General features: G+C 40.9%; 2 protein-coding genes, 1 non-coding gene and 2 pseudogenes across 5 annotated transcripts; 2 read left to right on the top strand and 3 right to left on the bottom strand.

Moving 5' to 3' along the window:
- The first annotated feature begins 3,476 nt into the window (after positions 1-3,476).
- On the top strand, positions 3,477-3,612 carry LOC123324108. The gene has a single exon (XR_006539612.1). It is a non-coding gene; the product is annotated as a U4 spliceosomal RNA (small nuclear RNA).
- Positions 3,613-66,835: 63,223 nt separating this feature from the next.
- Positions 66,836-67,086, bottom strand: LOC110590862 (annotated as a pseudogene).
- A 7,470-nt stretch (positions 67,087-74,556) lies between these two features.
- On the top strand, positions 74,557-102,838 carry OCIAD1 (OCIA domain containing 1). 2 transcript variants are annotated; one of them, XM_021701593.1, is made up of 9 exons: positions 74,557-74,759; positions 76,103-76,165; positions 77,012-77,092; positions 85,339-85,392; positions 91,287-91,334; positions 92,848-92,983; positions 94,834-95,009; positions 99,380-99,532; positions 102,083-102,838. In XM_021701593.1, exons 2-9 carry the CDS (start codon positions 76,108-76,110, stop codon positions 102,118-102,120), a joined length of 744 nt encoding a protein of 247 aa, XP_021557268.1. In that variant the 5' UTR covers positions 74,557-74,759; positions 76,103-76,107; the 3' UTR covers positions 102,121-102,838. The 2 variants fall into 2 exon arrangements, with proteins under 2 accessions (XP_021557268.1, XP_021557269.1); XM_021701594.1 differs by lacking the exon at positions 74,557-74,759 and adding an exon at positions 74,928-74,951.
- Positions 102,839-107,108: 4,270 nt separating this feature from the next.
- Positions 107,109-120,737, bottom strand: OCIAD2 (OCIA domain containing 2). Of its 2 annotated transcripts, XM_021701611.1 has the most exons (7): positions 120,545-120,631; positions 118,325-118,452; positions 115,260-115,356; positions 114,000-114,053; positions 110,589-110,636; positions 109,500-109,617; positions 107,109-107,726 (listed from the first exon to the last, which is right to left on the bottom strand). In XM_021701611.1, exons 2-7 carry the CDS (start codon positions 118,388-118,390, stop codon positions 107,645-107,647), a joined length of 465 nt encoding a protein of 154 aa, XP_021557286.1. In that variant the 5' UTR covers positions 118,391-118,452; positions 120,545-120,631; the 3' UTR covers positions 107,109-107,644. The 2 variants fall into 2 exon arrangements, with proteins under 2 accessions (XP_021557286.1, XP_021557287.1); XM_021701612.1 differs by lacking the exon at positions 118,325-118,452 and having other exon boundaries at positions 120,545-120,737.
- Positions 120,738-142,674: 21,937 nt separating this feature from the next.
- On the bottom strand, positions 142,675-143,091 carry LOC110590798 (annotated as a pseudogene).
- Between the last annotated feature and the right edge of the window lie 1,088 nt (positions 143,092-144,179).

Raw genomic sequence — 144,179 nt, 5'->3', positions numbered from 1 at the left:
TATACCCGCTAACACTAATCAAAATAAAAATGGAACAGCTATATTACTTTCATACAGAGCAGATTTAAAAGCAAGGAAAGTTATTAAGGATAAAGAGCACCATTACATAATGACAAAAGGGTCAATTCTCCAAGACCTAACAAGCCTCAATGTGTATATGCCTAACAATAGAACATCAAAATACATGAGGCAAAAACTGTTAAAACTGCAAGGGGAAATAAATGAATCTATTATAGTTGAAGACATCAACACTGCTCTTTCAGAAATGAACAGATTCAGCAGGCAGAAAATCAATAAGGACATAGCTGAACTCTACGACACCATCAATCGGCTGGATGTAACTGACATACCTAGACTACTTCATTCAGCAAGAGCAGAATACACATTCTTTCCAAGCTCATATGGAACATTCACCAAAACAGACCACATTCTGGCCCACAAAATACAACTTAGCGAACTTAAAAGAACAAAACCCTGCAATGCCTACTCTCAGTTCATGGTGGAATTCAACCAGAAATCAATGACAGAAAGATAACTGGAGGGGCACCTGGGTGGCTCAGCTGGTTAAGCTTCTGCCTTCAGCTCAGGTCATGATCCCCGGGTCCTGGGATGGAGCCCCATATAGGGCTCCAGGCTCAGCAGGGAGACTGCTTCTCCCTCCACCCCTCCCCCTGCTCATGCCCGCTCTCTCTCTCTCTCTCAAATACATAAGTCTGGGAAAAAAAAAAAAAAAAGGCTAACTGGAAAATCACAAAATACTTGGGAGATTAAAGAATACACTTTTTTTTTTTTCAAGATTTTATTTATTTGTCAGACAGAGAGAGAGCACAAGCAGGGGGAGCGGCAGGCAGAGGGAGAAGCAGACTCCCCACTGAGCAGGGAGCCTGATGTGGGACTCGATCCCAGGGTCCTGGGATCGTAACCTGAGCCAAGGGCAGATGTTTAACTGACTGAGCCACCCAGGCATCCCTAAAGAACATACTTCTAAATAATACATGGTCAAAGAAGAAATCTCAAAAGAAATTTTAAAATATTTTGAACTGAATGAAAATGAAAATTCTTAAAATTTGTGGGATGTATCAAAAGCAGTGCTTAGATGGAAATTTATAGTAGTAAATATGTATATTAATCTAAAATCAGCAATCTAAGTTTCCACTTTAGAAAACTAGAAAAAGAGCAAATTAAATTCAAAGTAATCAGAAGGAAAGAAATAAGAATAGAGCAGAAAACAGTGAAACTGAAAACATGAAATCAATAGCGAAAAATCAATGAAACCAAAAGCTGGCTAAGAAAAACAGGAGAGAGGACACAAATTACTAATATCAAAAATGAAAGCGGGGACGGGCCCACACCAGGCTCCTTGTTCAGTGGACAGCCTGCTCTTCCCTCTCCCTCTGTCACTCCCCCTGCTTGTGCTCTCTCAGTCTCTCTGTCAAATAAATAAATAAAATTTAAAAAAAAAAAAATGAAAGAGGGGACATCACTACAGATTCCATGAACATTAAAAAAATAAATACTATGAACAAGTATATGCCCACAAATTTAATAACCTAGATGAAATGGACTAATTCTTTGAAAATATAATCTGAATGGCCCTATACTTATTTTTCAAAATTCAATCAGTAATTAATTGAAATATTATTCTGAAACTGAAAACACTAGGCCCAGATGTGTTCACTGGTGAACTCTCCCAAACAGTTATGGAAGAACTATAATAATTCTCTACAATAACTTTCAGAGATTAGAAGCAGAGGGAATACTTCCTAACTAACTCATTCTATGAGGCCAGCAGTATCAAAAGACATTTGAAAATCAATTAATGTAATCTATCACATTAACAGGCTAAAAAAGAAAAATCACATGACCGTATCAATGGATACAGGAAAGCATCTGACAAAATCCAACACCCATTCATGATAAAAACGCTCATTAAATTGGAATAGAGGGCAACTGCTTCAACTTGATAAAGATTATCTACAAAAAAACTACAGCTAATATCATACTTAATGGTAAAAAACTGTAAGTTTCTCCAGTAAGATCAGGACCAAGGCAAGATGTCCATTCTCACCACTCCTTTTCAACATTGTACTGGAAGTCCTAGCTATGCAATAAGAAAATAAATTATAGGGGCGCCTGGGTGGCTCAGTCGTTAGGCGTCTGCCTTCGGCTCAGGACATGATCTCAGGGTCCTGGGATCGAGCCCCGCATCGGGCTCCCTGCTCAGCGGGAAGCCTGCTTCTCCCTCTCCCACTCCCCCTGCTTGTGTTTCCTCTCTCGCTGTGTCTCTCTGTCAAATAAATAAATAAAATCTTAAAAAAAAAAAAAGAAAATTATATACAGATTAGAAAGAAAAAAATAAAACTGTCTTTGTTTGCAAATAATATGTTGATCACCAAATAGAAAACCCAAAAGAATACACACACACACACACACACACACACACACACACACCCTGAACTAATAAGCAATTATAGCAAGGTTGCAGGATACAAGGTTAATATATAAAAGCCAATTGTGTTCCTATATACCAGCAGTGGACAAACAATTTGAAATAAAAAATAATACCAATTATATTAGTATCACCCAAAAATGAGATAATTAGGTATAATTTTAACATAACGTGTATACGATCTATATGAGGAAAACTATAAAATTCTGGTGAACAAAATCACAGAACTAAAAAAATGGAGAGATATTCCATGTTCATGGACAGGAAGACTCAATATTGTCAAGATGTCAGTTCTTCCCAATTTAATCTATAGATTCAATGTAATCCCAATCAAAATCCCAGTATGTTATTTTGTAGATATCAACAAACTGACTGTAAAGTTTATACAGAGAGGCAAAAAACTCAGAATAGCCAACATAATATTGAAGGAAAAGAACAAAGTCAGAAGACTGACAATATCCGACTTCAGGACTTAACATAAACCTAGGATAATCAAGACAGTATAATGTTGGGGAAGATCAATGGAGCAGAATAGAGAATCTCGAAACAGACCCACATAAACACAGCCAAACTGATCTTTGACAAAGGAACAAAAGCAATACAATGGGGCAAAGATGGTCTTTTCCACAAATGGGCTGAAACAACTGGACATCCACATGAAAAAAAAAAGAACAAGAATCTAGATACAGACCTTTAACCCTTCACAAAAATTAATTCAAAATGGATCAAGGACCTGAATGTGAAATGCAAAACTATAAAACTAGGAAATAACAAAGAGAAAACCTAGATGACCTGGGGTATGGCAACGACTTTTTAAATACCAAAGGCACAATCCATGAAAGAAATAATTGATAACTAACTTAATTAAAATGAAAAACCTACTGTGCAAAAGACAATGTCAAGAGAATGAGAAGACAAGCCACAGCCTGGGGAAAAAAAATTTACAAAACACACACATATGCGCGTGTGTGCATGCGCGCGCACACACACCCCCCCTAAAAAGGACTGTTATCTAAAATTCACAAAGAGCTTTGTGCAGTGGCAGTATCATAGCCAATGAGGTTTATCCGAGGCACGATTATTGCTAATCGAAACTAAAATACACAAAGAAATCTTTAACCGGAATAGGAAAACAATCTGATATAAATATGGGCCAAAGGGACACCAGGTTGGCTCAGTCCATTAAGCGTCAGACTCTTAGTTTGGGCTCAGGTCATGATCTCAGGGTCAAGAGATCAAGCCCCACATGGAGATTCTCTCTCCCTTCCCCTCCCCACCCCCTCTGCATGCACGCGCACACACGCATGTACTCTTTCTCACTCAAATAAATAAATGGGCCAAAGACCTTAACAAACACCTAACCAAAAATATGCATACTGCAAATAAGCATATGAAAAGACGCTCCAAATCGTATGTCAACAGGGAAATGCAAATTAAAATGAGATGTTGCCAGACTTCTATTAGAATGGCCAAAATCTGGAACAGTTGACAACAAATGATGGAAGGGATGTGAAGTAAGTGACAAGGACTCTCACTCATTGCAGGTGGAAATGCAAAATGGAACCACTGCTTTGGAAGACAGTTTGGAGGTTTCTTAGAAAACTAAACAGACTCTAACCATATGACCCAGCAATTGTGCTCCTTAGTGTTTACAGGACTTGAAAACATGTCCACACAAAAACCTGCAAACATACGTGTTAGGCAGCTTTATTCACGACTGCCAAACCTTGGAAGCCACCAAGATGTTCTTGAGTAGATGAATGGATAAACTGTGGTCCATCCAGACAATGGAATATCATTCAGCACTAAAAAGAAATAAGCTATCAAGCCAGGAAATAGGAGCCTTAAATATATAATGCTAAGTGAGAGAAGCCAATCTGAAAAAGCTACACACCGTATGATTTCAACTGCATGACATTCTGGAAAGGGCAAAACTATGGAGGCAATAAAAAGATCACTGGTTGCCAGGGGTTTAAGGAAGAGGAACGAACAGGCAGAGCACAAAGGATTATAGGGCAATGAAAATATTCTGCATGACACAAGGATGGATACATATCATTAAACATTTATCCAAACCCATAGAATACACAACACCAAAAGTGAACCCTACTGTAAACTGGGGACTGTGGTAATTATGATGGGACAATGTGGGCTCATCAATTATAACACATGTACCACTCTCATGGGGGATGTTGATAATGAGGGAGAGGACACATGAATAGGAGCAGTGGGAACATGTACTTTCAATTTTGCTGTGAATCTAAAACTGCTCTTAAAAAGTCTTTATAGAGAATAATGTCTATAAAAAATAAAGATTTTTTTTTTTAATTTTTAATGGGGGGAAAAAAAAAACCTCTTCTCTTATCTGATCTGGCTCTGATTCCAAATGTCCCCACACATCTTACAAAACAGGTTTTCAGCTTTGGTTGCCATTAAAACAAAAAAGTAAAATTGTTTGGAAATTTTTTAAAATAACATATGTATAGCTATATCAAAGACAATGCCAGAATTTCAACTTATCATAAACTGGTCTTTCCATTAAAATTAACTTCTGAAAATAAAGTTTATCAAAAATTTGATTTTTTTTTCCTGGATGTAGCAAATAATTTAACACAAAAACAAGATCAAAATCTTCGCAAAGATGGGTTTTCTGTGGCCTGTGATAAATCAATTTACAGTATAATATGTTGCACGAAAAATATAAAATATGTGTTTATAAGCATTTTCTAGTGAGAGGTCCAGAGTTATTAGATTCTCAAAGGGGGCCATGATCCAGATAAGACTGAGAATGGCAAGTTTTTAGGTTTAAGTTAAATCAAGATATTCACCCACTATTTAATACTGAGGGTTCTACTACCATTATTTACGAAATCTTCCTTGACTTCCATCCTGGGTATGTAGCTCCTTTCCACAGACATATAAAGAAAATAAATTACTGTCACCCAAGTATCTAGAAAACTACTAGGGAACATCGTAAGAGTTCAATTAAATCACCCCAAGCTTTTTTTTTTTTAAAGATACATTCCCGTATGGTTGACAAGATCCTGGAAAATAATTGGGCTTTATGTGTCAAGTCTACTAAAACGTTCATAAACCTCTAACCCAAAGGGGAAATTTACCAAATAATCCAAAAGCACGTTAAAAATTCTGTATGCAAGGGGGCATCTGGGTGGCTGAGTCGACAAGCGTCTGCCTTCCGCTCAGGTCATGATCCCAGAGTCCTGGGATCGAGCCCCGCATCAGGTTCCCTGCTTAGCGGGAAGCCTGCTTCTCCCTCTCCCATTCCCCCTGCTTGTGTTCCCTCTCTCGCTGTGTCTCTCTCTGTCAAATAAATAAATAAAATCTTAAAAAAAAAAAAATCTGTATGCACAGAGGTGCCTGGGTGGCTCAGTCGGTTAAGCGTCGGCCTTCAGCTCAGGTCATGATCCCAGGGTCCTGGGATCGAGTCCCACATCAGGCTCCCTGCTCAGTGGGGAACCTGCTTCTCCCTCTCCCTCTGCTGCTCCCCCTGCTTGTGCGCTCGCACTCTGACAAATAAAACCGTTAAATATATATGAAAAATAAAATTACTAATCATCAACTCTGTGTTAGGCACTGTCCTAGGCAGCTGAGATAGGTCAATGAAGAATATGTCAACGAAGAATGCTGCCCTCCTGTAGCTTACATGCTAACAGTGGGAGACGATAAACAATACGTATCATTATGGAGTATGAAAAGGTGAAAGCAGCTATAAAAGAAAAAAGAATCATGGACTGTCAAGCGCTCGGCGTGGTAGGAGTTGCAATTTTTAAATGGAATACAGCGTGTTGGAAAGGTGACATGTGAACAAAGAACGGAAGAGTGAACCAGGTGGATAGCAGGAATGAGCGTGTTCCAGCCACAGGAAAGAGCCACACAAAAGCCCTGAGGCAGAAACCTGCCTGGCACATCAGAGCGAGAACAAAGGTGACGACAGCCGATGAGCAAGGGCAAGAGTAGTAAGGGAAAAAAGGATCAGAAAGGTAATAAGGGACTAACTCAAGGACGGCCTATAGACAAATGTGCTTTAAGTGAGCCGGGGAGTCACCAGAGTCTGCAGAAGAGGGACAGGATTGTCCTACGTTTTAAAGGAGCGCTCTGGCCACTGTGCCAAGAAGGAGCGGACGGGGAGAAGCCCAGCAGTGGGGGACCTTTCGGTGGCAGGCTCTTTGTGACTGAAGTGTTAAAAAAAAACCCTTGTCTTTCAGCAGGAGAAATTGCTCTTGGATTCAGTTAACTTTCTAGCTCTGTTCCCCAGGAAACCATGAATGTCAGAAACCACAGAATGTCAGCTGTGTTACTAGGCAACATGGCTTATGGTAAAAATGACCCATTGGTACATTGCTTGGGACTGAGCGGGACTATAAATACCTGGAGAGTGGCTGTAACTCTGGGCTGCTCTTAGTGTGGGGACTCCCGCAATCGGGCGCATACCTTGTAGGAATCCTAGAAGCTATGCTCATGGGTGCATACCATATAAGATAATGGCTTTTGTGGAAGAACATGGTGCTCCTCAGTCACGTTAGCTACATACCCATTCATGTGGGCCTCATTAGTCACACCTAAGCTTCACCTGGAAGCAGAAGCACAGAGAATAGCTCTGGCTGTTCCTTTTTTTTCTTTTTATATATATACTTTTTATTTTAAAATAAGTTCCAGGCCCCACGTAGAAATTAAACTCACAGCCCTGGGATCAAGAGTCACATGCTCTACCAACTGAGCCAGCCAGGTGCCCCGGGCTGTTCTCTCTCTGCACTGCTACAAGCACACCCCCCAAAAGAACATTTGTCCTCTGCTGGTAAGCTGTTTTTCCTGTCCCTCCTCTCCTGTACCCTAAGTGAATGTGATGTCAAATATGGATTGCCATAGGCCACAGGTCTGGCTGAGCCCCAGTGAAATTCCCTGGGAGGCACTGCTCTGTTGCAGTAACCCAGGCAAGAAACAGTAGTAGCACGGACCAGGATGGCAGTGCGTAAATAGGAAAAAGCAGTAAAATTGTAAATATAATTTGAAGGAGGAGCTGGTAGGATCTTCCAATAAATAAAATGTGGGATGTGAAAGGGTAAAGTTAGGGATAACGCCGACATTTTTGGCCTTAGCAACTGCAAAGATGGAGGGGGAAAATGAGGTGGGGGAAGGACTGGAGATCAGTTCAGTTTTAGACAATTTTGAGGTGAGAGTCATTCCCAACTCACTCTCTTCAACCCAAGATGGCAGTAGCAGCTCCAAGTATCATGAACCCATATAACATCATCCAAAAGAAGAGCTATACCTTCATATGTTGAAGCCAGACTCCCCACAGACTTCCCTCACGTGCCACTATCTCGAAACCAGTCATGAGCAAGGAGGATGGAACACAGCTGGCTTTAGGCTGAGCCACATTCACAAACTGCCCCCTTTGGAATGGGGGTGGTGGGGCGGGGGGGGGGAAGACCATGAAACACATGAGCACTAAATACCCAAACAAAACTGGGTTTCCATTAGCAAGGAAAGAGACTAGGAAGTACAGTGTCTGTCAAAGGTATCAGATGAACCATCCACATCAGTGGTGAAATTGCTCAGAAGGAAAGATTAGTAATAAAGGACACTTACAAAATAAGACAGGGAGCGAGGTGACAAATGAGAGGAAGTGACCTACCTTCTGGTCCGTGAAAAAACATTTAGGCAAGTCTTGTGAAATTACACAACCACCAAAAGATTCTAAAGGATTTGAGGAAAATGGACTAAAATGAAGAATCTGACTGAACTCAGAAACTCTGAGCTGCAGAAGACAGAACACTGCCTCAGAAATTTCTAATGCGAAATAATTTTGACCTAGATTTTTATATCCAAATGATCCATCAAGAAAGCTGAATAAAGACACTTTCAGACATGTAAGGACATCACTTGAGGGTATTCTCTAGCAACAAGGATGAAAACCAATAAAGTAGATGTGAGAACACAAGAAACAATGGAAATGATCCAAGAGTGAAATGAAAAAGGCATCCCAGGATGGCAGCTGTGCAGGACTAGACAATAATTCATCCTATTAAAACATAAAATTAGTGAACTCCATGAAAGGGAGAAAGGAGTGGATTCCATTCAAAAGACAGAATAACTAAGAAGCTGGTTTAATGACAGGAATGCATGTGTTTCTCTTCTCAATAGAAAAAAAAAATTATGCAACAGAAAATTCCCACAGAGTGCTGCTAATTGTCTACCCAGTTTTCCTCCCTTCCTCCTTGCTAAAGAAACCTAAATTTTTTCTTTCTCTTTTTTGAGTTATCAGGTGAGAAACACATGATTAGAAAAGGTAGCCTCTCCCCCAGACCCATGGGATGAAGTCATTACAGGTCTAAACTAAGCCTGGAAATCCCATTCTCCCTTGCCAGCAACTGGCCTGAGGAATCTCTCCTGTCCCACTGTGGAGAAGTGATTCATTTCAGGCCAATGAGACATACAGGAAAATCACCTGGGGAGCTTCTTGAAAGATTTTTCCAAGATGAAAAGAGATCTGATGGGGAGGAAATTTGCTATAAAGGGTGTTACTGGGCAATTGGTGAATTTGAACACAGACTGTATATTAGATAATAGTACTGTATCATGGTAGACATGGAAATGTACCACCCACATCCAAAGACTCACCACCAGGTGTGAAGAGTATGATTAAGCTATTAGCTTCATCAGAGTTGGCTTCAGCTCTCAAGAGGAGGTCATGATAATCTCTGAACAGCTCAAGCTCATGACTGAGAAAGGCAAGGTACAGGCCAAGAAATTTCAAGCCAACACAGAACTCTTCTAATGGACAATCCTGACTCCAGATCTGCTTCTTCCTTCATCACAATCTGACAGCTCCACTTGCCCACTCCTGCTTCCTTCTTTTAGGAATCTTACTCCTGGCCTCAGCATCTGCTTCCCAGTGAACGCAAATGTTAAATTTCCTGAATTTAATCCTTGTTCCATGATCACATGAGAAAGTCCTTTTCATAGGTGACACGGAGTAAAGCATTTAAGAATAAAGAGTCATGATCTCTGCAGTTTTCTCTTAAAAGATTCCCCCAAAAAACTATAGATATACAAAGATAAAGGAAAAAGCAAATACAGCAAAATGTTTATCACTGATGAATCGAGGTAAAAGTTAGACAAGAGTTCACATTCTCACAATTTTGTAAATTTTTAAACTTTTCAAAACTAGGGGTTTTTCTTTTAAAGGGGGGAAAGAGCTCGATGAATCAGTGCCCATCCTATCCCCTTCTTCCCACCTTTTAATAAGTGAGAAAAAGATGCTGGGAGCAACAGTAACCACCCACAATAAAAGAAAGGTCAAGATAATCAGCTAAGTCCCCTGTGGTTAGATATTCTGCAAAATGCTGCCAAAAGAACCAAAGTGATACATCAGGAAAAAAAAACAACAACAACAAAAACTATTCAAGAAAGTCATGGTTCTGGGGCACCTGGGTGGCTGAGTTGGTAGAGCATACAACTCCTGATCTCAGGGTCATGAGTTTGAGCCCTGCATTGGGCATAGAGATTACTTAAGAAAAATTTAAAATAATTAAAAAAAAAAAAAAGAAGTCATGGTTCAAGGGTGGGAAAATGTGACATGATTTTGAGCAGCTGATGGATTACAGGAAGAGAATCTATTTGTCTTTGATGCTAGGAAGAGCAGCCTTCCATGGGCATGGAGTCATGATAGTGGCATATAGAGAAGGAAAGGTCACCATAACTTCTCTGCTCTGCAATGAATATTTGCACAATAATTAAAAGACATCAGACCAACATAAAAACAAAGCACCAAAGACTTCATTAAGGTTACAGAACAGAATGTAAATGTTCTTGAACTTGTCAGTTTAAAAGGCACAGCTGACAGAAGTTGGAAGCTAGAGTGCAAGAAGGCAAAAGCAAAAAGGAGAAGCAGTGGAAAAAGAATGATTTTAATTTCGAATACCTTAAGACTAGAAATCTCTAAACATATTCCACTTGACTCACTTTTTAACCGGTTTCATTGAGATATAATTCACATACCATAAAATATACCAGTTTATTCATTTTTAGTTAGGTTGTCTTTTTATTACTGAGTTGTTAGAGTTCTTTATAGACCTTAGATACAAGTCCCTTATTTGATAGAAATTGCAAATATTTTTCTCCAATTTGGTGGGTTGTCTTTTTCACTTTCTTAATGGTATCCTTTGAGGCACAGAAGTTTTTAATTTTGATAAAGTCCAATTTATCTATTTTATTCTCTGTTGCTTGTGCTTTCAGTGCCCTAAGAAGGCTTTGCCTAGCTAAGGTCATTAAGATTTATTCATATTTTCTTCTAAGAATTTTATCATTTCTGCTGTACATTTAGGTCTATGATACATTTTTAGTTAATTTGTGTGTATGATGGGAGAAGGAAGCAGTTCAAATTCCTTCTTTTGCATGTAAATCTCAAATCTCCGGGTGGCTCAGCACAATGTGCTGAAAAGACTATTCTTTCCCTATTGAATTTTCTTGGCACATTTGTTAAAAAAAAAAAAATCTATTGATCATGGAGTTTATTTCTGGATTCTCAATACTATCCAGTTAATTTCTACATACTGACACTCTAGTGTGAAATCAAGATAGTATAAGTAACCATTTTAAAATGAACAGCTCAATACCACACAGGACATTCACAAGGTTTTGCAACTAACACATCTAGTTCTGAAACATTTTGCCATCCCAAGAAGAAACCCATATCCATCAACCCATATCCATCTACCCATTCCCTATGGCCCTGGCAACCACTAATCTGTTTTACATCTGTGCGGATTTAACTGTCTGGGATACTTCATATCAGTGAAATCATAATATATGATCTTCTATTTCCAGCTTCTTTCACTTAGCATAATGTTTTTGAGGTTCATGCACTCTGTAGCATTTATCAGTACTTCATTGTTAGAGCTGAATAATATTCCATTGTATGGACATGCCACGTTTTGGTTATCCATGCATTAGTTGATGTACATTTGGGTTGTTTCTACCTTTTAGTGAATTTGAACTGCTATCTAAGTACAGAGCTACTATAAATATTCATGTACAACTGTTTGAATACCTGTTTTCAACTCTTATGGGTACATACGTAGGAGTGGAATATCTGGTTCATATCCTAATTCTAGATTTAACTGTCTGAATAACAACGAAACTGTTTCCCACAGCAGCTGTACCCTTCTACATTTCTACCAGCAATGTACCAGGGTAACAATTTCTCCAGATCCTCACCAACATGGGTGATTTTGTTTTCTGATTCATTTTCAAAGGTGACATCCAGAACTCAACACAGTACTCCAGGTGTTGTCTGGACAGTACAGAATAGAGTAAGACTAACACCTTTCCTCTTCGGAACCTCCTCCTCCTGCTAGCAGACTATGAGTCTACGCAGCCTTCCTCGTAGTCACATTACATTTTATATCCATATTGAGTTTATTACAGTAATTAAAATACCTAAGTTGCCTGTATTCCGCCACATCTCGCTCACCCCTATAACTATGCAGCTGTCTCCTCAACCCATAGACAGGACTTCGTATCAAGCTCCATTAAGTTATGTTAGCCTTGGCCCACCATTTCAGTCAGAAATATGTTCAAAAGTTAACCCTAAAAAATTCATTTCATCCAAAAACTTGAAAAGCATAGTATCGATGTTTTTTTAAAGATTTATTTGAGAGAGGGCGCCTGGGTGGCTCAGTCGTTAAGTGTCTGCCTTCGGCTCAGGTCATGATCCCAGGGTCCTGGGATCGAGTCCCACATGGGGCTCCCTGCTCGGCAGGAAGCCTGCTTCTCCCTCTCCCACTCCCCCTGCTTGTGTTCCTGCTCTCGCTATCTCTCTTTCTGTCAAATAAAAAAAAAAGATTTATTTGAGAGAGAGACACCGAGAGAGAGAGAGAGAGAGAGAGAAAGAGAGAGCGCGCGCGCGCGCACGAGCGGGGGGGGGGGCAGAGGGAGAAGCAGACTCCGTGCTGAGCAGGGAGCACAATGCAGCATGATCCAGGACCCCGGAATCATGACCTGAGCCAAAGGCAGATGCTTAACCAACTGAGCCAAAACCTGGTGCCCCAGTATCAACGTTTTTATTCACATTACAAAAACATGGACAGTAACCTTCAGCAACAGAAATTTTTCTCCAGTTGTCATCAATTCACTATTCACTAATGTTTAGAGTTGCTACTCAAGCAATCACATTTCCACCTAATTTTATGGTCATCCAGCCCACATTCTCTCACTTGTCAATTTCTCTCTAGAAATGGTACAGAATGTCTGGCAGAAATTCATTTATACTGTTATCCTCTGCATTCTCCAGACCCACAGTCTAATAATCCTACCTAAAAAGTAAGGTTAGTCTAACATATTGTCTCTAGTGAGCCCATGTAATACTTTCCTTTAAAAATGTAATCACAATGTTTTTAGTGCATAAAACACAATGAACTGAGATTAAGTCATACTATGTTCCAGATCATATTTTGAGATTTATATAACATCAAATATAATACAATGAAAAAAGCAGTATGTATCACTTAAGGCAACGGAGGAAATAAAGAGCTCATGTGTTCTACTTGAGATTATCAAGACAAATGTGATGTCAATTTACTGTAATTTAGGGTTATACATCTTTAAAATTCAACAGGAGTCTCTCCTCAACCATAAAAATTCAATAGGAAAAAAACATTTTCTACATATGTTCACAAAAAATGAATGAGCAAATTTTAGGAAGTTTTGTTTCTAATAATATAAACCAATTTCCCCAATTCCTTTAAGAGCACATTCCTCATTCAAGAATCTCTTCTATAAAGCCTTCTGGGGCGCCTGGATGGCTCAGCCAGTTCAGCATCTGCCTTCAGCTCAGGTCATGATCCCAGGGTCCTGGGATGGAGTCCCACATTGGGCTCCCTGCTCAGCGGGGAGTCTGCATCTCCCTCTTCCACTCCCCGTTTGTGCTCTCTCTCTCTGTCAAGTAGATGAATAAAAGCTTATAAAGCCTTCAGAGGCTGTTGCAGTCTAAAAGAGCCTCTCCCTACTTTGCCCTCTAAAGATACCTACTACTGTCCTTACCAGGCTGACACCCGATGCTTGGTATTTACTGCTTGTGAACTGTTTGCTAATTTATTGTCTGCAACAGAATCCCGCGGAGAACTGACGCTTTCTCATTCTTTTCTAACCTCATCACAACCAACATAGTATAATGCTTATGAAAAGGTAAGCACTCAAATTCTTATATGATTTTATATCGCATATAATAGTTATAAACCTATACAGAATTAAAATTAAACAGGAAATCATCTCATAAAAATTGAAGGCATTTTAAGGTCTTGTGGTTCTTGGGGGCGATTGCAGTGTGGTAACTAAAAAGGAAAGCTGCGTCAAGCAGGGGCTTCTCCAAGATGAAATAGCTGTGTATTTCAAGGTAGCGAGTAAAGAGACAGGAGAAAATGTAGAGGAGGGGACAGAAAATGTGGAAGGAATGAGATTCTGGGGCTCAAGTGAAAAGAAGATAAAGGACACTTCTTTCTGAAAAGGAAAAACTAGGTACAGGGATATGTTGAAATGGACAAGGGTTAAATTCAACAGGTGGGTTTTTCTTTTTTAAGATTTTGTTTCTTTATTTGACAGAGAGATAGCACAAGTAGGCAGAGGGAGAGGGAGAAGCAGGATCTCCGCTGAGCGGGGAGCCCAAATAAGGGGCTCGATCCCAGGACCCTGGGATCACAACCTGGGCCAAACACAGCCACTTAACCGACGGAGCCACCCAGGCACTCCAACAGCAGGTTGTTTTAAGAGAGAAAGAGAATGTTTATTTAGCTCCTAATATTTATTAAGAAAGCACTATATCAGTTTCCTGCAGTCCAATCAATTGCTGCAGTGACAAATTATCACAAACCTAGTGGCTTAAAATAATATAAATTCATTATCTTACAGTTCCGGAAGTCAGAAGTCCAAAATAGCCCAGGTCTCGCTGGGCTAAAACCAAAGTGTCGGCAGAGCTGGGTTCCTTTCTGGAAGCTCTGAGGAGATTCCATTTCCTTGCCTTTACCGTTTTATGGAGGCTGCCCACCTTCCTTGGTTCCGGCGCCTTTCTATCTTCAGAGCCACCAACAGACATTGGGTTCCTTCTCATGATGCCATCTCTCTGGTCCTGACTCTGCTGTCTCCTGCTTCTTTTAAAGATTATATGAGGCTCGGGGCGCCTGAGTGGCTCAGCCGTTAAGCGTCTGCCTTCGGCTCAGGTCTTGATCGCGGGGTCCTGGGATCAAGCCCCGCATCCGGCTCCCTGCTCAGCGGGAAGCCTGCTTCTCCCTCTACCACTCCCCCTGCTTGTGTTCCCTCTCTCGCTGTGTCTCTCTCTGTCAAATAAATAAATAAAATCTTTAAAAAAAAATTGTATGAGGCTCACCCTAATGTAATAACCCAGGATACTCTAGTTTAAAATCAGCTGCTGAGCAACCTTAGTTCCACCTGCAACCCGAATGCTCTTCAGCTGGGTAATATAACTCTCACAGGTTCCAGGGATGAAGCTGTGGAAGGATGCCATTATTCCGCCTGCCACAGGCACTATGCTATGTGCCTCATTTATATCTCTTAATCCCCACAACAACGCTGTGGGGGAAATCATGTTTTACTCATTTTATACTTGAGGAATCTGAGACTACCCATAACACTTTGAGAGAATTTAAATAACAGCGCAAACAGCCAGGCTTATGAGATACTACTATAATGTTTCTGGAACTGCACCAGTGGAACGAGGATGCAGATAACACAGCCTGCACCGGCCTGTTTCTAAAGCCCTCACTACCCTCTCTACTTGCGTGCGTGCATGTGTGCGTGCGTGTGCGCGTGCGTGCGCGTGCATGTGCATGCGTGTGTGTGTGTGTGTGTGTGTGTGTGTGTGTTTTGGGGTGAAGGGAAAAAGGCTTTTCTTGCCCCCTACTTTAACCAAAACCATCTCTCCTTTCATCACTAGAAATCTCTGTGCATGATTTTGTTTAAAAAGTGTTTAAATCTCTGCACACCATGCTACATATGTTCCATTTAGGCTTTGGTATATGAGAAGAGGTCATATGACAGTATGTTAAGAAACAAGGCTAAAATTATGTGATTTGTAGATCCCTTCCTAAATTGTATAATTTTAGGCTCCAGATTTGAAGATATAAATTATTTTTATAACTATTTCAAGCATTCAGATAAATTCCCCAAAGCATAATATATTGGGCTAGAGATTATCAGCATTTTAAGATGTCTTGACACATATAACCCATTATTTTTCAGGATCCCATCAACCATATAGGAATGGATACTTTTTGGAAAAAATGATGACTGGGGCAACATAACTGACTTCCAGGTATCCTGCCTCATTTAATAAGGAACTCTTACAGTATTCCTTCACTCTCCCCTAAACACTTGGGTAACAATAATTTTCTTTTTATGTCCTCAAAAAAGGCTACAGACCAGGGTGGAGATCAGGGAAAGAGTCTGTGATTGATGGCAAAAGCCTTGGTGTTAAATTGTTGGCAAATGTCTTGATTGAACTTTTACCTCTAGAGCAGCCATTTTTAATCTTCTCAGGACAGTGGCCTCTGCTTTGTAATCTGATAAACCTATGGACCTCTCACTAGAAAAATGCACATGAACACATCCCCCAAATTTTTCATACAACTTATTTTACTGCATTTTAAATCTGCTGCCATCACAGACCATATAAAACTAGTCTTTGCAAGGATATCTGTATGTCTCACTTTTGGTTTTGTGCCAAAATCTGCTACACCCAGGAATAAAAATCTAAAGTATGCAATAAAACAAAGCAAACTGTAATTATTTTTGACAAATAGATACCAAACTAATGATGACGGCTGGATGTAGAGCCTCTGGCACCAAAGCACAGTTCTAAGAAAAAACCCACCTCTTGTATATTATTCTCCAAGGACAGCTGGGAAAATATGGGCGTCAGAGAGAAGGCTCAGGTCCCAACAGGAAGGAAAAATAATATTGACTGAATTTAATGAGTGCTTCCCAAAACAGTAACATTTTATACTTGTATATACTTATAAAAAGGAAAGATATGAGATTTTTGTTTGGTTTTTTTAAGTAAGCTCTATGCCCAGTGTAGGGCTTGAACTCACCACCCTGAGATCAAGAGTCTCATGTTCTACTGATTGAGCCAGCCAGGTGTCCTTAGGATAAGATACAGTTTTAGAAATTGGGAAATATTAAGATAAATTGAAATATTTGAGAAAAAAAATCATACCAGACCGACTCTGTTCCTACTACTTGGATATCCAGAATGTATCAAGTTCAAAGTGGAGTACGTGTACCCCCAGAGGCAGGGGATCATGCCACTGGTGTGAAGAGAAAATACCGTAAGACTGAACATATGCGTTATCTTAAATCTGAAACTGAGCTTTACTCATATTCACTACGTGAAACCGACACCGCCACCCTCTCTGGTCCTGCGTCAGGCGGTGTCAGCCCCGCAGCAGTTACCTGAAGAATGCTAGTCACACAGATTGGCTCACTTGACCTCCAGTCTACCTAGAGGCAACTGGAAAAGCACCCTTTCTAGCAGTTTGGGGGGCAATCAGAGTCGTGGAAATACAAGACTGCCCCACAGCATCATTCCAGTGTCCATTCTTCCTGGACGACGAGCCTTCTTACTCTGTCTTCCTAGGCCTGAGTTGCAGTCTCGGTGTGTCTGGCAGTTTCCAGAGCATCTGTAGGCTGCTGAGGTGGCCCAAGCTCTGAGCTCCCCTTATGGGTTACGTCCGTACCACAAACCCTAAAGCAACTGTCAGGCCCTTCCAACACCTCTGTAAGCACCTCATATCCTGATTAAATCTCTTCTTTTGTTTGTGGCACTGAATACACACACACAGTATTCCAGTAGGTCAAAGTCTCCTAAAGGAAAGGTGGCCATTCCACACCCTGGAGGGGCTGTCTGTGATGCCCTCACCTGATGGCTCACTTTTAGCAAATTGCAATATCCTGCAGCTTCCTTGGGCCCAATTAAGTACATTTGCAGATCTCATTAGAATTATGATGTCACTCACAAATGGGTTTTAAAAGATTTTTGTAAATGAACGAAGGAAGAGAGAGAGACAAACCAAAAAACAGACTCTTAACTATAGAGAACTGGTGCTTGGGGGTGGGGGGGGATGAAATAGGTGATGGGGATTAAAGAATACACTTGTCTTGATGAACACTAAGTAATATATGGAAGTGTTGAATCACTATATTGTACACCTGAAATGAATATAACACTGCATATTCACTACACTAGAATTGAAATGTCTAAAAATTAAAAAAAAATAAAAACTGTCAGAATTGGATACTTAGCTATACCTATAATAAATAAGAAAGGGTTTTTGCAAAGAGAGGCAGATTAAACATAATAAAGCAAAATAGAAGCACAACACAAGAAAACGGTAGAACTGCCAAATGCCTGTTAAAATACCAGTGCTTTATCAAAACTGTAAGGTAAGAGTGATTATCTTGTAAACTGTAAAACTATACAACTTTTAGAAGAAAACACAGGAAAAAAAATCTTTGAGGCCTAGGACTGGATGAAGAGTCCATACAATACTAAAAGCACAATTCATAAAAGAAAAAATGCACTACACAGAAATTTCAAACTTTTTTGCTCTATAAGATACCCGGTTAAGAGGATGAAAAGTCAAGCTTGGATGGGAAGAAAAGTTTGCCAACTGCATACCTGACAAAGGGTTTATATCTAGACGACAGAAAGAACTCTCAAAGCTCAACAATGAAAAACAATCCAATTTGCTCATTAGGGAAACAATTTGCCCATTAGGGAAAGGCAAATTAAAACCACAATGCGATACCACTACACAACTATTTAGAATGACTAAAAAAAATAGTGAAAATACCAAATTCTGACAAGTGTATGAAGAAACTGGATGTTTCATACATTGCTAGTGAGAATATATAGCCACTCTGGAAAATAGTCTGGCAGTTTCTTATAAAATTAATCATACACTTACCATATGACCCAACAATTGCACTCTTGGCCATTTATCCCAGAGAAATGAAAACTTATGTTCACACAAAAACCTATGCATGAATGTTCACAGCAGCTTTATTCGTAACAGCTAAAAACTGCAAACAACTCCTATGTTCTTCAACAGGTGAACAGTCAAACTGTACGGTGGTACATCCATACAATGAATACTATTCAGCAATAAAAAGAAATGAACTACTGATACATTGGATAACTTGGATGGTTTTCTAGGGCATTGTGCTGAGTGAAAAAAAGTCAATCTCAAAAAGATACATACAGGAGGATTCCATTTATGTAACATTCTCAAAATGACACAATTACAGAGAAGAACAAATTAATGGTTGCCAGTAAACAGGGACAGGGGGAGTGGAGGGGACCTTGAGCTGCATGAGGGAGTTTCTTGGCAGTGATGGAACAGTACTGTATCTTGATTGTGGTGGTGGTGAAATGAATCTAGACATGAAATGTTATTAATTGCACAAAACTACACACACATACACATGAATGAGTGCATTAAAAACCATGAAAACTGGGCGCCTGGGTGGCTCAGTCGTTAAGCGTCTGCCTTCGGCTCAGGTCATGATCTTGGGGTCCTGGGATCGAGTCCCACATCGGGCTCCCTGCTCGGCGGGAAGCCTGCTTCTCCCTCTCCCACTCCCCCTGCTTGTGTTCTTGCTCTCACTGTGTCTCTCTCTCTGTCAAAAAAATAAATAAAATCTTTAAAAAAAAAAAAACAAAAAAAAAACATGAAAACTGAATATGGCTACTTAACAGTATTGTAGCAATGCCAGTTTCCTGATTAAACATGGTTATTAATGTTACGTTATGTAAGATATTACACTGGGGTAGCTGAATGAAAGTTACACGGGACTCCCTGCACTATTTTCACAACTTCCCACGAGTCTATAATTATTTCAAAATAAAGTTTTTTTTAAGTGATGATATTCAATCATACTTATTTTTAAAATTACTAATATTTTAAGTGGAATCAAAAACATGAAAATAATACATTTTAAATTGTTCCACAATGTTTTTCATCTTTATCTCATTACTTTTTATGAATGTCTTACTATGTACAGTATAAGTAGTATATAGTTTACAACAAACATACATATGGGGAATGCAGACACAGTTCTTTATACTGCTCGGGTATGGCAAAAAAAAATGTGCAGACCTCTGTTATAGAAGCTACAAAAGTCTGAGATTCTACCTATCCCTTCAAAGTTTTACTTAGGGAAGAATATATAAGAACAGGACAGACACCGGACTGAGAATCAAAAAGAACTCTATTCTATCCATAGTTTAAACAAGTCACAATCTCATGATCATCCACAAAATGTAGGAGTTGTATTAGATCATTCCCAAGACATTCCAGCTCTGAAAACATTGTAACTCCATGAGTTCTACAACAGGAAAAAGTACAGCAACCATAAAGAAATGTATGACTAAGCTCCAACCAGTATTTACTGAAAGTATACCAAAGATTCAGTATTGCCGGGAATATTAAATACAAGACATTGTCCAGGTTATCATTAACACAAACATAGAAAACAGCACCTACAAAGACAATTTTACCTCAAAGAAAATAGATTACCAGAAGATCCAGTTGAAATATAAATATGCAGATAATAGGCAAAGGTGGCTATTTTGCAGGCAGCCTCCTTGTTGTTGAAGGCCTCTAACTTCTGCTCATGGAATTATATGAGGCTCTGTATTGCAACTAAAAATACACCAGTGCATTCAAGTATCCTGGTGTACGAGCTTGGGGATCATGACAGTTCTCTCAAGAAGCAGAGTATCAAGACATCCGGGGAGCATGGGTGGCTCAGTCGGTTAAGCGTCTGCATTCAGCTTGGGTCATGATCTCAGGATCCTGGGATTGAGCCTCGTGTTGGGCTCCCTGATCAGTGGGGAGTTTGCCTCTCCCTCTCCCTCTGCCCCTCCCCTACTTTGTGCTCTCTCTCAAATAAATGAATAAAATCTTAAAAAAAAAAAAATCAAGACATCCAAGAAAGAATTATTTTCCTTCTTCCCCATCCACTTAATTATTCACCATCTACTTGAGTTAGACTGAATAAGACAGAATTTTAAGAGGTCTATTATTCAGGGGAAGCTAAACATCCACAAGGTAATTATATACCACCCTGTTACACCACCTGCATCCAGAAACATCAACTACCTGAAACAGAGTCCAAAACCAGGAAAGAAGCTAGAGTCCTCTAAGCAGTAAAAATCAATATAACAAGGTCCTAGCACTAAAGCCCCATGCTTCTTTGGCTCCTTATTCAGAACCTTCTATCATTTTTACCCACCATTCCACAAGTGTGGTTATGGGTTCTACTCATGGCACACTAAAATATCAAATTAGAAAGGCAAGAAAAGTACAGTAAGCAGGTATAATGAGAGCAGAGAGATACAGCTAACAGTAAAGTAATACGCAAACCAATCCCCAAACCAACACGATTTAGAAAGGAATAGTTTCGCCAACAAATGAACAAACTATGGTGGTCTGTAGATTGCTGACTGAGGACACTAATGGCTGGAGCTCTTCTGCAAATAAATCATTGTGCGTTCCCTGGTGCCCAAGACACACGAAAGGAACCACCAAAGTGATATTTTTTAACCAGTATTATAGACAGCATAATCCATCTTGTATTTTTAAACAGAGACACAAAACTGAAAACTGTATTAAATGATCTTTCCAGCATTCTTTAGTATTGAACTCAATTACATCCCATCTGAATTTTACCATGAAATAGAGATACACCAAACTAAAAACAGAACAAAACAAAACATGGAATCCTGAGAAGTTGAAATATTATGCTGAAATTCATTCAGGCAACAAAGCATACATGGGAATACTTTATGAACTAAAAAGTGAGGCTACATTACAGTGAGTGAACAAACTACTATCCTTTCCTCATCAATTCCCAGATGCCCTGTAATAAATAAAACAAACAAAACACAACATACTTCAACCCCTCTGCAGTACAGATGCTCTCAACTAGAGATGAATCTTACAATTGCTGTCACCCAACAGCAGGATGTAGTTGGTGAAAATCTTATCTCCTGGAAAGATCAAGAAAGCGGCAGCATCAAAGTGTCTTAGGTCTGACCAAAAACGGTCATTCAAAAAAATCTTTCTTTTTTTAAGATTTTACTTATTTATTTGACAGAGACAGAGCACAAGCAGGGGGAGCAGCAGAGGGAGAGAGAGAAACAGGCTCCCCACTGAGCAGGTGGCCTGAGGCAGGGCTCCATCCCAGGACCCTGGGATCGTGACCTGAGCCAAAGGCAGATGCTTAACCGACTGAGCCACCCAGGCGCCCCTCATTCAAAAAATCTTAAAAAGACAAAGAAATAATCAGAAACCTGGAGATAATTACAGAAAATTCTCAAAAATAAATTACATCCTTTTACCTTAAAAGATAGCATATTTATGTAATTATCACAATGCTTACTAAGCACTCAATAAATTTAGCTATTATTATTTCAAGATGACAAATAAGCACTACTAGAGCTAATGAAAATATCTATGATCATACTGATCAGGCTATCAATAAGCATTTATTAAGTGCCTACAAGGTCACCAGCACTATGCGGTAGCAATAAAAGTTCATTACCATGGGAGAGAGAGAGAGAGAGAATCCAAGCAGACTCCCCAATAAGCACGGCGCCTTATGCAGGGCTTGAACCCAGGACCCTGAGATCATGACCTGAGCTGAAATCAAGAGTTGGCCGCTTAACTGACTGGCACCCCTCAACTTCTTTTAGTCCTTTCTTTAGGTCCAGCAGGCAGATATTTTGAGACATAAATTATTTACTTGTTTAGAGTCACCAAATGATTAAATGAATATAAAAAACTGTCACCAAATGAGTCTTGTAGTTTTCATAGGAAAAAAAAAAAACTTTTCCCATTACTCTCCAGGCTTAGGTAGAATAAGGATGGTAGATAAACTGCCTCTTAAAATCCTTCTAAACTTGGAGCTACACACATGATGAAGGAACCTCTTTCCTAGGATTTACACACATTGAAACGGATCAGTTTATACAGAAATATACATTTATTAAAATGCTATCTTTCATTTATATTAAATGTTCAGAATAGACAAATGTATGAAGATGGAAGGTAGATCAATGGTTAGTTACCTAGGGCTGGTGAGGGAGGTGGGGAAGGTGAATGAAAAAGTTCTAAAACTCATTGTGGTGGTGGTTTACAACTCTGGAATATACTAAAAGCCACTGAATAGAACACTTTACTTTTTTTTAAAGATTTATTTATTTGAGAGAGAGAGTGCGTGCATGCACACATGAGCAGGGGAAGGGGTGGAGGGGAACGGAGAGAAACAAGCAGATTCCCACTGAGCACGAGACCAATATGGGGCTAGATATGGGGCTAGATCTCAGGACACTGAGGTCATGAGAGCTGAAATTAAGAGTAGGCCGCTTAACCGACTGAGCCACCCAGGTGCCCTTGAATTGTACACTTTAAATAGGTGAATTGTATGGTATGTAAATTACTACATCTCCATAGAGCTGTTATTTTTTTTTTTTTAAGATTTTATTTATTTGAGAGAGAGAGTGTGAGAGAGAGAGCATGAGCAGGGGGAGGGGCAGAGGGAGAGAGAGAAGCAGCCTCCCCACTCAGCAGGGAACCCAGTTTGGGACTTGATGCCAGGACCCTGGGATCATGACCTGAGCCGAAGGTAGACGCTTAACTGACTGAACCACCAGGCGCCCATTAAGATTTTATTTTTAGGCAATCTCCACACCCAATGCGAGGCTCAAACTCACAACCCTGAGACCAAGAGTCACGTGCTCCACCAACTGAGCCAGCCAGGCACCCCTGTTATTTTAAAATTTTAACTCTTCACAAAATTTGACAAATCATTAATTACTACATTATGGTCAAACTCCATAGGATATACCCCTCTGTCAGATACTCTTCCTGACCTGGCTGACCTCATCACTGACAGTCCTACACAGTCCTTTTATTAACAATCCAATTCTTTCCCAACAAATACAAACATCAAGCAACAGACATGGGGGGGGAGAGGTGCAGGGAAGTACAATTTATAAAAGTTAAAAATAATTCACACAGTATTTTTATGTAAGTGGTTTTCAAAATGGTTACTTTCATAATATAAAAAAAATCCAGAATAAAGTCATCTATTTATTATAGCATTTTGATTTTAAAAGAATGTTACTACTCTATGAGCAAACTACCCGTTATCTCCCAGCATACAGATGTAGTCTCATAATGGCAGTCTTTGAAATGGATGACCCTTGTAGAGTGTAAGGAAAGACACATTTATATTTATAGAATTTCAAAAATATTCTGCCCTATAAGAACAGGGTTTAAATTTAAAAAAACAAAACAAACCCCTAGACCTCACAGATTTATTTAACAGTGTCCATGAACCCAAGCCACCTCAGATGGAAGACCATGTTTGTTTGCTAGCAAGCACACTTTGGAAGAAGCTTTGCAGAACAATGAACAAGACTGAATAATAAATTCACTTAGGTGTGTACTTTTTACACTACTTTTAATCCACATGTACCACTCTATTTAAGGATCCTACTCAGAGGAGCTCACAACTTGGTAAAGGCAGACTTAATCTTATCTTCAATGCTAGGAAATGTACACAAAGTAGGTGCAGTTCTCAATAAAAATTTGCCAAATGAATGGAGATTTCTCAGCTAATAAAGCCAACTGGCTGCTTACAGCTGGGTTTTCTATTTAGGAACCTTTGGAAAACCTTTTTCCCCACTAAGTTAGCTTAAAGAAGCACCTAGAACAATAGAATCTTATCACCCACTTCATCAGCCCAAATTGTAGCTCCCTTTTTACAATGAGCAACATAAGATTTGAGTAAAACCTCTGTATGTGATTTGATCATGAAGAAATGTCTGTCTTCCCACATTCCTCCTTGGGCTACTATGAGTGCCTGTTGGCAGTCTCAAAGCAATTTTTAATGCTCTCTAAGAGATTAAAAGAATCAATAAATGAGAAGAGATTAAGCTTAGGAGCATGTACTCCAAAAATATTTTAGGGTAAAGGCAGGTAAACTGTTCAGGGACACCGGTTTTGACCAGTTTTTGAAACGTTTTGAACACAAACATACTAGTGGTAGCCTTGTACTCAAGAACATGCGGGGCGCCTGGGTGGCTCAGTTGGTTAAGCGACTGCCTTCGGCTCAGGTCATGATCCTGGAGTCCCGGGATCGAGTCCCGCATCAGGCCCCCTGCTCAGTGGGGGGTCTGCTTCTCCCTCTGACCCTCTTCCCTCTCGTGCTCTCTGTCTCTCATTCTCTCTCTCAAATAAATAAAATCTTTAAAAAAAAAAAGAACATGCAAAGCTCTGGTGATAAGGGAAAAAATGGTTTACCTCTAAACACACACACACACACAACACACTTTCCCCAAGTAAAACAAGTTGAACTTCTTTACGGCTTATGGTTTTTCAGAATACTGGTGGGATAACAAAAGTGCTCAAGTACTTTAAGCAACAGTAAAAAATAAATCAAATAAATAAAATAAATGAAGAGAGTACCTAGAACTTTTGTTAATGGTTTAGCAAAGTCTACAATCATAACAAACATAACCATACTGTAAGTCAGAGCATAGTTTGTGCTGTAAAAGGGTTTTATAAGAGCAAGAAGAAAGAGCAATCAGTTATGATTAGAATAGAAGAAGAGCTTGCAGACAAGGTGACATTTGAGCTGGGTTAGATGGATGATCTCTCTAGTGAGGTAACTACAGTTGAAATTCAGAGCATTTGCTCTGCCCCCCAAAAAATATTTTATAGATAAAAATAGTCCAAGTAGAGAACATACACCCAGCCAACCCCCAAACATACTTTATCTTTTAAGATTTCTTTTAAAATATAAAACCTGCTATATAAAGCAATGAAAACTTTCCCACCTCACCTAGATTTCTTCTATTATTCCACTATCTCTTTACCATTTGAGCATGAATCCTGTGTCCCTGTCACTTTGCACTTGTTACCGTGCTGAGATATACATGGTCTTTTTCCTGTGGATGATAATTTTGCATCTTCCCATTAAACTGTTATACCTTTGAGAGCAATAACCGTAATCCATTTCTATTTTATCTTTCCATAATACTTCTTAAATAAATACATACTCAACAGATACTGTTGACAGGTTAAACCTAGTTCTAATAATTGTGACAATAAGCTATCACTATCACAAAAGATGTCTGTGGAACAGATATTATAAACAATTAAATCACATTTTTTGCAAAGAGAACAAAAAGCATCTAGACTAATAATATCTACCCCCAGACAATGAACTAGTTGCTCTGCTTTAGTGTAACTTGTTCAGAAAGGGTGCATGTGTAAAAAAAAAAAAAAAAAAAAAAAAATTAAATCTCTCAAGCAGCCTTTATAGAACATTATCTTTCTTTGTCACAAAGTCCTAAGACAACACTGTTATTGTGACAGTGAATTTGTAGAGAAATGAAGGACAGTCCTAGTTCCCAAGGATCTCAACAGACAGTTCACAACTCAAGAAATGTCTTGGCAGTGTATATACATAAAACAATGTGTTTAAAACAATATGAAAAGCACAAAGGAAAAATGTTTTCCAGGAAGCATAGCCTAGCTATGCTTTATTTCAAAGATAATTCTTTCTGAATGTGCTCTTTTAAAAGTTCAGAAATTCTCTCCTCTATTGTTTAAGCTGGAAGTTAAACAAAGATAGAAATTTGAAAACTTGTTTTAATCTTCTACTTAACTATATTATGAGATGGAAAGGGAGATTATGCCTGCAAGCTTGCCTGACACCCTTATCACAGAAGAGGATCAAAGGGGAGGGACAAGAGGAATATAGGTGTAACAATGCCAGATACCATCAAGATTACTACCAAAGAACACGTTTTTGTGTGTCTGCACTTCCTAAATTCTGTGGGAAGAACAGAGTACTTCTCAAACATTCTTATCCAAAATTGGCTTTCAGTTTGCCTAGTTTCTCCTTCCTTGTTATTGCTGAGCCTGTGAACTGATAATGTTCCACACCACTCAGAAAGTTACTACATAGTGCGTTAATCAAGGAACACTTCAGGACGTTTAGTATTGCTTTAAAAAAAAAAAAAAAACCACTGAGCCAGGCATTCCAACAAAATTCACTCTTCCAAAGAAGTAATTTTACAAAATAACTCAGAATGGAAGAAAAGACAGGATGGAATGCTATTTTTTTTTTAACATTTTATTTATTTGACAGAGAGAGACACGGAGAGAGAGGGAACACAAGCAGGGGGAGTGGGAGAGGGAGAAGCAGGCTTCCCGCCCAGCAGGGAGCCCAATGCGGGGCTCGATCCCAGGACCCTGGGATCATGACCTGAGCCTAAGGCAGACGCTTAACGACTGAGCCACCCAGGCGCCCCTGGAATGCTATTTTTGATAACGAGTAGCAAAAACAACAACAAAAAAAGACTACAGAATAACACACCCACAGCTACTTTGTTTATAGGCTTGTAACTTGCACATGCAAGTACTCTACAAAGTATTGCTCAAGAAGAAACTGTCAAAAATGAATGCTTATGAAAACATTCCTTTTCTAAATAAGATCTCTAACAAGGGCTGTGCTGTTTCTAAATTATTTCTTTAGCAAGTATTCACAGGTAGAGCAGAGCAATAATGCTCAGGATGAGAAAAAAAATCTGTTTTATCAACAGTAAAAGTTGTTACTAATTATAATGCCTATGAGTTCAGTACTAGAAATTACGGTAGTTATCTGCTAGACAGAACACTACTTTACAAAACTGATTATTCCTGAAAAAAAGTACTTTCTTCCTAATCCTACAGACCCTAACAACCTAGTAGGTTGGTTTTGTTGTTGTTTTCCTTCCAAAAGAACCTCCGCCAATAAATCGAGGTAACCTTCCGCAGTTCAAAGGTTAAGGCAAATTCAGCTCTATGTAGAGTTCTTGCTCCTCATCACCCCCCCTTCTTTTTTTCTTTGGTCTCTTCTCATATTATCTTGGCCTGAAAGAGGTTAATGCTCCGGTGTAATTGCAGATCCATGAGGGAAGCGATTTTAGGTGCCGAGGAATGAAACTGGGATGGGAAGAACGATCGACAGCAATCAAGAACCAGCTCGCCCTAGAAATCATCCTCTCCAAAAAGGAGGAAGAGAGTCTCTGCCAAAAGAACCTGCTGCCTGGAAGCCACAACTTCCATCAATCGGCAAAGAAAAGTTGCAAGAAGAGCTCAGCGCCCAGGCAGCCCGCGCCGGTGCGGAGACCGAGGTCAGCAAAGACACTCATCAGGCCCGGGCGGCCCGCGAGCCCGGGCTGCGGCGTCGGTGGGGCCGACTCCGACTCCGGCAGGCTCCGGGTCTGGGGGTGCGACCGCGAAGAGTGGGCGGAGAAACAAGAGCAGAGGAAAAGAGGGACAATGCTGGGCCGGGCCGGCGACTCCGCGCGCTCCAAGGGTCCCCCAGCGCCTCTTCCCGCCCGGGGCCACCAGCTGCCGGGCCAAGTTTGCTTCTCAGCCCTTCCTTCACGACCCGGGTGGCGAAGCCGTGGCCGCCGGCCTCCCTCCGCCTGGCCGCGGCCGCCTGCCTTCCCGCCGGGCGGCTCCCGCGAGTCCGCGAGGAGGCGGCGCGCGCGAGGGGAGCCGCGCGCGCGAAGGGGCGCCGGGCGCGCGAGGAGCAGGGGGCGCGTGAAGGGAGGCGGGCGCGCGAGGAGTAGGGGGCGCGCGAGCTAGCGGCGCGCGCGAGGTGCGCCGGGCGCGCGGGGGAGCGGGGCGCGCGGCGCTCCCCGAGGACCCGCTGCCGCTCCGGCGGATTTTCGGTTGAGGCGGGGGCTGCGCCGCCGTTTGCGGTCCGTTAGGAGTCTTTGCCCGGGCGGCGCAGCCTGCCAGCCATCCTGGCCCGCCTCCCCCTCGGCTCCCATCAGGAAGGGCAGCCGGGCGAGGGCCGGCGACCTCGTCTCCTGCCAGGGCTGGGGCCGCCGGTCGGCGGGCATCCCGGCGCCTGCCCCTGGGGCTGGAAGAGAAAGTGAAATGAAGCGTCTTTCCCCAGGCAACACCTACCCGTCCCCAGTCCAAGTGCAGCTGCCTCGCTCCTCGGGCGCCGCCGGTCCCCGCCCTCGGGCCCCGGGCTCCGTTCTCTTGACAATGGCGCGTCCCCTTTAAGGAATAATCCGATCGGAACCGATGTGTGGTTAAACCTCCGACTCTGATTTTAACCGGATTTCTCTCTCTCCCCCTGAGCCCGACGGACGCCCGGCGGTGCTGCAAGCTCTTCCCACCCCTTCCCCGCCCCGCCTACTCCTTCGCCTTCCTGATTGGCGAGAAACACTACAACAGGAACAGCAATCCTCGCACTCCACTGGCCGGCCCGGCCGCCTCTCACCGCGGCCCCCACCCCCACCCCGCCCCTTTCCCCGGGTTGGTCTTTCCTCTAATCACTCTCTGTCCTCTACTCCATCGTTGCTTTGGAGAACTGGCAGTCAAGGCTCACCCTCCCGCCTCCGGAAAGCGAACTTTATTTTTATTGGTAAAAGGACATCTTCCTGTGCACCTGATTGGGCAACGAAGGAGTTAGTCTGCACGCCCCTTACCCATTATTGCTCTCCCTTTACGGGTCTGAGAAATACAGCCGCAAAGTCCTCCCTACTTTGCCTTCTTCTAAGCGCCTTTCCCTTTAAGTCGTGGTAGGGGTCGTGGACAAACTCACAGCCTGCATTGGGGAAAGCGGGGAAGGGAGAAGAGAAAAATTCAAAATCTTCTCCAGTTGAGTAATATATCCGGAGCTGGAATCCTGCGGAACCTCAGCATGCTGTCTAGTGAATGGACTGGTGAGAGTGAGTTAGAATACCTGAAATTCTGGCACTAATTCCTATTGAGAGTCCCTCAAGTTTTCACTCACTGCCCACTCTACCCCCATCGTCGATTCGACTGGCTTCTCGCTACCCCGAAGAGCTTTAGTAAAGGTATCTGCAAAACTGGAGGTGTCATCTCGCAATCGTTCTTTTTTTTTTTTTTTTAAGATTTTATTTATTTGACAGAGACACAGCGAGAGAGGGAACACAAGCAGGGGGAGTGGGAGAGGGAGAAGCAGGCTTCCCGCCCAGCAGGGAGCCCGATGTGGTGCTCGATCCCAGGACCCTGGGACCATGCCCTGAGCCGAAGGCAGACGCTTAACGACTGAGCCACCCAGGGGCCCCTCGTAATCGTTCGTTTAAAAAAACCATTTAAATCATTTCCATTAAAAAGTTCCGCTTAATTCACGTCCTCTGTGTTGTCTCGGCGTTCCTCACGAAAGCTAAGTTACTCTTCTGAAAAGACTGAATAGATGGTGCCTCTCATGCCAACCTCAAAAGTTAAAGACCTCCGTCCCCCTTGCTAGAACTGTAGCAGGGGGAGCCCAGGTTGAGCCCAAACGGTCACCAGAAGGCTATTCCTTGAGGGAAAGAGGGAGTCTGGCACCGGAAGCTTGACCTTGCCGCAAAACCTGCCCCAGGGGAAGAGAAATTCTTCGACAGTCTGGTGGATTATGCTTTCCCCAGTTTCCCACCAGAGCTGTAAGAACCGAAAGAGTTGTCACTACTACAGTTGAGTATAGCTACTGCTTTTGTATCCATCTAAGACTGTTAGGGGGAAAGGTTAAGTGTCCTGGCCCTGTTTGCGGAGCAACTTTGAGAGCCTTCGGACCTCAGGATATTTAGTGCATTTATAGGGGTAGCTCAGTGGAACCCAGTGGTGCCTAGAAAGTAGCACCTCTCAGCGGTACCCTAGAAGGGAGTTTAGTAGCAGAGAGGGGAAAATAAACATCGGTAGCTCAAAGGACTTTTCCGTGAGTTCAGCTCAAAAACTTTATGGACATACCCATGAATATCAAAGGGTGAGCAAAGGGAAAGGCTGTAGGTCATTCAGGTGTTTCTACTGGGGGCAAGAGACAAGGAAATACTTGGGTTCTATTTGTATGGCCTTCAGAGGTGCTTATATAAATCTCTGAAGTGTCTATGACTAAACCCACATTTTCAGCCTATTCCATTTTGTTTTTTGGTTGTTAGCTTTTTTTTACTATTGTCAAGATAAAACCGGTTTTCATCTGATTTACAACTGTCAAACTTTGAGACTGCTTCTGGGTTCTGATATTCTATATTAGAATATAAATGGAATAAGAGTATTTTATATTCTAATATCTAGTATGATCTTCTAGAAATAAAGACATCTACTATTTCCGATGTGTACACAACTATAGGTTTTGTTCAAGGTCTAGGTGATGTTTTCAAGTTCTTTGTAAAACACCTGTTCTTTGATGTCCAGATTGTTCTGTTACACTAGCACATTGGGCTCGGTAACTCCAGAAGACAGTCTGCAGTAACCTCTAAATTCTCTTCCCTACACTTAACCAACCATGCTGAGATCACCACCTTACAAACATAATTTATATTATTTTTTCTCTATTTCACACTTGCCCACATTAGCATTGTTTATCACTTTTTAGCTCATACACCTAACCTCCTCCTCCTACTACTATTAGTATTCACATAGAGGAAAATTTTAGAAAATCTGCAAACCTAGAGCTTCCAACATACAAGTCATTCTTAAGAATGTTCAGTATTGGGTATTTACCCCAAAGATACAAATGTAGGGATACATGCACCCCGATGTTTATAGCAGCAATGTCCACAATAGCCAAACTGTGGAAAGAACCAAGATGTCCATCGACAGATGAATGGATAAAGAAGTGTGATATATATATATATATACAATGGAATATGATGCAGCCATCAAAAGGAATGAGATCTTGCCATTTGCAACGACATGGATGGAACTGGAGGGTGTTATGCTGAGCGAAATAAGTCAAACAGAGAAAGACATGTATCGTATGACCTCACTGATAAGAGGAATTCTTAATCTCAGGAAACAAACTGAGGGTTGCTGGAGTGGTGGCGGGTGGGAGGGATGGGGTGGCTGGGTGATAGACACTGGAGAGGGTATGTGCTATGGTGAGCGCTGTGAATTGTGCAAGACTGTTGAATCACAGATCTGTACCTCTGAAACAAATAATACATTATATGTTAAAAAAAAAGAGAAGAAGATAGCAGGAGGGGAAGAATGAAGGGGGGGAAATCAGAGGGGGAGATGAACCATGAGAGATGATGGACTCTGAAAAACAAACTGAGGGTTCTAGAGGGGAGGGGGATGGGAGGATGGGTTAGCCTGGTGATGGGTATTGAGGAGGGCATATTCTGCATAGAGCACTGGGTGTTATGCACAAACAATGAATCATGGAACACTTCATCTAAAACTAATGATGTTGGGCGCCTGGATGGCTCAGTTGGTTAAGCGACTGCCTTCGGCTCAGGTCATGATCCTGGAGTCCCTGGATCGAGTCCCGCATGGGGCTCCCTGCTCGGCAGGGAGTCTGCTTCTCCCTCTCCCACTCCCCGTTTGTGTTCCCTCTCTCGCTGTGTCTTTCTCTGTCAAATAAATAAATAAAATCTTTAAAAAAAAAAAACCTAATGATGTAATGTATGGTGATTAACATAACAAAAAATTAAAAAAAAAAAAAAAAGAATGTTCAGTATTTGAGCACCTGGGTGGCCCAGTCAGTTGAGTGTCTGACTCTTGATTTCAGCTCAGGTCATGATCTCAGAGTCGTGGGATCAAGGCCCGGGGTCAGCTCCGTGTTCAGTATGGATTCTACTTGCCTCTCTCCCACTGCTTCTCCCCCTACTCATGCTCTCTCTCTCTCTCAAATAAACAAATGAAATCTTTTTCTTTTTAAGGTAAAAGACTTAAAAAAAAAAAAAAGAATGTTCAGTGTTACTGAACCAGTCCCTGGTGAAATTTACAATTTGTACTTGCCCCTTAGAGGGACTTTATCCCATCCCTTTCTCATCTCTAAGCTAGATCCCCATTCTTTAAAAAGAAATATTCCCAGAGGTGCCCAGCAGGCTCAGTCGGTAGAGCATGCAACTCTTGATTTGGGGGGTTGTGAGTTCAAGCCCCACATTGGGTAGAGCAATTACTTTAAACAAATAAAAAAATAAAAAGAAATCTACCAATGTGCCAGCATAACTAAAGCTTTTTAACATCCTTGTATAGAGATCTTTTTAAAATTCTTTTAAAGGGTGAAATACATTATGATCATTTATTCTCTCCGTTTACACACAAAGGTAAACCACCTCAAAGAACTACCAGTGAGGGACACCTGGTTGGTTCAGTCGGTTAAGTGTCTGCCTTCGGCTCAGGTCATGATCCCAGAGTCCTGGGATAGAGCCCCGCATGGCTCTGCGGGCTCCCCTCTCCTCCCCGATTCTCCCTCTCCTCCCCGCTTGTAATCTCTCACTGTCTCTCCTTCTCTCTCTCTCAAATAAATAAATAAATAAATAAATAAATAAATAAATAAATAAAACTACCAGTGAAGCCAGTAATTAGTTTTCCTTAGAAAAATTGTTACCATTTATATTGCAAATTCTTTTCAGTACACCGCACATTTATGTAGTAACCATTATGTGTTAACTAAAGAATAGGGGGAAAAATGAATATGTCTCCATTCTCCAGAGACAGAATCTCCAAATTCTATCCAAAAGTGGCACTTTACCCCTCACTTAGCACTTAGGTGGATAGCATCTATTAACTAGTGATTTTCTACAGTAAAATTAAGAAAAATCCAATTCCTAGAAGCTGTCAACAAAAATTTCTTTCCCCAGCCCTTTATTAATATTAACAAAAATGAGGCAGTTAAGAGAAAATAAGTTCATAGTAATTTGATTTTATAAAGAAACTTCAAAAAAATATTTCCTGGATCTCTATAGAGGAGGCTCATGTCCTCCACCTTCCATACTTCAGTGTGTTCCTTTGTAAAATTAGAACGGATATTCATTGAGAATATCACTGAATGAACTTTAATCATCAGTAAAAGACTATACTGAACAAAAATGAATCTTTTACTATTGAGGCAGAAAGGAGATGCTAATACATTTTTAGGAAGATTTCCAATTCTCTCCTGCTCAAAATCCTTCAGAAATTTCTCGAGGCACACACTGAATATAGTCCAAGCATCTCAGCAAAACATACATCTCTCTTTATAATCTGACTCCAGGCTATCTCTCGGGTTTCTTCTCTGGCCACTCCTTCATTTAACAACTTAAAATGGCTGCTCTATGTCAATGATCCTGTTATTTCAAGCCTCAATGCCTTTGGGTATGTGGTTCCCTTTGTGTAGAGTAGCTTTCCCTCCGTGCTCACCTGGAAGATTCTCATTTACGTGTCCATCAAAACCCAATAGAAGCATTACCTTCTTTGTGAAGACTTTTCAGATTTCATCCCCTTTCCTGACATGATTATTTTTCTACTACATATATGCATCTATTATTCCGAATCCAGGTATCAAATTGAAGACAAGCCTTAAATGTTTCTTTTTCTGTCTCTTGCACTAATCTGAATTCTTTTCCAAGATCAAAGGCCATACTTATGCACTTTTTTTTCTTTTTTTTTTTAATTTTTTTAAGATTTTATTTATTTGACAGAGAGAGACACAGCGAGAGAGGGAACACAGCAGGGGGAGAGGGAGAAGGAGAAGCAGACTCCCTGCTGAGCAGGGAGCCCAATGCGGGGCTTGATCCCAGGACCCTGAGATCATGACCTGAGCCGAAGGCAGACACTTAATGACTGAGCCACCCAGGCGCCCCATACTTATGCACTTTTGCATCAGCATCACTTGGGTTGATACCTGGCATAACTGATGCTTTCAATAAATGCATTTCAAATTCGGTTGAATGAGCAAGGCTAAAATGAAAAGGTTAACTTATGGGGCGCCTGGGTGGCTCAGTCATTAGGTGTCTGCCTTCAGCTCAGGTCATGATCCCAGGGTCTTGGGATCGAGCCCTGCATCGGGCTCCATGCTTGGCAGGAAGCCTGCTTTTCCCTCTCCCACTCCCTCCCCCTCTGCTCGTGTTCCCTCTTTCACTGTGTCTCTCTCTGTCAAATAAATAAATAAAAATCTTTATTAAAAAAAGAAAGAAAAGGTTAACTTACAATGTGAAAATCTAATTAACCAGGATACTATTCTAGAAATATTTTATTGTAAATCTGTCTAGATAATGGAAATGAGTCTATATCGCTCATTTCCAGACTTTATTTCATGGACTGGTAAATTTGCAAGGAATTTTTGGTAACTGACATAGCCTTAATAACTTTTTATGTTGCAAACTAAAGGTATAAAAGTAAATATAAATAAATATCTATCTACTCTTCCCATTATTTCATAAAATAGAAATGTTTTAAAACCAAAACTTGAGGGGCGCCTGGGTGGCTCAATTGGTTAGGCATCCACCTCTTGATTTGGGTTCAGGTCATGGTCTCAGGTCCTGGGATCTAGCCCCACATAGGGCCCCACACTTGGAGTTGGTTTGGGAGTCTTTCTCTTCCTCTCCCTCTGCCCCTCACCCTGCTCACACTCTAAATAAATAAATAAATAAATAAATCTTTAAAACAAAACAATACAAAACTTAGGGGCGCCTGGGTGGCTCAGTCAGTTAGGCATCTGACTCAATCTCAGCTCAGGTCTTGATCTCAGGGTCATGAGTTCAGAACCCATATTGGGCTCCATGCACTTAAAAAAACAAAAAAACAGAAGACCCACCAAAAGTTGGGAAGGTTATAAATTCAGAATAAAAGACTTTTGAATAAATTTGACATTATGGGTGCCTGGGTGGCTCAGTCGGTTGAGCGTCTGCCTTTGGCTCAGGTCATGATCTCGGGATCCTGGGATCAAGTCCCAGGTCGGGCTCCCTGCTTGTTGCGGAGCCTGCTTTTCCATTTCCCCCCACCCCCAGCTCATGCTCTCTCTCTTGCTATCTCTCTCTCTCATAAATAATAAAAATCTTTAAAAATAAATAAATTTAACATTATAAAGAACTTGCACAAACCTCCAATTGAAACTAAAAAATTCTTTGCACTTCAAATTACTTGATCTGATGCCTCTTTTCATGTATTTTTAAACAATGGTTTAGAAATGAAAATATTCCTAAGGTTTTCTTTTCCGCTATGACGTCCATGGCGGTGGGGCGGGGATCTATTTGATTTTTTTGTTACTTTTCACTCTACCCGCGAATAAATGTCATAGCATCACACTAATTGACTTGCTAGCTTCCTGCCAGAATATTTGTAGAGAAATATTTATTTATGAAAGTGCTTGCAAAATGCTAATTGAATTCCTTTCTGCATCTACCATGTCATATAGCGTTCCCTTCCTTTTCTTTTGGGAAACTTGCCACTTTTTTTTTTTAAGATATTATTTATTTATCTGACAGAGAGAGACACAGCGAGAGAGGGAACACAAGCAGGGGGAGTGGGAGAGTGAGAAGCAGGCTTCCCACAGAGCAGGGAGCCCGATGTGGGGCTCGATTCCAGAACCCTGGGATCATGACCTGAGCAGAAGGCAAGCGCTTAACGACTGAGCCAGCCAGGTGCCCCCAAAATACAAAACTTTAAAGCAGTTAAGGATTGTCTAAGACCGAGCTGATCACAGCCAATACTCATATGTATTTTTCCCTTAAGTCTTGTTCTATGTATATAAAAAAGTATTTTTACACTAATGGAATCATACCACATATTGAGGATTATATTCTTCTTTTTATGTGACATTATATCCAAGAACATTTTCTCATAACATTGGTTTTTTTCAAAAACATTTTTATGTATATATACTATACTATGGATAAATACACCACAAGACAAGCCACCATTTTCCTACTGTTGGCCATTTACGAAGCTTCCAACACTGTGAGGAACAGCTTTCTTTGTCAACTAATCTCTTACTGCATCTTTGATCATTTCCTTAAAATAATCCTTTAAAAAGAGATTTAAAAGTACAAGTACCATGTCAAGAGGTAAAAGCATTTTATTTATTTATTTTTAAAGATTTTATTTATTTATTTGACAGAGCGAGACAGCGAGAGAGGGAACACAAGCAGAGGGAGTGGGAGAGGGAGAAGCAGGCCTCCTGCGGAGCAGGGAGCCCGATGCGGGGCTCGATCCCAGGACCCTGGGATTGCCCTGAGCCGAAGGCAGACGCTTAACGACTGAGCCACCCAGACGCCCCTGCCACTTTTTTTTTTTAAACTTACCACTTTTTCTTTTCTCTCTCTTTTTTTTTAAGATTTTATTTATTTATTTGAGAGAGAGAGAATGAGAGAGAGAGAACACCTGAGAGGGGATAGGGTCAGAGGACGAAGCAGACTCCCTGCCGAGCAGGGAGCCCGATGCGTGACTTGATCCAGGGACTCTAGGATCATGACCTGAGCCGAAGGCAGTCGCTTAACCAACTGAGCCACCCAGGCACCCACCACTTTTTATTTTCACTTTTATTTGTTATTTATTTTTAACAGTTTTATTTTTTATTTTATTTTTTATTTATTTGAGAGAGAGAGAGAGCAGGGTGAGGGGCAGAGGGAGAAGCAGACTCCCCGCTGAGCAGGGAGCCCGACACATGGGACTCCATCCTGGGACTCTGGGATCACCACCTGAGCCGACGGCCGACGCTTAATCGACTGAGCCACCCCGGTGCCTCAAGCTTACCACTTTTTAAAAACCATTGTTTAGGGGCGCCTGGGTGGCTCAGTCCTTAAGCGTCTGCCTTCGGCTCAGGTCATGATCCCAGGGTCCTGAGATCGAGTCCCACATCGGGCTCCCTGCTCTGCGGGAAGCCTGCTTCTCCCTCTCCCACTCCCCTTGCTTGTGTTCCTGCTCTCGCTATCTCTCTCTCTCTGTCAAATAAATAAATAAAATCTTAAAAAAAAAAAACCAAACCATTGTTTAATCCTTATAAAGTTCCCCCATTGTTTGTCAATGAATCAAACAATAAAAACTTAAATGCTGTAAATTTTTTTTATCCATATAGCACATATATTTTCTGAACTTCCAAAAATTTAGGTTAAGTGCCTGATAACCATCAGTAAATACCACAAAGTCTATCCTGTGTTAGTTATAATAATGATAATATGAGACATATTAAAACACTTAGAGAAATTTTTGTGTATTATTAATGCAAATATATATACACATATATACTCGAGTATACATAATTATATATAAAAGTGCTCTTTTAAATAGTGCAACCAAATCAGACATAAATTCTTTATGATGGGATAGCTCATAATGGCTAAGCATCCTATAGAAGAAATCTTCTGTTGCTATGTTAAAGGTCTAGAAATATCACCTTCTAAACGTTGTCAAATAATTGATTTTTTTTTAAAGATTTTATTTATTTATTTGAGAGAGAGAGAATGAGAGACAGAGAGCATGAGAGGGAGGAGGGTCAGAGGGAGAAGCAGACTCCCTGCCGAGCAGGGAGCCCAATGCGGGACTCGATCCTGGGACTCCAGGATCATGACCTGAGCCGAAGGCAGTCGTTTAACCAACTGAGCCACCCAGGCGCCCCTCAAATAATTGATTTTTTTTAAATAATTGATTTCTTGTTCAGTGGAATATGTGATTAATGTATATGAGATCATCTTCCATTAATAAAATATTATATTTGTTTTGTCTTACTTCATTTTCTATACATATTTTAGATATTTAGGAGCTTTATATTTTAATACTATTTTATTAATTGGGATACCTTTATCAATAAGATCCTAATTTTGTCCAAAATATCTTACTGGTGGTATGTTCATATTCTGCCATTTTTCTTCTTTTTCACCATTACAAAGAGGGTTCCATTCTAAACAGATCCATTGGGACACCTGGGTGGCTCAGATGGTTAAGCATCTGCCTTCAGCTCAGGTCATGACCCCAGGGTCCTGAGATCGAGCCCCACATCGGGCTCTGTGCTCAGCATGGAGCCTGCTTCTCCCTCTCTCTCTGCCTGCCTGTCTGCCTACTTGTGATCTCTCTCTGTCAAATAAATAAATAAAATCTTTAAAAAAAAAAAACCAGATCCATTGTGTGAAAATGGGAATTTAAAGAAGAGATAAATCAAGGATTAAATCATGACTTTATAAGTGGATTACTCCAAGGGACTTTTTAGAATAGTATTCAACTAGATCTATTTCCACGCAACAAACTGCTTTTCAGAAGTAAAAGACATGACTTAAAGAAAGACACCTATATTCAGTACAATCCCCTTTGTCTATTTCTCAATAAAAATATCTTTGAATTCAGCAGTCAAGAGCCTATATAGTGGTTACTTTTCAGATTGGATTTTTAAATTAAATTATTTAAAGGAATGAACACATCATCTGTCTCTGTTGAAATGTTTATCTAGTACCCTGGTGAAATCACTTTGAAATTAAAACTCTCTTAGATTTTAATGTGCATTTTATTTTATTTTTATTTTTATTTTTATTTTTCAAAGACTCCATCTATTTGACAGAGAGAGACACAGTGAGAGAGGGAACACAAGCAGGGGGAGTGAGAGAGGGAGAAGCAGGCTTCCTGTCGAGCTCCATCCCAGGACCCTGGGATCACGACCTGAGCCAAAGGCAGACGCTTAATGACTGAGCCACCCAGGCGCCCCTTTAATGTGCATTTTAAAGTGTTGCTCGGGTAAGTATGAATTTGTAAATGGAAAGGGATATGGTCCCTTTAAAAGAAAACAAAACAGTTTTTAATCCGTTTCCAGTTTGTGAGTTGAAGGAAAGTTGGTGGGAAAATGGAGGCATTCTATTTAAATTCATCGCTACCACCTATCAAACTCATTATCTCATTTGAGAAAGGAATTCATGAATTATCCAAAGAACTGGGAAATCTGATGGTGGGGGACAGTTACATGATCATACTACTAGCAAAGGGGTATGCCATATGACTGATCTCCTTGGGGGGCTTCTGTCTGCTGATAGAGAAACAGAAAAACAAAGGACAAAGGAAAGTCTCTTTAATTAATCCTACCAGCCAAGCAAAATAAATAGATCATTTGTTTCAGCAACAGAAGCAAACTGTTAACAATTGAGAAAAGCCACCTGCAGGTGTTTTTGAACACAAGCTGCCCCAGAGCCCAAAATTACTATTGTTTAACACAAAAGTCAGCACATTTTTTCTCTGAAGGGCCAGATAGTAAATATTTTTGGCTTTGCGGGCCATCTGGTCTCTGTCACAACCACTCTGTCACTGTAGCACAAAAGTAGCCATGGAGAATCCAAAATGAACACATACGGCTGTGTTCCAATAAAACTTTATTCATGGACATGGAAATGGAACTTTATTTAATTTTCATGTGTCCAGGTTAATATTATTCTTCTTTTGATTTTTTCAATCATTTAAAAATTTAAAAATCATTCTTAGCTTTCAGACCTGAGAGGTAGTGGATCAGATTCGCCGATGGGCTCTAGTACTGACTCCTGGTCTAACATAATTCTAATTCATAGAAAACAACTACAACAACAATTTGGGGGGGGGGGGCGGTGGGTACCTAGTATGTGACAGGTACTATGCTAGACCTGAGGACCATATGGCTGACAAGATAGACATGGACCCTGTCCTCATGGAGCACACAAATATACAATTAGAGAGAGTAATAAATGGCTAGGAAGGAAGAGGACAGAGTACTCTAAATCATGACTTATAATCCAGACAAGGAGGTCAGGGAAGGTTTCCCTAAGGAAGTAGTCTTTGGCAAGGACTGAAAAATGAATATGAATTGATGAGGAGAAGTGGGGGATGGGGAGGAGAAAAATCTTTCTGTCAGAAGGCATAGCACGTGCACCACCTTGATGGCACTGAAAGGCCTCTGTCCCTGGAAAATACAAAGTGAAGGGAAAAGAGACAAGCAGTTAAATTGGAGAAACAAGTAAAAGCAAAAGCATTCAGAGCCCGGTAGGTTTTAATTCAAAGTCATAGAAAGTCGTGACATGGTCAGATTTGCATTTTTAAAAGATCACTGGCTATAGTATGGAGAATTGATTAGTAGAGGGCAACAGTGGAGACTACAGGTAGTCAAAGGCTTCTTGGCCCTAGACTCTATGCCCTAGAGCCAAATACTACTATTTCACCTATGCCAGGCACTGTTCTTAATACTTTACATGTATTATCTCACTGAAATTTCACAATAACCCATAAGAAGGCACTACCACCCTCCCTTTATCGAAGAGGAGACTACATCTCAGTTCTTCCCTTAGTGCACCCTCAGTTGTCTCTACTTTATAGAATTCTGGGAAGTAATTGCAGGAGAAAAGTTAAGAGTGAGGAGAAAAGAGAGGCAGAAAGAAATGAAGAAGGTGTGTTCTATGGGACCATAGCTGTGGCTCAGACCCAAGTCTCTTTCTCAAGAGATTATATTATTTACAGGGGATGAGGCCCAAATTCAAGGAGGTGGCTGCCTTGGGTATTTGTGGCTCAGTCGGTTAAGTGTCTGCCTTCAGCTCAGGTCATGATCCCAGGGTCCTGGGATCGAGCCCTGCATGGGGCTCCCTGCTCAGAGGGGAGTCTGCTTCTCCCTCTGCCTGCCACTCCCCCTGCTTGTGCTCTCTCTCTTTCTCATTCTCACTCTATCTCAAATAAATAAATAAAATATTTTATTTTATTTTATTAACATGTAATGTATTATTTGTTTCAGGGGTGCAGGTCTGTGATTCATCAGTTTTACACAATTCACAGTGCTCACCATAGCACATACCCTCCCCAATGTCTATCACCCAGACCCCCCCTCCCTCCACCCTCCTCCCCTCCAGCAACCCTCAGTTTGTTTCCTGAGATTAATAGTCTCTTATGGTTTGTCTCCCTCTTTGGTTTCCTCTTGTTTCATTTTTTCCTCTCTTCCCCTGTGATCCTCTGCCTTGTTTCTCAAATTCCACATATCAGTGAGATCATAGGATAATTGTCTTTCTCTGATTGAATTATTTTGCTTAGCATAATACTCTCTAGTTCCATCCATATCATTGCAGATGGCAAGATTTCATTTTTTGATGGCTGCATAATATTCCATCATATATATATATACCACATCTTCTTGTCCATTCATCTGTCAGTGGACATCCAGGCTCTTTCCATAGTTTGGCTATTTACCCCAAAGATACAAATGTAAATAAAATCTTTTTTTTTTTTTTTAAGATCTTATTTATTTATTTGACAGAGAGAGACACAGTGAGAGAGGGAACACAAGCAGGGGGAACGGGAGAGGGAGAAGCAGGCCTCCCGCGGAGCAGGGAGCCCGATGCGGGGCTCGATCCCAGGACCCCGGGATCATGACCTGAGCCGAAGGCAGACACCCAACGACTGAGCCACCCAGGCGCCCCATAAATAAAATCTTTTTTAAAAAAATACTCATTCTTTCTCTACAGAAAAATCCTCAATGTAATGTTTGGGACATACTTACACTTAAAAGGTCCCGCTTGTTTATCTCAAATTCAGACCTAACTGGGTGTCCTGTATTTAACCTGGCAAGCCTACACTGTGAAAACAAACACATTTCCTCCTATAAAACTAGATGTCAGCTGGAGACACCTGGACGCTTAAGATTTAGAAAATGAGCCTGATGAGGTGCCTGGGGGGCTCAGTTGGTTAAGCGTCTGACTTCAGCTCTGGCGGTGATCTTGGGGTCCTGGGATGGAGTCCCACACCAGACTCTGTGCTCAGCAGGGATTCTGCATGTCCTTCTCCCTCTGCCCCTTCCCCAGCTGGTGCTCTCTCTCTCTCTGTCAAATTAATGAAGTCTTAAAAAACAAAACAAAACAAAAAAACAAAAGCAAAAAACCGAGCCTGAACACCTTATATAAGTCCAAAGGCCTTCCCAAGGATTTTTGTGAATTACCCAGGCAAGGGTGTGGAATTAGGGGTTCTGATTGCACCTTTGCTTCCAGGCGCATTCTTTCTCACTGAAGACTCCCTTCTGAGTTCTTTTAATATCAAGAAAGCCAGCAAACATTATGGAAACATTATGAGCTGGAAGGATTCACAGGAGAGCAGAGTTGAGTGGAGCACCCTCGGGCACAGCCTCGCAAACAGCTCAGAGCAGTATTTCATTATACACTCTGTTCCTCAGAGTCCCTTCAGCCGCCTACCACCAATGCTTTCTCATGGTCCTGTGCCATGATCCCTGGGTCCTGCTCACCCTCTTGACATGCCTTTTCTCCTCCTCTTTCTTCTCGACTTTCTTGCGGTAGCCAAGAATTTCTCTCCTCTTATAGAGCAAATTCCCAAACTAAGCAGGTTGGACTCCTTTTCTAAAGCTTTGTCACCAGCTGATTTGCAAGACCTCAGGGTCTCAGTCACTTGTTGAGACATTCTTTCAGAACAAAGACAGTCTGAAATTGTCCCTAAGAAGAATTCTGATGCTAGCAAATGAGACAATAATCACTTTTTTCTTAAGTTGTTGCAATAATTTTCTGCCAGCGTGCAGGAAAAAGAAGGATATCTCTTTTGGTTGTATCCAATGGGGCCTGTTTTTACTCGTTATATTGTCCTTTTTCTTGGGAGAAGTTTAACTGCTTTTTACCCTGTGACAACATACATCAAAAGTTCAGAAAAAAACAAATAGGCAGCATTTGGGATCCCGTTATGGATTCCAGATAAACCTGTATTTTTTTTCTCTGCTTTGAAATCTAATTCAAAATTAAAGCAAGTTACTTTTCTCAAGGTAAAGAAAGAAAGTTTTGGGAAACACATCACCATTTGCTATAACTGGAAGCACAGCCTGCTCCTTTCGGGGAGAAAAAAAAGAATGAAATATGCTATCACACGAACTCCTCAGAAGGCAGAAAGATATGAAAAAAATGGGCTCTGCGGAACCAGAGCCTTGGCTCACATCCTATCCCATTATCTTTTCCAAGGATTATCTTCCAACTTTGCCTTTACTTGCCTATTTTCCAGGTTGTCCCGAGATACTGCAAAAACCATGTACAGACACGCAGTATACATAGAGATCCCGCCAGCCAACTAGAATAATATGAAGATTTGCGAGTACATGTTTCTGTGAGGTCATCTACAGCAAGATGAAATAGAGTACTTAGTCAGCCTACAGGTACATTTAAAAATAACTTAACTACAATTATCTTGATATTTAGCTGTCTATTGGTTAGTGGGGTTTTTTTGTTTGAACTATCCAAATAAAAGCCTTAATGTTTTACTGCCTCTCTGCAAGTGTAAATTTGGCCTGAGTTTCAGTGTGTTGATAAACTGAAATATATATATATTTATATATATATCTCACATATATTAATTATGTAAATGACAAGCAGATTAGTAATCTAGTAGCGACGCTGGTCATATAATCACAGAGAAGAACAGGCTCAAGCTCAAGGAGCAGAACAAAATGAAATTGATTTGTCATTTTTTCAGAACATTATCACCTCAGAAATTACCTTCTACATATAACAAAAATACCAATATAGTAAATATTTTTATCAGCCAACTGAAAAAATAAAATCCTCTTTCAGTAAACTTATACCTTTAACATAGAAAAAAGTCACAACAACTGAACACTATGTTAAATTATCCTTCAAAGAGACATCGTCCCTTTAGAGAATTAGGCTCTTTCACTTGGTCAGGAAAACAATGTCCATCTTTATCTGTGAGGGTCCCCCCCCCCCTCCCCGTCAAGAAAATCCTCAACCTTCTACATCTTGGTATTTTAGCAGGTCACTTTTTCCATAAAAAAAAAAAGTTTTGCAAACCATATGTAGATATCTGATCACTGTTGTGAGATCCCACTTAACACAATTTAGTATTTTAGGTCTATTTATAGAAGTCCTGCTATGTGAACATTTTTAGCCTGTAGGATGTCAGCCTGGTAATTTTCATGCAAGTAAGAAAACAATTTGTTCCAGCCTCCAAAATGGTACTGACATCAAAAGTGTCCTTCACACTGGAGAACTTGTGACTGAAGAGCTTCCAGCAAAAGCAGTAAAAATGGTGGCAACAGCATGTCTGAAAGTGGCGGTGCTAATGGGAGGGCAGTGGCTCTTCCTGCCCCTCATGATGGGGGCAGCTGTCACTGCTGAGGGATGGTGAGAGAGAAAGCGTCTAGGCTTCGAGTTAATCTCTGCCCCGACATGGAGATTCTGTCACCCTCAGGGGATCTGAGCTGATGTTGTTTTATTTTTTTTATTTTTTTAAAGATTTTATTTATTTATTTGACAGAGAGACACAGCGAGAGAGGGAACACAAGCAGGGGGAGTGGGAGAGGGAGAAGCAGGCTTCCCGCGGAGCAGGGAGCCCGATGCGGGGCTCGATCCCAGGACCCCGGGATCATGACCTGAGCCGAAGGCAGACGCCTGACCATCTGTGCCACCCAGGCGCCCCTTGGTGTTGTTTTTTTTTTTTTTTTAAGATTTTATTTATTTATGTGAGAGAGAGAAAGAGCACAAGAGGGGGGAGCAGGAGAGGGAGAAGCAGACTCCCCGCTGAGCGGGGAACCCGATGTGGGACTCGATCCCGGGACTCCAGGATCATGACCTGAGCCGAAGGCAGTCGCTTAACCAACTGAGCCACCCAGGCGCCCCCTTGGTGTTGTTTTTAATGGCAGTGCCATTACAGACCCCAAGCTATTTTTCTAGACCTCAGCTTCCACTATTCCCTAATATTTGGACCAAATTGGTCTATAGGCTGTTCTCCAGGTTCCTTTATCGCCCTTGCCTATAGCACTGAAAAAAGTTCTCAGGAGAGTAGAGTCCAAGGTTAATGGAGAGGTCAAGAGAATAGTCCTTATCATAGTGACATTAGAGCAGCTGAGATAGAGAAGCCGGGCTGAAGCCCTATAACCTGCCCTAAGAAATCTATAAATGCATCTGGAGAGGGTGAGAATTAGGTAGACAACAGAATCATTAAGCCTGCTCAGCTTATTCTATACCCATGGCCCAACAAGCCAAATGGAACATAAATTATTTTCAGTGTTTGGAGACTGCATTGAAGTGTCTTTAAGGAATCTGGAAATGAGAAGTGTCTAAAGGTCATCTTGGAGTTCATTGTACAACCAGCACAAAATGAATCACAGAGGAGAAATCCAAAGTCACCTAACACTACAAAATTTGTCTGTAATGGATAAAATGTGCCATCATATCTAATAAAACAAGAGTCCAACAGAATGGGGGTGGTTTGCCACAGAGGCAGGGAAGAAGAAGAGTCCCAGAAAACTCCTGATGGCCTTCATCCAAGCCCTTACCGAGAGAGAACACCATGATTGAAGGAGTCCATTTGTCAATCCCAGTGGCAGGAATACTATTATTATGCATGTTCTACATGGACTAACTTACTTTTTTTTAAAGATTTTATTTATTTATTTATTTATTTGAGAGAGAGAGAGCATGAGCAGGGGGAGGAGCAGACAAAGAGGGACAGGCCAGCTCCCTGTTGAGCAGGGGGCCCGACATGGGCCCACCCTGGGAAGTGGGCCCACCCTGCAGCTCAATCCCACGATCCTGAGATCATGACCTGAGCTGAAGTCAGATGCTTAACCAACGGAGCCACCCAGGTGCTCCCTAATTTACTGACTTCTTCTTTTTTTTTTTTTTTTTTTTTTTTTTTAAAGATTTTATTTATTTATCTTAGACAGAGAGAATGAGAGAGACAGAGAGCACCTGAGAGGGGGGAGGGTCAGAGGGAGAAGCAGGCTCCCCGCGGAGCAGGGAGCCCGATGCGGGACTCGATCCCGGGACTCCAGGATCTTGACCTGAGCCGAAGGCAGTCGCTTAACCAACTGAGCCACCCAGGCACCCTAATTTACTGACTTCTTAAAAATCTCATGTAGTGCACATAAAGTTAAAAAAGGACAAGAACCATATTATCCTCTCAATAGATGGGGTAACGGGGTGATGGGCATTAAGGAGGGCACGTGATATAATGAGCACTGGGTGTTATAGAAGACTGCTGAATCACTGACCTCTACCCCTGAAACCAATAATACATTATATGTTAATTAATTGAATTTAAATTTTAAAAAATACCATGTAGTGCTATATTGTTCAAGGTTCTGTGTTGCAAATGACAGATACCAACCCCAAAGAGCTTAAGCAAGAAGAGGAGCTTTATGAGAGAACGCAGGGATGTCTCCACAAAGAGTAAAGCTGTTGAGCCTCAGAAGGACCTGGAATAGGGAGCCAGCAGGCACTGCTCCAGCTTCTCTCTGGTGCCTATGGTCCTGGTTTCTGCTTCTCTGGGCAAGTCTGCTTCATTCCCCTTCCCCTCTCTCTACAGACCAGCCTCAGCTGGTTCTGGTAGCACGCGCACAGGCATCATTAGTCCATAATGGCAATCTCCCATCCAGAGTTTGTTGTTTGGTTTTTTTAAAGATATTATTTATTTATTTATTTGACAGAGAGATAGAGAGCACAAGTAGGCAGAGCGGCAGGCAGAGGGAGAGGGAGAAGCGGGCTCTCTGCTGAGCGGGAGCCCGATGCGGGGCTCGATCCCAGGACTCTGGGATCATGACCTGAGACGAAGGCAGACGCTTAACCGACTGAGCCACCCAGGCGCCCCTCCCGTCCAGAGTGTGTATTGCTTCATGCAAGCCAACAGACCAGACCGGATGGGATCTTTGAGTCTAATTGCAAATGTCTGGGTGAGAGAATCTGATTAGCCCCACCTAAATAAAGAATCCACCCCTTACCCACTTTCCTGTGCACAGTGGTACCAGGTCATAACATAATATGGATAGTAAAGGCCCACGTTTACGGAAGGAAGGAAGGTAGGGGGAAAGGGAAAGTGGTTATTCTTAGAGGAAGTGACCTACGAAGACATTCCAAAAAGTATCTTCTACAGGTATGGACCATTATTATCCCCATTTGTTTTAAAAGATTTTATTTTTACTTATTTGTCAGAGAGAGAGAGAGAGAGAGAGCACAAGCAGGGGGAGCGGCAGGCAGAGGGACCCTGGCATCATGACCTGAACTGAAGGCAGATGCTTAACGGACTGAGCCATCCAGGCGTCCCTATTATCCCCATTTTACAGGTGAGAAAATTAAGGCATTTGAGCTTATGCAACCTGCCCAAAGTCACAGAGCTAGTCAGTGGCAAGCTCAGGATTTGAAGTCAAGTCTGTCTGAGTCTCAATCACTATGTTGTAATGCATCTCTTATCCTTATTCATCAAGCAACCATTTTATTTAATATACCTTCTTATGAGGAACTACTACAGACATGTAGTGATTATACAGACTCCATATTTTCTAATTCTCATGATGATTATAGTTCTCATGATAAACTAATAAGTTGGCATTCTGGTTCATATGTCATTATTATAAGTTTGGGTAAGGTCAGTCCAGTCTTAAGAAATGGATCTGTTCTTCATATGTTGGTAAAATTGGATTTCAGAGCCTAATAAGCCTAGGACCGAGTCCCTTGACAATGACAGCTGTGATGGTTGTAAATTCCACCATCTGGGTCAAGCACGCTCCTGGGAAGTTACTTCAAGGACAGTTGCTGGCCTTTCTGTCATGACAATCCTCTTCTTACTGAATGAAACATTTTGATTTACAATGATTGAATCTCTTCCTCTATTAGCCTAACAACAACAACAACAAGATGCTAGGTTGTTGTTTACAAACTGGGGAATTTTTATTTTCCATTCATCTGTGCATTCCACAATTACTATTAATGCCAATCATGTGCCAAGCAATGTGCTAGGTACTATGAATGCAGTGAACAACACAAGCGTGGCCTTTGCCCTCGGGTTGCCTGTAATATAGACTAGCTTAGAATTTGAGGCAAGTAGAATTTCTGCCAGCAGATTTTGAAAGGAGAATGAGAATGAAGGGAAAAAGTAGTAAATGGAAAAGAAATATGTGGGCCTTTTCCCACAGGAGAGATGAAGAACAAGGGAGTCGAGAAGAAGAAGAGTCCTGGGTTGATTAAGAAATAACCCAGATGGGCACCTGGGTGGCTCAGTTGGTTAAGCGAATGCCTTTGGCTCAGGTCATGATCCTGGAGCCCCGAGATCGAGTCCCGCATCGGGCTCCCTGCTCAGCAGGGAGTCTGCTTCTCCCTCTGACCCTCATGATCTCTCTATCTCATTCTCTCTTTCAAATAAATAAATAAAATCTTTAAAAAAAAAAAAGAAAGAAAGAAAAGAAATAACCCAGAGATGGATTTCATGAGTGTTTATCAATATATTAATCATGAGAGCAGCATCTTCCATCTCACATTCCACTGGTAAAGAGAAGTACACTGTGACCCAAATAATCCAAATCAAGAGAGCCTTGGCTAAGGAGCAACTACCATCAGCGGCAGCTGAGAAACTGTCTGATATGATTATGAGCTTTCAGACATGTCTACGGAGTTCACTACCTCATCAACAATCAATCAACAAATATATATAAGATTGCAAATGCAATTTGATTTGATTGATAGCTCTAGCTCTGAGACCCAGTGTGCTTAATAAACCACAACACTGCTAAGTTTTTGTCTATCCTAAAAGCAAATTCAGATTCTCTACAAGCCTTATTTCCCTCCTGTGACAGGAACACGTTTGGTATGTTCAAAGAAGAGCAGGAAGTCCAAGTTGCCAAATCAGAGTGAAGGAGAGGGACAGTTAGAGGGATGAGGTCAGAGAGGTGGGCCAGGTCATTAGGGCCTTGTAAACATGGATAAAGACTGAGTTTGTATTCTTAAATGTAACGCAAAGCCATTGTAGGGCTTGACTCCGATGAATGACATGATCTGATTTACCAATTAAAGGAGATCATTCTGGATTCTGTGTAATGAATGAATTGTGTAAGGGTAAGAATTGAAATAGAGAGACCTGTTAGAAGACTATTGCAAAAGACTGGAGGAGAGATTATGCTATTCTGGACTTGAGTGGCAACAATAGAGATGGTGAGATTTCATTAGATCCTGGGTATATTATGAGGATAGAGCTGATAGGACTTGATGATGGACAGAGTACAGTGAAAAGAAGGAGTTCAGGATGATTTGCAGGTCAGTGGAGTGAAAGGTAAGTGCCGATTTTTGAGAAGGGGAACACATGGAAATAAGCAGGTTTGGGGAAAGAAATCAAGAGTTGAAGTTAGAGATACCAAGTAGACATACAAGGCGAGTTATTGAGTTAGAGCTGGACTCTAAGTCTGGCGCTCAGGGGAGTAGTTAGGGCCAGAGGGATAAACTGGGAAGCTTCAGTGTATAGATGGTATTCAAGGCCATGGGACTAAGTGAGAGCGTCTAGGAAATGAGCACAAAGAGCATAGATGATTTTTTTTTTAAAGCCAATAACTGAGCGCTGATGTGCCAACCATTAACAATCTTGGAAGAAGGACTGGCCAGTGAAGCAGGAGAAGCAGAAAAGAGATGTGATCTGGAAGCTAAGTGAAGAAATGTTTAAGGAAGGATGATCGTCAAATGAAATGCTATTAAGAGGCCATGCAAGGTGAGAACTGAGATATGACCACTGGATTTGGCAAGATAGAGGCTATTATTTGATTTTGACAAGAGTGTTCTTGGAGGAATAGTCAGTGCAAATGCCAGAAATGGAATGATTGGAATTGAAAATGCAAGGTGACAAACTGGAGACAGTAATAATAGACCATTTGAATGGGCTACTGCAATAAAAAAGAGCAGGAGAATGTGACATTAGTTGAAGGGGACAAGAATACTAGAGAGAATTTATATCCTGTTTGTATGCTGATGGGGATGATTAAGAAGAGAAGGAAAAATGGTGGATGCAGAGGGGAGAGAGGATATTACTTGACTGAAATCATTGGTGGGTCAAAAGGGCAGGATCTAATACACGTGTGGGGATGCTGGCTTCAGATGGGAGCATGGAGGGTTATGACTGGTAACAGAAGGGAAGGCAAAGTGCATAGCTACAGATGCTGGTAGATGGACAGATTTAATGAAGAAAAAATTGAGGCAATTTTCTTCCAGTTGCTTCTATTTTCTCAGTCAAACCAGAAGACTGGTCGTTATCCGAGAGCGAGAAGTGGGGTGGGGGTTTTTGAGGTTTAAAGATGGAGGAGACACTGAAGTAACTATCCAGGACAGTGGGGAAAACCCAGAGAAATGTAACAAAACTGTTGCACAGGGTAAGATTGACTGGAAAAATGTTGGAAGAGCCATCTACATGGTTACATATTGTTCTCTAGCCATATTCAACTGATCAGTGCCGATGGGAAATAAGGAGTTATGTTTAAGGCAGCGTTGGGTTTTTCCAATAAGATAGAGAGTGAGAGGGGCAAGGCAGTTGTGGGTCTATGCAATAGACCTGATTACAGTGAGCTGCACAAGGAGAAAAGACCATAACGCAAGTGGAAAAACGGACAGTGACGAAGTGATAGACCAATAGATTGGCTGCTCCAAAGGGGTTGATTGGGGTGGTGGTGATGGTACAGCTAGAAAGGTAAGAGATGATTGATCAGAAGAGTGGGGAATACCAAAACTGGAAAATTTTTGAAAGTGATGAAGTGATGTGGTAGAAAGTTCTTTGAGGCATATGCTGAAATGTAGCGGAGGAAAATAATATTGAAGGTGGGAAGATTAAGGAACTCAGAGGCTAGGGAACACGTGGATATGTACATGGGTACATGGATAATTTTTGTGGATGCTGAAGTCACCCAGCAGAGGAGCATAGTACAGAGTAGTGGTGGAGAGAAAGACAGAAGACCAGAATCTAAAGTCTTCACTGACTAAGGAAGTTAGCGAGAAGCGAGAAGATGACTCAACATGGAGGGTTGACAGTATGTGCTTCAAAGACACTGAGTTGGTGGTTGTGGCAGTGGTCATTGTTATTGTTGTTCTGGGAGGAATGAAGAAATACCTAAAAGCAGCAATGAGAAACACAGACCTCACCTCTAGGTCTTCCTCTGTGAGCGGGGTGTAAGAGAAAACACCGCTGCCATGTGAGAGCCGAGGAGGAAGAAGTGTCTTCAAAGGTGAGCCCAGCTTCAGTTAAGGAAAGAGGAACCATGCATTCCAGAGCACAGAGTGGAAGGGTTTGCCTGGTCAGGGAGGAGTGGGAGATTGATTCATATCAGTGGATGTACTAAACTCTGTGAATGATAATGAATGGCCCAGAGGCTTGGACTTCTGTTTGTGGAGCTGTGTATATAAGGCATTTGGCATAATGTGATTAATTCTGATGGTGGCTTAAGAGAAGGTGGGTTATCAGTCTTCATTGTAGCCTCTGCTTTGTGCCTGATTTCTTACTAACACTTTGGTTTTTGTTTGTTTTTTTAAAGATTTATTTATTTATTCAAGAGAAGAAGAGGGTGCAAGCCAGGGTGGGGGGCAAGGGGCAGAAGGAGAGAGAGAATATCAAGCAGACTCCCTGTTGAGCATGGAGCCCTATGCAGGGCTGATCCCACGACCATGAGATCACAATCTGAGCCAAAATGGGGAGCCAGATGCTCAACCAACTAAGCCACCCAGGCGTCCCTTTACTAACACTTTGCGGGAGAGACGCAGGTGGTATCCTGATCCCTAAGAAGCCGCAGCTTTGTGGTCCTTCCTTTGATCCTACTGAAGGTGGTGTGACAGTAGGGAGAGGGCTGAGTTTTACCAAGGCCAGTGAGTTCTCATGGCCATGCCTAAATCCTCTGAGCCTTTCCACAGATAACTCCGTTAAAGCCATCAAGAACACATTCTCTTGGAAAATTCTTTCCTTTCCTGTCCAAAAGCATATGCTGTGGCTCCCGGGCACATTCATCAATAGCTTAATTAGCTTTACTGTAGTCTGTTTACCCTATGAATCCTCCACTATTGAGAAGAAAAAACATGATCTAGGAATGGCATTGGCCTTTCCTACGTTACGCTAGTGAAAACTGATGTGATATAACAGCTCTATCCCAAAGGACTTAAATCACTAAAAAAGGTCTTATCATGGATGTTCATTAAATTCCTTAAATTTCATGATAAAAATAGTATATATGAAAATAATAACTGTTTAAAGTATATTATTTTCTCTTTGACAGTTGCTATCTTATTTTGTATACACCAAACACATATTAACAGTTATCATCAGTCTGGATAAAGTTTAAAAATACAAAGCAGCGGGGCGCCTGAGTGGCTCAGTCTTTAGGTGTCTGCCTTCGGCTCAGGTCATGGTCCCAAGGTCCTGGGATGGAGCCCCACATTGGGCTACTTGCTCAGGGGGAGCCTGCTTCTCCCTCTCACACTCCCCCTGCTTGTGTTCCCTCTCTCACTGTCTTTCTCTCCGTCAAATAAATAAATAAAATCTTAAAAAAAAAAAATACAAAGCAGCTTAGTACAAAATAAATTAGCAACAGTTCTGAAAAAAAGAAAAAAAACAAGAGAAAACCTTCAGGCTGCTAGGTGTTTATCCAACAATGAACTGTTCTGGATAAATAGAAGGAAGACAAGAGTTCAAAGAATTGAAACTCGAGTCCCAACAAGCTAAAAGCTATTAAAAGGGCCTGAGTAACAGCCTTACACCCCCACTCCAACAACTCTTAACACAAATTCATGACACAGAATGATGTTTGAAACAATGGGTGCTTTGTTCTAAAATTTCAAGTCCAAGGTGTTAATCTTACTACTGGAGTTTGGAATTCCCAGATGGTTGGGCTCAACAACTGATTAAACATGCCTAAGTCTTGTTGGGACACAACCTAAGGTTAACACAGGTGGTCAAAACAGTCAATTTTAAAATGCACTCTTGTTATAGCGATTGCGAGGAAATTAATGAAAGCTAAATGCAAATTTATAGTGGAGAGACAGGTGAAAAATAAGATTTGATTAAAAGGACTTGAAGTTAGAAAGGTTCCACAAAAATTTAAAACAGATGACTCTTGTATGCTCAAACTTTTCCATTTTTACAACTCCATCTATGTCCATTGTATAGTCATTACTCCCTTTGAGAAATGCCTCTTCTTCAGACTTTTTTCCTCCTCAAGTCCTTTCCCAAAGCTGTTGCCAAAATCAACTTCCTCTGTTGCCCTTCTGACAATGTCACTCCTTTTCTAAAACTCCCTTTAATGGCATTATGCTGGTCTTTGTGTGAGCGGCAGATTTCTTTCCCTGACTTTAGGACAAACACATTATTCCTGCCCAGATTTATTTAAGGCTCCTACGTTGTGGGGTTTTGTGTGTGTGTGTGTGTGTTTTACAAATCCACATGCCGTTTTCCTCTCTATGTAGACTGAGTACCTTTCAGCTTCTCAGCTTTTTAACATTCACTAATGTTTAGATTGTAAACATTCAATTCAGTTTTGGTTAATAAGAGTTCCTCATTTTATCTCTACCCTCCCCTTAACCCCCATCCCAACACAAATACATACACACTAAAAATCTCTAGTGCTATTTGCCTTATTCAAATTTCTCTTGAAATTTGATTATTTTTGCAAGAACTATACAAATAATCACCTGCACTGAAAATTTTTGTCTAGTAAAAACCAAACAACATCAAAAACAAAATGCTCATAAAGGATGAAAATAAGAATGTGGAATTTCCCTAAGGAGTGAACAGATTTTTCAGAATGAGTCACAGGAAAAAATATCTAATATTACTATCATGGGCAACTTCTAGGAAAAGGTTCTGAAACAACACCAATGCTATGCTCTTTTTTCTTCTTTCTTTTTTTTTTTTTTTTAAGCTAGAAGACCTAAATTCAAGCCCCAGCTTGGTTATTTGCAAATTCTGTTATTTTTGTCATTTAATCTTTTTGAGCATCACGTTCTTGTTTGTAAAGTGGAAATAACAGTATCTATATGACCTTTTCTGACGATTCAATAGCATTTGTAAATATGCTTTGTAAAGTAAAAAGTGCTACACAAATACAGATATTATTATTACTTCCTTCAAATTTTCCCTTTGACTGAGAACTTACCCAGGATTTCCCCTTTCCCACACATTTTTATCTGGAGACAAATTTGATATTATAGTTATAGACTTACCTTTTAAATAGGAAACTGCACTAAATCTTCCAGAGACACTGAATATTGTTGCTGATAATTTCTTCTATCATTATTGTATTTTATAGGAAATTAGATACATTTTTCTTTTCTCTTTTTTTTTAAAGATTTTATTTATTTATTTATTTGAGAGAGACAGAATGAGAGAGAACACATGAGAGGGGGGAGGGGCAGAGGGAGAAGCAGACTCCCTGCCGAGCAGGGAGCCCGATGCGGGACTCGATCCTGGGACTCCGGGATCATGACCTGAGCCGAAGGCAGTCGCTTAACCAACTGAGCCACTCAGGCGCCCTTTCCTCCTCTTTTTTAGCATGTTCTATGCCGAGTGTGGAGCCCAGCTCTGGGCTTGAACTCACAACCCCAGATCAAGACCAGAACAGAAATCAAGAGTTGGAGACTTAATTGACTGAGCCACCCAGGTGTCCCACATTTTTTTCATGATTTTAATTTTAATTTTATTTTTTAAGTAGGCTCCATGCCCAGCATGGAGCCCAACACGGGGTTCAAACTCACAATGCTGAGATCAAAACCTGAGCTGAGGGGCGCCTGGGTGGCTCAGTCGTTGGGCGTCTGCCTTCGGCTCGGGTCATGATCCCAGGGTCCTGGGATCGAGCCCCGCATCGGGCTCCCTGCTCCGTGGGAGGCCTGCTTCTCCCTCTCCCACTCCCCCTGCTTGTGTTCCCTCTCTCGCTGTGTCTCTCTCTGTCAAATAAATAAATAAAATCTTTAAAAAAAAAAAAAAAAGACCTGAGCTGAAATTAAGAGTTGGATGCTTAACGGACTGAGCCACCCAGGTATTCCTCATTATTGTAATTTTTAAAACATAGAAAGTATATAGAAGGAAATAAAATTTATCAGTAAGTTCATATCCAAAAAAGGTAACTAGTAAAATTTTGCTGTATTTTTCTCATATGTTTCCTGATGTATACATATAAACTTTATGGAATATTTGCTATGTGGCAGATGCTTTACATTAATTATCTAATTTATTCTTCATAACAACCTTGTGAGGTAGGTACTATGAGCATCTTCTACATTTCCCAGATGAAAAATCAGACAGATTATCTTGCCAAATGTCATGTAACTTATTGTAAAGCACTCCATTCTTCTATCTACAATACTATGATCCTCCAGTGCCATTTCTGTGTCACCTTTTTTATTTACTGTAAAATAGTGACCATCACACTACGGTATTACGTATTCATTAAAAACATGATTTCTTAAGACAAAATCAGAGAGGGAGACAAACTATAAGAGACTCTTAATCATAGGAAACAAAGAGTTGCTGAAGGGGAGGGGAGTTGGGGGATGGGGTAATTGGGTAATGGGCATTAAGGAGGGCACATAACACCGGGTGTTATACGCAATTGATGAGTCACTAAACTCTACTCTGAAACTAATAATACACTAAATGTTAATTAATTGAATTTAAATAAAAAAACCATGTTTTTTAATAATCTTTTTTGTTTGGATGAGTCATTATTTATTTAATTATTCCCCACCCCCATTGTGGGATACTTACGTTATTTCCAATTTTTCACTATCATATTTATTTTTAGCAATAAATATATGCTCAGTATCCAAAATTTTGTTAAATAAGGAAATATATAGAAGGTAAAAAATCCCTTGTGCCATTATCCAAAGAGAAATTCCACCCCTCTTTTTTTTTTTTTTTTTTTTTAAAAAAACCCTTCCCACTTTTTTTTTTTTTTTTTTTTTTTGAGATAATCCCTTCCAACAGTTTTGTATATATTCTTCCAGGATTGTTCTTTTTTTTTTCTTAAGGATTGTTTTTCTTATTTAATTTTTGACCAAAAAATGGAATATTCCTATATGTGCTTTGCATCTTGTTTTTTTGTTGTTTTGGGGTTTTTTTTGCCTTTATAGTATCTCATGGGCACATTTCCATGCCAGTCCAAGTGTTCATCGGGACTCTTCCTGTGGCAAGAATTAGATACCGGGCGCCTGGGTGGCTCAGTTGGTTAAGCGACTGCCTTCGGCTCAGGTCATGATCCTGGAGTCCCGGAATGGAGTCCCGCATCGGGCTCCCTGCTCGGCAGGGAGTCTGCTTCTCCCTCTGACCCTCCTCCCTCTCATGCTCTCTGTCTCTCATTCTCTCTCTCGCAAATAAATAAATAAAATCTTAAAAAAAAAAGAATTAGATACCAATTCAAACCAAATTAGATTAAAAAGGGATTTTTCTTTTGCTCATGTAAATTGCAAAGTCCAGAGGTAGATCTCTACTTCATGTGCAGCTGGATTCAAGTAGTCTAAAGATAGTATCAAAAAACCTTCTCTCTCTCTCTCTCTCTCTCTTCCATTCTGGTCTTCTGCCTTCATCTGTGGTGGCTTCTTTCTCAGGCAGGCACCAGCAGCTTAGCAACCCCGGTGAAGGGAGTGTGCCTCTTCCCCAGTACTTTCAGCCACAGTCCCAGAGCAGACCATCATCAGCCTAGCTTGTGTTGTGGGCCCATCGCTAGAACTGAGGGGTACCAGCCTCTGCCTCACCATACTAACTGGAAGTGAGCAACACTTGGTTTCACAAAGGAAAATCAGGGCACTGCCTATTTTCAAAAGAAGGAAGAAGGGAGGCCAGCAGTTGCAACAATAGATGTGTGCTATGGCAAAAGTAGATCTGTTTCCCAATGTGCCATAGCTTATTTTTTAACTTGGTGATTGGATCATAATTAGTTTAAACTAATCTATCAGGGAGCAGTTCTATTCTTATCAAATAGTCTATACTAATATATTTTATACCTACATTGTCTGATTTTTAATTTTAGGTACCTCTAGTACTCAACTGGTTTCATATTTGGTATATAATGTATCACTGCCTTCTCAATACTTTGGCAGTGCTTCACATGGAAGTAAATATAGTGTGTGTTATGGCCTGATTCACATACCCCCCCAAAATATGTACAAGTCCCAACCCCCAGTACCCCAGAATGTGGCTTTTTTTTTGGAAATAGGGTCTTTACAGTGGTAATCAAGATAAAATGAGATCATTAGGGTGGACCCTAATCCAGTAGGATTGGTGTCCTTATAGAAAGGAGAAATTTGGACACAGAGAGACGCACAGAGGGAGACCAGGTGGAGACCCAGGAAGAAGACAGCCGTGTGACTGCAGTGATGCATCTACAAGCCAAGAAACACCTAGGATTGCTGGCAAACACTACTAGCTAGTGGTGACCCTGCTGACAACTGGATCTCAGACTTCTAGCCTCCATTTATTGTGAGAGAATAAATTTCTGATTTTAAGCTCCCCAATATTTGGTACTCTTTTATGGCATCCTTAGGAAGTTAACCTATCATGCTTATCTTTCCTGGAGGACTCTACTTCAAAATGTCAATGAAAGGCAAATAAAACCAACAATGAGATCACTACTTCATATCTAAAAGATTGACAAAAATTAGAAACCCGGGTAATGCCTAAGAGTTGGTGGGCATGTGGTGATACATACAGGAAATCTCATGCACTGTGGTGGAAGCACAGCTGGGACAGCCATTCTGGAGAGCAATCTGGCAGTGCTTAGTCCAATAAAGAATAGGCATGCCCATTCTCCTGCTGGGTACATAAGTTCCAAGAAATTTCCACGAAGGTCCATGAGTGGGTGTTCAAGGAAGTTTGTAGTATCACTATGTGTAGCTGGGCTTGAGACCCACTGTACAGACTCCACAACACAAAAGTAGGAAACACTATCTTCTCAGCATGGATAGCAATAGGCACAGTTTGAATCCTTGTATGGTTAACAGTATGACTTATTTGGGGTAGATTTGACAAGTAACATTTATTTATTTATTTATTAAGTTTTATTATGTTATGTTAGTCACCATACAATACATCATTAGTTTTTGATGTAGTGATCCACGATTCATTGTTTTTGTATAACACCCAGTGCTCCATGCAGTACGTGCCCTCCTTAATACCCATCACCAGGCTAACCCATCCCCACACCCCCCTCCCCTCTGAAACCCTCAGATTGTTTCTCAGAGTCCATAGTCTCTCATGGTTCGTCTCCCACTCCGATTTCCCCCCCTTCATTTTTCCCTTCCTTCTAATGTCCTCCATGCTATTCCTTATGTTCCACAAATAAGTGAAACCATATGATAATTGACTTTCTCTGTTTGACTTATTTCACTTAGCATAATCTCCTCCAGTCCCATCCATGTTGATGTAAAAGTTGGGTATTCATCCTTTCTGAATGGCTGAGTAATATTCCATTGTAGATATGGACCACATCTTCTTTATCCATTCATCTGTTGAAGGGCATCTCAGCTCTCAAAAAATTAAAAATAGAGCTACCCTATGACCCAGCAATTGCACTACTGGGTATTTACCCCAAAGACAGATGTAGTGAAAAGAAGGGCCATATGCACCCCAATGTTCATAGCAGCAATGTCTGCAATAGCCAAAATGTGGACAAGCGACATTTATAAGATTTATCAGAAATCTACCTTGTGGGCGCCTGGGTGGCTCAGTCGTTAAGCGTCTGCCTTCAGCTCAGGTCATGATCCCAGGGTCCTAGGATCGAGTCCCACATCAGGCTCCCTGCTCACAGGAAGCCTGTTTCTCCCTCTCCCACTCCCCCTGCTTGTGTTCCTGCTCTCGCTATCTCTCTGTCAAATAAATAAATAAAATCTTAAACAAAAAAACAGATCTCCCTTGTGTCTTTTACCCAAGTTTGTCTGTATATTCATGTATTTTCTTATGCAGTTATTTAGAAGAAAATGACATTTAAACTTAAGTGGTGAGAAATTTTAGTTTTTTATCATTTGAGTATGTGGATATACACATTTTATGCTGGTTTTATAGATTAATGATCTCCAGAAAAGAAAATATCTCTGTCTTCTAAAATTAGAACCACACAGGGCGCCTGGGTGGCTCAGATGGTTAAGCGTCTGCCTTCGGCTCAGGTCATGATCCCAGGGTCCTGGGATGGAGTCCCGCATCGGGCTCTCTGCTCCTTGGGAGCCTGCTTCTCCCTCTGCCTCTCTCTCTCTCTCTCTCTCATGAATAAATAAATAAAATCTTAAAAAAATAAAAAATAAATAAAATTAGAACCACGCATATTTTATTCATTCACAGTTTATTGTTTGGCTTTAGCATTTGTCATTTAAATTTGGAAAAATATTTGAAAGAAAGTAATCAATGTTGGGGCGCCTGGGTGGCTCAGTCGGTTAAGCGGCTGCCTTCGGCTCAGGTCATGATCCTGGGGTCCTGGGATCGAGCCCCGCGTCCGGCTCCCCGCGTCCGGCTCCCTGCTCAGTGGGGAGCCTGCTCCCTCTCCCTCTGCCTGCCGCTCTGCCTACTTGTGCTCTCTATCTCTCTGTCAAATAAATAAATAAAAATCTTAAAAAAAAAGTAATCAATGTTTATTGCTTTCATTAGAACATTGTCAACTTTGAACTTTATACTTGGCTGGTTTTCATCCTTTCCTTAAATTACTTTTATTTCTTTATCTTTGCTCAGAAATACTTTTTTTCTTTAGAAATACATTTTAAAAATCATCTTAAATTGTGGCTTTTAAAAAATTAGACCACAGATACAGACCACAGAATTAGATTGATTTGATTAATCATACTCTTTGGTTGATGACCCAGTATCATCACTGTCCCCTCCCCCCTTTTAAAAAATTTTACTTCAGTCACTCTTAATGCTCCATCCCCACCCCCGGTTTCTTCCCAGCCAGGACCCCACACCCAAAGATTCTGCTTGAATTAGTTTGTGGTAGGGGCCTCATTATTTCATTTTATTTTTTAAAGATTTTATTTATTTGACAGAGAGAGACACAGCGAGAGAGGGAACACAGCAGGGAGAGTGAGAGAGGGAGAAGCAGGCTTCCCGCAGAGCAGGGAGCCCGCATGATGTGGGGGCTCAATGCCAGGACCTTGGGATCATGACCTGAGGCGAAGGCAGACGCTTAACGACTGAGCCACCCAGGTGCCTGGGGCCTCATTATTTTAAAAAATCTATCGAGGGCGCCTGGGTGGCTCAGTCGTTAAGCGTCTGCCTTCGGCTCGGGTCATGATCCCAGGGTCCTGGGATCGAGTCCCACATCCCAGGGTCCTGGGATCGAGTCCCACATCGGGCTCCCTGCTCGGCGGGAGGCCTGCTTCTCCCTCTCCCACTCCCCCTGCTTGTGTTCCTGCTCTCACTATCTCTCTGTCAAATAAATAAATAAAAAATCTTAAAAAAAAAAATCTATCGAAGTAATTCTTGTATGTAACCAAGCTGAGAACCAATGGTGGACCCTTGCTACAAACTGTAATCCTAAGACTAGCAGCATTAGCTTCACCTGGAAGTTTATTGCATAAGGAGATTCTCAGACCCACTCAATCAGAACATACTTTTAAAACAAATTCCCAGGTGATTCTTTTTTAAATTTTATTTATTTATTTGAAAGAGAGAGAGAGTAAGCACGAACGGGGGGGGGGGGGCGCGGGAGAGGGAGAATCAGGCTTCCCCATGGAGCAGGGATCCAGAGGTGGAGCTAGATCCCAAGACCCCAGGATCATGACCTGAGCCAAAGTCAGATGCTTAAATGACTGAGCCACCCAGACGCCCCTCTCCAGGTGATTCTTAGGCATTTTAAAGTTTGAGAGGCATTGATTCAGATGGATTAGTTTCAAATCCTGTCTCTACCACTTATTAGCAATGTGACCTTGAATAAATCACTCAACTTTTTTGTGCCTCAAATTCCTCATTTGGAATGATAAATGGAGAATAATAATGGGATAGTAAGTTAGGGATAATAATAGTACCTACCATCTATAGAGTTGTGAGGATTTCTTATGATATTGCCCTAAAATGTTTAGAACAGTGCCTGACACAGTAAATGCACAACAAATGTTAGGTATTAATCACCTTTTCTTTTAAGCAATACTTCTTGGACTTCTCTACCCGTCATTTTGATCAGTGATTCTCAGTTGTCTCTTTAGCATGCTGCAGCCACCCCCAGCAAAATCAACTGGTAGATTTAAAAAATGTATGGCTCCCTCAAGTCTCATTTCTGAAGATTCTGAATCAGTAGGTTTAGGGAGGGGTTCCACAGAATGTATATTTTTAAATCTAAATTTTAAAAATTTCTTAAACTTTTAGATCTGAGGTGATCTAATGCTCAAAATCTTTGGATTGGGAATCACTGCTTTAAATGTTGGTGCATTTAAATGCGTACAATCACAAATTCCATCAATGGCCTGATTGATGGATCTAAAAATCTAGCCCAGATTTTTTGCTGAGCTCCACACCAATATATCCAACTGCCCGCTACAACCCCCTACTTGGGTATTCTATGGACATTATAAAATCCCCATGTCCAAAATTCAGCCCTTCATCAAATTTCTCCCCCTCATTTTCTCTGTCAGTCAGTGGTTCCACTGTCTGATACTGCAACCACGCCCAGAAAGCTGGCAGTCACTCTTATCCTCTTGAAATTTCCTACCTAGTTAATAATGTCTAACTAGAGGTTTCCTAGCTGGCTCAGTAGGTAGAGCATGCAACTCTTTTTTTTTTTTGCCTCATTTTTTTTTTTTAATTTAAATTCTAGTTAGTTGACATACAGTGAATTATGGGTTTCAGGAGTAGAATTCAGTGATTCATCACTTACATACAACCACCAATGCTCATTACAACAAGTGCCCTCCTTAATACCATCACCCATCCAGCCCATCCCCTGCCCACCTCCCTCCATCAACCTTGTTTGTTCTCTATCATTTCTTTTTTATTTCCCCCCTTCCCCTATGTTCATCTGTTTTGTTTCTTAAATTCTATATATGAGGAAAATCATATGGTATTTATCTTTGACGTATTTCACCTAGCATAATACATTCTAGCTCCATCTGAGTCATTGCAAATGGCAAGATTTCATTCTTTTTGATGGCTGAGTAATATTCCATCGTATAAATATATCACATCTTCTTTGTCCATTCATCAGTCAATGGACATTTGGGCTCTTTCCATACTTTGGCTATTGTTGATAATGCTGCTATAAACATTAGGGTGCATGTATTCCTATGAATCTGTATTTTTGTATCATTTGAGTAAATACCTAGTAGTTCTATTGCTGGATTGTTCTATTTTTAACTTTTTGAGTAACCTCCAGAGTGGCTGCACTAGTTTGCATTCTCACCAACAGTGCAAGAGGGTTTTCCTTTCTCTGCATCCTTGCCAACACCTATTGTTTCTTGTGTTGTTGATTTTAGCCATTCTGACAGGTGGAGGTCGTATCTCATCATAGTTTTGATTTGTATTTCCCTGATGATGAGTGATGTTGAGCATCTTTTCATGTGTCTGTTGGCCATCTGTGTATCTTTGGAAAAATGTCTATTCATGTCTTCTAACCATTTCTTAAGTGGATTATTTGTTTTGGGGGGTTTTGAGTTTAATAAGTTCTTTATAATGGATTTTAGATACTAACCCTTTATCAGATATGTCATCTGCAACTATCTTCTCCCATTCTGTAGGCTGCCTTTTGGTTTTGTTGTTTCCTTCGCTGTGCAGAAGCTTTTCACCTTGTTCATTTTTTGCTTTTCTTTCCCTTGCCTCTGGCAATGTGTCTAGTAAGAAGTTCTCCTCTAGGATTTTAATGGTTTCTTGTCTCACATTTAAGTCTTTCATCCATTTTGAATGTATTTTTTGTGTATGGTGTAAGAAAGTGGTCCAGTTTCATTCTTCTGCATGTTGCTGTCCAGTTTCCCAACACCATTTGTTGAAGAGACTGTCTTTTTTCCATTGGATATTTTTTCCTGTTTTGTTGAAGATTAGTTGACCATACGGTTGTGGGTCCATTTCTGAGTTTTCTATTCTGTTCCATTGATCTATTTGTTTTTGTGCCAGTACCATACTGTCTTAATGATTACAGCTTTGTAATAGAGTTTGAAATCTGGAATCATGATGGCTCCAGGTTTGTTTTTCTTTTTCAGGATTGCTTTGGCTATTCAGGGTCTTTTGTGGTTCCATACAAATTTTAGGATTGTTTGTTCTAGCTTTGTGAAAAATGCTGTTGGGTGTTTTGATAGGGATTCCATTAAATATGTAGATTGCTTTGGGTAGTATAGACATTTTAACAATGTTTGTTCTTCCAAACCATGAGCATGTAATGCTTTTTCATTTCTTTGTGTCCTCTTCAATTTTTTTCATAAGTATTCTATAATTTTCAGAGTACAGATCTTTTACTTCTTTGGTTAGGCTCATTCCTAAGTATCTTACTGTTTTTGGTGCAATTGCAAGCAGGATCGATTCCTTGATTTCTTTTTCTGCTGCTTTGTTATCGGTATATAGAAATGCAACAGATTTCTGTACATTGATTTTATATCCTGCAACTTTGCTGAATTCATGTATTCTAGCAATTTTTTGGTGGAGTCTTTCAGGTTTTCTACATAGAGTATAATGTCATCTGCACATAGTGAAATCACTTCTTCTAGGAACCCTGCCTTGTTATGTTTTCCTGTAATGCTCTAGGTTTCCCTTAATTACAGTAGTGATTTTCTTGCATTATAAATTGCATACTTAGTTAGGTATATGGGTTCCAGAGTCAGACTGTATAGATCTGGATGCTTGTATCAGTGGTTACTGGCTTCATGACATTGAGTGTGCTACTTAATTTCCATGCTTGGGTCTCCTCTTTGTGAAAAGATTATTTTAGTAGGATTCACCTCTTATTTTGTTTTGAGAATTAAATACTATGACATGTAAAATTCTTAGAACAGTGCCTGGCACAAAGTCAAGTACTTGACAAACATTAGATAGGATTACTATCTCTGCAGATAAACTTAGCTTTTTAGCAGTGGAGCATGTGTTTGTGTTTGTGTTTCTGTTTTGTTGTTTAATCTCTGCACTCTATCCAGTCTCTGGCATATAGTACTCATGGATGTCTGTAATTTTTTTACTCATTAAGTCTTTTAACAAATTTTAGTTGACACCTGTCACGCACTTCTAGGCACTAGGGACACATCAGTGAAAAATTAAAAGCCTGTTCTCATAATGTTTACCTGGAGACAAAAAAGCATTAAGTAAACAATGGATAAGCAGTAGTAATATGGAAGGGGGAAAAATGGGGAGGGGTTGGGGGGGATAGGAAATGCTAGTGATGGGCAGGGGTTGAGGATTAGAGAAAAGGCAGAGAGGGGTTGCAATTTTTAAGCAGGATAATCAAGAAAGGCTTATGAAGATGATGACATTTCAGCAAAGATCTGAAGTAGATGAAAGATTGAATTATGCAGGTATGAAAGGGCACTCAGCTCACTCAGAGGAGGGAACAATTACACAGACCCTAAGATGGGCTCCTGCTTGGCATGTTTGAGAAAATGCAAGGGCAGTGTTGCTGACGTGTAATAAGTAAGGGAAAGAGTAGGAGAATATGACTTCTGGGTCTTGTCTGCCACTGTAAGGACTTTGTCCTTTGTTGGAGAGCAATGAGAAGGCATTAGAGGGTTCTGAGGAGGAAATATCTGAATTGGGCTTTAACAAGATCACTATGGCCACAAAGTTGAGATTAAAATGAAGCAATGTAGGGAGAGAAGTTAGAAGACTTGTGCAAGAATTTAGGCAAGAGATGATGGTGACATGGACAAGGGTGGTAGTGATGAACTGATAGGATTTACCAAGAGATTATACATAGTGTGTGAAACAAAAAAGAATCAAGGATGCCTCCAAAGATTTTAGCCTAATAAACTGGAAGAAGAGATTGCCTTCAAGTGAGATGGAGAAGACTGAAAATAAGAGGTTCTTTTTTCCGGTTGAGTTGGAGATCAGGATTTGGTTTGCGGATGTAAAGTTTGAGAGGCCAAGTAGATATATGTACATAGATATATGAGTCTAGAGTTCCAGAGGAAGAGGTCTGTACTAGAAATCTAAAGTTGGAAGTTATCTGAGTATAGATGGTATTTAAAACCTTGAAACTGGATGAGATTACCAAGGTAGTGACCACTGAGATGTCCAAGATCTGAATCCAAGGGCACCCCAAAATTTAGAAGCCACAGAAATGAGGAGGAACCAGCAAAAGAGACTGAGAAAGTGAGTCCTATAAGGTAGAAAAAAATGTAAAAGTGATATTTTGAAACCAGGTGAAGAAAATATTTAAGTAAGAAGTGATCAACTGTGTCAATTGCTTTAGGTCAACTAATACAAGGATTGAGATATGAAAAATCAGTTTAGTAACATGGAGATCATAGGGTGTTTACAAGGCCATTTACCATGGAAAGGTAGGGGTAAAAGCATGCTTGAGGTAGGTCTGAGAGAGACTGGGAGAACAGGAATTGGAGACAGAAGTATAGACAGTTTTTTCAAGGAGTTTTGCCATAAATGAGTCAATAAATGGGGATGTGGGTGTCAAGAGAAGTTTTATAGGGTCTATTGTTGGTAAAGGTATGAGAATTTATCTCATTTGTAAACTGATGGGAATTTTTTCAACAATGAAGGGAAACCAAAGATGTGGGAAAGAGTGGGTAGAACTGCTGAGGAAATATCCTTGAGCAAATAAGAGAGGATAGGATCTACTTCACAAGTGTAGGGCTGGTCTTGGATGGGAGCCCAGGCAGAAGATCCTAGTAGTAATAGGAGAAAAGACATAATATATGGACACAAATGCAGGTAAGCAGGCAGATATTGTGATGAGCCTGTGGTTTCTAATTACATCTATTCAGACCTTTTCAAGAAATACCAGAGCACTTTTCTATTACATATATAAATCACTTTTTAAAAAACATTTTATTTGTGAGAGAGAGACAGATAGCAAGAGAGAGCACGAGCTGGGGGGAGAGGGAGAAGCCGCTTCCCTACTGAGCAGGGAGCCCAACGCGGGGCTCTATCCCAGGACCCTAGGATCACTACCTGAGCCGAAGGCAGATGCTCAACCAACTGAGCCACACAAGTGCCCCTATAAATCACTTAAGTTAAATAACTAAGCATTCTTTTTTTTTTTTTTTTAAGATTTTTATGTATTTGAGAGAGAGAGAGAGAGCATGAGAGCGGGGAGGATCAGAGGGAGAAGCAGACTCCAGGATCATGACCTGAGCAGAAGGCAGTCGCTTAACCAACTGAGCCACCCAGGCACTCATAACTAAGCATTCTTAAAAGAGCCTAGTATGCATGACACTGTTGATTTGAACATGGAGGGGTTCCCCTTTCTTGCAAGGAACAGTATTGTGGGTGAAGTGAGGAATTAATTGTGATGTAGTGTTATCAAAAAGGCATATGAAAATACTGCAGGAGCTAATACTGAGAAAAACACTGAATAGAATTTTCAAGAGTATATAGGCATGCAGCTAGGGCTAATTTCCTATGGTTTAATATTCTGGGTCAGTAAGCTTTTAAAGTTCTATAACATTGTAAGAATGTGACAATTCTCATTTCCTGCAGACAAATAAGTAAATACTGTGGTTTGTCTTTTGGTCAATTTGAAGCTGATATAGGGAAACTGGCCTGAAGTTGATAATACTTTAGATTTCTAGCCTACAAACTTCTGACATCTAGATACCAAATTGGTTCCATCTCAGAAAGTACTTGGCTCTTGAATCAATCTTTCTCTTTCCTTCTTTTGGGTTTTTTTCCTTTTTTTTTTTTAATGAAAATATTCCACCTCTATTATCCTCTCCAGTCAGAAGTTCTTTGAAATGATGCTGTTGGCCTTGGCCAGCAGGAGGATGGAGTCATTTGATTCATCATCCTGTGAATGGCCCCACAGATAGCATAGGTTTTAAATTGGCTGTTGAACCTGCATGTCACCTTGTCGACTTTGGCCACGTTCATCTGGATGGATACGTGGTCCTTGGCGAGGCTGATGCCATTGCTGAGGGAGCATTTTGGCAGCACATACAGTTCCACCAACTCATCAGAGTTGTTCTGCATGTTCAGAGTGCCCCTGCTCCTACTGCCACGAGCATGAGCGCAAACTCTTGAATCAGTTTTAAAAACATTTTTCCCCCATGTATGCTTTTTCTTAAGAGGAACTCATGAATAATTAAATATTTACAGTTGGTTTAAATTTTAAACATTTGGTGGGAGTTTAAAAAATATATGTTATTTTAGGGGCACCTGGGTGGCTCAGTCATTAGGTGTCTGCCTTAGGCCAGGTCATGATCCCAGGGTTCTGGGATTGAGCCCCACGTCAGGCTCCCTGCTCAGCGGGAAGGTTGCTTCTCCCTCTCCCACTCCCCCTGCTTGTGTTCCCTCTCTCGCTGTCTCTCTCTCTGTCAAATAAATAAATCTTAAAATATATATATATGTTATTTTAAATTTTCAGAGAACAAAATTTTAAGACCCTAGGAGTTATTATAAAATGAATTATTCTTTTTTTTCCAGTCTCATAAAAAATAACTTCAAAACTGAGAGTGCCATGTAGGACCCAGCTGCAGAAATTCAAAATCAGCTACATGCAGCTGCATTCTGGTTCCCCTAATTCATCTAACAGCTTCTAGTGGGTTCTGTAAGTGACATTAGAAAAGGCACAGCAGATGTGCAAGATGGCTCCTGAAATCTAAAGTGGGACAGAGTGTACTCTGATTGATTGACAGCATGAGGAGCACCGTGAGCAAGGGTCGTCTCCTGTGGAGGATCCCCTCTCCCTCTTCCTGCTTTTGCCTACAAATGAAACTTTCATACAAGACAAGCAGGGGATGTAAGTAAGTCAGTCTTTCTCTTCAAATATGCATTGTAGTGAAAAGATTCTCAGCAAAAGAGAGTTACTTAGATGTGGAAAAAATTCTTCTTTAACTTCTGACAAAGAGTTGACTCTGCATAGTTTTAACAAAGTAGACAAATATATGTTTGAATGCGAAACTCAGGATACTGGAGATAGACCTGAGATTAATGAAAAGAACAAAGAAATAATGTAACTGGGATTTACTAGCCCTCAAACAACAATGATTAGAACTGAAATATTTCATCATTAGAAGCCCAATATTGCCCTAATAATAAAGGGTTTGTTTTAAATTTTAATTAGAAGGCTGGACAAAGTATTTGAGGTTGTTAACCAGGAATTCATAGTCTAGGCTATATCACCTGTACGCTTACTCTTCAAATTCTAGTACCTCAAGTCCTCAAGAAAAGGGAAAAACACCTCATTAATTGCATGTGAACTAAATGCTGGACCCAGGGCTAGGTGCTTCTTATAACTTTATGTGGTTTAGGATCTCAGAGATGTTAACTAACTTTTCTTAGATTCATATTAATATAGAAACATAAACCCCTAATTTTACTGATGCTTTTCTTCATCTCTTCTGCTGTAAAATGGAAACCAAGTATAAAATGTACCCCAGGAAAATATGTCTAAGCATAAATTCAGATGCATGCTAGGATCCTGAGTTTCCTTCAAACCAGCTCTAGAAGAAATTCACACAGTCATAAATACAAGATTTCTCTGTAGAAGAAAGTCAGGAATGGTAAGGTGTTTGCAAAGAAGAGCTGGGGGTAAATTGTCTTGAAACTTTTGCCTACAACATTTGCCTAAAACTATGCTTATTTGGAATCATCTGCCAAATATGCCAGTGAATTCATATCCCCTGGGAAGCCTGCCTTTCAGAGGGTCTTCAAGTGCTGTACTGTGATAAAAATCTGAAAACTAGAGCGGACCTTACATGTGATTAAATCTAGACTTCACTCCTGAGGCTTGTGAACTAAACTGGGTTCTAACAATGTAAGCAGCAATTACCTGGTAACCTCCTTTTACTCTTAAGTATCACTTCTTCTGCCCTTATAAAACCTTCAGATTCCTACTCCAATGGCTAGCCTGTAGCTCTGAACCTGCAGCAACCCCAAACTGTTATCCTTCCTTTCATTTCCCATCACCTCTATTTTAATGATGACAAAGTCTTTGTGGTATTGGTGCAAATCCATCAAATATGAAACATTTACATTCCACTATCTGGTCAACATCATATTCTTCTTGCTCTCCCACACAGATAATTTTATGTACAACTGTGCTTTGACAACATGGTGACTGCCAGGTCTTTGAGAATCCTGACTTTATACCTATCTGTCTTCACTTTCTCCCTACTTTGATTCCATTGCCCATCATTTCAGATATTCTCTTGCCAATATCCTCAACTTACTTGTCTTTCCATCACAAACATATAAACTGGTATTTTGTACCTTTCATTACTTTTTTCCTCCCTGTTTCAAAGGATGGGTCAGTCCTCCCATTTATACTAATCCATCTCTATTCACTCTCCTCTCTCTCAGAAATTCTATACATGTCCCAACTTTTTTTACATCATGGAAAGCACAGAAAAATGACAATATTTGTGCTATTCACTAGAATAAACTGAAGGGGACTGAGGAATCTATACTGGGCTTCTATATATATATATAGGATATATATACACACACACACACCCCTATTTATATGTTTATTTATGGTATAATTGTGATAAAAAATACAAAATACAAGGGAAGAGAATAAAACCAAATACTGACTCTATTTGAATAAATATTGAATTGTATAAAACCTCCAAATATATCTTTTAAACTTGAACTTGCTTCTCTAAATGTAATTTTTAAATAGATTTAAATTTGAAATGGCCACACAAATTTTCTTTTTAATGATTATCTCTTTGAATTCTTTTAAGTCTATGTACTCATTTTTAAGTAATATCTACACCCACCATGGGACTCAAACTCATGACCCTGAGATCGAGTTGCATGTTCTTCCGACTGAGCCAGACAAGTGCCTCCCCTTTAAGTTTATTTATTTACTTATTTTATTTTTTAAAGATTATTTATTTATTTACTTGAGAGAGAGTGCCTGCAAGTGAGCACAGGGGGAAGGGGCAGAGAGAGAAACAGACTCCCCACTGAGCAGGGAGCCCAATGCAGGGCTAGATCCCAGGACTCTGAGATCATGACCCGAGCCGAAGGCAGATGCTTAGCTGACCAAGCCACCCAGGTGCCCCTATTTACTTATTTATTTTTAAATAATGAATTCTTAACAGTTCTCATTAATGAGAAATTTTGAATGTAATAACCTTTCAATGCTCACAACTTAAATTTTATCTAAAGACTCTTAACAGTTTTCTTATCTTCCATTAACAAATGTAACACAGAAATGTCCTGTGATAATCCAAGTGAATTTTGAATCCAAATGAACTTTTAGATTTTAAATATACCAAAATAACAATGAGCTCTAATTTGCATTGTTTGAACAGTCCACCTGCAGCTGACCTGGACATCACAAAAAGCATATATCAACTACAAAAGGCCAGACATGTTGAATTAATTTGAAGACTGAGATTTGAGGCTGCTCTCTGGGGCTATTCCATGAAACTACACGCATCAGAAGCCCCTGTCCTGTCTCCTTGGGTCTCCACCCTGCTAGCTGCACCTCAGGATGCCTGGCATGCTCCCTGGGCATTGAGAACATAAATATCTCTGGCACCCCAAGAGCTCCTTGCCCCCAGTGGGCAGCAGTGTGCCCTTTGACTAAATTTTCTACCATTTAGGATGAAGAGCTGAATGTTGCCCACCATTCTCATCATCTGTGGAGTACACAGGGATGCCATTAGACTTTATTCCATACTAGGTACCCTCGGAGGACCTTAAAGAAGGTTGCTCAGCTCTGCTTGCAGCTCAGATATCTCAAAGACTGAGTGGATCAATAGCTTGTGGCACACCTATAGCATATTCACAGAACACAGTTGGAAAATCTGCCTTATGCTATTATCTCTTTTCACTCCTATATTTTCAACCCTTCTCTTTACTGGTTTTTCCCCTTTAACAATTATAGTCAAGTCTCTATGGAATTAAAAAACAAAAACCAAACTAACCTTCAGCCATTCTTTATTTTCTCTTTAGCTACCACTCTATGACTTCCTTTCACCGAACAACTAAGCTTTGGGAAAGAGCAGTCACACTTTTTTCTGTATTATACCCAATCACTCTTTTCTAAACCCACTGTTATCTAGGTATGAAACTACTTTCACAAAGTTATAAATAACCTCGTTGCTACACTTAATGGATAGTTCTCAGTCTTTATCAGCATTTGACACAAGTGACTATTCCTTCCTTTTGGGACATTCTCTTCCCTTGGCTTCTATAACATTACATTTTGGGTAATAAATATGTTGAGCGGGGTGCCTGGGTGGCTCAGTCAGTTAAGCATTTGACTTTGGCTCAGGTCATGATCTTGGGGTCCTGGGATCAAGCCCCATGTCACATTGGGCTCCCTGCTCAGCAGGGAGTCTGCTTGTTTCCTCTCCCTCTTCCTCTGCCCCCCCCCCACTTGTGCTCGCATGTGCTCTAATAAATAAAATCCTTAAAAAATTAAAAAATAAATGTGTTGAGCACTGTAAAGTCTATGGTGAACAAATAAGACACAATCTCTACCCTGACAGAGCATAAATGGAAATATGCTGAATAACTGTGATTATAGAATTTCAAGACTTCATCTGAAAAGACAAACTTTCTTGACACTGAAATTAAGGAGGAATTTATTACATGGGTTTCATTCTAATGAATTAATGAGTACCCTATATAATTCCTTTATAATTAATTTTTTTAAGTTATGTCTAACAAGTGGTCATTTCTTTTTTTTTTTTTTTAAAGATTTTATTTATTTATTTGACAGAGAGAGACACAGCAAGAGAGGGAACACAAGCAGGGGGTGTGGGAGAGGGAGAAGCAGGCTTCCCGCCGAGCAGGGAGCCCGATGCGGGGCTCGATCCCAGGACCCTGGGATCATGACCTGAGCCGAAGGCAGACGCTTAACGACTGAGCCACCCAGGCGCCCCCAAGTGGTCATTTCTTTTTTCTTTTTTTTTTTTTTTTAAAGATTTTATTTATTTATTTGAAAGAGAGAGAATGAGAGAGAGAGAGAGAGAGCACATGAGAGGGGGGAGGGTCAGAGGGAGAAGCAGACTCCCTGCCGAGCAGGGAGCCCGATGCGGGACTCGATCCTGGGACTCCAGGATCATGACCTGAGCCGAAGGCAGTCGCTTAACCAACTGAGCCACCCAGGCGCCCCCCAAGTGGTCATTTCTTATGGTGACATTTCATTAGATCTTACCTCTGTGCAGGTAGTCTGAAGTGAGTTGATTTAATTTAATCCAAACAGATTGATTTCTGGTGATCTCACAGTTCAAAATTAAAGCACCAAAGTTCTCAATTTGCTAATAAATCCTGTAGCCTTATCAAATGCGAATCAGCTTCTAGTAAGACTTTGGATCTTACCCAATTTATGTTTGAATTCTTTGTTGCATCATCCAAGTTACCAATAGACTGAATAACCTCTAAATGCTAGCATAGAAAATGACAGTTTACTTTGAATGTTTAGAATCTTATTTGTTCCCACAGAAAGAGCACTATACCCTCTCATCAATAAAAATCCAACTTATTAACTGACTTGATTGCTGAGAAATACATGGGCAACAGAAAATATACTTATCAAAATACCATATGTCTTGTGGTAGGCCTGGCTCAGTAAATATAAAGACTATGATAGAACTGGATTCTGGAATCTTATAATCTAGTTAGAAAGTAAAGATCAGATTTTGCTTTAGCATAAAACCCACCCAGTATGTCTTTTAATTATCTGTTCTTTTCTTATAAAAATGTCCTCAACGAATTCATTTAAGAAATATTTATTGGTTTCATACTATGTGCCAATCATTTTGATGCCAGACTCACAGATCTTTTATTTTAGTGAGTGGAGATAGAAAAGCAGTAAAAAAAAAACAAATAATTGTTCTAGATCATAAGTACTATGAAAATAAACATGGTAACATGGAGAGTGATTGAGGATGTAATTTTAATTGGATGATCAAGGAAGGCCTCTTTGATGTGGTGACATCAGCTGTAACCTGAAACAAGAAGCCATGTGAACACCTGGAAGAAGAGTGTTCTAGAAGAAAGAACAGCAAGTGCAAAGGTCCAGGCTCAGCTTAGCATGTCCCAGAAACAAAATGAATATTAATTATTGATGATTTTGGGAGTATATTTATCAGCCAAGGTCTCTGTCCTAAAAGAGTTCTGTAATAGAGACAGATGTTAAGCAAAAAGATCACACTACAATGCAGAACTACATTGAAATGACAGAAGTATGTACAAAGAAAAGAGATGCTAAGAGGGAGGAGTGATCAATTCTCTGGGCTGTGTTTCAAGGAAGGCTTCACAAAGAAAGCAGTGTAAAAGTAGGATTTTGAAATACCAACAGAGTGAACCAGGCAGGGAAGAGGGTTAAGCTAGGGGGAAGAGCATACAGGGACTGTGAGTGCAAAGCGCTGCAGGCTGTGTTTCTTACTGAACACTACAATACAAGAAAGTGAGGCTCAAGAGGACAGAGGCTGAGCCATGCAGGGCCTTAATATTCTGTGCATGATAGGAGCTATCAAAAGGCTCTAAAGAAGGAACCACAGGATTGGATTTGTGTTTTAGATAGATCACAGCAGGATGTCTCTCTTAAATATGCCTGTGGGAGAATAAATATAGGGCAGCTCTAGAGGCAGTGAAAAAGGTGAAATAAGGCCAGTGGCAGAGGGACTCAGAAAAGAGGTAAGAAACCAGAGAGGTTTTTAGGAGTTGATGAAACAAAAACAACCAAGTAGGGCTAATTGTTCACTGTTGACTCACCAATAACTGTCAGTATCCCGCACATAGTAGGCACTCAATAAATACTTGTAAAATGAATAAATGAATCAGTGGTGGCTGGCTGTGGCAGCAGATGCCTGATGAACAGAAGTCACGAGGCCCACATTCAGACTCTTCCATTAATAGAGAACCACTGAGTGCTTGTCTCTATTCAGGCGTGTTGCTTTAATCCTAACAACCCTATGAGACAAGTGTAATTTCCATTTTTTCAAATGAGAAAAACCTGAGGCTCAGAGCGATCACGTACGATGCCTGAGGTTCTAGAACTAGTCAGCAGCTGGACTCAAGGCACCATGACACACAGCCAAGTGTGCATGCTTAATAATTACTTTCTATTACTTAGCCTTAGAGGCTCAAAGAATGAAAGATCGTGTAAAGCCCCAACCAAAGAAAACCAAGGAAAATCGGTTACTCTTAACAAGAGGTTTAACAGGGTTCCCGAACTTTCCTGTCAGCCAGTCGCTGGAAGACCACACACGTGCGTCACAAAAACCTGAAGCGAAGCCTCCTACGGCGGTCAGGGAGGGGGTGGGGCGGGGTCCGGACCCGCAGAGGTGGCGCGCGCAGCCGCAGTGCAGCTCGCGAGCGCCGCGGCCTGGGGGAGAAGGGAGGAGGGACGAGCAGAGGAGGGCGGGGCAGACAGACGTAGGCGCCGGCGTCCAGTCGGAGGCTGCTCGCCTTTGGGTTCCGCGGGGAGGTCTTGACGTCATTTCCTTCCGTAGGTCGCCAGTGCTTCCGGGTCGCGGTCATTTTGAGCCCGTATTTGGGTGACTTCTTGGAGGCCGGGTGCCTGTCTGCTCCCCATCCCCCAACTCCGCTGCAGTGCCGCGCGGCTGCCAGTTTCCGCGCGCCTTTCCTTCTTGACCCTTCTCGGGTCCCCTCGAGGCCTTCTGCCCCCGATCGCCCCGGCTCGCCGCGCCATCGCTCGCCGCTGTCGTCCGGAGGTGGGTGAGATGACGCAAAGAGCCTGCATTCCGCCCCCCACCTGTCCACTCACCACCTCCGTGCGGCCAGCCGCTACGCTGCACCTTCCGCCATTTTCCCTCCTGCGAGAGTGGGCCTATCGCCCACTGGCTCTCGGGCTCCCGAGTGCGGGTCCCTGGGGCAGGCGAGGGAGTGATTACTTGGTGACTAATGTGTGTACCGGGGTGTTGCAGGTGGGAGACGCGGGTATTGCGGGGATGCAGTGCGTAAATCGGCCATAGGCCGACGAGGGTTCAGTTGAGCTTTTTTCTGTGCCATTAAGAGGTTAAAATTGTGTTGTATGAAGGGGCCTTGTCCGCCCTGTCGCTAGGGTTTCTAAGTAAGATGCAGTTACGGGAAATAACGTTTCATTTTTTTATTTGTTTTAGGATATAAGTAGTTATTTAGAAAACTCCATCCATCCCTGAGTTCATTTTACCCTATTTCTTTTTCCTAGTCACGGGATTGACCTATAGTAGGCCTTCAGTGATGGTTTATTGAGTGAGTGAAATATGGAAGGGCCTCAGTTGCTATCCTCACCGTGTATGCCATTTCACGTTTTCATGTAAATGGTTTTTAAGATGGGAATAATGATGGTCCTGTGTGAACATTCTATAAAATACGCAGTTATCCAGTCTGTTGGTCTCATAAGTTCTGAGATGTGGCTTAAAAAATAAATAAATAAAAACGTATATTCTTGAAATTTTGCATTTTTAAATCATATATTCTAAGTCTCTAGAGAGCGAGGAAAGTTTGGAGGATACAGAATTTGCTGTTAGCTTTAACCACAGGGAGAAGGATATGACGTCTTTGTTATTCAGTTTTTGTGGAGTAGTGCTTTGTGGGAGAGGTTGTATGTTTCCTGATGATTATTTCATTTTTTTAAAAAAAATGGAGGCCCAGAAATGAATTTTGAGATGTTTCTTCTTCTATTTTGGGAAATCATCATAATCTTTGTGCATATATTTCTGAAGGACAAAAACAGAGTAATGTGAAATAACCCACCTTTAGGAGGAGAAATATGCCTATTTCTTTGATATTCTTTTATATCTTAATATGACATAATCTGTTGGTAAATAATTATAAAGGACCTATTCTTTTTCAGTTAGGGGACCTAAGATGAGTAATCAGTTCCAATTTAGTTAATAGGTCTGATGCTTTTTTTATTTAGGTCACTATTTTTATTATGTCAGGTATTTTAGATGTAGTAGTATTTAGTATATATTTGTTGCTTTGATTGCCCTGTAGACTAGTGATTTTACTGTGCTATATCTTAATTGATTTTGGTCTAATGATTTCTAATACTTAAATGTTTTTTATGCAGGAAAAATGAATGGGAGGGCTGATTTTCGAGAGCCGAATGCAGAAGTTCCAAGACCAATTCCCCGTAACTATCAATTAAATATTTATAATTAGAAGCACTTTATATGTAAAAACACAGCCTTTAGTAACAGCAATTGGACTGGCTTCAGGGGTGTGTGACCTGTGCAGTCACAAGGGAACTCAACTCTGTTTAATGATCTACTGTTGCCATTTTGAAATTCCCTTTTTTTTTTTTTTTAAGATTTATTTGTTAGAGAGAGAGAGCGAACGCACGCGTGTGAGCATGGCGGGGAGGGGAGAGGGAGAGAGAATCCCAAGCAGACTTCCTGCTGAGCCTGGAGCCCGACATGGGGCTAGATCCCAGGATCCTGGGATCATGACCTGAGCTGAAACCAAGAGTCAAGACAGTTAATTGACTGTGCCACCCAGGCACCCCCATCTTGAAATTCTTAATAATTTGAATAAATGGTCTCAAATTTTCATTTTGCGCTGGACCAGCATGTTATGTACCAGTCTTGACTAATAGATAGTAGCACTAACTTCTCTTTGAGGTCAGTTTGCTAAAGTTTACAAGCCCATTGTTTAGAGACTCTTAACTATAGGGAACAATCTGAGGATTGCTGGAGGGAAGGTGGGTGGAGGGATGGGGTAATTGGGTGATGGGCATTAAGGAGGGCACTTGAAGTTATGAGCACACGCAACTGATGAATCACTAAATTCTACCCCTGAAACAAATAATACAATATATGTTAAATAAATTGAATTTAAATTAAAAAAAGTTTACAAGGCATTTGTTTCATTCATTTTTTAAAAAATGGATGTGTTTTGTTAATGTTTAGACTGAATTAAATTTTTAGGCTTAGCTTTTCCATGGGCATTTTAATGTTTGCCAATTTTCCTTGGTAAAAAGACATAGGGGCTGATTACATTCCAACAGAAGAAGAAAGAAGAGTCTTCGCAGAGTGCAATGATGAAAGCTTCTGGTTCAGATGTAAGTTAAATTTTCTAATCAACAAAATTTGACCTTTAGTACCTGAAATTATTGTGACTTCGTATAGAAGAAATTGGTACACTTTTGGTGTAGTGTGATTACTGCTAAAAGAAGTTGATTAAGGGAAACAAATTGTACATATTTAAAGAAATAATTTCTAGAACTTTATTCAAGACCATGAATTAATTTTGTTGGTAACAGTAACAGTTAGCATTTACTGAGTGTACGTGGATTATATAAAAACAACCCAATTAGATTGATAACTATTACCCTCACCTTACAAATGAAGAAATTGAAGTTTAGAGATGTAAAATGAGCTGGTAAGTTGTAATGTCTGGACTTGAAGCCAGGTCTGTCTGAGACAGAAGCTTGTGATTTTAACTGTTAGACTTCTATTATATGATAAAACCTAGTTAGTTTCCACCTTATTGTGAAATATTGTTACATTACTAGCTCCTGATTTGCGACTAGAGACCTTGTACATGAAGATTTAATTTTTTAAATACAGAGAACGTTGAAAGCAGCATAAAATAGAATCTTTTGAACAGAGTCCTGAAGTTGCTTCATCTGGTCACTGCAGTCCTTCCATATTAGGTTTTTTTTTTTTTTTTTAAGATATTATGTATTTTTGAGAGAGAGAGAGAGAATGCGTGCACTAGTTGGGGGGTGGAGGGAGAGGGATAAGCAGACTCCCTGCAGAGCAGGGAAACCTGAGGCAGGGTGTCATGAGGCTTGATCCCAGGACCCTGGGATCATGACCTGAGCCGAAGGCAGATGCTTAACCAACTGAGTCACCCAGGTGCCCCTCAAATAAAGTAATTCTAAGAAAAACAGAATGGAATTTTAGAAAGGGAAGGGACAACTTAAGTAATTAAAGAAGATGTACATTTTCATCAGTTGGCCTGGCATTTATGCTTACAGAGCTTGGAAGGTAAGTGTTATGAGACATAGTGTTTATCCTAAAGTAGTTTTTTGTTGTAATTGAGACAAAGCTAACACATGAAACACTTGGAGAAAGATTAAGTGCATAATGGCAGTAGGAATTTTAAAAAGGGAGTTATTTTAGCTAAAGAAGACATTTTCAAACAAATGAGACTTAACTAATAGGACTTGAGGTAAATGAAGAAGAATGGGGTTGGAGAAACATATAGATGAAAGGAATAGTGAGCAAAGGCAGAGTCTATAAAACTTGATCTCTACTGGAGCCTTGAGGCTGAATTGATTGGAATAGGGGTCTTTTGTTGGGGGTAGAAAATAAACCTAATACCAAGAAGTTAAAGATTTGGTTCATTATATAGTTTCAGTTCTATGGCCAAGGGGTTGGTTTGCAATTTTTTTTTTTTAAGATTTTATTTATTTATTTATTTGACAGGAGAGACACAGTGAGAGGGAACACAAGCAGGGGGAATGGGAGAGGGAGAAACAGACTTCCCGTGGAGCAGGGAGCCTGATGTGGGGCTCTATCCCAGGACCTGGGATCATGACATGAGCCGAAGGCAGACTCTTAACGACTAAGCCAGCCAGGCGCCCCTGGTTTGCAAATTTTTAAAAGGAAGATTAGGTAGCAGTGTGCAGGATGGGTTAGAAGGATGAGAAGTTACCTTTGTGAAGTCTGTTACGAGCTTTTGGCAGTAACTCAGGCATGCAGTCATTGAGATGTCATTGAGTGTAGTGTCATTTGGATTACAGAAGATGGGATGGCATTGGAAGATTTTTTTAAAGGATACGTAAAGGATTTTTAAATAAACTATAAGGGGTATTAACTTCAAGATATCCATCATAGAAGACTAATAATGACATTGCTGATTAAAAGATATTTAATCAGTAGGAGTTATTGTTTGAAGGAGGAAACTAGTTTGGACACTCTTTCCTGGTGCAACATTTAATTGCAGATCTGTAAGCAACTAGAGAGAAGCAAAGGTTTATGTGAGAAATTAGGGTTGGAGGTATAGTTGTATTGGTGAATTCAAGGAATTAAGTGTAGGAATAAAAGCATAAAACTGATAATACCTGTCATGTGGTTAATATGTAGGAATGGTAGAATACATGACAAAAGTTTGGATGGATACCCATGGATAAGGCAACAAGTGGTAGTAAAAGAATCAAGAGACCCCAAAAAGATAATAGGAGCTCTCATATAATCTTGTGCATTTTATCTTCAGTTCAAATATTCAGAGAGCTTTCAAGCTAGAAAGAACCTGAGTAAGGATTAGATGATCACATCTGCAGGTGAGAATAAATAATTCTTTATATCCATAGTCCTCATGGATCAGAGACCTGAAAAAGTTTTTATGGCTCAGTAATTTCTCAGGGTACTCAGTTGTACTCTGGCAACAGATATTTTATCTTTGTGGGTTGCCTAGAGTAGATAGACAAAATGATCTATTTTCAAGTCTATTGTTGACACAGAATTAAGAAGAAGACAAGTCTGGTGGATAGGGGTTTGGGATCATTGTAATGTTGGGCTCATGGCCACATAGATACTATGGTATCTAGATTAATTTCTGGCTGATAAATTTAAGCTACTGTATAGGTTTAACATTCTAAATAGCTGTAACAGCATTATGCTAAGAGTATGGAAGAGAAGTGATCAGTAGGCAGAGTACTCATGTATGCCTGATTATTAAAAGTAGGACGTGTAGTATATGAACAGTAGGAGCCTCAATAATTCTGTGAATTCAAACAGATTAATCATGGGGAGCCTGGTTGGTTCATCTGGTAGAGCATGTGACTCTTGATCTTGGGGTTGTTTGAGCTTCATGGTGTAGAGATTACTTAAAAATAAAATGTTTAAAAAAACCAGATTAATCACAAGTTAGCATATAATAAAGAGAGGCTAAAACCCAGCTTATTAGTTGTATATCATATCTGGATTACTGGAAAATTACTGAGTAACTTGAATTAGTACATTAATAAGTAATGATTACTTTTAAAACAGGCTAGGTGTTGCATATTGCAGTAACGTCAAACATGGAAGACAGAACCTTGGCTGTAACCACAGACAATAGGCAATTCAGCATACAGTTATCAGGAGAACTAATAGTCCTGTATTAGGAAATTTTGTACATTAACATTCATATCTTCATATAAGGATGTGCATGTTTATGTATGTTAATATGCAGTATGTGATGTTAACTTTATATAAATGGATTAATGGAATCCATGTTACTTTGGAGAGTATCATCTTATGTCCACTGATTTTAAAAAAGGTGTGATGAAAGTAGGAATGAGTAGAAAAAGTATTTATTAGGGTAATTTTTACACACTTTTTTAGAGGTGTTAAATATATTCGTCTTGGTTTAAAATTAGATTTGATCTAGGGTTCATTCTCTTTATTGGTAACTTGTTTATTTCTACTTTAATCTACTTTCTTTTAATTTTAAAATATAACTATGAAGGGATCTTATTTCCAGTTTCCTGAAATTGTGGTCCTGTGCACCAACCACAAACCGGTTATATCTGTGCCCATACGTACAGGTAATGAAGGAATCTAGTATTACAGTAGTTCTCAACCTATGGAATTACTGAAAAGGTATATGAATTCATATTGGTTTTATGCATCATTTATAGAGTTTGTGAATAATATACATGTGTACTACTGGTTTTCTTTTTCTTTTTTTAAAGATTTTATTTATTCACTTGACAGAGAGAGACACAGCGAGAGAGGGAACACAAGCAGGGGGAGCGGGAGAGGGAGAAGCAGGCTTCCCGCGGAGCAGGGAGCCTGATGCGGGGCTCGATCCCAGGACCCTGGGATCATGACCTGAGCCAAAGGCAGACGCTTAATGACTGAGCCACCCAGGCGCCCCTCTTTTTTTTTTTTAATTTTATTTTTAAGTAATCTCTACACCCAACATGGGGCTCGAACCCACAACCTCAAGATCAAGAGTTGCACGTTCCACTGAACTGAGCCAGCCGGGTGCTGCTGTACTACTGGTTTTCTAATGAGATAGCATAGTGATTGATGAGTGTAGACTTTGGTGCCTGTCTGGATCCAAGTCCCAGCTCCATCACTTAGCTTTCAGATTTTGGGCAAGCACCTGATGTGTGTATGCCTCAGTTTCCTTAGCTATATGGGGATAACAACTCATTTCATAGGATTATTATGGGGATTAATTCAATTTATTTTGTAAGTGTTAAGCAGTCTGTTATGTGACTATTAGTGCTACTGTGATTAACAAAATAAAAGTTTCAGTTGGACACAGTTATGAATTTAAAGTAGCATTTTGTTGTAAGAGAAGAGTTTAAGGAATTTTAGGGGTCTTCATATTGGATATGGTTGGGACTGGGGTCATAATGCAAAATAGCTTTTGGTCAGCAGTATTACTGGTTTGCCTAAAGAAACATTATTTAACCGACTCTGAGATAGGAGTCACATACTACAGTGGAAAAGGCCATGGCCCTGGGGCGTCAGGAGACTTGGGTTTTAGTCTCAGCTCTACTATAAACTACCTTTGTTGCCTTTTTTTTTTTTTTTAAGATTTTATTTGAGAGAGAGTAGAGCGCGAGAGAGCGAGCATGAGTTGGGGGGGGAGGGGCAGAGGGAGAGGGAGAAAAAGTCTCCCCGCTGAGCAGGGAGCCTGACGTGGTGCTCCATCCCAGGACCCTGGGATCATAACCTGAACTGAAGGCAGCCACTTAGCCAAGTGAGCCACCCAGGCGCCCCTATCTGTTGCTTTTGAGCACGTGACTTATTTTTTCTGAATATCAGTTTACTCTGGTTAGAATAAAGACTAGATAATCTCTGAAGTCTGTTCAGTTTTACCGTTCTCTTTTACTGTGACACGATACATGAGACAGACGTCAGTTCTAATCCATTATCCTATAAAGCAGGAAAAGCACTACTATATAAAGACATAGTAGTGAATGACAGAATTAGTACTAGAATCTTCTTAACCAAATTGTTACTCTCTGTATTATACCATCTTGGCCTAAGGACAAAGTGACATGGGAAGAGCGTTGTCCATTGTAGACATGGCCCACTGACGCAACACCTTTTATTCTTGTATGATTCTTCAGTGCTTCATGTTGAAATCCTTGAATCAAGCTGAAGGGGAAAAATGATAACAAATTATACTGATGCTATAATGAGAAGGGACTCGTCCTTTAAAAAACCTTAAATGATAGAGAAGCCTGGGTGGCTCAGTTGTTAAGCATCTGCCTTTGGCTCAGGTCGACCCTGGGATCAAGCCCCGCATTGGGCTCCCTGCTCCACTGGAAGCCTGCTTCTCCCTCTCCCACTCCCCCTGCTTGTGTTCCCTCTCTCGCTGTGTCTCTCTCTCAAAAAATAAATAAAATCTTAAAAAACAAAACAAAAAAACCCCTTAAATGGTAATAAAATATTTTAACCAACCAACCTTAAAGAAGCACTTTTCTAGCAAAAGTAAAATCCATTCATAAATAGTAGATCAAGGATTCAAACCTTAGGGTTTCTGCAGATTATGTCTGATGGCAAAGCTAACCACCCTATTCCAAAATTATGGGTTTTAATCATGAGATCTCTAATAATTCAGACATCTTAATTACCTTAGTTCTTAAATTGCTCTTATAGTCTAGACCAGAGTTGAGCAAACTATAGCCTAAGGGCCAAATCTGTTTTTGTATGGCTATGAGCTAAGAATAGCTTTTACATTATTTTTAGATGGTTGAAAAAGATCAAACGAATAATATTTTGTTAACGTGAAAATTACATGAAATTTATATTTTTACATCCATAAATAAAGTTTTATTTGAACACATCTGTTCATTTGTTTACTATTGTCTGAATGCTTTTGCTTTAAAATGGCAATTGAGTAGATGAGACAGACCTGTGGCCCACAAAACCTAAAAGAGCGGGGAGCCTGATGCGGGGCTGGATCCCAGGACCCTGGGATCATGACCTGAGCTGAAGGCAGACGCTTAATGACTGAGACTCCCAGGTGCACCATACCATCTGGGTCTTTATAGAGTATTCCCAACCCCTGGTCTGAAACTGTGCTGTCCAATGTAGCAGCTGCATCTAGCTATTTATTTTTTTTATTTTTTAAAGATTTTATTTATTTTTCAACAGAGAGAGAGAGACAGCGAGAGAGGGAACACAAGCAGGGGGAGGGGGAGAGGGAGAAGCAGGCTTCCCGCGGAGCAGGGAGCCTGATGCGGGGCTCGATCCCAGGACCCTGGGGTCATGACCTGAGCCGAAGGCAGACGCTTAACGACTGAGCCACCCAGGCGCCCCTGCATCTAGCTCTTTAAATTTAAAATACTTTATAGCAGAAAGGATACAAAGCAAAATCAGCAAAAGGAAAGGAATGTGGGGTAAAGTCCAGAGGAGACCAGGCACAGGCTTCCAAGACTCCTCTGCTAGTAGAGTCACACACAAAAGGACGTGGTAAATTTCTCCAGCTATGGGTTCTGATAATGTGAGTTATGTGTTACTCACCAGGGAATCTAAATGGAGACTCAGTGCCTGGGGTTTTTCCTGGGGGCTGGTCACATACACTCAGCCTAGCAAGTACTGAAATTCCAGACTCTCAGAAGGAAAGCAGGTGTTCAGCATGAGCTGTATTTGTGTAAGCAGTTTGGGCACAGTGAACCACTTATCATTCAGGTCAAGTTTTATATCACTTGTACGGAACTGTTTACCAGTCATGTTCCCACACATCAGCCAAGGACCTTGTCAGGAGGTCTTTTTTAAGGACAGCAGCCTCAGGGCTCTTATTTTAAATCTTTTCTGCACACTACCTAACTGGAAAACACGGATACAGACTAGTCCCATCATCACAGAAAATTCTGTTGGACAGTACTGGTGTAAAAAAGTGATTTTTAATTATGAGCTTTGAGATTATGATGGAGAGCTTTGGATTTTTCAGTCTGGGTTAATATGTGTATATATGTAGATTTTTTTTTTAATTAAGTATAGTTGACAGGGACGCCTGGGTGGCTCAGTCATTAAGTATCTGCCTTCGGCTCAGGTCATGATCCCAGGGTCCTGGGATCGAGTCCCACATCGGGCTCCTTGCTCAGTGAGGAGCCTGCTTCTCCCTCTCCCTCTGCTGCTCCCCCTGCTTGTGCTCTCTCTCTCTCTCTGACAAAGAAATAAAAATCTTTAAAAAAAAAAAAAAAAAGTATAGTTGACAAATGTTACATTATGTAATATTTTCACTTAGTTTTAGGAATTCACTGGTTTAGAAGAAAAAACTTTAGTATTTAAAATGTATACTTGTGTATACTTGCCCCTGTCACCATATAATTGTGGACAAATATTTCTTGTGTTTTGGTCATACCGCGTACTACAGAACTTAAAAGCTTGAGATACGGTATCAGTTAGAATCTGGAACTGCCATTGAATTAGCTGTCCTGTATGGCCTTGAGCAAATTGCTTAACATCTCTGAGTTTCAATTTTCTTACCTTTAAAAGGGCAGTAATTAAAAAAATAACTACGTTAGAGAGATGGTAAAAAGTAAATGAGAAAATGTACATAAGGCATTTAGCATGGGCCATGGAATTTAGTAATTATTCAGTAGTGGCTCTTATTATTTGTAATAATAATAATTCTTGCCTCTCATTAATTCCCCCTTACTCTAATTCAGAAATGACTTTTTGTCCCTATTTAGTATGATGTCTTTATTGGTGATATTAATGAATGGCTCTTCTAAAGCCAAATCTAGATGGTTCTTGAATTACATTGTTTAATATTTGTAATATTCTCTTAAATTTAAAATTTTTTTATATTTCTACTGATTGTATATAATACAGTTTTTCTTTTATTTTTTCCAAGATTTTATTTATTCATTTGAGACAGAGAGATGCAGAGAGAGAGAGCATGAGCAGAGGGAGAGGGAGGAACAGACTCCCTGCTGAGCCAGGAGCCCAAGGACCTTGGGATTGTGACCTGAGCCGAAGGCAGACGCTTAGCCATCTGAGCCACCCAGGCGCCCCTATGATACAGCTTTTAAAAATGGAAGAAATCTTTTTTTTTTTAAGATTTTATTTATTTGAGAGAGAGAAAAAGCATGAACAGGGGGAGGGGCAGAGAGAGAAACAGACTCCCTGCTGAGCAGGGAGCCCTATGTGGGGCTTGATCCCTGGACGCTGAGATCATGACCTGAGCCAAAGGCAGATGCTTAACCAACTGAGCCACCCAGGCAACCCGGGAAAATCTCTTTTAAAAGATCTTCCTAGATGGTTATACACATATTTATCCTAATGAACTCAGACAAAATCTTTTCCTTTTGTTGATGTTGACAAGTTCTTTTTCCTCCTTTAGCTGTTCCTTTGGCTGCAACAAGTATGTTGATTACTCAAGGATTGATTAGTAAAGGTAAATATTTAAACTTCAAATTTATTTGGCATTTTGGATATCATTATATTTTTATGTTTTCCTGATTTTTAGATAAAGTATAATAATGTATCATATTAAACATGACCATTGATACGGTTCTACAACATAAGGAGAGTTATGTCTCCATGGACCCACTGACTCAGATATATTGACTTGAGAATTTGATGTCTTCTGACACTGTAGCAACATTAACAATCAACAAGAGCAAAAAAGTAGCTAAAAATCTACAGAGGTTTTGCAGGGAGGTAGAGGAAAAAACCTGGTCTAGGAAGGCCATCATCACTGTTACCTAGGATCTTGTTAGAAATGCAAATTCATGGGCCCCATCCCAGAACTCCTTAATCAGTCTCTGAGGTAGAGCCTAGGAATCTGTTTTAACAGGCTCCAGGTGATTCTTAAATGCACTGGTTTTTTTTTTTTTTTTAAGATTTTTTTATTTATTTATTTGAGACAGAGAGAATGAGAGAGAGAGAGCACATGAGAGGGGGGAGGGTCAGAGGGAGAAGCAGACTCCCTGCCGAGCAGGGAGCCCGATGCGGGACTCGATCCAGGGACTCCAGGATCATGACCTGAGCCGAAGGCAGTCGCTTAACCAACTGAGCCACCCAGGCGCCCTTAAATGCACTGGTTTAAAGATAGTAGCTCCCTAGCTCCTTAAACCAGAGCTTTGTCTTATAGTAAGAGGGTTGGGGACACTTTCTGTCCCAAATTCTGTTGGTGTGACTATTAACAGTGCCTTGCTCCTACATAACTAATTACACACATAACTGAAGCAGAAATTCCCTTTTTTTAGTCGCAGATATATCGTGATAGACTTGTTCTCGGATAGGGTGAATCCCACTGAAAATGTTAGAACCTGTAATTGAGGCAGATTTTTCTTACAGTTAAAATTCTTCCTGGATTCTTAGTCACCTTTTGGTGATTATTTGACTTGTCATTAATGGCACTATGCCTCTGTGATTTCATTTGCAAAAGTCATACCATGATCAATAATACTCTTCCAAAGTGCTCCTTTGTAATTGTCTGTAAGGTCTCATCCTGGAGCCTTAACGGTAGAATTCAGTAATCCATTTTTAATTGTTTTTATTATTTTTTAAAAGATTTTATTTATTTTAGAGAGTGTGCATGCGAGTGGAGGGGAGGGGCAGAGGGAGAGGGAGACAGAATCTTAGGCAGGCTCCACACCCAGTGTAGAGCCCGACATGGGGCTTGATCTCATGACCCTGAGATCATGACCTGAACGGAAACCAAGAGTTAGACACTTAACTAACTGAGCCACCCAGGTGCCCCTACATTTTTTAGAAAGAATTACTGAAAGTGATTTAACCTAGTTTATGGAAGAATGCTTATTATAATAACTTTGTCAGAGTTGTTACTGTTGGGGTTTTGATAATTTGGAATAAAAATATAAAAAAGAATATTGAATGATATGTTACTCATGTAACTATTTCCCAGGACTAAGGGGTTTTATTGTTAGTTGTATTGAGGATTTGTTTTGGGTACAGTGTTCTAATAAAGTCAGTCTCAAAAAAAGAAATTGGGAAGACTTTAGAAAAGGAATTCAGAGTCCACCAAGACATTTTGCATTTAATCAGAATGCCTGATATTTTGTATATGCTTTCATCCACAGTTTGTCATACTCACCATAGTCTTAGCTGCTCCATCACTACTTGTTAAACATTTAAACATGCCCAGGTCTGTTCTAACTTGAGAACATGAAAAAGAAAAATCTTCCCTCATATCCTTTTCCAACTCGTCCCAGCTGTCTTGCATTTAGAGCCAGACTTCACGAATGACCACTTCACTTTTTACTCCTTTTAACCCATTACAATCTGTGTGAAAAGATTATGCATATGTTCTGACATTTGCCAACACTTTAAAAGATTACCAACACAACTTCCTTGTTGCTTAATTCGATGGGCAGTTTGTGTTCTTGATGGTTATACGACTTTAACCAGTCTTTGAAACCGTTCTCTTCCCCTAGCTTCCATGACACCATATTCTGGTTTTTCTCCTGCCGCTGGCAATTCCTCCATTTTCTCATGTTTTCTGAGTGTCTAATATGTACTATACACTGTTTTTGGTAGATAACACAGACAAAAATTCTTAAGCTGTTGGTACTTAATATTCTAATGTGGGTTTTCATCCTCCACTTGTGTTCTTCAGAGTTCTGCTTTGACTTTTCAGTCTTCAGTCTGTGTAAACTATTACCCAGTGATAATGGGCTTCAGGACCATTTATTGCTCTAAACCCCCATGAAAATTATTGCTAGCCTTCATATCTCCTCCAGAACCATATTCTGCATATCTTCACATGAGTGGCCCTCCTTAGAAACTCTTCAAACTGACTTCATCCCAAACTGAGTTCATTTCCCTCCAGACCAGTTTCTCTGTTGTCCACATGTCTGAATGGTAGCACTCTTCATCTAGGAAACTGAGGCATTATCCTTAACTTCTACCCCTTATTTGCCTTACCCAATGAATGTTCATTCTAGTCCATCTCTTAAATATCTCTGTAAACTCTCTACCTCCATCTGCACTGCCACTGTAATTAATGCAACCATCTGTTGCCAAGAGTATTAAATTAGCCGTCAACAAGTCTATTTGCCTCTATTCTTGCTACTTCCTCTTAGGAAACAGGCTATAACTGTAATAACTCTGTGAGAGCTAAAGAGAACATCTTGTTTACTGTTATATTCCTACTTTCTAGTATGTAGTGTCTATATAAATGATCTGTAACTACTTGGTGATAGAATGACGGAACAGTTCTTTTGAATGAAGGTAGATATTGTTACCATCTTCCTTTTTCTCATTTCAGTTGTGTAACTAAAGCTAATAGCATAACTTAGTTCTCTTTTTATAATTCATATAAATGAAATCCTACAATTAAGTGTTCTTTTGTATACCCTTTTTGAACGTTGTAAGATTCATCCAGTGGTATGCTAGAACTGGCTTGTACCACTTCCAGAAAGCTGATTGTTCAGTTTTCAACAACTTGGCAAGCCAGTGTTTAAACATTGATAGCTTGGAATTGGTCATGGTGCAAGTATTTTCTCCATGGAAATCGACCGACATTACAAATCAGCTTTTTATTTGGAGAGCTGGTTTTCTAGCACATCACTAGATTCATCCACATTGTTGCATGTAATTATAGATTATATATTCTTGTTGCCATATAGTTTTCTATTGTGTAAATATACCACAGCAGTTTATCCATCCTGTTGTACATTGGCAATTGGGTAATTTCCAGTTTTGACTATTACAAGTGGTTCTGCTATGAATACAGCATCTTTTGGTAGACATTTTGCCGGGTCATAGATTATGTATATTTTCAGCTATGGTAGATACTGCCAAACTTTCTAAATTGTTTGGACCAATTTACACTCTCATACTAATTTATTAGTAGAGTTCTGTTTGTATCACATTATAACCAACACTTGCTCTTTTCATGTCCTTTGAATTTTAGCCATTGTGGTGAGTGAACAGTAATACTGATTGTGGTTTTAATTTGCATTTCCCCAATAACTAATGAAGTTGAGGGCCTTTTCTTTTGTTTATAGCTCACTTGAATATATTATTTTTTGGCGAAGTGTCTGTTCAGGTCTGTTGTCCATTTTCATTGGATTGTCTTTTTCTGTTGGTTTTGTGAGGGTTTACTATATCTTCTAGAAGTGAGTCTTTTGTCAAATATTATGTATTGTGATTATTTTTTCCCACTGATTAACTGTAGTTCTTAATATGATAGAGTAAAATTTATCATATTTTTTTATGATGAAGGCTTTTTATGCTCTAAAATATTTGTCTATTAACAGGATATGAAGACTCTCTTACGCTTTTTTCTATAAGCTTTTTCTTTCATACTTAAATTTTCAAGTCATTTGGAATTGTTTTTGAATACAGGTATATCTCTTTTTATTGTGCTTCGCTTTATTGCACTTCACAGATACTGTGGTTTTTACAAATCTAAGGTTTATGGCAGCCATGCTTTGAACAAGTCTCATTGGTGCCATTTTTTCAATAGCATTTGTTCACTTCGTGTCTCTGTGTCACATTTTGGCAATTTTCACAGTAAATGTTCTACTTACTATATTTGTAATGGTGGTCTGTGATCAGTGATTACAACTCTCTAAAAGCTCAGATGATGGTTAGCATTTCTTATCAGTAAAGTAATTAATGTATGTACATTGTTTTTATTTTTTAGACAGTGTTGCGTGTTTAATACAGGATAGCATAAACCTAACTTTTATATGCACTGGGAAAGAGAAAAATGCATTTGACTTTCTTTATTGTGATTCTCCCTTTATTGTGGTGCTCTTGAACCGAACCTGCAGTATTTCTGAGGTATGCCTGTATTGTATGAGGTAGGATAAAGGTACATTTTTCCCCCTTACGGATATGAAGGTGACCCAGCGCCATATTTTGAAAGGACTGTCTGTTCACTGCATGCAGTGTTGCATTTGTCATAAGTGACTGTGTGTGGATCTGTTTCTCGTCTCTCTTCTGGTTTTGATGGGCTTATCTGTTCTTGCACTTAGAACAGTCATAATTACTGTAGCTTTATTATAGATCTCGATATTTGTTGGTAGTCAGTTTTTCAGTTTTGTTGTTTTTCAATATTGCCTTGGTTCTCAGCTCTTTGTATTTCCACATGATTTTTAAAATAAGTTGGAATAAGTTTTTCAACTTTTAGGAATACTTTCTTTGATTTTTAATTGGGATTGCATTGAATTTAAAGATGAATTTATGGAGAATTGTCATACTCACAGTATTTAGTCTTTCCTTTTATGGACATGGATGTATTATTCCTCCACTTAGCTTTCATTTCTCTCAGTAAGTTTTGTACTTTTCAGTGTACAGATCTTTCATATTTTTCATTAGATTGCTCCTGGATCTTTGATGTTTTTGGGTGCTATAATAAATATATCTCTCAAAAAAGTTTGTTTCTGGTATACAGGAATTATTATTTTTTTTCTTTTTGTATATTGACCTTGTGTCAAGTGATCTTGCTAAATTTACCTAATAGATTGTAGAGTCTTTTGGATTTTCTTCATTTTTTTGTTGATGTTGAATTTACTTGGTTTTCTCTTTTAAATAGCTGTAGCTTTAGACTTTGCTGAGGTAATGGAAAGAGCTAATGTAGTCAGGTAATACTTATAGTCTGTACTGATTTTTCCTTTTGTCTTTGTGGGTTTCCCAAAGCTGCTGAGAAATATATTTTTATATTGCATTGCTAGACTTTTTACTACTTTTGTCTCACATTAGAAGAGACTAGATTATAGCTCACAGAAATAGTTTTCTTGCACTTTTTACCATAATTTGTGTCATTTTCTTATATGCTTTTATTTATTTTTTTTAAAGATTTTACTTATTTGATAGAGAGAGAGATAGCGAGAGCAGGAACACAAGCAGGGGGAGTGGGAGAGGGAGAAGCAGGCTTCCCGCGGAGCAGAGAGCCCGGGGCTCGATCCCAGGATGCTGGGATCATGACCTGAGCCGAAGGCAGACACTTAACAACTGAGCCACCCAGGCGCCCCCTTATATGCTTTTAGCATAAACTTGGCATAAGCCTATTTTATTTTTATTTATTTTTTTAAGATTTTATTTATTTATTTGACAGAGAGAGAGCACAAGCAGAGGGAGCGGCAGGCAGAGGGAGAGGGAGAAGCGGGCTCTCTGCTGAGCAAGGAGCCCGATGTGGGGCTCTATCCCAGGACCCTGGGACCATGACCTGAGCCAGAGGCAGCCGCTTAACCAACTGAGCCACCCAGGCGCCCCAAGCCTATTTTATTTTAATAAAAGATAAGACATCTTAATTATCTCAATGTATCTATCTCTCATAGTCTGACTCTGAAATATCTACTCTTTTATCTTTAGGAATCCTTTCAAGTCATCCCAAATATGGTTCCATCCCTAAACTTATATGTGAGTATGGACAACACTCGCTTTCTTACCTAAGTAAAGTAATTCGTTTTTACCAAATGTTTTGTCTTGTCTAACTCATAACCGTTATTTGGTTATTTGTTTTGACCACCTTGTTTAAGCTTTTCATTAAATGGACTAGTCAACTACTTGGGCATTTTATTGTTAGCATTAAGAATTACAAATTATTTGAAAGAATTTTTTTCTTTAATGTAATAAAACGATTACTTTTAAATAATTTGTAAAGATACATAGTATTTTAAAATAAATTCTCTGGTTTACGAGGAAAGAAAATTGTCCAGATATAGGGAAGTAAAATGTCTTTTAAAATTAAGTCTAACTTTAAAAAATCTCTTTACATGTTAAAATGTAAATAAGCATAATTTATCTACATATTATAGTATGGTTTATAGGGAAGAAGCTAAATTGCTTTAAAAAAGAGCACCCGAGACTTTTTATGAGTGTTTCCAGGTTAGCCTCTCTTGTATACTGAAAATAAACACATAAGGCAACAGTAGCCACATTCAGGTACCACGTCATAATTCATTATTTTAAGGAATTTGTTGCACCTAATTTTTTTTATTATATTATGTTAATCACTATACATTACATCATTAGTTTTTGATGTAGTGTTCCATGATTCATTGTTTGCGTATAACACCCAGTGCTCCATTCAATACGTGCCCTCTTTAATACCCATCACCAGGCTAACCCATCCTCCCACCCCCCTCCCCTCTAGAACCCTCAGTTTGTTTTTCAGAGTCCATCGTCTCTCATGGTTCATCTCCCCCTACGATTCCCCCCCTTCATTCTTCCCCTCCTGCTATCTTTTTTTTTTTTTTTTAACATATAATGTATTGTTTCAGAGGTACAGATCTGTGATTCAACAGTCTTGCACAATTCACAGTGCTCACCATAGCACATACCCTCCCCAATGTCTATATCACCCAGCCACCCCACCCCTCCCCCCCCCCCCCACTCCAGCAACCCTCACTTTGTTTCCTGAGATTAAGAATTCCTCGTATCAGTGAGGTCATATGATACATGTCTTTCTCTGATTGAGTTTCGCTCAGCGTAACATTCTCCAGTTCCATCCACGTCGTTGTTGCACCTAATTTTAAAAACAGTCTTATGAAATTAGCTGGGCAAATAGTATGATTCCCGTTTTACAGGAAAAGAAATGGCCTGAAATCCCTGTGACTAGGTTAGAACTCTTTTAATTCCTTTACCACATCTTTCCTGTCTATATTAATAATTAGTAAAGTGGAATTTATATATCATGGAGCAGTTTTATTTTGGATTATTTTATTTTGTGAAAGTGAATTATATCTACAGAATCTTTCTGTGTACTCTGAATCTGATTTAATATGGTACTTTTACCATTATTTCAGGAAATGATCAGTTTTCCCATATAAAGACCTGTTCAAGAACACATTTCTTAAAAACTTCTTTTAGGAGAGATTTTTATTTAAATGGGCACACTGAGTCACATTTTTTGTTTGTTTTTACAAATAAGTTGCTTGTATCATGGGATACTTTGCTGGAAAGCTTTCTTACGTGAAAACTTGCCAAGAGAAGTTCAGAAATCTTGAGAATTCCCCTCTGGGAGAAGCTTTACGCTCAGGACAGGCACGGCGATCTTCACCATCTGGGTAGGCCAAATTCTTATTTTTATTGAAGGTTTTTAATTTTAGCTAAAAAAATTGTAACTGGATATTGCTATAATTCAGGGCATGAAACACTGTGTAACCTGAGGGACTGTTGGAAACTCCGTTTTGCAACAAGCTAAAGTTATTTTGTTTTAAAAAGTGGAGTAAAGGGCGCCTGGGTGGCTCAGTTGGTTAAGCGACTGCCTTCGGCTCAGGTCATGATCCTGGAGTCCCGGGATCGAGTCCCACATCGGGCTCCCTGCTCAGCAGGGGGTCTGCTTCTCCCTCTGCCCTCTTCCCTCTCGTGCTCTCTGTCTCTCATTCTCTCTGTCTCAAATAAATAAATAAAATCTTTAAAAAAAAAAAAAGTGGAGTAAAATATGCCTACCTTTGGTTTATTTTTATTTATTTGTATTTATTTATTTGAGAAAATTCTTGCCACAACTTGGGGCTTGAACTCAGGATCCCAAGATCAAGAGCTGCCATGTTCTATCAACTAGCAAGCCAGGCACTCCTACCTTTGTTTTATTTTTATTTATTTATTTATTTATTTTTAAGATTTTATGTATTTGAGAGAGAGAGAGAGCGCGAGCTGGGTGCGGGGAGAGGGAAAAGCAGGCTCCTGGCTGAGCAGGGAGCCCGACACAGGGCTCGATCCCAGGACCCTGAGATCATGACCTGAGCTGAAGGCAGACGCTTAACCGACTGAGCCACGCAGGCAGCCCCCTATTTTTGTTTTAAATAAAGAGTAGCATCCTGTTAGGAGTGCTTATACCAGAATAAAGGATTTTAATTTGGCAAATACCTTTGAGTACTATATTTTAGACTTTTCTTTTGAATTCCCAAATTTTATCAGTCCCATCTCTTAAATTTCAGCCTTTTAATTCTTATTTTAAGTATATTCTCCAAATTTTTATTTTAATTATGTAAGTATAAATAAATGAATCTGTCCATCTGGATAGGTAGATAAGTAATAATGTAATTTAGTAGATTTAATAGATAAATTGTTATAAATGGTAAACCCCACAAAAGCTAGTATTACTTATATATCTGCTTTAGCAAAATAGTGTTTATGGCCTGCTAGCTGTGGAAGTAACTTCCCTTAATGTGGGGACTGAACGTACTTTCTGATTTGAAATACTTTTTTCTTTCCAAGGACCTTTTTTTTAGATTTTATTTATTTATTTATTTTAGAGTGTGCGCCAGCAAGTGGGGGCTAGGAGCAGAGAGTGAGGGAGAGGGAGGGGGAAAGGATCTCAGGCATAGGGCTCAATTCCATGGCCCTGACTGAGATCATGACCTGAGCCAAAACCAAGAGTCAGACAGTTAACCGACTGAGCCACCTAGGCACACCTCCAAGCACGTTAAACTTGTTAAAATGATCGCTGAAGTGGCGCGCCTGGGTGACTCCGTTGGATAAGCAGCCGATTCTTGATTTCAGCTCAGGTCATGATCTCAGGGTCATGAGATTGAGCCCTGCTTTGGGATCCATGTTCAGTGGGGAGTCTATTTGAGATTCTCTTCCTCCTTCTGCCCCTCCCCCACCCCCTCGCACACGTTCTCTCTCTCTCAAGTAAATAATTTTTTTAAAAAAATGTGAAGCTTAGGAATTAGAAAATTGGATGTACATTTCTGTATTAAGAGTGGTGGTTTTTAAGTTGTATAAATGGGTCAAAACTTATTTTTAAGGTTTTTGTGGCAGAGAGAAACAGACTTCATTTTACTGTTCTAGATAACCATGTAAAAATTACATCATTCCTTTAGAAAGTAAGATAACTAGTTTTCATACCATAACACATTTTTTTTTACGGTGTAGGCAATAATTTGTATTTCTTATACAATATGATTTACAGGCACTATTCTCAGAAGTCAAAATATGACTCAAATTTGGGTGGTCATTCATCTTTTGTGACGTCTCCAGCCGCAGACAACATAGAAAAAGAGATGCTTCCTCATTATGAGCCAATTCCATTCAGTGCTTCTATGAATGAATCTACTCCCACTGGTATTACTGATCATATTGCCCAAGGTAGAAACTTCTCTTGAAATGAGTTTCAGCATTATATGGTCCAACGTATGTATAAACTTTATTTAATGACCTTTTCTGCTGGATTTCACCTGTATGTTCCACCATCAGCCTACACTCAGCATGTGTGTTCATCTGTTTCTTCATTCATTCAACATTTTTTGACGTCCAGTAGGTGTCAGGCACTCGGCTAGGTATGGAAGAAGTATAGATGAATAAGACCTGCTTCTTGTCCTTGAGAAACTCCCTTAGACTGTTAGAAGATATAGAAATATAAGGAAAAATTACTAATACGTCCCATTAATCAAAAATACTAACAAAGTTTAGTGATCATTGCAAAGAAGTGGTAAATTGGGCCACGGGGAGGCTTCAGAGAGGTTACACTTGTTAGGCTGGTCTTAAAGGCTTTCAGCTTCTTTGTCTGTAATGTGAGAAAAATAATAATTACCTGCCTTACAGAACTCTTGTCAAGTGAGAAAATCCATGTGAAAATGCTTTGTGAAGTTTGTGTAAATACTAGCTTTGAAGATCGCAGAATGTAAGTGAAACAACACCAACTTTGGATTAAGGCCTGGATTTGAATGATTGACATTTGCTAGCTATGTGACTTTAGGCAAGTAACTTTGTGATCGCTTCAGCTTCTTGATCTCTGGGATGGAGATAATACCTCTCTTAAAGAACTTTGGGAATGAGATGAAATAATCAGAGGTAATGCCTGACAAGTCATAGGCTCTTAACAGTTGCTCATTTCCTTCTTTCGTTTTTTCAATCTAATTTGTGGTGAAAAGTGAAGAATTAGGAAGTACAGGTTTGCAGTTCCTTATCTAAAAATCCTAAAATCCAAAAAAACTTTGATAACCACAAAGCTTTATTTAAAAAATTTTTTTTATTATCTATTTTTCTGACATGGGCTTGACTGCATGACCCCAAGATCAAGAGTCACACGCTCTACCAACTGAGCCAGCCAGCCACCCCTACAAAGCTTTTTTTGTAGTTAAACTGGTGATGAAATCTGACTTAACTCCTTTCACACTCTGGCCTAAACTGGCATAGACTATTTATAATCTTCATCTTAATATGATTTTTCTTGCATTTTGTTGTACAGAATATTAATGTTTGCTTATGCATTGTTTCTTCAAACCTCCGAATGTATGGATATTAAGTAATATTTTTTTTATATTAAGTAATGTATTAACAAGCTATATACTATGACATCTTTCTAAAATCTGAGAAACTGAATTTTGAAACATTTCTGACTACAAAGTTTTAGATAAGGGATTTTGGATGGAATATTCTTTGAAAACGTTTGCTTTAATGCAAATACCATAAGCCAGTAACCATGAGGAACAAATAAGGTTAAAGGAACATTTTTGTTGCTTGAGATGGGAGAGATTTGGATCTATGTGTAGGTTAAAGGGAGGGAGGGGAAATAGTGGGAAGGGGCGAAGTTGATTATAGGTCAAGTAATGTTGCAGAGGTTGTAGAAGGGTTCTGGGTAGGTTAGAACATAAAGTAGCCACTAAATATATATGTGGCCGTTTAAATTAATTAAAATTAAATCAAATTGAAAATTCAGTTCCTCAGTTTCTTTGTAGCATTTCACTTGTTCTGTAGCCACATGTGCTAGAGTGGCTACTCTGTTGGAATGTGCAGATACAGAACGTTCTCATCCTTACAGAAAGTGATATTGGACAGCATTGCTTTGGAGCAAGTTGGGGTGGGGGCAGTGAGTATTAACATTTTGGAAAAGAAGAAACAGGAGAGAATGGAAGTTAAAATAATTAAAGACATCTTAAGTGGATGAAAGGTGTTGAGAGTCTTGACTCCACCCCACCCCACCCCCCCAATGTTTGGAAACAAAGACCTCCCAAGTAGTCAGAGAGGGAAGGAGGTGGGCAGGTTAGGAGAGAGTGGTTAGTATTTATCTTCAAAGGCATCTGTTCTTAGTTCTCACTGCATCTCTCATTTTCCTAGTCTCTCAAGTTCAGATCCATTCTACTTGTATTCCGGCCACGCATGACTTCTTTCCTTGTAATGACTTTCATCTTTCCTTCCATTTGCATTAGAAAATTTCACGCTGGGGCGCCTGGATGACTCATTCATTAAGTGTCTGCCTTTAGCTCAGCTCCTGATCCCAGGGTACTGGGATCGAGCCCCGCATCGGGCTCCCTGCTCAGCGGGAAGCCTGCTTCTCCCTCTCCCTCTGCCCCTGCTTGTGTTCCCTCTCTCGCTATGTCTCTCTCTGCCAAATAAATAAATAAAATCTTTTAAAAAAAAGAAAAAAGAAAAGTCCACGCTATGTTGTACAATTCCTTTTCCAAATAACAGCAGACAGACAAAAAAAGCCCTTTGGTATCTGCCCACAGACTACAGCAAGGCCCATATTTTAAAATATTTTATGTCCTCGAGGTGCAGCCATCTATCCATCCACTGCTCTGCTTTCTCAATCCCTTCTCTAATTCAAGCTTGCCACTCTTTGACTACTCTCCACATGGGCCAGTTGTGGCCTCTGCTTTGCCCTAGCTGCTGTCCTCCCTTACCAGGACGTTCTCTCCTTTTGTTAAAGCCCTGTTTGCCCTATTTGGTTCTGCTTTCTTTTACTAGGAATTGAAAGAGTTATTAATCTTTCAGAGTAGAAAGTACTCTTTCATTGCTGTTAGACTTATCATAGATAGTTTATTACAGTTAGATTTAAGTCATTGCTGTTTTATATTTTATTCCTTCCAGCTCTTTATAACCTTCCCAAAGTAGTAAATCATGCTGTCCCTACACAATGCAGAATATTTTCATTGGGCTTTGTAAGTGGAAAAAATTCTCCCTAATCTTCTGATTTATGTTTCCATTATTTGTCACAGAATTTTGGAACAAAGAAGTATTTTCTTTTCAGTGAGAAAAAGTATTAGACCTGGAAGGAACTTTAAAGATAGATCATGTAGTCAAACGTCTGTATTTCACAACTGAGAAAACCAAGATTCAAAGAAGTTTAGTGATTTGCCCAAGGATATTCACTGATTGTTGGCAAAGTGGGAATGAGAATTTAGGGTTCCTAACTAATAATCTAGTATACACTGTCTCCTTCAGAATTTTAAAAATATCATTTATGGTAAAGGGAAATGAGTTTAATAATTACTCATTAATAATGAAATGTGAGTGCTTTTTAAACCCAATATAAGGTTATCATATTTTTCTTTGCATTCTTTTTTAGCAAAAATTTAGTTTTCAAGAACGGTATAATATTCAAACTAATATTTAAAGCCTTTTGCTTTGTATCAGTGCAGTATACTTTGTAGTGAAATAAAAGGTTATGCCTGAAAACATTTAAAGTTGTAGTTAACGTTGATTTGAAAATTCTGATTATTCACTGGGACCTTACTGTAGAATTCCAAAATACCACTTACATAAACTGCTTTTTAAAAAATTATCTTAATTAATGATTATATTAATAAAATGATGTATCCAATTTGTGTGTAAGAACTTCTTTGAAAACTACTATTGGAGTGGGGTGTAAGACTTTCTAAGTTAAGTAGTTGTTGACTGAATGTTATGTTAGCATTAGTTCATTTCTTTTAAAATGTTTATATGACTTTTTTTGCTGGTTATACATTTTGTAAACTATGTTTAGTATTTGCTCCTGTCGTCTAATAGTAAGAGTAACCACTTCCTTATTTTTACATCAATATTTAACTCTTTGATGATATATATTGCTACTTTGACTCTCTTTGGGAGAGGTAAAGAATAAAGGCTGGTTACCTGGCCAAAATTATCGTTGCCACTTTTTTTCTGCCTCAGTATTGCTCCATTCGACCTGAGTAAAAATGATGCATATGGTGATTGAAGGCTATATTTTACACTTTTCAACAGCTATTTCCAAGTGTTTTTGTTTAAGTATAAAAATGGCACATTTTTTTTTAATAGTTGTTCACATATAGACTGATTATAGGAACATTCAACTATGGAAATATTACTAAGTAGAATATATACGATGTCAAATTTTGTTCAGTTGCCACTATTAGAATGTATTTCTTTTTAATTACATAAACAGTGTGAATAATTTCCCAGTAAAACACTAATATTTTAGTGAGTATAAATCACACTGGTATGTATTATGATACCATTCTTCTGGCCATGGTTACTTTTTAATTTTTTTATGTTGATTTTAAATTTTAGAAATAAAAGCTTAGAAGTATAAGAGGAAGTCAGTTTTCATTTTGTAATTATCTTGGGGGAAATACAGTACTTTTGGAATGGTGGTAATAATTTGCCTTTTTACTTTATTCTGTTTTTATTATAGGTAAGAAGCATTTAGAAAATTTAGTTGCTTTGGATTTATTCAGATCCTTTTATCACCATTTATTAACTGTTTGTTGTTTTAGGACCTGATCCCAACCCTGAAGAAAGTCCTAAGAGAAAAAATATTACATATGAGGAATTAAGGAATAAGAACAGAGAGTCATATGAAGTAACTTTAACACATAAGACTGACCCCTCAGTCAGGCCTATGCAGGAAAGAATGCCAAAAAAAGAAGGTATGATAGTTTAGTCTGAATCACTTTACTCTTTAGGATCAGAAACTGCAGCATTAGTTAAAAATATTAACTCTACTAATATGTGATTTAATTCTGCAAGCAGTTAACCAAAATAACATTTTTTTAAAAAGAATAGTTCTGTCACAGTTAACTAGTTTTTCCTTTTCTAAGGTGTTCCAAAGACCGTTTTGTGTTAGAAAATAATAAAGTCCAAATAGTGGTATGAATTAAAACAGACTAGTTTTAGTAAGTTGTATAAATTATAAATCCATTTGAATGTTTTCTCTTATCAGAAATCACCTTGGGACTTAATAAGTGTTTTTTAAATGATCCATCGAATGCCTAAAACCAAATCTGGTTGCCTGAGTTTGATAACGGGCTGTAGTGACACTTTAAGCAGAATTAGAGAATCAAGATTGAGGAATGAAATTGATTCTCAATCTTATGTTTTGTGAAATTGAAATAAATAGAAGTTATATGCGTTATAAACCAGCTTTTAGGGCACTTCCAGAAGAGGAGTTTGACCTTTTTTTCAATAGTACTTTTGCTCTATAATTAATTATAAATTTAAAAATCACAGCTTGTTTTCATTCCTTTTGGAAGAGCTCTACATTACCCAAAGTAAATTTTCTGACACAGAAGTTTACCCCTAATGGAAGAAGGCATTTTGAGCAGGGGTTTGTACCTATTTCAGTGTAGAATTTTATGACCTCTTTTTTGAAGAATTTTAGAGAGTGTCACTGTTTTAAGGTTTTCTATTTATTACTTTAAAAAAAGGGAAGGAAGAGGTCCTTGGTACCTTCTTGAGAGTCCTATGCCACAAAGAATGCAAAAATACATAAAAGTTTTGAGTATTTTTTATTATGATTGTTCTTTTAGAACCAATTTTATTTCTAATTGTTAGTGGTTGCTTCATTTAGAATTCTGTTTTCATAACCATCATGGATAATATTGCTGTCATACTATTAATGTAAAAAAATCCAGCTTTCAAATAGATTTGTAATAAAAAATACTTGTTAATGTTTGTCATTAGAAGAAAACCTTTAGCATAAACATTTTGCATTCGGTGGCCATTATTTTATAATATATAAAGACTTACTGGTACTTTGTTCCAGTAATTAATTTGAGGATTTAGACTGTAAGCTCCATGAGGGCAGGCAGTAGCATTTCTCTCATTTTTGTAAGCTTTTCTGTTATATGTCTGCACAGCGTAGTTTGCACTGATGTATCAGATATGAAGTGTTTTGGTTGGGCCTCAGTAATAAAGGTTATTAACAAAAGGAAATGAATTAGGTAGGTCTTTGGCACATGCTGGATTTTGACATTTGTGGTTTTGACTGAACAATCTTGAAGTTCTGTTACATGACAGTAATGTGAAATAACTTTTTTCTTTGTAAAAAGAAAGCTGATTTTTTTGTGTGCGCTCTATATATAAAGAAAAACAGTTATGAAATAGTTCGGGTGATTTTTTAGAATGTTCTATTTTAGAATCTAGACAGAAAATTTGACATTACTACAGTGTAGATTGACTTGGTCAGAAAGTATCACTTAGGTTTTCAGCTTCAGTTTGTGTATATTATGTTTGTTGACATTTACCTAAATTAGAAATTAAGACTGAGAAATTTCAAAAACAGAAGCATATTATCAATTAGCCATCAGGGCATGATGGCACCACACATCATATAGCTTCTAGAAGACTCCCTTATATTCATGAGGAAATGAAAGCTAGGGGAAAAGGCAAAATATGAGGGAAAAGGCATATAATATCTTAGTATAATAATGCAATAGTTTGACTTAAACAGACTCCTTGAAAGACTCTTGTGGAAGGGGTTTCTAGTCCATACTTTGATAACTGCTCCTTTACATTGTTATGAATACTTGAGTCTTTTGAAGAGTTGTAATCCACAGATGAAGGCTATGTAGAAGAGAGGCTGAAAGTAAAAGAGTAGAGAAGACAGAGGAGCTTATTTCAAAATGTAGTTTCATGTAAAATGCAGGAATATTGGAAACCATTTCTTTCTTGTATAGTATTACAGCTCATGGGGGAGAAGAATGAATTAACCACAACCTGAAGACCTGATCATTTCTATTACTGTATTTTTTGTGAGAAACAAAATTCAAATGTTATTATTTTTTATTTCCTGGTAATTTTTTTGTATGTTCTATAATATATACCACACTTAGTATGGTAAGTTGTAAAGGTGTCCACACTTTGGACCTCAATAGACTTGTGTTCAGATTTTGGTTCTGTTTGCTTTATTAAAGGCTTGTACCTTGGGCAAGTTACTAATCTGTTTTCTCACCCTTCAGATGGGGATTGTGTTTACTTTATAAGCTTGTTACGAGGATAAAAGATTGATGTAGTTTTTGATAGAGTGCATCGTTATTTATGTCTAACCCTCACTTCACAAAAGTCTAGCTAGCCCCTTTCTCTCATGTGCATTTATTGAAAATGAAAGAGAAACAATTTTCATCATAGTAGCAAACGTAAAATAGTATCTTTTACTTGTTAATATTTGGAATCATCAATTATTTGTGCTTTTTTCCTAGTCAAAGTAAACAAATATGGAGATACTTGGGATGAGTGAAAAATTGCATCATTGGACCTACTGAAGGCGTTTCAATATCCAGCTTCATCTAGGTGGTCATGAATATCTGCATGCTTTGAGCTCAGCAGCAGTCTTCATACACACATTTAAAACTAGAACCTGGGTTCTTGTGGTTTGGCTTATTAAAATGATGTTTAAAAACACAGATTTTAATGTGAATGTTGTGTGAATGTATTCACCTTGAACTGTATGAATGATGATATTATACCATGACCACATATAGTTTGTGAAATCGTTTTAAGTTACAGGGTAGGGATACTCTCTTATGAAACTACAAAGAGATTGTCTACTCTAGGATCAGCATATATGAAAATAAGTATCTGCATGTTGAATTGGGGTGGGTGCGGGGGGAGCAAGCATAATTTTAAGTGTTAAGCTTTACATCCAAAAATTATTAAAAAGCCTTTCTCCAGTGTTTGCTGTATTCACTTATTAATGTTTATGGTAAATAAAACATTAAAGGAACATGCATCTTTGTTGATTTCATGGATTTATGGTTTGTAATCTCTTTAAGTATAATTATATGTAAGTGGTGTTTGTGGGGATAGAAAATGAAGTCATCTGTTTCTGAATATTTAATAGTATAATGAATGTGACTCATGTAAATAAACGTAGTAAATAGCTCAACACCTTTAAGCAATGGTCATATTTGAAAAGTTTGCAGATTCCACAGGAATAAAAATTTGGTAAACTTTGTTCATTATCTACCCAATGTTTGTTTCTGGTTCAGGTGAATGGAAAATGAAACTGGTCTCATCTAAATTCTACTTACTCATAATTGCAGTTCTACCAGAAACATAGTGTTTCAGTTAGCTATTGTAAATCCCCAAACTTGGTGGCTTAAAACTGGTCATTTATTATCTCCATTTTCTCTGTGGGTCCTGATGAAGGAAGGATTCAGCTGAGTTATTTGGCTGTGTGTCTCTTAGGTCATTCAGATGCTGGGTGCTTCTGACGTCAGGGAACCAGAGCACCTGGGGTTTGGCCAGGGCATCTCTCCCTCCATTTGGTTTCAGGACCTTGCCACGGCCTCTGGGTGGGTTTGAGGGCTCTTCACAGCATGGAGTGCTCAGGACAGACTTTTCTATGTGACCACTTAAGGCTGTAACAGGAATGGTCCAGCAAGCGTGTCAGAAGATCAGATTTGATCTTTGCCTGGAAGCCATTTCTCAGCATGAGAAAATTCTGCTTGCTTTTTTTTTTTTTTTTTTTTAAGATTTTAGATCTTTATTAATTTTTTTAAAAGATTTTATTTATTTGGGGCGCCTGGGTGGCTCAATCGTTAAGTATCTGCCTTCGGCTCTGGTCATGATCCCAGGGTCCTGGGATCGAGCCCCGCATCGGGCTCCCTGCTCTGCGGGAAGCCTGCTTCTCCCTCTCCCACTCCCCCTGCTTGTGTTCCCTCTCTCGCTGTCTCTCTCTCTATCAAATAAAGTCTTTAATTTTTTTTTTAAGATTTTATTTATTTGTGAGAGAGAGAATGAGAGACAGCATGAGAGGGAGGAGGGTCAGAGGGAGAAGCAGACTCTCCACTGAGCAGGGAGCCCGATGCGGGACTCGATCCTGGGACTCCAGGATCATGACCTGAGCTGAAGGCAGTCGCTTAACCGACTGAGCCACCCAGGCGCCCTCAAATAAAATCTTTAAAAAAGAAGGCAGACGTTTAACGACTGAGCCACCCAGGCGCCCCAAAAGAAACTTTTGCTGGCTTAAGAAACTCTTATGGGCCTTTATATTTTCTACAAATCGCATTTGGAAATGGAATAAGTTGTTCTATTATGTCTCTTCTCTCATTTTAGGCAGCTAGAAAAATCCAGGTGTCATCCTCAACACTGCCCAGAAGTCTTAGCTAGATCATTATGTTTGTTGGTACGTTTTCTATTTTCTGTGTTGCCACAGGTGACAGTTTTGTTAAACTCTATACAGCTGATAATCAAAATCTCTTCCAGCTTCCAATAATGTTTCCCTCTCTCTTCTGTGACCCTTCCTTGACAGCCTCCTTGGAACCTCTTTAGGTTTCTGTTAACACCCTCATCCAGGCTTTTGAGGTTTATACTGATCATCTCCCCAAAGTCCTGCCAGCATGCCTCTGCCACTCGTCCCCTAGACCAATGCTACGTGTTTTAGGTCTGTGTTAATGGCAGCACCCCACCTACAGCTACCCAATTTCTGTATGAGAATTTGATAGAAAAGCAGATTGCCCTGAGTGATAGAGAGTAAGGGGTTTCTTACAGGGATTAGATCCTAGGCAACTGTGGAACTGTGTGCAGGCTATTGGCTCTGCATCTAGTGTCAGGCCTGTTCTGATAGTCGCAGTAGAGACAAGTGGAAACTCACAAGGCTCGTTAGGCTTAAGTCTGGAACTGGCTCGCCTTCATTTCTGCCTCACAGCTTGCCTGAAGCAAGTCATGTGGACAAACGCAAGGTCGAGAGATCGGTAGTTTGCCTCGCTCACAGTGGGAAGGAAATGCAAAATTACGTGTCAAGAGGCATGGATATAGCACGGAAGCCCAGGTTTGTCTCCCTCGCCCGGAGAGCGGAAGCTCTTCCAGGACAGGAAGCGGGTCTCTTTTTTACTTACGCCTGAATCTCCAGCCCCAAGCCGACTTCTTGGCCAGATATAGATACTTCGGAGTGTTTGTCAACCTAAGCCTGTAATTTCCCTGTGGCTACAAAGTAGCTTTTCTTTTTTTGGTCCCACCTGGCCCTACAAAATAGGATTATTCTTCTTCTTTCACACAATAGCCTTTAAATATTGGAACGCATGTGCCTCTGAGTTTCTTCAACCACTGGAGTGGGTTTCCAGACCCATCACATCCCGGTCTGGGGACACTCCCGTAAGACCTTTCTGAACAGTCGCAGGCCGGGCCGGTCCGGGGCCGCACCGCTGAGCCTCACGTCTCCTTCCCCTGCGGGTACGTATGTGGCTCCCGGAATCTCACCGGCCCAGACCGCAGAGGGGATCCCCTGCTTGTGCTTTCTCTCTCTCTCTGACAAATAAAATCTTTAAAAAGAAATGAAGTGGAAAAATTTTGTCAACTAACAGATTGCATTATTTGAATATCAAGAAAATTATCTATCTGACATTTTCATTGTTTTAATCAAGTCCTTCAAGACAAATGTTAGCAGAAATTCATCATGTTAGCAGAAAATAAGTCATCTATTCTGACAGCAAGGGAAGAGAATATCTTTTCTCTTTTTAAAGATGTTATTTATTTGACAGAGAGCACAAGCAGGGGGAGCAGCAGAGGGAGAGGGAGAAGCAGGCTTCCTGCTGAGAGGGAGCCCGATGTGGGACTCGATTCCAGGACCCTGGGATCATGACCTGAGCCGAATGCAGACGCTTAACGACTGAGCCACCCAGCCACGCCTGAGACTGTCTCTGCTTAAGTGAGAATTTTTAAAAATATGTAAGTATTATATACAGTACATCTTTTTTTTTTTTTTTTAAATCATGAAAGTACTGCTTTTACAAACTGATGACCAGCGTGGTGATGAGTGTTGGTAATTTCTAAATGCTGAAAGACAAAGGCCACTCCTTTGACACATCTTCCTACAAGAAACAGACATTCTCCCCCAGATATGCGTTTCCTAATATATGCAACAGATAATGTGGCAAAATATTTGAGATGTCTTAAGTGACCTTCCAGTTTTTTCTTTACTGATTTCCTTTCACATCACTGTGATAAAACTGTTTCAATGAATAACTTACCTGCCTAGGAAAAGCAGAGAGCCCAATAAATCCAATTTGATTCAAAAGAGTGATGAAGATGTCAGCTGTGAAACAATGGGCCCTTTCACCAATAATAGATTCGTCTTTTCCCAGTACCCCAAGACGGATTTCAACATTGACTTGCTGTGCTTAGCAATGTGAAGATGTTCTGATCCCTGGGAAATCCGTTTCTGGCATGCAGGAAACAAATGTGCCTAATTCTGAATGGTTGCCAATCACTGAGAGAACAAAGAGTCACCAAGTGCTAGTTGTTGGAGCCAGGAGTTTAACTGCATCCATGAAGCTGGGATGCTGGCTCTGTGTTCTGATGGACAGAAACAGCACTTTAGCAGCTGAACGACCAGGCTATGGAAGATAGCCAGGAGACAGCGTCAAAATCACTCCATTTCAGCTGGTCACGTAAAATGGTGACCTTAATGGTCACGTAAAAATAAAAACTCCCAATATTTTTTATATTTAAAATAAAACATTTATATCAATTATTAACTTCTGATGAGATTTCCCTTTTTACCTCCGTGGTATAGGTTTCAAAATGTATTAAGTAAAATACAAACATGTACACACATTCACACACACACACTCAATATAGAAGTGGTGACACATACATAAAGCATTTTCCCGAGAAACTGCAAAGATGCAAGGGAAATTTTTATGTAGGGCTCAAACAACACAAGGTCCCCAGTGGAAGAGGTTGGTTGGTTGGTTGTTTTTTCATGCAAAAAACCTGGTAGGAGGATACGAATCCACCTCCTGGGTTTGGATTGGCTTCTTCTAAGCTCCGTATGGCCCTAAAAGTTTATCATTCCATGAATTAATTCTTCCAGTGATTGTTGCCATAAACAAACTTCCTTGGGAGAGGAGAGGCAGTTTGGAAAGTTGTACATGTTTATATACAGGCCACTAGCAGTATATAAAAGAGCCCAGTTCTTTAGTGCTGACCATGAGCACGCACCGATTAGCGAAACAAGTAACCTAAAGATGGTGGGCTTCGCCAAAACTTTACCATACCCATGAAGCATAAAGTCACCTGGGTCACTGAAAGGACAGTGGATTCAGATTCCAACTCTTTTAAGGGAAATATTTTTTTTTTAAAGATTTTATTTATTTATTTGAGACAGAGAGAGTAAGAGACAGCATGAGAGGGAGGAGGGTCAGAGGGAGAAGCAGACTCCCTGCCGAGCAGAGAGCCTGATGCGGGACTCGATCCCGGGACTCCAGGATCATGACCTGAGCCGAAGGCAGTCGCTTAACCAACTGAGCCACCCAGGCGCCCAAGGGAAATATTTTTTTATTAAATTAAAAATCTTGGTCCCTACATTTTAGTAAATACTTCTCAAGCTTATAAGATACAATCTTTCTTGCCCTTTGTTTCTACCTCTATACACATTGGTTTTCTGTGGGGCATGACTTCCCAAGTTCTGCAACATTCATTCCCATCCTCTAGCAGAGATCTTAAAACCCTGAACAAATGCAGAGTGAAAGAATGGATCAGAGAAGACTCTATGTTTTTTCAACTTAGCTGTAAGCAAGTTAAGGAGTGCCGCCTAATTTCTTTTTTGGTGTGTGACTGCTCCGGACATGTTCTCAAATAGCAGACAAACATATACTGCTCAATTCAACAGAGGATATTCCACAGAAAGCATTTCAAAAGAGTGAGAGAATCACAATGTTTCTATGCCACTATACTTATATTATTTTAAAGTACACTTGAAATTTTAAATGTGTCCAAACTCAGAGGTTTAAGAAACATCAAAAGCCACAGGTACAAGTTTAGGAAGCCGAAGGCTGTGAACTTCCCTTCTCATTTAATCCATGCTTAATTTTGCATTCCTCACAGGTGAGCAGGCAGTGCCTAGAATGGAGGCAAAAACAGAAGTTTGTGCTTTGACACTGGAAGGTCTAGTCTTAACATTACTGGCAGACATTTTCTTTTCTTTCTTTCTTTCTTTCTTTCTTTCTTTCTTTCTTTCTTTCTCTCTCTTTCTTTCTTTCTTTTTTTTTTAGAGAGAGAGAGCTCGAGTGTTGGGGGAGGGCAGAGGGAGAGGGAGAGAGAGAATCTCAAGCAGACTCCATGCAGCCTATAAGCCCAAAACAGGGCTCAATCCCATGACCCTGACACCATGACCTGAGCCAAAATCAAGAGTCAGACGCTCAACCAACTGAGCCACCCAGGCACCCCTTAAGGGACATTTTCTACATTAAAGTTCACAAGCCTCATTTTTTAAAGGAAAAATAGGAGCTATTTCTTGGTTTGAGACCCCCAGAATTTCATCCGAACAAAGGGGCCAATAATTCTTCATGTCCATTGTTTTCACATGCTGCTCTCAAATAGAATCCACTGTGACAAGTGAGGGTCTTTAGAGAAATGTGTCCCCACCACCAGTCCTATAAATACCCTCGTAGAAACAGCTATTATTCACTGAGCACTTACTGTCCTAAATAATCATTTCTGTTCCTTTTTTTTTTTTTTAGATTTTATTTATTTATTTGAGAGAGAGAATGAGAGAGAGAGCATGAGAGGGGGGAGGGTCAGAGGGAGAAGCAGACTCCCTGCCGAGCAGGGAGCCCGATGCGGGACTCGATCCTGGGACTCCAGGATCATGACCTGAGCCGAAGGCAGTCGCTTAACCAACTGAGCCACCCAGGCGCCCAATCATTTCTGTTCCTTATAACATGTCATGAAAACAGTTCTGATCACCATTTTCTACAGAGGAGAAAACTGAAGATCAGAGAGTGTAAGAAACTTGTCCAAGGTTACCCAGCCCAGCTTTGTAAGTGGTAGTACTGGTTTCCACCCAGGTACTCTAGCCACAGAAGGAATGTCCTTAAGTCCACAGTCCTGCGGCTCGCACCACTGAATGAGAATCGATACACATTAACCTAGAAGGGTTCTGAGAAGTCTTGCAGCAGAGAAACCTGTTCCCATTCTGTGTGGCCCCGTGATGTAGAAGCCATGTCTGCTGATGAAGGTATTCTTTAGAGACCTGCACAATGCCTTGAACATAGTAGGTGCTCACGAAATGTTGAGCAAATGAAATAGGTAATTAAGTTGTGTAATAAATAATTATTATTGAAGTTGAATAGCAACAGCTCAAAAATTGAGAGTTAAAGAGGTTTTTTTTCCAACATATATTTAGAAAATTGTTTAATATTATAAGTGGTGAAAAGGCCTTTGTCTAACTTTTTATTATTATCTTCATTACAATCCCTCAATCAAAAAGATTACAAACCTGTCGCAACAACATGGATGGAGCAAGAGTGTATTATGCTGAGCAAAATAAGTCAGTCAGAGAAAGACAAATACCATATGATTTCACTCATATGTGGAATTTAAGAAACAGAACAAATGAACAAAAGGAAAAAAAGAGAGAGACAAACCAAGAAACAGACTCTCAACTATAGAGAACAAACAGATGGTTACCAGAGGGGAGGAGGGTGGGAAGATGGGGAGATGGGTGAAATAGGGGTTGGGGATGAAGAGGACACTTACCATGATGAGCACTGAGTAATTTCTAGAATTGTTGAATCACTAGATGGTACACCTGACACTAATATAACACTGTATGTTAACTGTACTGGAATTAAAATTAAAAACTTAATAACTTTTTTTTTTTAAGTTACAAACCTGTTATGCCCTGGACCAAAACCAGCCCCACGTAGCTGATCTTCAACAGAATGGAATTTACTCTGGCATACTCGTATGTATGACGCCTTTCCAAGGGCAAATCCCAAGATACCTGCAACTGTAAAAGCAGGTTAGGAAAGATAATTTTAAAAGTTCAGAATCTCTTCCATTAATTATCTTCTAGAACTTTCTACATGAACCATAGTAAATTTTATGTGAAAAGTACCACCACAAATCAACGAACACAACCTTTGCGAATGAATCTCCCTATTAAAGAGCAGGATTGGGAAATGGAGACTTTCTAATCTCCTCCGTTTTGAGCTGATGGTAGAAGGGCCAGGATAGAGAAAGCGAAGGTGCTGTCTCAGAGACCGGCAGCCAGAGGGAGGCCCAGATGGCAAATTAACGTCTGAGGCCACCACGGAAGGAAGGGATGGGGTTTGGGGTGTGGCTACAGGTAGCATCCAAATTCCTTGGCAGGAAATCCCCTGAACTCTCTTGATGGGTTAGAGTAGGGGGAGCTGCAATCCATCTTGCCTGCAGGGAGAGGTCAGGAGGCAGAGGGAACCTCCTAGGGGAGAAATAGCCAACCTGCTCTTCTTGCTGGGAAAGAGGTTTCAGACTGTACACTGGATTGCATCTTCTTTGTACATAACAGGTCTATGTGTAATGAGTGGAATAAGATGAACCCCCAAGTTTGTGGTAAATGTATTATTAGAAAGTCCCTGATTTTTAAAAAGTATTCATTTGCTAGGTCTGTTATAGAAAATATTTTGAAAAAACTGGCCAAAAGAAGAAAACTTAAAACCCCTAATGGCTCTATCATTCAGTGGCTCTGTTCTTGGTCTCTTCTCATAGTATATCCTGCTGGTGCCTCTTGGTCCAGGCTTAAAGGTGGGGTCCCTACTGCTCAGCCTTATATCAGAAAGTGCTGCATGAACTAAGAACTGCAAAGAGACAAAAAACGGAGACCGATTTTTCAGAGAGTCAACACAGGCAGTTTGGTTAGCCTGACATCCATATCTCTAGTTGCCATAAACATCTTTTAAAAAAATGAATCTTTTTTTTTTTTTAACTTCTGTAACTTACACGCAACCTTGGGCAATGATCCAAATCTTGGGTTAGATGCTAAATAACCTATGGAGTAATATATAAATACATTAGTATTTCATTTTATAACTTATTTAAATTTATAAAGTATAAAGAAAACTTCAAAGTTTAAGATATACAGATTCTCAATCTAAAGAGATGATTTTTAAAGAGTTATAAGTCAATTCTTGATTGAACTTAACTCTCAAATCACCGTTTTTGGCAAGTAGCAAGTATTAGCTTGCCAAAATGTAGAGAAAAAGAATATGAAACAGAAAATTCAAGACCGATTTAAAGATATCAAGGTGGGGCGGGTGGGGAGGGCACCTGGATAGCTCAGCTCACTGAACGCTGCCTCTTGGTTTCCACCCAGGTCATGATCTCAGGGTGGTGAGATCAAGCCCCATGTCAGACTCCATGCTCAGCACAGAGTCCGCTTGGGATTCTCTCCATCTCCCTCTGCCCCTCCCCCAGCTCGCGTCTCTCACACTCATGTACTCTCTCTCTCTCTCTAAATAAGTAAAATCTTAATAAATAAATAAAGATATCAAGGCAGGGCTCCTGGCTGGCACAGTCCCTAGGGCATGTGACGCTTGATCTCGGGGTTGTAAGTTCGAGCCCCACATTTGGTGTGGAAATTACTTAAAAAATAAAATCTTAAAAAAAATAAAAAGCTATCAAGGCAAAGGTGGAGCTAACAACTTAGTTCCAAGCAATTAGGCATCGCCCCCTCCTCTTTTTAAGTAACTCAACATAGAGTCTCAGTTTAGAGATTCATAGTATATATATCATAATTTTTAAATGAAAACATTAAAATCTGTGGTAGGCAGAATTATGGTCTCCTAAAGATGTCCACATCCCAATCCCTGGAAACTATGAAGAAAGTGGAATTAAGGTTGCTAATCAGACAACCTTTTTTTGTTGTTGTTAAAGATTTTATTTATTTGTCAGAGAGAGAGAGAGAGCACAAGCAGGGGGAGCTGCAGGCAGAGGGGAAACAGGCTTCCCGCCAAGCAAGGAGCCCGATGCGGGACTCGATCCCAGGACCCCGGGATCATGAGCTGAGCTGAAGGCAGACGCTTAACAACTGAGCCACCCACACGTCCCCAGATAACTTTAAAATAGGAAGATTACCCTGGATTATTGGGGTTGACCCAATGTAATCAAGATGTAATCACCTTGAATGTGGAAGAGGGATTCAGAGATAGAACCAGACAGATGGCAGGATGAGAAGTTGCCTCAGTGTTGCTAGCTTTGCAGAAAGAGGAAGGGGCCATGAGCCAGGGAATGTGGATGGTCTCTAGAAGCTGGAAAGGGAAAGGAAGCCCCAGACCAACCTCCCCCACCTCCCAAGGAAGGTAGCATTGCCAGCACTTTGATTTCTGCCCACTGAGACCTATTTTGGACTTCTGACCTCCGAAACTGTGAGATAATAAATTTGTATTGTTTTAAGCCACTATCCTTGTGGTAATTTATTATAGTAGCCACAGAACACTAATACACAAACCTGAAAAAGCATATTTGCACACATGCAGGAGACTGTAGATGTTAAGCAGTTTAATATCTATAAAACATAATCCCTATAGATGTCGTGGCCATAATTTTTTGTTGTCAGAAATGGTCTGACAAAGACTTGCTACTGATTGATGAATATATTTCTGTGAAAAGGCTATCTTCTTCAAGTTATAAAAATGAAATCAGGGGCGCCTGGGTAGCATAGTCAGTTGAGTGGCCAACTCTTGATTTTGGCTCAGGTCATGATCTCAGGGTCCTGGGATCGAGCCCCATGTCAGGCTCCGTGCTCAGTGGGGCGTTTGCTTGAGGATTTCTCTCCCTCTCCCTCTGCCCATCTCCCTACTCATGATCTCTCTCAAATAAATAATAAATCTTAAAAAATGAAATCATATTTAATAAATCACTTTAAAGACAAGAGTAATATTGAGTGAAATGGGATTCTCCTAGATATATGACATATGTGGTCTTTGAGACCCCAGGAAAAGAACTAGAACATTTTCCCTCACATTTGCTGGGTATAATACTCTTTTTAAAGTCCTGGTAATCAGCAGTGTTCAGTATAGTGGGCTTCAGCAAAGTCAGGTGCCTTCTTGTTAGGGGCCCAAGCAATGCCTAAGGGGGCTCTGACAGATGGAGATAAGAAGAAAGAAGAGAGTCAGACAGGAGAAGCGGAAAACTCTAAGAGGCAGGAAGAGACTATGTGGGGAGATGCTGGGCGGCTGCTAGTTCTCTGGATCTGTTGTTCAAATTAGACAGGGTGTCCTTCCTCAGGCAGATGCAGATGCAGTCCTTCCTCAGGCAGATGCAGTCACGATGAATGGCATGATGGGCAGAGCACGGTGGATTTCTGCACCATGTATCTCCTCTTTGGAATCCGCTTCTGAAGGAGACAATCTGTCTAACCATATGCGGAGCCCCAGGGAGATACAGGGACTCTGGCACAGAGAAAGGCACTGCATGGGTCGCCTGGGCTCTAACAACTTACCACACACTTAGTGGTTTAAAGCAACACAAATTTGTTACTTTATAGTGCTGGAGGTCAGAGGCTCAAAGTGGGTCTCACTGGGTGACTCGGTCCATTTGGGTGGCTACCCCAAAATATGGCAGACTGGGGGGGCTTATAAACAACAGAAATTAATTTCTCAGTTCTGGAGGCTGAAGTCCAAGATCAGGTGCGAGCATGGTTGGGTGGGAGGGTCCTCTTTGGGGTTGCAGACTTCTTGCTGTATCATCATGTAATGGCAGGGGCTAGGGAGCTCTGAGGCATCTCTTTTCCAAAGGCACTAATCCCCTTCATGAGGACTCCACCTCCCCGCCAAAGACCCCATCTCCTAATACCACGCACGGGGTGTTAAGAGCTCAACATGGAATTCAGACCATAGTACTGGGCTAACATCAAGGGATTGGCAGAGCTGCATTCTTCCTGGAGGCTCTAGGGTTTCTTGCCTTTCCAGCTTCTAGAGGCCAGCCACATCCGTGGACTCACAGGCCCTTCCTCCATCTTCACAGCCGGCAATGCTGGACTGAGCCCTTCTCGTGCTTGCTATCCCTCTGGTTCCGTCTTCTGGTCCACTCTTGCATTTTTCATGACCCTTTTGATGACACTGGGCCCATCCGGATAACCCAGAAATAATCTATTTTAAGGTCAGCTGATGAACAACCTTAATTCCACCTGCAACTTTAATTTCCCTTTGCCACATAACCTAATAGAGCCACACGTTCTGGAGATTAGGACATCTTTGGGAGGGGGGGGGGACTTAGTCTGAAAATTAGCAAAAACCTGCATAAATAGATCCCTCACCAAAAAACAAACGCCATGTGCCAAAAAGCTGCCAGGAGGGTCAGTGAAAACGGGGCTTTCTTAAGTTGAATTGTTTAATGGATCTAGCATCTTACCTTGGTGGACTAGTCCTTGGGCGGCAAGCATACTCACAAGAGAAAAAGGCAGAGCTGCAAAAGAAAAATGCCCTTCAATATTGCTATTTTAAAACTTGGCACCTCATCCAGAAGTCAGGGGAAATTAGTCCGTGGTTTTTTTTTCCCTCTTATCTCCCTTGGCAATGAGTTTTCAGTCATTTGTTATTTTACTTACTCAACAAATATTTATTAAATACCGCATGAAGAATTTTCTCGAGATCTGCCCCAGTCGCTCAACCTGAAGCCCAGCATTAAGGGGACAAAACCGAACCCCATGCTACTCCATCTCCGCCATCTGATTTTACTGAGTGCCCACATGCACTAGATTCGGAGCACGACCTACGACAAAGGCATCTTAGTGCATGTGCCCACTTAGCCATTGAACTGGGGAGTTGCCTTTAACCGTGGCTTTGGAAATTTTCAATCCTTTGTAAAAGTTAAAAAAACAACACAATAAACTCCGTCCTACCCCATCTAGGACCATTCCTAGCTTTCGTCTTGAGTGATACTTGGCTGCGCAATTTGGATATGTCTATTTTCTGAAGATTACAAGATTATCATACTTGTGTTAAACATGGGTGGTGTTGAGCTATGATTTTTAAAACAGGCAAGTGGGTCTGAACAGTTTCGAGTTCTATCAAAATGCAACACTTCTTCCAAGAGCAGAGAGCGCTGATAAACATCTAGCTCTTCCTAGCAACCAAGAAAAATCGAAGAGCAACCGATTTCTCCACTCTTATCTACCTGATGGTAGACAAATGGGTCATACTGAAATGTTAATCTACTAGTGCTTACTTAAGTTACTGATTCATAAGCTGTAAAAAAAAAAAACAAAAACCCATGGATTTCTAGGAGCACAATCAATAATCACAATAATGTATAATGAGTATCAGGTTCTAAAGTGTTACTTCCCAATCAGTTGACACTGAACTTGACTGATCTGAGAAACCAAAATGCATATTTCAAAGTTTAAATTATCCCAATGTTGCAAATCATTGGGACTATATCTACAGGCTCTATCATGACATTTTCAAATGGCAGATCATGAATTTTTTAAATTGGAAGAGACTTTAACGCACAGCGTGAATTCACACCCCCGTCTTACATAAGGCAGGCCTGGAAAGAGGAAGTGCAAAGTCCCTGCTCAGAAGTGAATCATTACCATCATTCTAACATGACACTTGGGCAGCTTACTGCAGCAAATATCGAGTTAATGAAGATTAACAGGGGTGCAATTACCTCTCTTCCAGAAACTTTCTTCTTGACATTCTCGGATAATCTTCGAAATCTCTCCTCTGTGGATGTGCAGTTTTGATTTTGGACAAAATAACAGACTCTGTAAGGAAAGTTACGTGGTGAGTTGACCGGAATCATTAACAAAACATCTGCTCTGAGTGGAGATTTGGCCATGTTGCTTAGACATCTAGGTCACTGTTCCAACTGCTGACTAATTCTCCAGCGTGCCTCCCAGTCCCCACCACCGCGTGTCTGCTTACAGTCTCCTCTGTGAGAACATTTGCAGATAGATACCGAGAAGTAAAACAGAGGACACATGTGTTCCCGATTTGACTAAGTCTTGCTGGAGTTCTCTCCCCAAAGGCTGTATCCACTCACAACAGCAGGGCCTGAACGTTCCTCTATGCCTACAGAGCCTGCCTGAGAGCTAGTTAAGCTGGATTCGAAGCAGGTTAAAGGACAGGTTTTGTAACATTTGGCATTATCCAGTTTTCCAAATGTTGACAGTCTGATAGGTACAATGTAATATTTTATTCTTATCTGCATTTCTCTGATAACTAATGTGTTTGAGAATCTACATATTTTCAGCCAGAATGCCCTTCTCTTCGAATATTGAGGCAATCCCTCAACTAACCTGGGCTGTCATCTTGTGTTACACGTTGGTATACCACTTTTTCATTGTGGTAAAATACACAAAACACAATACTTACCATTTTAACCATTTAAAAGTACACAATCCACAGCACTAAGTACCTCCACAGTGTTGTATAGTCAAGACCCCCGTCTAGTTCCAGAACTTTTTCATCACCCCAAGAGGTAATTCCATACTCATTAAGGAGCCTCTCCTCATTTCCTGCTTCCCCCCAACCCTTAGCTCCCTGGCAATCACTAATCTGTTTTCTGTCTGTATGGATATGTAAGTGGTATCATACATTATGTTTCTTTTTGTGGCTGTCTTCTCTCCCTTTGCATAATGTTTTCATGGTTCATCCACGTTGTAGCATGTGTCAGTAATTCATTCCTCTTTGTGGCTCAGGAATATTCCGTTGTATGGATATACCACGTTTTGTTTATCCAGTCATCTACTGATGGGTATTTGGGTCATTTCCACCTTTTGGCTATTGTGAATAGAGCTGCTCTGAACGTGAATGTGTAAGTTTTGTTTGAACACCCGTTCTCAATTCTGCTGGGCCATATGGTAATTCTATGCTTAACTTGTTGAGGAACTGCCAAACTGTTTTCCACAGCAGCTGCACCATTGTATGATCACCAACAGAGTAGGAGAGTTCCAATCTTTCCACATTCTTGTCAACACTTCTCGTTTTCTCTTTTGTTTCTGTTCTTTTCAAATTAGCACATTACATTTTTTAATATAAATTATCTAGTTAATTTAAGCTAAATAAGCTAAATGGTTTCTGTTTTGAATTATGGTCATGCTAGTGATTGTGAAATGGTGTCTCACTGTGGTTTTGATTTGCATTTCCCTAATGACCAATGACATCGATCATCTATTCATTTGCTTGTTGGCCATTCATATATTTTCCTTGGAGAAATACCTATTTAAGTCCTTTGCCCATTTTTTAAATTGGGCTGTTTTTCTGTTGTTGAGCTGTCAAAGCTCTTTGTATATTGTGGATACTAGACCCTTATCAGATACGTGATTTGAAAATAATTTTTTTCATCTCTGGGTGATTCATTCATTTTTTTAAAAACAAATTTTATTTAATTTGTTCCTTGCTATACAAGTCACACTTGTATTTCCTTGATTGTGACTCATTTATGTAGGACCTCTGCCATTTACCTCTTGGATATTTAGTGTTTTTCTTGAGGGCAGCTCTTTGGCTTTTGAGTTTTGCCTTGCTGATTTTGCCAGTTTTCTTTTTTTGGACCCTCTGTAGTAGCTGTCAATGTGGATGATGGTCACCATTTCTAGAGCACTTTCCCATGGGCCAGGCACTGTGCCAAGCACTTTCCGTGCCTGATGACAAGGTGGAAGGACCCTGTGGCATCTATGCCTTCAGGGTTCTATTAATAGCTCAAGGAGGCAAACCTCCATCTTCTTTCTTTACAACTCCTTACAGCACAGCACACGGATGATGGTGGTCAGGATGAGTCACAGCCGCAAGAGGAGCTGTTCTCCCTCTCCACTCACCTTAGTTCCTCAGCAAGCACTCCTCATCCCCCTGTAAATATCTCTTCTTGGTTCTGCCTGTGGCTGTGGCAGAGGTAGGGAATGCCTCCTTCCCTCCTCTGCCCCAAACCCTGACCACCCCAGGGACCCTGACCACTACAATTGCTGTGAGTCCTCCAGTCAAGGCTGATGCTTCTGCATAGTCTTCCCCGGAGGAGTTCTGGTGATCCTTTCCTGTGTAGCCATAAATGTTTCATGGCTCTCTATTTCAAAGGCAACTCAGGTGTCTACACTCTTTTCCTTGTGACTTGATACCATTTATCTGTTTGCCTCTCCTAATCTTTGCTCCTTAAACATCACCTCCTTCATGAAACCATTTTTAGTTGGAAAAGTTGACACTAGAGGACATGAACTTCCTTTACCCATCACGATACTTTCTCTTTGCTTCGTGTATGTGTCCCCGAAACATATAATATTCATTCTTCACTCTTTGAAAGACTGTGCTCCTATTAACACTAGGGTTCTCAGTCTGATTGCTAATTTAGTAGTTAAGGAACGCCTGTCAGCAGCATATACTTAGTACGACTAGCCTTGGCAACAACAATGCAAAAACAAGCATGATGTATCATTCTGTTAGATTCAATTAAGAGTGTTTCTCTGCTATAGGAAACTTCTTCAGTCATTGACAGCCTACATAAGAGTTAGTTAGGCTGGATTCTAAACAGGGAAGAGTAAAGGAAGGATTTTATAAATAAAAATTTTAAAGGCTCTTCTTCAAGGAAGCTAAAAAAATACTTTCCTTCCCCATCCCATTGTCGCTGAACCCATCCAACAAAGTGCTAGACTGAAAACAGGAAGATGACTGCTCAAGGATGAAGCTTAAGGAAAGTCCTATATGTTCCTCTTCAGTTGGCAGACTTCCAAATTAAAAATATACCTGCTTGCTTGGTGGTGGCAAATGGTGGCCTTTATCTTGGTTTCCGTGAGTAGACACTGAAGCCATGGTGACTTTGTCCTTGCTTCTCTTCTCGGTGAGTGCACTCAGCTTACTCGTGGACTCGGTGTCTAAGGAAAGTAGAAGGACTCACTGTGCTGACTATGTCACACTATTCAGTCACTATGGCTGAATTTTCTATCAACCTTAAAAATTCAACTCACCAATTCGGAAAAATTACTTTGATTTTGTCATTAGTCTTAATCTCCAACCGCCTGTAAACTCATGTTCTAATGCCCCTCCCCCACCAACACAAACAAATTCACTCACCATGGGGACAGATCAGATTTAGAGTGCAGCGAAATGACACACTATGTACAGTTTAAAAATTGTGCCCTAAAAAAAGTTTCAATTCATGACAAGGGCACTAACTACCAGAAATATTTATTGAGTGTCTATTATGTGCCAGGCCAGGGAATACAAAGATGGAGCAAAGACAAATCGGTGCTGAAGGAACTCCTGGTCTAAAGGGGTAAGACAGACAAGTCAGCAGTTATCCAACATGCAAAGGGCTCCTTTGCAGGTATGTACAGGGTACAAAGTTAGGAGAGGAAGAAAGGTCTATTCTCTCTGGTCAGTTCTGAAGGCACCAAAGACTAAGACTCTTGAGCTTTCAAGGGGTGGATGGACTCCAGAGGCAGGAAGACCAGTTTGGAAGGGCTGTAATAGTCCAGCCAAGGAACTGAGGAGACCCGAACCAAGACCGTGGGGAAGGACAGAGATGATAAATTTGAGTTTGGAAACATGGGATTTGATGCCTGTGGGGGCATACACTGGAATTAGCCAGTAGGAATTAGAATATTTGATAATTTGGGTCTGGAGTTACAGATTAAGGGTAGGCAGGGAAGAGGAATTTGGGAGTTGCTGTCATAAAGATGACAGGTAAAGCAAGAAACATGAGTAAAATTGTCTACAAAGAGTATTGGAAAATGTGAACATTGAGGCCAAGGGAATACCGACAAGAGAAGAAAAAGGAAACAAAACAGGCCAAGGAAATGACTGAGAAGGTATAGTTGATAACAGAGGGGTGGGAGTTTCTGAAGCAGAGAATGAATTACTGGTACCACATGGCTCAGAATTGTGATTTGGCAATGACGGGCATGTTTCCAGGTGGACCATGAACCCTCCCAACCCACCCCTCACCCCAACAATGGCCACTACACTCCGCAGCCCTGGCCTCTCTACCACTGATTTCCCTGCAAAGTGAACATCTTGTCACACCCAGTTCTGTTTGCTACTAAACTGCCAGGCATATGAACCAAGGGGACCATTATAGAGGCAGCATGTGGATGCCCTACAGTGCAAAGTCCTGAAATCAGAGATCTGAATTCAGATCCTGACTCTACTCCTTGCCAGCCTTGTGCTTTGGGGCCAGTGATTTAGGGTGTCTGTGGCCTCAGCTTTCTCACCTGTTAAGTGGGGGGAGTGGACACAGCAAGGGGCTTGAGGGGCTGTTGCAAGGATGAGGGATGAAGATGAGGGATGAGGTCCATAAAGCCCCCGCTCAGCACCCTGCACCTAGTGAGCCTATGAGCAGAAAGTAGAGGGCAGCTTTGCCCTCAGATTGACTCTATTTCTTGCGGAGCTCCAGAAGTCTTTGCTGACCTAAAGCCCAAGTAGACAATCTTGGCTCAGGCGCTAGGCCGCTGCCTCAAATCCGAGAGCAAAGATACCCTGTCTCCGCTTTGGTGGTCAGGCCCCCTCGCACCCCGTGAATCACCAGTCCACATCTGAGCAAGCCTCCTGGGAGCGTCATGCCATCCGAGTGCAGCTCCCACCACCGTGCCCTGGTCTGGGTCGGGGTCCCTTCACTTTTTCAGTGGTCGGGGCTGCAGGAGCGCCCACACCTGGGCAGGGGGAGGGAGGCCCGCAGCAGGATGAGGACGGGGTCACCGCACGTTCTGGTGGCGGGGGAGGGAAGCCGGCAATCAGCCGGCAGGAGCCTGCTCCATCTCCAGCCTGACTGAGGCCGCCTGCACGACCCCAAGCCCCCCCGCCCCGCTTGCCCGACCTGGGCCGGAACCCGCGCCAGGCCAGGAGGGATTGGCAGGGGCGACTCTGGATCCCCCGCCCCTGAGGACCCCGGCAGTTAAGCGGCACAGGAATCCCGTCCCCGCCCCCGGCTCCTCGTCGTGCCTCCCGCTGTCACCCGGGGAGGCTCACCTGCGCAGGTAGGGATCCGGAGCTAGCCGCGCCCCGGCGCCCGCCGAGCCGAGCGGAGGCCGCGTCCTTCCGCGACCGCCGCCCAGCCGGACTGCTCCCGCCGCCCAGCGCCGTCCCCGCGCTTCGCGGCCGCGGGGTCCCCACTCCCCTCTCCCCGCCGCCCGGTGCTCGCCTCCTGCGCAGCTGCCCTGGCCCCGGCTTCCTCCTCTTGCTCCGCCCCTCGGCTCGCTCAGCAAGCACACCCCACCGCTGCCTGCGGTTCCTGTCTCCGTGGGTGACATCAGCACCCACCCGCAACTGCTCAGGCTGAAATCCGGCTCTTGGAGGCTCCCACCTCACTCCGGAGTCTTGACACCTGGTAGGTTCTACCTCCTCGGTGTGGTTCAGATAACTCCTTTGTCCCCCAAAAATGGCAACAAGCATCTACTGAACGCCCTCGGGAGGTCAAGTGTTTACTTTCACTTATAGCCAAGCCTCTTTTTTTTTTTTTTTTGGAGGTATAATTGACATATATCATTGTATTAATTTTAGATGTATAACATAATGATTAGATATTTGTGTACATTGTGAAATGATCATCACAATAAGTCTAGTTAACATCCCTCACTATACAGTAATCCCCCCCCCCCCGTTTTTTCCCCTTTGGATGAAGACTTTTAAGATCTACTCTCTTAACAATTTTTTTTTTTAAGTTTTATTTATTTAAATAATCTCTACACCCAAGGTGGGGCTCCAACTCACCACCCCGAGATCAAGAGTTGCATGTTTCTCGGGCGCCCCTCTCTTAGCAACTTTCAAATATGCAATGCAATATTATTAACTGTCGTCACCATGCTGTACATTAAATGTCCATGATTTATTTTATAACTGAAGTTTGTACCGTTTGACCACTTTCACCCATTTCACCCATCCCCATGCACTCCTTTTTACAAACTTTCGAGTATCGTTATCCTCATTTTATAGATTGAGCCGTGCAAGGCCACACTGGGAGTTTGGAGTGAAAGCCAGGTCAGTTTGGGTCCCAAGCCTTCTCTTTCTATTGTTCTCTGTCCATGTGTGTTTCCTGCCGCTCCCAAGGTCCGACACAGGAGGCGAAGCTGCTGGGTGCCTTTGTCATCTAATTCGCTCACCCCCACCTCAGCTGAGATTCTTCCCTGGGATAGGGGCACTGGGACTCAGGGAGTGTGTTGAGTTGGAAGACAGGTTGTAAGTCAAATAGAAGGCCCCCATCATTTCTCACCATTTCCTACAATCCTAACTGGTCTCTATGCCCCTGGCTTCAGCCCCTCCACACTGCTCACCCCTTGCTGGCTCCTCCACCACCCACTCCTTCTCTTCCTTCTGTTCCTCAAGTTCACTCAGCTCTGTCCCCCTCAGGCCTGGCATGGAGCCTCCCCCTCACTGGAGGCCCCTCTGCATCAGGCCTGTCCTGGCTTTTTCCTACTCATCCTTCTCTGACTCTTCCTTGGGAAGCCTGCCTTGACCCCCACGCAGACGAAAGTAGGTCTCCCTTGGCGTTCATAACAGGATGCCCTGTTGTTTTCTTCCATAACACTTATCATGCGTTGTTCGTATATACTTATTATTGAGCTTATTTTTTTTAAAGCCTGTTTGCTCTGCCTCAGTGTCATGTTCTTGAGCTACAGAACCTGATGATAACTGTTTTGTTCATTGTTGTATACCTGGCATGTCAGATATAGGAGGGGTTCCAAAATAGCAGCGGAATGAATGAATGAATGAATGAGCCTGGATTCAAAGGCTGTGTGTCAAGATACTGTTGTTTTGGAGGCTCGGTGTTCCCTGGTAGATCCCCCAGACCACATTACTCTTTGCGATTTACCAGTTTCTTTTCACCCCCTTTTCGTTTCCAAGTGAAAGGGGGTATCATTCTATCGTTAGTTTTACACTGTGTTACCAGAAGTCAGAAGTAACCCTCTGCCATTTTTGTGGTATGAAAGGAAGAGTTTCTAACTGGTTTTGTTAAAAAACACGAACAGCCTCCCTATTACATGGAAGTCTGACTTCCCACAAATACCCTAGGGCCATTTGTCCTTTAACATCTTGCTAAAATCAAGTCCATGTCCCAACCCTCATTGCCACTTTCCATCAGAATGGTCAGTTAAATGCCTCAAATAACTAGGAATTACCAATATATATATAATGTGCAGGGATTATATGAATTTCTTACTTAGTATTTGTTGGACACATCTGATGTACTTACATATTATTCTAGATGATTGTAGAGATAAAATAAACGTGGATCCTTCCCACAAAGAATTTATCATTCCCCAAAGAATTAGAATAAAGTAAAATATTTTTGGCCCTAGAAGAATATAACACTGAACAGAGTCCTTTTTCAGGCTTTGCTTCAGCATCCTATGGGGCTTCAGGATCATGACCACAGTAGATTATGGCTGGCTAATGCTATGAAAAATGTGGTATTTTAGAAAGTGCCAAAATGTTCACAGCAGGCTCCAGCTTGAACTCTTTGCATCGCCCTGCACTGGCCTTAGGCAAGATCCAAATTCATTAGCAGGGCCTGTGTGATTCAGCTCCTGTCTGAGTCTCCAGCACATCTATCTGTGCCGCCCCCCTACTCCCCCGGGGGCGTGACTGATGTTCTCTCTTCTCACGCTTTTGTTTTTTCTGTGCTGGCATCTCAGCCTTCCTCTGCTTCTCCACCCCTCTCTCACTCATTCCTAAAGACTGGGCCTGGGGGTTACCTCCTCCTGGCAGCCCTACCAGACTCAAGTTTACTTTCCCACTTTCTGTGCTCTCGTTGCACTCAGCAATGGGTGCTTATTATGCATATGTGTGTGTGCATATATATGTATCATGCATGTATATGCATATAAACTTAATACTCATAACTAACATGTATTCAACACTCTATGCCAGGCTCTCTTCTGGTCTCTCCTTTTTTTTTTTTTTTTAAGATTTTAATTATTTATTTGGCAGAGAGAGACACAGCGAGAGAGGGAACACAAGCAGGGGGAGTGGGAGAGGGAGAAGCAGGCTTCTGGCTGAGCAGGGAGCCCAATGCGGGGCTCGATCCCAGGACCCTGAGATCATGACCTGAGCCGAAGGCAGATGCTTAACGACTGAGCCACCCAGGCATCCTCTCTTCATCTTTTAACTCCATCCTTGCAGCAGTCCCATGAGAGAGGTGCTAATAACTTATTCGATCACATAGCCAAGAAGTGAGAGGACCAGAATTTGAACCCAGGCTCTGGAGCCATGTGCTTCCAAGCAATGCCACCCAGCTGTCCCTCAGCTGCACCGTGTTACAACTACTGATGTCATTCATTTTCACCTCTTGACCTTGGTCTCCTTGAGGGCAGGGACTGATTTCGTTCAGTAACTGGAACATTGCATGAACTCAGGAACAAATAAATGAATTTAATGAGGCACAGAATGAAAAATGAATAATACCTGGTCCTTTATTTCAAGGGCCCCACGATTCCTTTTTCACCTTTTTTCTCTCCTTCCTTCTTTCACAAAATGGTTGCAGGGCCTTTAATGAAATGAGTTAATCAAGTATTTAACAGGAGAACATAAAATTTCATTACATATGTATGGGGAATCCACATAAACGTGAGATTCCTGTAGGGCCTTTTAAACAACCTGAGAAATAGATGTTATCATTCCAACTTTACGTGCAAGAAAAATGAGACCCAGAGAAGGTGACTAACATGACCAAGGTCATAGTTGAGAATTGGCACAGTCTGGATTCAGTGGTTGAATCCTGTGGATTGGCTCCAGATTCATGATCTTAACCTCTGCAATACGTATGTCATCAAAAGCCTCACTGGGCAGAAGAGACCCATAAACAGGTAACAGAACAAGAGACAGAAGTACAGAAAGAAGGGGTGCCTGGGTGGCTTAGTCGGTTAAGCATCTGCCTTCAGCTTGGGTCATGATCCCAGAGTCCTGGGATCGAGCCCCGCATCAGGCCCCTGCTCAGCGGGAAGCCTGCTTCTCCCTCTCCCACTCCCCCTGCTTGTGTTCCCTCTCTCGCTGTCTCTCTCTCTGTCAAATAAATAAATAAAATATTTTTAAAAAAAGAAGAAGTACAGAAAGAAGTTCGGGCAGGAAGGGAGGTAGGGGGACCCAGACAAGCAGAGTGGGGGTGCCGGGAGAAAGCACTGTGCAGTGTGATTGGCCGGAGAGCTGGCCCTCGGTGGGCAGGGGTGGGGGGGATGGGGGGGATTAAAAATGCTCCAGGCTCACTCACAACCACCTGCTGAGTAAAAGGGGCTCTGGCTGGTTTCCTGGGGGCGGTGGGGGTGGGCACCTCTGATGACTCCAGAGGGACCAAGACCGCTCTCACCCTCCTGTCATCCTTTCTCTTGTCCCAGCTCTCCACTTGCCATCTGCCTAGTTCTGCGAGAGGCTCTCTGAATCACAAGATCTTGTGAGTCACTCATTCCCTCTCTAAGGAATAAATAACATCAAGTCACACAAAAGCAGAGCAGTCGGGTTTAAATGAGGTGTCACACAAAGATGGAACGCGGGGTCTGCTTTCCTTTATGAGCTGACGCTGCTGTCGGGTGAGGCGTGGTGCCAGGCTCTCAGCTGGATCTTTGGGGCCATCGACCCAGAGCCCTGGCTGCTTTAGGTTCATCTGGATTTGATGTTGAGACTGCCAGACTCAGCAAGAGAAAAAGCAGCCCCCAAAGATCATAATTCAGCCCAACTGGAGAAAATCTGAACTATGAAGATGAGTGCATGTTGATTTGGCTGTGTCTCCAGTCTTCCTTGAGACAGGCTTTTCCTTTATTTCACTCGCAGAATGCCGGTAATAGACATCCTGAAAGTAAATGTAGTGCTTTAATATTCCAGAGCTGCTTTCCATAGCCTATGACATGCAAAGCCCTTTGAGTGCAAAAACCCAGAATGCTCCTGGTATAGCAGAGAGAGTATGTGGTCAAACAGAGCCCAGTGATACCTTGTGGCAGATATTCTGATCTCGTTCCAGTGGTGTGTTGTCATCTTTGTGCCCTGGTGTCTGCCCCAAGCCTCTCTCGAGAGCAGCCTCCTGCCTGGCTAGAGTCAGGGTAGGAGAAGAGCAGTTTGATTTTATGGTGAAAAAAAAACTCATAACAGGGTGTAAATCCGAGCACAGATTATCTCCTTGCAGGGTATAATGCCATTCTAGAAGAGAGGTGTGGTAATCAAAATCTAATCGACAGAAGGTTGGGTAAGACTTATTTAAAAAAAAAATAGACTTTATTTTTTAGAGCAGTTTTAGATTCATAGCAAAGTTGAGTAGAAGGTACAGAGATTTTCCATATCTCCTTTGCCCACAACTCATGCACAGCTTCCCCCTTATCAACATCCCTCATCACAATGGTGCATTTGTTATAACCGATGCACCGCATTGAGCATCATTATCACACAGAGTTCATAGTTTACATTACAGTTCATTGTTGGTGTTGTACACTCTATGCACTCTATGGGTTTGGAAAAATATATAATGACATGTATCCACCATTCTTGTATAATATAGAGTAGTTTCGCTACCCTAAAACCCTTCTGTAGTCTGCATATACATCCCTCTCTCCCCCTGACCCCTGGCAACCACTGACCTTTTTTGCTGTTTCCAGAATGTCAATAGTTGAAATCATTCAGCATGTAGCCTTTTCCGATGAGCTTCTTTCACTTAATATGATGCATTTGTTTCCTCTGTGCCTTTTCATGACTTGATAGCTCATTCCTTTTTTAGCACTGACTAATATTCCATTGTCTGGTTGTGCCACAGTTTATTTATCCATTCACCTACTGAAGGACATCTTGGTTGCTTCGGAGGTTTGGCAGGTATGAATAAAGCTATTAGAAACATCTATGTGCAGGTTTTGTGTAGACATAAGTTTTCAGCTCCTTTGGGTAAATACCACAGTGCATGACTGCTGGGTCATGTGGTAAGAGTATGTTTAACTTTGGGACACCTGAGTGGCTCAGTCGATTAAGCGTCTGCCTTGGCTCAGGTCATGATCCCAGGGTCCTGGAAACCAGCCCCACATCCGGCTCTTTGCTCAGCGGGGAGTCTGCTTCTCCCTCTCCTGCCTCTCCCCCTGCTTGTGCTCTCTCTCAAAGAAATAAGTAAAATCTTAGAAAAGATACATCTATTAAAGATTTTATTTATTTATTGAGAAAGAGAGAGAAAGCATGAGCAGTGGGGAGGGGCAGACGGAGAGGGAGAAGTGGCAGGGAACTAGATGGGGGCTCGATCTCAGGACGCCGGGGTAATGACCTGAACCACCCAGGTGTCCCATAAATAAAATCTTTTTTTTTTTTTTAAAGGCTATGTTTAGCTCTGTCCAAGCTATGTCCAGAGTGACTGTACCATTTTGCATTCCCACCAGCAATGAATGAGAGATCCTATTACCCTACACCTTCCAGCATCTGGCATTGTCAACAAAGATTTACTTTTGAGAGGAATTTTCTAGAATCCTTTCATTACCCTAGTCAGCCCTCCTCACCTGATTCACTTTCCTCAGCATCAGGGAAACAAGGGTCAGTATCCTGGGAGCCCACTTCTGAAGAGTTGCTGGGGCCTCAGCTGTATCCGTGTCAGGTAGCTGAGCTCCAGCTTGCCCGTTCCTGGCACCTCCCAGGGTGCCTTCAACCACCGTCGCCCTTACCCCCCCCCCCCCCGACACCTACACTTGGCTGTGGCAAGCCCGTGCTTACTCTTCGGGTCTCGCTGGGTTAGCTATAGAGTCTAGGCATTGATTTAGTGTGTGGACTGCCTGGGTTCTGATAGTCGCCCCACTGTGTACCTATAGCTACATAATAACTGCTTGGAACAGGGCCTGGTACATCGGTAGGGAGTGTCGGTTCAGCTTTCACAACCTCTTCCTTCAGAAAAACCCTCCCTAGCCTCTGGTGCAGCGATCCCTCCTGTGTGCTGTATTTTAATAACCTCTTTATTTGCCTCTCTTATAAGATATAAGATCCCTGAAGGCAGGGACTATCTTTCTCCTGACCCTAGGGAGAAGAGTTACCTTCTCACCCTGCCTCCCACCAACCACCGCCCCCCGCACCCCCCCCCATTCACGAAATTGAATTTCCTGAGGGAATGGGGGCTCAGAACAAATGTAACTTTATTTGAGACACAGAGAATCATGGCTTGTTTTTGAACCCTGGTAGACACCTGCAACATGTCCATGGTCCTGGCAAAAGTAGGCCCGTAGACTATTTGGTGGGTAGATGGAGGTGGGAAGTATCTTGAAATGTATCCAGTCTATTTTAATAATACCATAGAAACAGTTTTTGTTTACCTGTCTTGAGTAAATGTTCTTCAGGGCTATTTCCTGAGCATTTAAGGCGCATTCAAATGAGTTGTCTTGGATTCAAAAGGCTTTCATGACGGCAAGTTAGCAACAAGTTGAACTTCTGATTCATTAGTCTCACATTGCTGGTTGCCTAAGCCACTAAGCCTGGCTACTTTACACTCTGACTCTGGAAAGATTGGAGTCTCCCGCCAGAACCTGTATCACCGAATGTGACAAAACCTGTTAAGCCAAAACCCCAAATCCCACTGTGCATGCTGGCCTCCATTTCACAAAGTTGCCTGGGCCCACAATGCCTCGTTCTTGCTCAGAGTGAAAGTTGTGGAGACTGTTCTTTTTTCCACTCTCAGTTACTTGTGGTCATTCATCCACGCATCACTCAAATGAATTAAGTCCAGAAAGAATCCAAAAATGTTTCTTTAGTCATTTGTTTCTGCTCATCCCCCCCTTCAGTCTTCAGAGACTTCTTCCTAGTCTGCTATAACAGTCTGTAGACTTGATAAAGTTTTTTGCCCTTCTAAGGATCAAAAGAGTCTCTAAAACACAGATAATAAATGGAAAAAGTAGGAATAAGCTAAACACTATGACAGAGCCTTCAGGCAAATCTCAAAAGCGACACATTTCACCACCATCCTGAACTCTCAGCAAATCAGCATCACAAACACAGAAGCTGTTACAGAGGAAAAGAAATGGAAGGGACCCAGGCACTGATGGGACATGTGGTCCTGGATTGGAGCCTAGTGTGAACAGTTTTGAACAGCGACAACATCTATTTGGGGAACAATTATGGAAATTGGAATATGGCCTGGGTCATAAATGATGTTAAAACTCATTAAGATGATTAGTATTGTGGTGTGTTAGGCATGATAAGTATTTCTTTTGGTTATGTAGGATGTCCTCGTTTTTTTTTGAGCTGTGTACTGAAGTATTTAGGGGTAAAACGTCATGAAGTCTGCAATTTAAAGTAAATTCCTTTTTAAAAAACCTATTTTTTCAAGTAAAATATATCAGCATAAAAATAATATGAGTGTGGATGCCTGGATGGCGTAGTCAGTTAAGAATCCAACTCTTGGTTTTGGCTCAGGTCATGAGATCAAGCCCTGTGTTGGACTCTGTGCTCAGCGCGGAGTCTGCTTAGGTCTCTTTCTCCTTCTGTCCCTCCCCTGCCTCTCTCTCAAATAAATAAATCAATCTTAAAATAATAATAATATGAGTGTGAAAATCTGGAAGAACTGAAATGATCTGGAAGCTCTCACGTTAGATCTTTATTACTGGACCCAATTAACTTGAAAGTCTGCTTTGCTAAAATACTCGGGTAAAGAGACAGTATGTATGTACCTGTGCGTATGTGTGCCAATAAGGGTTAGCCCATTAAAACAGTTTCTCTACCTGGGAAGGGAAAGTGCAAGGAATCTGGAGCATGTTTTGTGATTTGGTAACTGTGTGATCTTGGCCAAGGCACTTCATGTCTCTGTGCCTCAGTTTCCCCAACTGTAATATAGGTATAATAGTAGCAAACCTACTGCATAGAGTAAACTAGAGGTTAAATGAGTTAGATATTTATAAGCCCACTAAAACAGTTCTTGGCACAAAGTAATTGTTGAATAAGTGTTAGCTATTATTGTTGTTATTGTTTTTGTTATTGAGGAGCAGGACCCTAGAAGATGCTGGGTTGGCATAAGTCAGTGCAGCTTCTAGGGTTTTGTGGTATGTTGTTAGTCGCCATGGGAGCTCCATATTCCTGGGGACCCATCTTTTGAGGTCTTCCTTACCTTATACTGAGAAATATCCCACCCAGTGTTTAGGACTGGTGAACAGTGGTGAGGTCTAAAAGCATTTTTTCTCTTTCTAGGCAATGAGCAATACCTTTTGCAGTTCAGGATTGCCAGGCCAGTGGACTAGTTCTCTCTGTTACAGATATTTGATTGCGACAATTTCCATACATTCCAATAAAAAAGGACACCACAGTGCATTTCCACGATACAGTGACCTGAATTTACTGGGAGAGCCTGTACTTTGTCAGGTAAGGCTTTAACTCCCTTAGCAACCACATTGCCCTCATGCTGCGGCTAACAGTCCCTGTAATGGCCTGACCTACTTGGGGAGCCCGAAGCAAGCACACAGAAGCATGTGGGTCCCCAAACATCATAGCCGTACGCACATCCATCCCACAGCTCCTGGTTCAAGGCTGCTGCTTGTTCTGTTATACGGGCAAGTCGTTTTTGATCAGGAATGTTATTTATTTTTATTTTATTTTTAAGATTTATTCATTTCTTTGAGAGAGAGAGAGAGAATGTGAGCCCCGGGGGGTGGGGCAGAGGGAGAGGAAGAGAGAGAATCTCAAGCAGACTCCCCACTGAGTGCACGGCCCTGAGATCATGACCTGAACTAAAATCAAGAGTTGGAGCTTAACCGACTGAGCCACCCAGGTGCCCCATAGATAGTTTCTGTACCTACCTAAACTTTCTATAATTTAAAATATACCATTAGCTTTTTATATTAAGCATGGGAATAAAGAAATAAATTGGATGACTTCAGCAGTAATTATGGATATACAGAATAAGAACATCGTTGCTATTATACTATATATATTTATAATGTTGAATATATTCTTTACTTCTATTTTCAAACATGATGATTTATGATCTTTGTACTGGGCCCTATTTTATAGCCTTCACGCATACATCCATATTGCATAATAGGAAGTGAAAGAATCTTGAAATAAGGTGTCCCTCTCCTTCAGGTTTCTGAAGATAACACTCATTTCTTTTATCATTCATTGAGAATGAGCTCATGATTCATAGTAATGCAGGAATTTTTTTTTTTCACAATGCCTAGGAGGTTTGAGCTGTGCATAAATAATTTAGAACAGACGTCATTAGGATACTGAGCTTATGTTCACATAAAAATCTATCTAGTTCTCTTGAATTTTATGAAAGTAGAAAGCTAAGTCTCCCTGAACAGAGAGACTTCGCTAACTATAGCACCACGTACTTGGATAGATGAAAAATTTCAGTGGGGAGTATCAAATCACGAAAAGCACGGTGAGAGTTGATGAGGCCCTCATCTTCCATCATTTAGAGAAATCACTTCTGTCTTCTCCTGGAACATTTTGTACCCCCACTGCATAGTCTTGGCTGTGAAATAGACATGTATATTATATTTTTGTTTCTCATTATTAGTGAAGGTTTTCCTTTTCCTCTCTTTTTTGACACTAGGGACAATTTGATGACAAGCTGAAAAACAGGTCATTGGATAGATAAAGGCTGTGGATTGAGATAAAAAAAACAACAACAACAGGGGTTTCAGTTCTGGCTCTGGGTGACCTGCCTACATTTCTGTGATAGGACAACATATCCCACCCACCTCTCTGGGCCTCAGTTTCATGATCTGTAAAAAGAAGAGCAGTAGACTGGATTAACTTTGAAGTTTCACTTTTGGCTGCAAAATTCTATGATTTCAATCTAGTTTTAGCTATGATAACTACGAGGCAACGTAGTTGCCCTTTTTTTATTATTATGTTAATCACCATACAGTACAGAATTAGTTTTTGGACATTCTGTAACACCAAATTCGTAAGGCGAAAATGTAATTGAAGTTCCTTCGAGAGCAGTCCAGTGGCCCATGGGACACTACTGTTGAAGTTATAAAGTTATCCCCACTCTTAACACTTCCTTACATTGGAGGGGACATCCACCATGTGACACTCCTTACGTCTCTGCACTGTCACTCACTCTTTCCTTGGGGAGATGCAGTGACTTGTGTAGCTAGTGGGTTTGATGTAGGAAAGATGTTGGGGTTTGGAGCCAACCACCGAGAAAGAATTCTTGAGACAAGACGTCTTTGGTGCAAAAAGGTGGTTTTATTAAAGCACAGGGACAGGACCCATGGGCAGAAAGAGTTGCATTGGGGTCATGAGGAGTGGCCCATTATATACTCTTAGGTTGGGAGGGGGTTAGGGAGAGAGAAAATCTCTAAGGAATGTTGGAAGCAAGGTTTCCAGGACCTTGAGGGGGCTAGCTCTTGTTGGGGAAATGTCATTTATTAATGTCTAGTAAAACCTTAGTCATGAGACCTTTCAGATGTATCTTGGTGGGCCTTATGCTTGGGGGATGATTGCCAACCTGTATCTTGGGGTGTAGAAATAAAGGAAGTTTCCAAAGGAATTTTTATATTGAAGTAGACTAACAGGATATTGGGGGTTGGGCTAAGATTGCCTTTTGCCCTATTGACATCGAGGCAGCTGAATTCCTAGAGGAATGTCACTCTGCCTGTTTCAAGGACTTGTCAATGGGCTGTAAGTAGTAAGGAAATTTAATTTTTCATTTGCCTTTGTTTCCCACATCAGGTTTAGAAGGAGAATCTGGATAGAGTAGCCAGCCCCTCCCTCTGGAGTTCTCTTGGGAGCTGGTGGATCTACAGAGAATGTGTATCCTACTCTGTTACTTCGTGCTTTAGGTTTTGGGTTGTTTTTTTTTTTTTAAGATTTTATTTATTTATTTCAGAGAGAGAGAGAGAGCGTGTGAGCAGGGAGGGGGCGGACACAGAGGGAAAAGCAGACTCCCCACTGAGTGGGGAACATGATGTGGGACTCGCTTCCAGGACCCTGGGATTTTGACCTGAGCCGAAGGCAGATGCTTAACCGACTGAGCCCCCCAGACACCCCTTCACGCCATAGGTTTAAAGGGCCAAGGCCCTGCCTGGGGAGGTCTGTTGTCATCCAAGGGTGAGTTTGTCTATTTCCGGGGTTTAGTATTAGGAAAACATTTCACTCTTAAATCCAAGCCACACATTCTGCAATGTCAGCTTGCTTAGCAGTACACATGATATTTGGTTTCCTTGTCCTTTTTTTTTTTCTTTCTTGGTCTATTTCTCAAGTAATTCAGAAATTAGATGAGGTGCTATTTTGGGGGTCCCCTGAAGTCACAATAAGCAGTACTAGGTTGTAATAACAAGTGATGTTGGCCATGAACTTCCATGAACTTTCCACCTACATTCATATAGGTCTTCTCCCAGCCTCGATCGTCTCTGGTAAGGCCTTGATGGCCTCTGCAAATGCCGGCATTCAGAATGCCAGTGGCTATTACCATAGTTAGCAGTTACACAGCTGCATGGAAGCCAGTATTGAAACAATCACCGTGTGCCTTAAATGTATTGCATCCAACTTACTGCAGAACAGAATCAAGATGGGAAGGAAGAGGTTCTTCTTTACATGATTGAGGATGTTGGGTGAAATTTGAATAACCAATCTACCCTTATTACCATTTGTTTTCCCCGGTGCGCCTGGGTGGCTCAGTCCGTTAAACGTCCAACTCTTGATTTCAGCTCAGGTCATGGTGTCAGGGTCCTGGGATCGAGCCCCACATTGGGCTCCCTGCTCAGCAGGGCAGTCTGCTTCTCCCTCTCTCTCTGCCCCTTCCCACCGCTTGTGTTTTCTCTCTCTCTCACTCTCTCTCAAATAAATAAATAAAATCTTAAAATTTGTTTTCCCCTTAAATCCAGAAAGAAGGGCTTGAAGTCATAGGAGCTATGGAATTTAATAAATATTTTTTTTTTTTTTTAAAGATTTTATTTATTTATTTGAGAGAGAGAATGAGATAGAGAGAGCATGAGAGGGGGGAGGGTCAGAGGGAGAAGCAGACTCCCTGCTGAGCAGGGAGCCCGATGCGGGACTCGATCCAGGGACTCCGGGATCATGACCTGAGCCGAAGGCAGTCGCTTAACCAACTGAGCCACCCAGGCGCCCTGGAATTTAATAAATATTTGAGGGCCTGGTATAGCACCTGGACTTCTGTATGTCCTCGGGTATACAGCTGTGGACTGAACAGAACAGAATCCATATTCTTAAGGAGCTTGCATTTTAGTGGGAGGAGGTACACAGTAGCCAAAATAGTTAAGTAAATAATGTAAATAAATAAATCAGTACAGTAATGTAGTGTAGTGGCCCAGTGTTTGGAATCAAACAGCCTGGGGTCAAGGGTCCATCGCTTGCAAGCTGTGTGACTTTTGGGAAAGTCCTTAACCTCTCTGTGCCTCAGTTTTCCCATCAGCGAAATGGGGTTCATAAACTTGAAAAAACGAAGAGAGGAAAGCAGAAGAGAGCGAATGAAGGAACTATGCAACAGTGTGGCTTCAGCTGGTACAGCCTGGCCCACGGCGGGCTCTGGAGTGACCCGCACTACAGAGTATGTCCCCCACGTTGAGACAAGGGGTTGGGCGAAGTGGAGACAGGGTCTGACCTCGATATCGGCTTTTCCAGGCAGGCTAGTAATTTGATGCTTCCCCAAATTCTTCTTTTTCTTCTCTTTCTTTGAAGGCGACCTGAATTTAATTTTTTAATTACTTTATTTTTTGAATATGTGAAACACTAAGTTGGCTCAAAAATCAAAACTATATACAAAGGTGTACATTGAGAACTCTGGTTCCCATCCCTGTCCCCGTCTACCGCATTCTTGCCACCCCACCCCCACCCCATAGGCAACCACTTCTGTTAGTTTCTTGTATCCTTTCCATGCTTTGAACATATGAGCAAATCCAAATGTGTATAATTATTTTCCTCTTCGTCTTATACAAAAGTCAGGAGACTATAAACATTGTTCTACATCTATCTCTTTTTTTTCTTCATTTGTTTTTTTCCTATCTATCCCAGAGGTATTTCTACATTAGCATAGACAGTGTTCTTTTTTTTTTTAAGATTTTATTTATTTATTTATTTGAGAGAGAGAGAGAGGGAGAGCACGAGCCAGGGAGGGGGTGGAGAGCAGAGGGACAAGCAGACTCCCCAGAGGGACAAGCAGGGAGCCTGACCGGGGCTCCATCCCAGGGTCCGAGATCATGACCTGAGCTGAAGTCAGATGCTTAACCCACTGAGCCACCCAGGTGCCCCAGCTTAGAAAACTTTCTTATTCTTTTTTCCTAGCTTCATAGAATTCTGTCCTGTGGATGTGCCACATTTTATTTAACTAGACCCCCATAGATAAATGCTAGAGTTGTTTCTACTTTTTGCTTATGCTGCAAGGAATACATCAGTAACAGAATTTTGCACATCTGTAGGTATGTACAAATTCACACGGTTGGTAAGTGGTGAGAGCAAAATTCTCAGCAGGGGGGTTGCCGGCCCAAAGAGCAAGAGCATTTTTAATTTTAATAGCGATTGTAGGTTTCTCTCCAAACCTATATCCTCTAAAGGCTTCCAGGTTTATTTCTAAGGAAGCCAAACCCTGCAGCAGGCAAAGACAGCAAAGACGTGCTGTAGGGGGCGCCTTGCTGCCTCACCTCCATGATTCAGGTCTGGCTCCAAACTGGAATATTCCACAGACAAAGCAATAGCCCTGCAGCCAGATAGCCTCACGTCCTCAGAAGGCAGCCTATTTATCATGGATCATACCTGGGGCTAGAGCCTTGGGTGTCTTGCACTCTACCCCAAGCAGCTTATCAAACTGTTGCTTCCAGCCACATAGCATTTGTCCCTAAGGGGAGCTGCAGTGGCTTTGTACAATGTCGACTTAACTAAATTGGAACGACCCTTTCCAGATACCCGGATACAGGAATACCCTGGATGGTTCAGAGTTATGGTTGCCACAAGAGACATTTGTAGGATATTTGAGAGGCAGAAATGAAGCAGCAGTCTTTTTGAAAGTCAGTAGAAGCAGTTAGGAACGGCCACAGACGTCCCAGTGGGTTCCATTTTGTTCATGCTTGTCCCTTTCTGAATCCATCTCTTCCTCCCGACGCCTGGCCCTACTGACCAACAGTGACTCCAGACCCACCACGAGATGCTCTGCTGTGAGCTCACAGGGGTGGAAGCCACAAACTGCCGACAGCCTTCCAGATGCTTCTACACCAGCCACCTTTGTAGTTCCTCTCCAGCCATTGGTTTCACCCAGCATCAACGAGCTCTGACTTGTCCACCAGCGCCAGTACTTTTGGAAACTTTTCTTCCTCAGCTCCTCCCTAAACTGTGTGAGGTCTAACACCATAATACTAATCCATCCTACAATACTCATAGTGGTCTTGCTTCCCTGATTGAACTTTACTGGTACAGGAGCGAAATAGAATTATCTTCATCTTATTACATAGCCAAGGATATTTTATCATTCTTTATATATTGCCACACCAGACACTTTTCTGGATGGTTGTCCTTAAATATAATCAATATACATCAATATAATCAATGTGACATTGAATATAATGTCCTTGAATATCTGGTAGGGGAGACACAAAAGAACTCTTTTCAGGAGAATCTTAATCAATCAATCAATCAATCAATCTACAGATCCTTGTCAGTGAGACAAAGAGTAACTGGGGACTAGAGACATCATGGAAAGACAAACTATCCCCCCTCATATTTTGCAAAGCGCTAAAAATCTCCCATCTCCAGGGCTGGACCTCCTGGCTTCTTCTTGTTTTGGCGTGAGTGTTTCTAGCTCACCATATAGCACTACACTGAAGGGAGACCAGCAGGACTTAAGTCAGTCACAAAGTTGCTGAATTTACTCATTCATAATCGTGTGGTGTAATGGGAATCCTGTTGGCCTGAGGTGCAGAGGATCTGGTTTCTGGTCCTAATTGCCAAGAGCCTTCGGTGGGATTAGGGGAAAGTCAGCCAGCCTCTCTGTGCTTCAGTATTTTGTCATTTGTCTTATGAGAGTAGTGCTAATTGAATAGATTATAGATCTTCTGCCACATACTTGAATTCATTGCTCTTGTAAAAGCCTTTTTAGAAACTTGCATTTCGGTTATTTATACAGTATTTCCCCCTTATCTGCGGTTTTTGCTTTCTGTGGTTTCAGTTACCCACGGTCAACTGCAGACTGGAAGCAGAAGAGCCTCCTTCGGATGCACTGGCAGAAGGTCTGGAGTTGCCAAACACTATGTCCCCACGCCTGTGGCATTCACCTCACTTCATCTCATCACAGAGACATTTTATCATCTCACCTCAAGAAGAAGGGTAAGTATGCTACAAGATATTTTGAGAAAGGGAGAACATGTTCACATAACTTTTGATGATGGTATATTGTTACAATTGTTCTATTTTATTATTAGTTATTGTTAATCTCTTATTGTGCCTAATTTATAAGTTAAGCTTTATTGTCTGTATAGGAAAAAAAACATAGTAAATATGGGGTTCGGTCCTACCTATGGTTTCAGGCATCCACTGAGGTCTTGGGGCGTATCCCCACCGATAAAGGGGGATTGTGTTAGAGTTCTACAGAGTATGGCACGTACATCCCAGAGTGTTATAATACTAAGTACTTGGATTGACATGGACAACCTCACTTGATCCAAATGTTGGCTGGTCTTGTGTCCTGGTTGTATCATATGGAGTCACTCTGAGGAGACCCTGGGAGGTCCAGAACACAGAAGGGTTGAAGGTGGTTTCCTCACTCTTGCATTTGCTTTCAGGGCAGTGTGGCATATTACAGTTTATGCATGCCCAGCTGTATGAGCATAACCATTTTTTGATACTAGTCACTGGTTTAATTAAACCAACTCTCATAAAATAGACAAATGATGGAAAAGATTTCCTGCAAGGAAACCATGGATCGAAGTGAAAACAGTAACACAAGCGCAAACAAACAACAAAAATGACAAAACAGACACTTCTACTCCTAAAACAAACTCTTGGCTATCCACATTAAAAGGTAAAAATAACGCGGGCCAAATTAGATCTAACAAAAAAGATGGGCAAAAATACTCAAAATTACCAAGAAGTTTACAACCGGATTCACACCTACTATCATTAATGAGGAGCCTTTCCTCTTTAGTTTTTAAAAAAATTTTTCTTCTATTTTTAAAAAAAGTATATTTTTTTATTTGAGAGAGAGAGGGGATGCACAAGAGAGCACAAGCAAGGAGGGGGGCAGGAGAAGCAGACTCCCCACTGAGCAGGGAGCCCGATGCAGAACTCGATCCCAGGACCCTGAGATCATGACTCGAACTAAAAGCAGATGCTTATCCGACTGAGCCACCCAGGCGCCCCAACGAGGAGCCCTTCCTTAAGGGCATATTGTGTCCTAAAATATTAACGAGTGAAGTATGATGCAATCATGATTAGCAAGGCATTTAAAAGTGTTGTTTATTTCACTTTTACATCATCTTTTTATGTTCTCTTTGTGTCTGTATGTATAGTAATGCTCATTACACTTTGGTAAGTACACATATTGGAGGTATGTACTGAAGACTTCTTACTGCTTAGAGGGACAGGACACCAAAAAGCCGGTGACCACAGCTGGGGACTGAGCCTGATGTGTCCACATGTCCATCTGACTTACGAAGAAGAGGTATGGGTGGCTGTCCAGCTCGGACTCTGCATTTCCGGATTGTTAGATATTTATCACTCTACTTTTTATGACCTCTGACAGAATTACAGAAATTAAGAAAAGGATTGCACTCGGAAACTCAGTGTTTTCATTTCAATGGTCAGCTCCCTCTCCCCCAACTTTGAGGAAAAACAAGACTACGTTTAATTACCTTTCAGTGAGTGGTTTTCTCTCTCACTTTCATCCGGTTCAACATTTAAGTAAATCCACGTTGCTAACCAGTTAGTTTTTTGGAACAAAGGGAATCTGTGAAGATTTTTCAGACTCAGAGAAGACTTTTGTTAGGGTCTTGAATATGTGCAATATTTATTTTTATGTCTAGTTTGCAGATCAAAAGCTACTTTTGTTCAGGAACAACAACAACAAAAAAGCTCCTTGGTTTGCCCATAGATTGATTATTTATGGGTATACTATTTTAAAGTGTACTTTATGCAGTAAATAGCCATATTTAATATTTTTTAAGTTATTTTTAAATTTTGCAAAATATAAACAGAGACAGAAAAGAAACAGGGTGTAAATGTGAGCTAAATTTTGCACCAGTAACAGGTGAGCCCCTAAATCTTAGTGACTGGATGCCATAAATGTTTATTTTTTACTCATACTCATGTCTAGTGCTGCTTGGCAGGTGGCACTCTGCTCATTGAAATCTCTCAAGGCCTGTGATAGACAGAATAATGGTCCCCAAAGAGATCCACATCCTATCCCCTGAGCCTGTGAATATGTTACCTTATGTGGCAAAGGGCTCTTTGCTGATATGGGATTAAGTTAGGGCTCTTGAGATGGGGAGATTGTCTTGGGTTATCCAGGTGGCCCGATGTAATCCAATGGTCTTCATAAGAGGGAGGCAAGCAGGTCAAAAGTGATAGCAGGAGTTGTGACCATGGAAGGAAGTGGCTGGAATGGTGTGAGGGACAACCGCAAGCCAGGGAGTGCGGGCAGCCGCTAGACACTAAAAAAGGCAAGGAAATGGATTTCCCCCTGAAGCCTCTAGAAAGAACCAGCTGTCAACACCCTGACTTTAGCCCAGTGAGACGGATTTTGGACTCTGACCTCCAAACTGTAAGATAATAAATTTGTATTGTTTTCAGGGGCTTAGCTCGTGGTAATTTTGTTATAGAAGCAATAGGAAACTAACACAGGGACCTATATTCCATCTTGACACATTTCTTTCACCGCCACTAAGACAGAAAAGGAAAAAGCAATAAATCATGTGCCTGCTCTTAAAGTTTCCACTGGAAGCAGCTCATATTGCTTCTGCTTACATTTCATTGGCCAGCACAAGTCACATGGTCACACGTGATTCCAGAGCAGGTGGGGTGGGCGGTGCTGCCCCAGCGCCCACCAGTGGACAGCCAGAGCATCGGCGAATAGCCGTTAAGGGCTAACCTACGGGAAGAGCGGAACTGGAAGGAATAGGACTTAGAACAGCAAGAGAGTGACTCATGGCGGGAAAACTCAGGTGACTTAGGGGACACAATCAAATTTTTTTTTTTTTTGAGAGAGAGCGCGTGTGCGTGAGTGGGCGGAGGGGCAGAGGGAGAAGGAGAGAGAATCTTAAGCAGGTTCCACGAGTAGCCCTGGTGAGTGAGGGAGGCAGTAGCTACCAAGGCTTCATCTGAATCCCAAAGACAGGAAGATTCCACCTCTCCTGGGCTCTGTGGAGCTAGAAGAGAGAGCCTGCTCCTGAGAAGGGACCCTGATGATCAGCGTCAGTGAACTCAGACTGTTTTAGACTGGTTACAGTTCTCAGGTCTCTTAGCTAGTTTCTGGCTGCGTTTGGCCAGTGGGAGCACTGGGAGGAAATGGGTTGGTGGGAGGGGCCCGGGTATTTCTCCCACTCTTTTTCTCCTTAGGTGGAGACAGGCACTGTGTTTCTTCTTGTCCCCTGCTTCTGCAGCATCAGCCTGTTTTCAAGTTCCTGGTCCCCCACGTGATCTCAAGCGCTGGCTCCAGTCACTTCTCCTTCTTTTGTCCCTCCAGCCTGTGGGTGGGAATAAACATTACACTTGCTAATCTGCGAGTTACTTCATTATTTTCTGACTGTTTTTCAAGCCTCTTACATCATCTGTAGATCCAATTCCCTACATTACAATTCCAGTTGCTTTCTGGGTTCCTGGTTGGACCCTGGCTGAAATCCTGAGTAACCCAGAATTTGACAAGCACACTGCTCACAAAGGCAACTCTGGGCAAAGCGATGTCCTTACGGTTCTAAGCAGTAGGTAGGAAAAGACTCTGGTGACACAAACCGGCGATTCAAGACAAGAGTGGATAGAGATATAGGATGGCCAGATAAAATGTAGGTATGTCTCACGCAATCTGTAGACTGTATAATTCTTTGTTGTCAGGGCTGTTTTGTGTATTTGTACGGTGTTTAGCAACATCTGGAACATGCTTATACTAAAAGATTATTCATTGTTTATGTGAAATTCAAATTAAACTGCATTTTTATTTGCTAAACCTGACAAACTTAATAGAGAATAAGCTCATGTTGAAGATTGACTTCAATGTTGGACCGTGCAGGAATAAATATGGGGGCACAAGGGTCAGTTTTGGAAAAAAGTTGGGCACTGGCATCAGACCTTGATTGGAGTCTTTTTATAAGCTACAGTTATTGTGACTGAGGCAATTATGAAATACGGGGTAGTCCGATCAGAGGCCTGTGGAATGAAAGCTCGGGAAAATGCCTGTGCATATGTGTTTGCATGATCGAATGTATAAATGAGTTACAGAAACTTACCTGAAATAATGGCCTAAGTCTAGAAAGTGCTAGAGAAACGTTCTCAAATATTTGGGAGTTTAAAGATAGATGGTGGCGGGGTGCCTGGGTGGTGCAGTTGGGTAAGCGTCCCACTCTTGATTTCGGCTCCGATCGAGCCCCTCGTCTCTTTCTCCTTCTCCCTCTGCCCCGCCCCCTTCTTTCTCAAAAAAAAAAAAAAGATATATAGATGGTGAACTAGCATGTGCTTTTTTGAGGACAATGATGGAAGAAAAAAGTATCTTCCAAAGACCAAATGTCCACACTTGGTGATTTCTCTAAACCAGTGGTTGTCAACTAGGGGCAGTTTTGTCCCTCAGGGAATACTTGGCAATGTGCAAACACAGTTTTGATTGTGACAAATGGAAGAAGCTGCTACTGACAGCTAGTGGGTAGAGGCCAGCTAACCATCTTACAACGCACAGGACAGCTCCCAAAACAAAGAATCATCTGGTCCAAAAGGTTAATAGTGCTGCTGTTGAGAAACCTGGTGGAAACACATATGGAAAGTAAGTAATCAGCACGCATTCTGTAAAGACATATACAAAATGTTCCACCTTAAAAGTGAAACCAGATAATAAGGCTGGAATTCCTTGAGGAGGGATTCCAGACCGAAATAGAAGGAGCTAGCACCACAGAGGCCCCTCAACTGTCATCCCATACCTGGGATTTGCCCAGCTCTGCAGACAGACCATAAATCATCACTCTATGTGGCATTGCATGGCATCACTATCCTGTGTATCCCTAAATATTTTATCTGGAATACAGTGCCCTTGTCTCTTCGGGGTGATTTATTTCTGCATGACTCAAGAGATGGATAGAAGTGTGGCAAGACGGCTCATGTTCAAGGGGTTCATTGGAGGAAGTTGTAAGCTAAACCAGGCCAAGGAGGTGCAAGGGACATGGTGGAAAACCAAGGGAATTTCAGTTCCTGGGAAAGGTAACCAAGTGCGTTAATCAAAGCTCTGTCAAGTCCAGGGGACAGAAAACCACCCCAGTTGGTTTAAAAGCAGAAGAGGATGTACTGGTCCACATAACTGAGACGGTTTCTGGGCTAGTTCCTAGGACTAGAGAAGGAGCTTACATGTTCCAGTGCCTGTTCCCAGGACTGGGCACTGCCAGAACTTTCTTGCTTCCTCACTCTCACTTCCTCTCATCTCTCATTTCCTTTTGCAGAGATGCTTTCTCCCCCAGGGGCATGGTAGGGAAGATGGCTACAGGCAGCCGAAATATCACAGCCTCCCAATTTGGAACTTCTTTTTCCCATTATCTACATATCAGACTCAGGAAAAATCTCTGGCTCTACTTGGGTCATTGCCCACTCCTGGATCACCTGTTGTGTCTAGGGAAACAGGACTATGATTGGCCAGGTGTGTGTCATGGCCTTACTCTTGATATCAGGAATGAAGTGACATTTTCAATTAGTAGAGTGGAAAATTAGAATCACTTTCCTGGAACCACATGACTATGCTTTTTCTAGGGCTGACATTTCTTGAATGCAACAGCTGGCCCAGTGGCTAGCAGGAGTTGGACTTGTGACGGCTTTCATCCCTGCCTGAGCAGGGCTACCCTGGAGACACTTCCCTGGGTTGTCTGGCTAAGGAGCTGACCCTCTTCATGTGGGGCAACTGTCCCCCACTAATGAACCTTTTGCATCAGAGATTCACAGAATCAGAATCGCGTGGTAGGAGCTCGCTGATACATGGTGAGGGGTTAATGGCACTTTTGGTTGGTTTTGGTTTTGTTCCCAAGTTTTATTCAAGAACTCATGCAGAACATTCTAGGTAAACGACTTTTAATCTTATCTTCCTCCTCTTCTTCATCCATGTTAATCTAGAAGTAATGTAATTGCTAACTCTCTTTCCTGTTAGCAACTATGTGCAACCAAGCGTGTAGATTATTCTTCTTCAAATATTTTTTGGTGAGATACTTCAAGTACTATTTGGAAAAGGTCACGTCAGAAGTTATGGTAATCTTGCTCTTGCTCCTTTCAACGTATACAACCCCTCCACCAAGATGTCCAGCTGTTCCATTCACTCTGATTCTTTCCCCTCAAAATTCTTCAAAATGGAGGGCATCCATGATTTCATCTTCTACAGGGTGAATGCCATCAAGGGTGAGCTTCAGAACGTGCTGCTTTTTTTTGCCCCCCACAAATTTTTCCACGGGCACCATTGAGGCAGTGGAGGCAGAAAAGGATTAATGGCATTTCAATTCCTTGGATGATGCGTGAAGGTAGTGGACAAACACACTCTCTCCGCAGGCCCCTGGTGGCTAATGGCCCCCCACAGTCATTGAGCAATGGGAGAGAAGAAGCAGTCTGTGGAGTCCAGTAGACTGACTTCTGACCCACTTCTACCACTTACTAGCGGCGTGACCTGCTTAGACTGCTCTAAGCCTCCCCTTCCTCACCTGTAAAATGGGCCAACAATCCCACCTCTCAAGGGTTCTATGAGGGAATCTATGCGATCACCTATGTATAGCACCTGCATCCAGTAAATGCTCTAAAATCCTTCTTTCCTCTCTTCTCCTCTGTAGATTTTGGCTTGCTTTTAGCAAAACCTGAAGGTGCTGGATTTCTTTCAGTTTGGCAATATAGGAATGTTGAAAAGAACCCTCAAGTAATATATTGGAAAATATCTAAACAAATTATAGTTTAAAATATAAGACATCACACATGATAGTTTGGTAAGTACACTAATCATAATTCAATCTTTATGTTCCCAGACAAAATGACTTTAGATCTGAAAGGATACTACAGATAAATATTGGAAAAAATTCCATTCATTTCACCCCACCCTTCCAAAGTCCAAAGTCTATTTTCACTCTGAAGTTTCAAAATATCTCTAAACTTCTCTTCTCTGGTGGATAAACTACCACTAGGGTGTAAATGGTTTACCAAATGCTAGCTCATAGGACTGTCTGTACACCATCCAAGTTACTAAGAATAAAGAACATGGAGCCTTTCTAGAACAGTGCTATTTGAATAAATATTCTGGGGAAAGTACTTTGAGAACTGACTGTATTTCTAAAGATTTCTTAGTAATGATAATTTATCCCAGCCTGAGCAAGAATGGAGATTTGTACTTCAAAATAAATGGATAATGTGTCCTAGCAACCTGGAGTTTCAAACTTTTTATTAGTCTTCCCCTGCACTTGGCACATCGAAGGGGAGAAACCCAAACATCATTAAATAGAGAGTTTATGCGTAAAGTGTGAGGTATAAGAGATCTTCATTTTCTATTGCAGCTGAGAGTATCTTT

Source organism: Neomonachus schauinslandi, chromosome 2 (genome assembly GCF_002201575.2).
Source record: "Neomonachus schauinslandi chromosome 2, ASM220157v2, whole genome shotgun sequence".
Taxonomy (NCBI): domain Eukaryota; kingdom Metazoa; phylum Chordata; class Mammalia; order Carnivora; family Phocidae; genus Neomonachus; species Neomonachus schauinslandi.
This window is presented reverse-complemented; position numbering and strand designations above follow the sequence as displayed.

Bases quoted from the DNA above. Each gene is read 5' to 3' on its own strand.
- OCIAD1 (XM_021701593.1), top strand. From the start codon at position 76,108: ATGAATGGGAGGGCTGATTTTCGAGAGCCGAATGCAGAAGTTCCAAGA. The intron at 77,093-85,338 runs GTAAGTTAAATT...TTCCTCCTTTAG, and splicing joins TGAAAGCTTCTGGTTCAGAT to CTGTTCCTTTGGCTGCAACA. The intron at 91,335-92,847 runs GTGAGTATGGAC...TTTACAAATAAG, and splicing joins TTCCATCCCTAAACTTATAT to TTGCTTGTATCATGGGATAC.
- OCIAD2 (XM_021701611.1), bottom strand. From the start codon at position 118,390: ATGGCTTCAGTGTCTACTCACGGAAACCAAGATAAAGGCCACCATTTG. The intron at 115,357-118,324 runs GTATATTTTTAA...CTTTCCTTACAG, and splicing joins TGCCACCACCAAGCAAGCAG to AGTCTGTTATTTTGTCCAAA. The intron at 110,637-113,999 runs GTAAGATGCTAG...ATTACTCCATAG, and splicing joins CCAAGGACTAGTCCACCAAG to GTTATTTAGCATCTAACCCA.